Source organism: Musa acuminata, chromosome BXJ2-4 (genome assembly GCF_036884655.1).
Source record: "Musa acuminata AAA Group cultivar baxijiao chromosome BXJ2-4, Cavendish_Baxijiao_AAA, whole genome shotgun sequence".
NCBI classification, from domain to species: domain Eukaryota; kingdom Viridiplantae; phylum Streptophyta; class Magnoliopsida; order Zingiberales; family Musaceae; genus Musa; species Musa acuminata.
In genome coordinates, this window is record NC_088341.1 from 41,912,308 (window position 1) to 42,034,203 (window position 121,896).

Genomic DNA, 121,896 nt, shown 5'->3' on the forward strand with positions numbered 1-121,896 from the left:
ATTTTGTTGACCAATATCTCTTTAAACTACATTTTCCCATACAATTTTTCGCATGATTCCTTCTTCAAGTTCTTAATATTAGGTATATGCATCTACCTATTTTAACCCTTAAAGGAATTCCAAAAAATAAGACACACAAAGTTACTGCATTTTATTTTTTCTGTTTTCCACACATGTAGAGTACAAATAATATAACAAAGTAAATATGAAAAAAAATGTGTCGAACCTTCTTAAGAGTTAACACTCAAATAGAAAAGAGAAATTTTCTTCAATTGAGTTCATAAACTACTAAAGATTTGTCAGCCATGCAGAGAATGAATAGAAAATAATCTGTCTTGAGTTCAGAATCCAGCACCACCTTAATTATTCATTCAATTTAGTGTAACATGATGTTATAAAAGAGAAATCATAGGCATGAAGTAGCTGTAAGCACATAATTGGACATCTTATCCAAGAAGAGGTAGTTGATAATTTGGAATGAAAGAAAGATGTCGTGAGAGGTGAAAAGTATCACTGAACTAATAAGTAAAAAAGGTTGATACTGATAATTTCTGATTAAAAAACATAGACAATCCCACTCAAAGTGAGGCCACTGCTCTCACACCACGAATAAAGGAGGAAATGGAAAAAAGTTAAACCATATATAAGGGAACTCCATCAATTACAAATCAGATGAGATATAACTATTAACATTAAGTCCCTTTAAGGTAAAGCAATAAAATTTCAGATGGAGTACAAAAATATCAACCTTCATGACAACGCAATCATCCAAAGGCCCAAACTTGCTCATATATTGCCTCAATCCTTCCGTGTCCACATCCCAAGGGATTCCAAGAACCTAAATATAAGGCCCCAAACGTCTTCAATAAGTCAATACTAATTAATCAACAAAAGAATCATCCAGGAAAGAGATCGAAGACACTAACCACAAGCTTGTTGGCCATGATGATGATCGTCGAGAGCACACAGATCAAGTAGAGCGAGAGACGGTACCTCTAATTCAATCTCTCTCTCTTTGTCAATCTCCTCCCTTTCCTTCACTCTTAGTTCTCTCAAGAGCGGTTCTTTTATATCTATATCTCAATATCTATCTCTCTCCCTCTTTCTACGGCACTCCCTCAACCTCTCACTCTCCTGCAGAGGACCAGACAACGCACAAGAATCGTTTCTTTCATTCGGATTTACCAAAGCACCCTCCTCTTTCTCCTCTTTGGTTCTCGGCCGATGGCCGTCCGAGAAGTAAAAGGGAATAGGAGAAGGGACAAACAAGCGGAAGAGGAAGAGGAGGAGGAGGAGGAGGAACAACAGGCCATAGAGATCACGCGCCCACGAAAACGCTCTTACCTCGCTGCTCCGCTCGCGCTCTCCCGGCCGGTGGCCGTGGTGGCACCGCTAGCTCGCTCGCCAGACGCTCCTCTCCTCTCCGCTACTGTTTGGGGATTTGGGATGGAATGCGAAGTCATTAGGGCACAAACTGGATCGAGCCCAGGAAGGGACGGTGAGGCAGGACATTTTTGATCCGAACCGTCCATTTCTTGGTTCTCCACTAGGGGAATATTAGATCGTAGATCTCTTTTAGGTGCTTGTAACGTGCTTAATTGTACTACCGGATTTGACTCGGTCCGATCCGGTATAAACCATTTTAATTATTTCTCACAGGTGTTTGTAACGTCCATAAATATCGGATATGACGGTCCAATCTTATCTAAACCGTTGCAAATTCCAACGTGCAAGTGCTGGTTGCATTTCTGTGCTGAAACTGTGACACGTCAGCTTAATCCCACGTTGGAAATAGAACATAAGGACTTGATTGGTATAGTATTAAATTTAATTTATGAAACCTAATAAATTAATTAATCAATTGAATTTTGTTATTATCGTTGATGTGTTGAACGGGGAGTCCAGCTTTCATTCGATCACGAAGGCACAAGCTTATCCAAGAGACCCATGGTGCGGCGGTGCGAGGGGGAGAGGAGTTGGGTTGGGTTATGTGAGGAGATCGGAGCAAAAAGTGGAATCGATTAGCACAATTCCTACTTATCTACCGGAAGTGAGTTTTTAAGTCGTCTCAAAATACACCTTAGGCTCATTGAGGTCCCTAAACAAGTGGCTACCGTAAGGGAATGTTCCCAACCCAACTCCTCCGATGATAAAGTTAATTGATTGGTAGAAGATAGTTGATGTGTTTGCTCGTTCATAGCTTATTTATGTCAAGAGCTAGTGAGTATGTTTCTCTAATTACGACGACAGAGAAGGATGGCTTCGATGGCATCATTTGTCATGGTTGAAACTTCTTTGAGATAATTCAATCATTTAGGAGGATTAGGCCACGTCATCTAAGATTAATGCCCTCCATAACCAAGCGTATGAACCCATGCACCCAGTGATTGACTTAACGACTTTCTCGGAGATCGAGACGAGCAAGGCCGGAGGATCGTGTTCCTGTCCACGGCCGCAGGAGAGCGGCATTGGTTCTACCACATACGTTTGGCGCACAGACGACAGCCCACGGTTGGGTGAGTCAGCATGGTGATGGTGATGCTTATGCCATTACTTTCCTTATCAGTACTAAAGTCCATTTCATCAGATAAATTAATCGAATCGAGGTCTCATTCGGTGGTGATTGGAGCCACTACACGAAAGAGAACTCTCGCCCATTTGCATGGTGAAGTTTATGGACAGCTTCTGACGGAGAAGACAGTGGCACCAACAACAAGAATGATTCTGATAGAGCAAGCACACTCTGATCATGATAGTAACAGCTAATGACAAAAATTACAAGCATATTACTCGTATCATTGTTCACGCATAGCGAACATTCGACACTATAAAGCTGTATCCGATCCGAGTCATCTTCTTCGTTTCAGTATTGGGTATGTTTTCCTACGGCGAGAGCTAAGATAGGTGATGGATGCCTAGTTACGTAGAGAAACCGGAGCTTATTTGCCTTTAGGGATGCTTCGAAGGTTGGACGTCGATGACAGTGACGTGGTCGATCGAAGTCGTCTTGTTGGCATCGTCTGCAACCTTCGGCAGCACGAGTGCCGCGTCCTTCGCCATGGTCTCTGAGGGTTGCGCCAAGTGATCCTTGCTCTTACCCCATATGAGGAAGTACAGACCGATGACTATTATGACTGCACCCAAAAGCCTGCAAATTTCCAGGCGAAGGTGACAGTAAAGGTGCTTTGTTCACGGTGGAATGAGATAGTTGACACTGTACCTTCCCAGGGTGATATCCTCTGCTAGAATAATGGAGCCCATTATAGCTGTTATGATCATGCAAAGAGGGTTGAAGGCTGTGACGAAGACAGGGCCTCTTTCCTTCATCACCATCCCTTGAACGTAATAGGCAATTCCAGAGCACATTATTCCCTGCGCAGGAAGAGTTCAGATGTGAGCTCAAGAAATCTGAAGGAGATGGAATCAAAGGAAGCATCTTACGGAGTAAACGGCCGTGAAGAGTCTCGTGTCAAATCCTATCAACCAAGGCTTGGCACTGCGCTCCATCACGAGAGCAAGGGCTCCACTTTGTCCTGCACCCGTGAGGCATATCAAGGTGCTCAAGGAGAGCTCTGCAGGATAGGACTTCAAGGTATGCGACTGTCCAACATCAAAAGACCACCACGATAAGTCACCTTAATGTGTTCGTGTTGAGTTCATGACTGCAACCTCAGCAGAGATTTTGATGCTGAAACTTGATATTACCTGCAGTATAAAGAACGCAGACCAGCAGAAGCAACTGAACAAGAGCATGAACGTGCCGACAAGCCAGTGGCTTTGGTTTTGGCTACCGTCGTCGGCGTGATGGCTCCTTCCCTTCGTCCATATAAACTCGATGGCCGGACCTTTGTACAGTATCATGAGCAGTGCACCGATCACCGTCACCAGAGTACCGACAACCTTCGCTTGGCTACGTCGCTTCTTGATATCAATTTTCTCCATCCTAATCACACAAACAAACCATCAATCTTCCGATCAACATATTCCATGCTGAGATAGAGAAAGTGGAAGATCTCACCTAAGGATAATGGCATTGACAAAAGTCATAGCAGGCAATACGTTGTAGATGGCAGAGGAGAAGCTTGCCGATGTGTTCTTGGCGCCCATGTAGTAGAAGTTTTGGTCGAGCACAGGCCTGGATGAGGACATATTAGGAACTCGAACTAATGAACACGTTGATTGGAATACAACACGAAGCAGAAATGGACAGTGATGTATAGATCAGTACTCCAATAATCCCATAGCCATTATCTTGAGGAAGATGGGAAGTGTCATCTTGGGCCTCGTTTTCCTGTCATCAAGAGGAAAAAGACATTATAACATAGAAGTTCTCCATCTATGAATGTCTTCAAAGAAAGATAAATAGGCTCTAAGAAATAACTTTCGGAGCATAATCCAACCAAGATAAACTAGGATAGCCTAACTACGGTTTGTCAGGAAAGTATGAACTGTGTGTGTGTGTGTGTGAGAGAGAGAGAGAGAGAGAGAGAGAGAGACCGTTCAAACCACAGAGCAAAGGGAGCAACGACGGCTGCAGCCACAGCGTTCCTGTACACGACAAGCACGTAGTGGCTCATGCCGCGCTTGAGGGAGGCGACGGAGACCACGTACATCCCGGAATAACCCACCTGCAGGAAAACCATGGCCAAGTATGGCTTCGCACTCTTCCAAGCACTACCAAGAGCCATGGCCTCGTCTTCTACGTCCTCTACCACCTCTACTTCTATCGCACACTACAGAGGCTCAAACCTCCTTTTATAGCTAGAAAGCCAAGTCACACCCCATTGACCACACAAGAATCTCATCCCCGAGGGGGCCATGAAAGAAGAGTCTCCAAGCACTACATATTTCCAAAAGGGATCTGTGCTCGATGGCGAGCTCGATGGGAGAGGAGGTGCTCAGACACCGGATGCTTCTATCGCCATTCTTTTGGCATTTAGAATTGCGTACCGGATTGTGACTACCCAAAGGAAGGCATTAACGGAAACAAGCACTAATGCATGCTGATGAGGTTTGAGCATCTATAGGTAGTAGCAGGTTGGGGAAAGTGCTCTGGTGCGCTTATCATGCTTGGATTGCAGGGTTTGGAGCCTATCCGAGTGTGTGAAGCTTGCAACTTCACTGTGTTGCCACCTTCTTTGTGTGACCAAGAAGCACTATCTAAAACCTAAGCATAGAATCATATGGTGGGATTTCCTGTCACCAATATTGCATCAGAACAAAACAATTACGACAGCTAAAGCACGCAGCAAGGACAACAGATTATTATTCGAGAATTAGTTCTGAGAATGTTACCTGATTGGTTCATTAGCCAGCCATAGGAAAAGTTGCAGGGAATAAACATTCCACTCGCTGTCTACTCCATGGAATTGTGTTGGGTGTTAGAGAAGGAGAGAAGACATACAAAATAAATAGAAAATCCTACAAACCATAAAACATGCCAAAAAAAATCGAGTATTTTCAGGAGTTTTCTTCCTTAAAGAAATTTTTTTAGAATATTCATAAAAAAAATCAAACTTTAATTTTTAGGGCTTCATTCTGACAATGGTCTTTCAATAAAATTATGTTGGGAAGGAAAGAAGACCTTAAAAATCAAAAGAAAATCCTAACAATCAAAGTATATATATATATATATATATATATATATATATATATATATATATATATATATATATATATATATATACAGAAGAATTAAACTTTGACTTCGATGGTTTTATTTCCTCACAAAACTCTAATTTTTAAGATTTTTTTCTAAGAAAAAAAATCTTTCTATACTTACATTTTTTTTGTCCTATAAGAATGTTGGCTCTAAAAATCTAAAATACTTATCAACTCCAACAAAACAAATCGAAACTCTTAAAACCTTTGCCAAACTGATGTCCTCACCACCATCAGCCACAGAACTGTTACTTCCTTTTCAAGATGTTACAGCCACAATTCCATCGAATAATGCACTCGCCAGTCATTAATCACCTTCAAAAAGTTGACATGATTTGAAGGGGGTAAATCAGGTTAATTAAGTAGTGTGCGACAGCCAAAGTATCAACTTTCCCTGTTTCTCACTCACAAGTTGTAGCAGAATAAAGTTAGGTGGCAGCACAATCATTCAGCACATCAGTAGTTTCTTTCAAGATTAGGCAACTAGTTCTAGCAAGATCCACACACTTGTCACTACTATTTCTCCAAGTTGCATCCGGGAAGATCTTCTCTTAGTAATGTTCATATCTGAGCACAACCCACCATGTCTGATATGCTGCCAAACCCATATATCTTGTGCTAAACTTGCAGTCATGATTTTGAAAGCTGTCATCTAGTGATCTTTCAGAAAATAATTTCCTGGAGATGCAGAGATAATGATTTTGCTGTGTTAACCGTAGAAAAGTTAAGAGCTCCACAAATAACCCCTCTCTTTGTGTGTAGATGGGTTGAGTGACTTGTCAAGCATCAGAAAGCTAAAAACTCAAGCTTCTACATTAAGAGATTGTCCAACTTCCCCACTCAACATATTTAAGGATATCCATTCAATATTTAAGTAAGAGTATGTGGAAAGCATACTCTTTAAGAACCTCATGCAATCCATGTCGATCATATATTGGATGTTGCAATATCTCATTTTAATGAAAATATCCTTAGAGTCACTAAAAAGACTTAAGAGATCACTCGATTACAATGTTTACCTTAAGAGTTAACACAGTGGTGTGTGTTGTCTTTTGTCTCTCCAGATATATCAACCATTCTGTTTTCATATCCTGTTCTTATAATTATGTTTTAATTTTTTAAAAATAATTTTAAAAATATTGGCTAATTTAATTGATAAAAAAATTTTAATTTTAAAAGTATTGACTAAATTAATTTATAAAAATTTTAACAAAGCATCTTAGTTAAGACATTTGGGTTGATTAGTTCATTTATTAGGTAAATGAGAGGTCAGATGTCTGAATTTATGGGTAGATACTATTTATGTCATTTGATGTAATTATTTTTTTATTTTTTATTTAAAAAACTTTGACATGAGTTCAAATGATACATTCAAATCGTTCCTTAATCATTTATCTTTTGTAAAAAAGTAAATAATAATAATAATAATAATTTTACTCTTCATTTTCGTTTTATGTATTTTTTATTTCCTAATATATTGTTCTGTTATAAAAAATCGAATTGGAACGAGAAATAGATGGAGAAATGGTTTGCTAAAAAATGATATAAGTAAATGAATATAAATAAAGAAATAAAAATAAAACACACCCCCTTATCTTGCTTCCGAGGTGAACGAGCCAGTCGTACAGAAACCCTATAGATAACGTCACTGTACAACGGAGGCTGTAGCCGAAGGGAAGGTTAGGAAATGGCCGGCCTATCCATGGCGTCGTCGCTGCTTCCCCTCTCGTCTTCCCTCTCCATCGCGAGCAGAGGCTCGTTCTTCTCGTGCCCCGGATCCCTCTCCTTCCCCACTCCCTCCCCTGCCTCAAAGGTACAACCTTTTGCCTCTTCGTTCTTCCCCACTCACGTCGACCCTAATCTCTGATATGACTCGTCGTAGTCGCAGCAGCGCGGGGCGCTCACCATCCGCTGCGTCCGTGTCGGTGGCGTGGAAATCCCCAACAACAAGCGGGTGGAGTTCTCGCTCCGGTACATCCACGGCATCGGCCGTGTTCGGGCTCGTCAGATCCTCTGCGACCTCTCTCTGGAAAACAAGGTCACCAAGGACCTATCCGACGAGGAGCTCATCTCCCTCCGGGATGAGGTCTCCAAGTATATGATAGAAGGCGACCTCGTAAGGAATCAAACCTCTTAGTTTTCTCGGATTTTTGCCTTGGTTTCTGTTGGTTTTTTGCGTTGAAGTTGCAAATTTGATGCTGTTCGTCGTATGGTTTCACCTTTTGTGAACAAGAATAGCTATCTTCGCTTTCTAGTCTTTTATCTTGAATTTTGGTGTTTATTGAGCTGAAGTTGTGATTTTGATTTTGTTCTGTGTGCACGATCTCAATTTGCAGAAGCGGTTCAATAGGCTGGCGATTGAGAGGCTGAAGGAAATCCGGTGCTACAGGGGAATTAGGCATGAGATGGGGCTCCCTTGTCGGGGGCAGAGAACAAAGAACAACTGCCGCACCCTCAAGGGCAAGAAGGTCTCGGTTGCTGGCAAGAAGAAAGCTTCTCGTTGAGTAATCTGCAGTTTTCTTTTCATTGTATATTTTGTTGGAATTGCTCCACCTCTGGTAATATTGGAACTTGAATTTTTTTTTTCCACTGGTTATGTTATTCTGACAACAGTTCCTTTGGAGTTATCTTGGATATGAAATGGCTTTCTTTTCTCTTGATGTATTGGATACTGATGTTTATGGTGGATATTAACAATGCAATTTTGTCAGAGAGAGATCTTGTTTAGGTTATTTTGTTCTCAATTCAGCTGTTCATAATGTCAGAAGCATTAATACCGTGATTCGCTTGTGGTTGAATATATTGTTCATTGTAGGCTCATAAAATTAGCATGTTCTGCTCTTAAAAAGTTGTGGGCTTATCATAGATGTAACCAAGTTGCTGTTTGCCATCATGGCACTGCCTTGCTGAAATTGATCTTTTGTTGTTTTGAATAATATTACGTATAGCTAATAGTTAGTGAATCCTTTATGGTACTCGATTGAGTCCCACACACACTCTCTCTTTAGTGCCCTCAAGAGATTCATTGGCAAGGTTTACATGTAAAATCATTATGCTATTTAACCATCCATGATGTTGATATTTTCACTTCGATTATGGTTTTTTGTTTCATGCTTCTGGTGTAAATATGTCACTTACAAGTAACGATCATTTAGTCACTGATTTGTTTTTGTTTGTCAGAGATTTCTGCAACAATACTTTAGTGTTTTTTGTTTTAAAGCACACACTAGGTTGTTACATAGTGATCTTTGGGAGTGTCATTCTACAATTATTAGTCTGTGTTTATGACAGTCATATCATGGTGACTTTATTAGACATTGGATACTATTTTCTCTTTTCACTGATGATAATTCTTTCATTTTATCTATGATAGGAAGCAAGTTATTCTTGTGGTTATATTTGCCGTTGCATGTGCAATTGCCGTTTTGAATTATGTCTGTATCATGCAAACACTTTTGAGCATGATTCCCATTTCCATTGTTCTTATCATTCCTAATGTGCATATCTGTGGAGCCATTTTGTTGGAACCTTATTGTTTGCACATGATTTTCTTTGCCTGACTGAATAATGTAACAGAGTGAAGATGATTGTTGGACTGTGGAACATCTGTGCAGTAATTAAAATTCTCTGCAATTACTAAACGTTTTATGTTTTTGTCTTTAAGGATGGTCTCCTTGCTGTCTTGGTTTGGTTTTCTTCTTTTGCAATTGTTTTAAATTCACAATGGTCATCATTGTCTTGAGTTGTTTATAGCTATCTCATTGAAAAAAACCCCACGAATGGCATACTCTAGATAACTAATGCAAAAAGATGGGTGACACTGTTAGTAAATGAATAAAATGATAGGCGAGGTCGAGCATCAAAATTTGTATATGTTGCACAACAGATTAGCACTTTTGTTCTGGCTGTGATTTGCATATGTGAAGATCATTGTTGAATATTTTATTAGCAAGTATCTTCATGCAATATCTTCAATCTCTGTATATGTCTGTCATCATATATCAAACCCTAGCTAACAACCTGGTTTTACTACTGTATGTGGGAGTTTGTCATCTGGGGTTTTAGGTTTCATTATCCTTTTCTTTTCATAAACACATACTGGAACAAATATATTGCCCTGACTAAGCAGAGTTAATTTCTTTTCTAGTTTAAGGATATATTTTAGTTGAAAACCAATCATTGACATGCTGGACACAGTTTCTGAACTCTTGACTCTCAAGTGATTATTAACCAAAGTGATACAGATAAAGCACCCAAAAAAGTTTATGATATGGGTGAGATTGTCCTGAAAGAAAAATGATAAGCATACAAGGAAGGGACATCATTTGTGAAAGAGAACAAGGAGCTCTAAATCCATTTTGCTTCTGCTACTTATTTCATTCACCTAAGCCTCTGTGATGCTTAAGTTTGAAGTAGTTAGTTCGCTGTCTACTTGTGCTTTTCTTATGTGACATAAAAATCTATTGCCCCTGTTTGAAGTAGCAACTGAAGCAAATTTTTTCGTAGTGTTTATGCTAGTTTCAAAAGAAAGATTCCACATTACTGTAAAAACAAAATCATACATCCTTTTTGACGGAAAAGGGTACTCAGAACTTCGCTGGGAAGACCCTAAGTGATGATGCAGTGATGAATTACTGAAAGTTCTCTTTTGAATGATGATTCTTTTTAGAGGTGATGCAGATAATGCTAATTGTATTCAATCCCTTTCTCCAACAAGCATTCACAGTAGGTTGAACGCTGTTGTTTAATGTACCTTGAGCTTGAATTTCTTTGCTTATGCCAAGAAAAGGACTTCTATACAAGTCTAGTCAGATTTCGAGATTGTCCATCTAGCAGAGCCCAAACAGTAAACACTCGAGATTCTTGTTGTTCTTGATATTTTTAATATTGCTGATTGTGATTTTATTCAAGGAAGGATTTTTTTAAGGCCAACATGGATTATAGTTTTATGATAAAAATGATGTTTTTATCGATAGGTATGTGTTTTCCCCCTGCTGTAGTTAAATTTAGCTAATCAACTTTAGCTCGATTAAGGTGCAAGCTTTTCAAGGTGCTGCTTTCCCGAGCCCAAACAGTTCTGTTGGTGCTCATACTGCATTAGACTGATGGTAAGGCATGTCAAGGATGCTTAGGAGATTAACTTCCAGATGCTGTGAAGTTGGTCAGGATTGTTATCCATTCTTGCTATCACCAGTAAAGACCCAATGTTGCTGTCTTAAGGATGGGTTATCGACAAATAGAAACTTATAGCTGGGTGAATGTGCCATGGGAATATTTAATCTGACAGTGCAGCCCTATTGAAAGAGTTGAACTTTTACTTTGTTATTAATCTTGGAAAACATTCTTGTTAAGAACTTATTGTTTACATGATTGATGATATAATAACATGCTAGAATAATTAAAGCCTGTTTGACTTTAATACACTACAGACACAACACGAGAACTTTTGTGCTGGCATCAACATGAACTCAGTTTTGAGCTAGAAACATGTTAACCAATAGTGGCGTACTATTTCACTCATGCACTGTGGTTTCTTGCTTCTATAAATCTTGTTTCTTCGGCATGTTTTGTTTGTCTATAGTAGCAGAAGGATGCATCCTTTTAAAGCCTCAGTGACTCGTATGAACTAGTGGATGCATTCATGGAACCATGTAACCTACTGTTCTTCCTCCATCTCTGAATAGTGAGCTCTTCGAAGCACCAAATGCACAAAGCTGTTTGTCATAATGCTCATCAGTGAATTGTGCACTCCGATCTGAAGCCTGCCAGCTTTTCATCAGTTCGTGGCTCACTCAAGCTGTTGACTTCTGCATCGCCAAAGCCATGTTATGGCACCTTCAAGTTCGATATCTTCAACCGGCGGATAAAAGAAGACAGAATGGTGAGTGTTTGTTGCAGGTAGGAAAGCATCCATGCGCATAAAACATGACTCAGAAAAAACACTATTTGCAGAGTGCAAAGCTCTTCTGCGACAAGCTCCAGATCCTTGCAGATAGCAACCATGAGATTGTGTATCAGCCTGCGTCTCAACCTTGTGCACAGATTTCCTGGTTGGTTCAGCATGTGCATTTCATGCTCACAGTGGATCTGATGTGTCTAAATTATGTTCATGCTGCTTTGAAATTGACTGCAGTGCTTCACATACTCACTAATGGAAAGGACTCTGTGTTCAGCTGAGACATGTGAGAGAGAGAGAGAGAGAGAGAGAGCGAATGGTCGGGCGCTCTGTGGCTATGCAGAACCAGGAATGGGCAGGACAGGAGATGGAAAAAGGTGAAAGGAGTGTGGAGAGAGAAGCCGCAAGGCAGCGGTGGGAATTTTAAGAAGCCACTAATGTCCGCATTTAAACCTCGACGAGCTTTGCTTCGTCCGTGTAGCCGATCTGAGCCGGAAAGGCATTTAATCGAGAGGGTTATACTCTTCCTTTAAAAGCTTTACTTTCTGACAGTATGCCTATCGATCAAGAGGTAAGAGGGGAAGCTTTTTCTCTTAGCCAACAAGCCAATATTGCTGGAGAAGGGAGAAATGGCATGCACGAAGATTAGAGAGGGAATGGGACACGTTAATGTAATGACACAGACCTATTCTATGAGTACGTGCGAGCTAGAAAGAGAGAGAGAGAGAGAGCGGGAGAGAGAGAGAGTCGTGAGAGGAAGGCACGACTTCGACTGTGTGCCTCCCGCTCTGTTCTTGCAGTGGATTCATTAGGTCCAATTATGTTAGAAGTGGGTGGTACCAATCAAAAGCTGAGATGAAAGATGACCCACACGCACGTGGACAAGTCCATGGCGAGGGCCAAAGCATGGGAAAAGAAGCTTTAACATCACCGGCTTCCTAGGAGCAAAGAAGGAGATAAACTGTAAAGAGAGGGTGATGGAATCTAACAAGAGAGGAAGAGAGAGAGAGAGAGAGAGAGAGAGAACAACAGATCGGATCAGCAGCGCATCTTCCATGAAGAGCTTTTCTCTCCTTTTGATGCCCTGTTCGCCCTCTTCCCACTTTTTCCCACCACTGACCTCAATTTGACCCTTCCACAAGCTCCCAAGTGCAGCGGTGTAATCTTCTCTGCGTCCTCTGCAAAAGCTTACCCCTTTCATCCATTGAAGTACTGGAAAAGGAAGGAACAATAACACAAAAGGAAGAAGAGAGAGAGAGAGAGAGAGAGAGAGAGAGAGCGCGAGTGAAAGAGATCAGTCATTTTAAACAGCTGGTGCAATTTAATATCTAAATCCTTTGCCTACATCTTCTCATGCACATCATCAACATCAACACCCACCTGTACAGGCATGCCTTGTTCCATGCCCCTAACAGAAGCTTGCTTGGAGATTCCTTCTTTTCAGTAAGGAAAAGAATCCTCATCTCTCTCCCTATCTTAAGAAACAAACGAGAAAAAAAAGGGGGAAAAGTGAAGAAAACAAAGGAATCCAACTCTCACTCACTCCAATGACAATGTACAAATCTTCTCTGTGGCTGAGCTTCAAAATTCAGCCTCGCCCACCACCTTCAGCAACCATAAAATTGCCTCTATAATCACACACACTGCTGCTCCAAACTAGACATATGTGTAACAATTTGATTACCATTGAGTTTATGGTGATTTTCCTCGTTTTCGGTGGTTTCCAACCTTCGTATCGATAACTTATGTTACGTGTCTTCCATGAAGATTCTGCTTATGAAATCTTGGAATCTTCTAGAGTAGAGCTTCGGGTCCACTGCCGAGATGGAATTGGGATCAACCTGCAATGATTTGTAGGCATGCTCCAATTTCTTGGTGATATCATAGTCTTGGAGGATATCGATTATCCCGAAGTAGAGAAGCACATCATGGAGCTTGCTGCTTCCTGTGGGTGTCGACATCCCTTCACAACCTACAAGAAATGGTGGCTCGGATTCGGTACCCGTTATGTGCTCTGCTCTCGCTGGCAAGTTCACTCCCAAGCGAATCGACGACTTCCTGATCATACAAAAGACATTGTCATATCACATATACAATCAAGTGCAACTGAATGTCCAAACTTCTGAAACATAACAATGACATGAAGAATGAACTATCTTTGAAATGGGAAAAAAGTTGTTCTACAGAAGATCAATAAGAGATCATTTTTTCTCTTTCATCTACACTTGAAGAAAACACCTAGGTCTCTATGATGTGCAATATTCATCCAATGTCAGCCAACTAGATGACATTGGAGCTACATCATGATGAGAACCACATCATGTCACACAAAATTGAGACGTGGGGCCTAACCAAGCAGCGAAAAGTCCACGGTTTCTAAAATGATCCAATTACTCCATCCATGGGAACAGAAATCTGTTGACAGAATTTTGAAAGTGACAGCCTTTAATTTACTAATTGTTTAATCAATGCAGTCTATTTAAGCACAAAAGAGAAAAAAAATAGATCGTTGCTGCTGTTATATCTTCAGGACAAGATTCTCGAACAGCAACCCCCTATATTTGATGGTAGCAGATGGACTACTCAAAATACTCAACCACAAGTTTTTCTAGGAAAAGCTAAGGAGGATTTGCAAGAGGCTTTCAAATCCATCAGCATCAAATGCAGTAAGAGAATAAATATGAAAGTTTTTTATTGTAGCAAGAATGATGCTAAACCACAAGCAGCTCATATGAAATAGGAGGGGGAAACATCCCCATCATGCATCATTATTACTGTCTGAGGATAATGTAACACCACTGAGCTTTCTTAATCAGAAAACAAACAACAAACTCAACACAGGTAAAGGGCATACCATGTGTCCAGAATCTGATCCATATCCTGACAGGTTAATGATGAGAAGCATAGGTCAGACCAGACGTCTCCACATTTAAATGTTTCCTTCTGGTCATATAATTCTGATCAAGCATCATTGCTATGATTAGATCAATGTCATCTCTGCCGTGAAATGTTTACAGCTGGAATCAGGTTTTTAAAAAGTTATCAACTTACTTGGCAAAGCAAGAAATGGTGATGGGCACATTTTAGATGCTGATATATCATCACAGAAGTGAACTCCCACCAGGAGACTATAATCCATAATCCCCTCTTTTTCTAAGAACTCACAGTCCAGCTTGATTTGTCTACAAGGTAAAAAGAATTTGATCAGACCAATGATGACAGAAAAGAAAGTAAAGCTAACCGGAGAAATTAATCAACTTTGATTAGAATGTGAACTTACTCGAGAAGCTCCATGTACCATGATGTTTGAAGACGAAATACAAAGTTGAGGTCGAGATCCTTGAGTGTTGTTGTCTCATCAATCTTTCCCTCAACCTTGTCAGTTGTCCGACCATGGGATGAACCTTTCAGGTCAAATCTTCTATGTATATGATACTCAGAGCAGAACAAATTACCCATAACGATGAAACGGACCTGACTTCCAGCCAACATGTGCCACAAGATCAGAGAACAATAAACGCATGTACTAGTACTGTAAAACAGGGGAAGCTATTACGAATGTACTTTAGCTTACACAAGCTTATGCTATTATTTGCATACCTTTTGCCCTCCATTAGATTTCACACAATGCACGCCATAGAATCTCGTCACTAGTGAGTTCTCATACTGGCATACGTGCCGATAATAGCTGCGTAACATCCTAATGAGTACCTGAGCATGTATTGTAAAGAGGTACCAATGGCGATAAGTTGCCAAAAAAACAAACAGATAAACAAAATGTGCACTCGAATATTATCAGGTGATAAACATCTATCTTTACAATATCAAGTTCACTAAAGAAATTTACAGGAAAGCTTAAGAATTCAGGCAAAAAACAATGTAAATACAAAGTAAACAGGGTGGGAAGCATCTATGGCTATTACTGAAAAGGGCAAAAGAGAATCCACAATGTGAGAACATACTGTACTTTCATAATAAAGGCAGTGACTTGATAAGGTTGGATGAGGTCTGAGAGATCAAGGCAATAATTAACAATTCTGATGAAGGAATTCCTGATGGAGGACACAAGAGATAATCAACTAACCTTCACTTCAGATTTCTTTACTGTCTTAATCATAAACCGATCATCCTGGGTCAGGAAAAAGAAGCTCCCACTCTTCCCAGGTGAAGACAGCTCCCTCAAAGCGCTATTTCCACAAATAGCCACCATATACTCTGCCGGATCCACTGAAAACAACTTCCTCAGGTGCCTGCAATCCAAGAATTGATCCAAATACTTTTCATCAACTTGATTCAGGTTGCATTGAGCTGGAAATAATGCAACAAGGAAGTGCATTGATCACATTGCTCAAAGGGATATACCTGAAGACCATGGGGCAGTAATCCTTCCAGCGGAATTCGACTGACTGGTGCGGAGGAGTAATCTTTGATCCCTCAGGAGGAAACCTCGTCCAGAACTTTTCCATTGGATCGAAATCTGCTGGCCTCAGCTCTCGCGGCTGCTTCGAACCTGGCTTCCCAATCGAGTATCTGAATCCAAAAATCAAGTCGATCAAACAACTAAATATACGGACATTGTCGGTTCAAATGTCAACAAAGGCACAGTCTAAAACTCTTTCTTTAAGCATCTACCTAATGCCTAATTGAAGGTTTAACATTAGATCGTAGTTCTTGTGCCCCTTCGATATTGTCTGCCCTGGCTTCTTTGCCTCTCGTGTCACCAAGCAGCTGGGACTCCGTCGCCGGTGCACCGTCCCAATGAGGGTGCCGCTGCCATGGTCGAATGACGACCCGTCCTTGTACAGCACCGATGCTTCGAGGGTGTCGATGATGTCGCAAGTGATATCCCCAGCCTCGCCGTCTGACTCCCAGATGCAGATCCTGGGGAGGCTCTTCTCTGCGACCGAGCTCCCCCTACGGGTGGAGCCTCCATCCACTGACGACGGCTTCCTGGACGTTAGGACCAGCGGCGTCGTTGGTGCTGATCCATCGGCCAGCTGAAAGAAGGAGCTTCTCCTGCCGGAGATCTCCTTGCAGGCGGCGATGGTGGCGGGGTAGAATGTTCCGTCGAGGGCCATGGGCTCGCCGCCGCTCCAGCTGCCGACGTAGCAGCTGCAGTCGGGCCAAGTGAAGACGCCGCTGCCCCTGGGAACGCCGTTCTCCCACTGACCGTCGTACCGGTTGCCGTTGGCCCAGATGAGTGCGCCGCGGCCGTTGATGACGCCGCCCCGCCATTCCCCCGCATACTGGTTGCCGTTCCGCCAAACGTAGCGGCCGTGGCCCTCCTGGAGGTTGCGCCGCCACATTCCCTCATAGTAGTCGCCGTTGGCGTACGACTTGCTGCCGAAGCCGTGCTTGCGGTCGGCCACCCACTGGCCACGGTAGGTGTCTCCGTCGGTCCCGGTGAAGGTGCCGAAGCCCTCCATCCGGCCGGAGCGGAACTCGCCCTCGAAGGTAGCGCCGGAGGGCCACGAGAACTTGCCCTTCCCGGCGGCCTCCCCCCACCTCCAATCCCCCTCGTACATGCATCCGTCCGCCCACAGGTACTTCCCTCGCCCGTGCGGCGCGCTCCCCGCGAACCCTCCCGTATACAGGTCTCCGTTCGGCATCACCTTCTCCACCGCCGCCGCCTCCTCCGCCTGGTCAACCGTGGGTGTCACTCTCCGCCCGCCTCTGGGCTGAGCAGGGGGCCTCTCCTCGTCCTCCGCCGTCTCCTCCCACCCGGCTCCGGTGGTGGTGGTGGTAACGACGGCGTCACCATTGTCATCAGCTGGCCGCCGCATTCTACGTCCTCCACCTGCGACCGCAAGCCCTAATCAACGGCGGCTGCGACGAGCATTCCTTACCAATCAATGCAGATCCAGCGCCTGCCTCTTCCTCCGAGCTTCGATGAAATCCCCAATGTATATACTCTTTTCCGAAGCAAACGAGTCCCAAGCCGACGTAGACGACAAAGAACAGAGGAACCAAGGGAGAGAGAACAGAAGAGGAAGGTCGTCTCAGCCGTTGCTGTTCCCTTCGCTTCGGAAACGTTGCAGCGGCGACGGAGGAAAGAGAACAGAGAAAAAGGAGTAATAATAATTCAATCATATAATAGAAATAATGATCCTCATACACGAAAATACCCCCACACGCGTCCTTATTTACCAGTCCATCCAGTTCACACGTCACCACGAGACTCGATCCCCATTGGCCGAAGAGCAGAAACTTCCGGTGGGGGCCGCACTGACGCGAGTAAGAGATTTGTGGCGTGAGGCGGCTCGGACGTGATCTGGGAATCCTGTTGGGGAGATCCGACACTAAATCTTTCTTTGTTTGGGTGTGGGATTATCGAGTCTCAAGTGGGGTGGATCTCTGGGATCCTGTTTAGATTTGGGTTTTTTATTGGTCACCACCTTTTGATGTCAACAATCTCGGTAGAGGAAACTGTCCGCATCGATCCAAAGTCATGTATGTATGCGTACATAAAATAATTTCTTGGTGTGCGCACTAATAATTAACAAGCATAATCGAGGTGGATTTGAGGAATTATTCTGATTTGATGTGCATGTTGATCGAGATTGGATTGATGTGTGCTACGATCACACTGGGGATGATGTTGAGGTTGGCAACCATGGGGAAGAAAATGATAAGCTGTGTGAGATGATGATTCACATGAGCTTATTGACTGACTCTTTAGTGCTTCCGCATGATAAATCCATCCGTTACTTGGCAGACTGAATCGTCAATGTGACATGTTCAGATAGCATCGTCAAATGAGGCAAAGACTAAGATCCGTTCGGTTGGTTCAAGGAAGGTTTTGGGGGGCTTTGGGGGGTTTCTAGTCTCTCTCCATCGCCAAAATTAGGTGACATTTGACTGAAGAGCTAAAAGCTCGATGATCCCTACAAAAAGACATTCTTTTTTTTTATTCCAATATGAATCACACCATTTTCATTTAGTAAGTCATTACGACAAGCAATCAAAGAGAAATAATTAATTTCTTGACGAGCTACGTAATTTATCTATAGGTTCGGGATCACATTCGGAGAGTATAAGTCATGTTAGTGGAGTCTAATTTTCGTCGTGTTTAACTTATCTAAGCAAGAGTCATTATGATTCTGAAATCATCGATTTCAATTTTATAAAATTAAAATTAAAATCGAATAGACTCGGAGTAATTCTTATCTGAGATTAGAGTATAAGTCAAATAGAGTGATTTTGAAACTATTAATTTAGTTTCAATTATGATATATTAAATGATTATATCCTCGTCACCACCGATATATAAATATCATCTGAGATCATATAAGATTCATCGAAATATGTGATTTAATTTTACATGACGAATATAGTTTTGAGTTGGCTGTTGTTTTTTTGCATGTTTATTCATGGTGATGACTAGACTTACCAATAACATCGTATGATTCACGTTTATTCCATAACGAGTATCTGAAGTCAAAATTAAAGCTCACTAACTCTACTTCGACCAAATCGCATCACAAGATCGGTCGCACCGACTCTCTCGGTTCGGTCAACTAATTGATGATAGGGTTTGACTTGGATTGTGACAGGGACGTGTCAATGGTGAGGTTAGCCCATTAATTGTCTTCACGTGAGAAGTATTCGCTTCATCTCTCCCTAAAGCAGAAGGATTCTTGCACGAGAAGAACAATTAAAGGAACATACCACCAATAACAACTAAGTATGTCAAGAGAGAGAGAGAGAGAGAGACCCACTATGGGCTAAGAGTTGGTGTGGTCCACTTATGTACATGGCGATGAAAACCTTGTGTTTGGATCTCCCTCCATTTCAATCTAAATCTATAATGGTGGACGTTAAGGTTGCATTTGAAAATATATTTATATTTTAAATATATAGTTAGAGAAAATTTTTTGAGTGAATGTATAATTATAGAATACTTCATGGATTGTTTGATAAACAATAGTTGAAAATTATATTTTAAATATACATAAGTATTGTTTGATAAGATTGTATTTCAAAAGTCTATTAATTATTTTATGATAAATTTATCCATCTAATATTTTTAATATATATTCAAAGTGAATACATATTTTTTATTTAAATTAATAAGTAAATAAATAAAATAAATAATTAAATGCATGTAATCTTATAAAAAAAATTGTATAGTCCAAATATAGAATAAATAAAAAATATAATCATATAAATAAATATAAATTTTTTTAAAACTAAATAAAATTTAATATTATATAAAATATAAATCATATTGATTTCTCATTAAATCATTTTGATAATATTATAATTTTAGATAAATTTTTTTAAATTTAAAAATTATACTAATATCTTACAAATATTGAAATACTAATACTACATATCAACATTGGAATATTTCTAACCTATCATCTAGGTTAGATATGATAAAAATGTATCAAACATCAATTCATATTTTAAATATATATTAGGTCCTCGATACAAAGAATATAAGTGCATCCTAAATAACATTAATGAGGATTCTAATCCCATAATCTCGAATATTATAATTATTAGGAAAAAATATCGTTGATGTCTTCGTCAATACAATATAACTCTAATCTATATGAAAAAATATCGTTGATGTTTTCATCAATACAATATAACTCTAATCTATATATGACTAGTCGTTCGGAATAGAACACGGTCTCTTAAGACTCGTTACTTGTATAAAGATTGAGATCAAAAGAAGCTTTTCAAAGTTGGTACTTTTGATGCTTAAGTCAATACCGAGGTCTTTCCCTTTCTAATCTAGAGCTAAGGGTGCATTTTTATACTGACTTTGAGGAGAAAGAATATCTCATAGAGATTCTACAAGGAAGGTAGTTCGTTACCGACCCGAGTTGCCCTTGGATTTCCAAAAATATTTAGTTCAAATATCCAACAAGAGAGGTAATTCATAACAGTTGTCCCTTGGACTTTTGAAAATATTCCTATAAATATTTCATAAGGGAGGCAGTTCATAACCGACCCGAGCTACCACTTGGACTTACAAAAATATTCCTACAAATATTTCACAGGGGAGGTAGCTTGGCAGCTCGATAATTGACTTGAGCTGTCTTTTAGACTCCTATCCACATGGGTATAGGAGGGTGTAGCTTCTTGGGCCTTCATTTTCCTATGGGCCATACGTGGCATTGACGTCACGAGTGGTAGCTAGCTAATTGCTCTGGCATAAGCTTTGCAACCTGAGGTGTTATCTCCTCTTGTGACTGGACTACTAATAATAATGTTGATCTATCTCTTAACTAGCCTCTCAGGTTAGGGTGATGGCACCCGACGTCTACGAATGGACCACATGAGGTGGCCTCACCATATGAGCTCCTTAATATGTTCTTTTAGATCATAATAGTTATTTGTATCATAGTTGTAATTATAGTGGAAACAATAATACCTAGATTTATTTTTTTTCTCGAGTAGAATCTTCGTTAGTCGGAGGTCTCTCAACAAGCCTTTTTCTCTTATTTGCAATAAAACTTCAATTTTAGTTAGGTTCAAGGGGGTTAGTTCATATCTCAGGCGAGCAAGTTGGGTTGTTCATTTCTCCTCAATCATAGAGACCTTAGGGTGGGGGCGAATTATGGTCTCTCTTGCCTCTTATGAAATTCCCTATACTTACTTGAAATCATTATATCAGTGACAATGTATTGATTGACTCTTTAAAGTACTTTAGGTATCATCATTGGTGTTCTTTTTACCAACAACCAAAGAAGGCAAGGGGGGATTTAGTCCCATCATAAATGACTGAATCACGAGCGAGAGGTAAATGTTATTCATGCCTCGGATCTCATTGATGAATCGGATGATGAAGTTCGAGAATACCGCTTCCTCACCTTGTCTTAGTTTGAGAAGCATCACTATTGTAGGCCTCGGGCATCCATTTCTAAGGAAATGGAGCTTGAACTCTTTAGTTAGTTAAGTGAAGGAGTTAATAGAGAGCGACTTTAGAAGAGCGTACACTCTCTCATCGAACATTTTAAGGTGGTGAAAAAGGTGTAGCATATTTGAGCATCCAAAGTACTATACAACAATATTTAAGTCTAGAAGGTAGCGACGTGCTCTATTAGGTTAGTGGCGCCGTCAAAGGTTTCTATTGATATGAGGTGGAAGTTAATGGAGATCAACTCTTCCTGAATATCCTAAATAAACGATGATCGACTCGAGATGGATTCGATTTGCCCATCACCCCTACATTGGTGAAAGTCATAATGCATCTCTTTCAAGTGTCGATCTATTTATTGTAGTTGGAACTAGAGAGAATTTTTTGTTGAATCATGGGTCTCGAATTCAAGCAGAGCGATGGTGGGGCAGCCTACTAAACTCTACGGTCGGGGAGCGAGGCACTCCCTCAACCAATGGCTCGATAGGTTTTGGATGCCCGTAAGATACTACTAATTCATCGGGAGGGAGGACCCTAGCAGACGTTGATGCCGGTGATTGCTGAACTATCGATGGTGGCTAAGGCGGTGGCATCACCCATTGGTTTGACCGAGGTAGAAGCGAGGTAATAATATTTATTATACCGACTAACACTTGCATTTGCTAGGTGAGGTTCAAGAATACCTTAGCAAAAATAAGTAGATGGCTCAACGGAACTCTCGAAGATGAGGGCCTAGGGTAATTGAATGAACGCTAGAACTACATTGGTACTCGCGATGAGATGGATATATCTATATGGGGAAAAAGCAACTACTACTATATTTAAGTAAAAGTAACGTGAGTGTAAAGCCTCATTCGATTATTCATGGACTAGATCAGCCTATGGATGCTCCTATGATATCAAGCCCTCATTCTAGCACTAAAATATTAGGAAAAACTATTATCGATATCTTCGTTAGTATAACATATCATTCGGAATATAGTATAGTCTTTCTAGACTCATTATCTACACGAAGATCGAGGTCGAGAGAAGTTTCCTAAGTCAATCACTCCGATGCTTAAGTTAGTACCGAGATCTTTCTCTCTTAATTTGGAGTTAAGGATGTATTTTTATACTAACCATGAGGAGAAGAAATATCCCATAAAAATTCTATAAGGAAGGTAATTCGTAATTGACCTGAGTTGCCCCTTGGACTTTCAGGAATATTCCTATGAATATTTCATAAGAGAGGCATTCGTAACCGAATTATCTCTTGCACTTCCAAAAATGTAGTTTGTAATTAATCCAAATTACCCAATGAACTTCTGAGAATATTTCTATGAATATTTCATATATAAGGTAGTTCATAATTGACCTACCTCTTAGACTTCCGAAAAATATTCTTACGAATATTTCACAAGAGAGATAGCTTGGTAACTGACCCAAGTTACCTTTTAAACTCTTATCCATATCCATGTGAGTAGGAGGGTATTGGGTTTCCTAAGTTTTTATCTTCCTTTGCATCTTATGTGGTGTTGAGATGAGTGACGATTAACTAATTATATATTTGCTAATATTATATATAAAATATATGATGATATGCTTTGCCTCACAACTCAGGTCATGACTTACCAACAAGTTAGCGCTACGCAGGGAGGCTCAGCCTAACCAATGCTATATAACTCGTAGGAAATGACACGCTATTGACAATATACTACCTAACATTATGCATATAATTGTTCAGCCTTAGATGACCATAGAGTTAAAAAAATGACTTCACAAGTTTAATCCTACATTCAATATTTAATATGACTAGGGTGAGTATAGTATGACATTGATTAGAGTAACAAATTTCTCTCATAAAACCAAAGCATGCATTCATCATCATCATCATCATCATCACCACCTTCTTCTTCTTCTTCTTGACATAGCTATATTTTCGTAAGACCACTGGGCTTGAGTCTGATGGGTATCCCCTGCGCAGTGAACTAAGCAGATTCTGCAGCTACAGAACTGCAATGTTTCCAAGGTTTCAAACTCAATCTCCTTCTCTCGACCAATTAAATTATGGTTAGGTGTGAACTCTATGTAATACAAAACACATTTTTGGACCATTTAATCTCTTCTTGTTATGCATGTAAGATTATATGCACTCAAGAAACTATCAGAGTGCAACATCTCAGCATAAAAAATGAGAGCTTGACTTGTCATATAAAGCAAGAAATCAATGGTTTTAATCTGCTGGTCTCTCTTGTGGTCATGGTTGAGCCTACAACTGTTCAGAGTTGAAAGCCCATTGAGGAGCACGGTGGACTCCCATAAAACCAATGCTCGATCACATTAACATGCATTCATCTTCTCAGAGCCATTTAAAGAGAGAGAAACTTGAAGCCCAGTCTAAGCACTCGAAAACACTGATGTTGCAGCTGCTGCTGCTGCTAGCTAACTTGGTATGTACTTCCAACCATTCCCAAGCTGGCTCAGTTCATCACCACCGAACAAAGCCTTGGCCATCAACAGATCAAGAAGTCAATAGGTCCTCTCTCTTGCATCATCCGTACCACCGACAAATGCAATCCAAGTGCCCGACAACACCCAACCAACTCGCCATCCTTTCTCGGCTACGTCAGGCGGACGAGAATTCAGACCAGGTGTTGGGTCACTCGACAATGATTACTCCACAGGACGATCTCAGTGCTCTCTGGCTTTCCTCTCGCTCCCTCTCTCTCTCTCTCATCGGTTCAAAAGGGCTTCACAATGGGGATGGTGTGTGAGGGGGAGGAAGGACAGGAGATCCCGCCTGGATCTCAAGTCCTTGTCCGTGATGTATGGTGGACACTTTGCTGGACTGCATGCCGGAGGCAATTCTCACGAGAGTGCACTCACCCGCAAATGCCGAGAGGCACAATAACTTGGTGGCGAAGGTTTGGAGTGTTAGTGCTTGTTGGATGCCTTTTCACTTAAAACTTGCTTGGTGTTGATATCCTGTGGGCTGTGTGGTGAAGATGAACTCATCAAAGTTTCAGAAATGGATTGGTCAACTTTCAGGACCCAATATAATAGATCTATTATTGCATTTTAAGCAGCTTTTAGTCCAAGTGCACTAAGACTGATGCTTTTTGTCTGGTTAAATTGAACTCATGTATCACACACACACACACACACACACACACACACACACACATATATATATATATATATATATATATATCTGCTAAATATATACTTGAAATTGACTATTTGATGCATGCTTTTCTTACAAATTAAGCAATGCTAATGGAAAGACATGATCTTGGAAGGTCAAAAGGACATCATCTTGCAAGGCACAAAGTGATGTAACAGCTCCTCTAATCCCTTAAATCAGAACAAATCTAATAGTGGTGGTAGTTACTTGATACTTGCTTTTGCTCCCATAAACATAGAGCAGGTCTTTAAGATCAATGGTGCACTAAGCCCACAAGAGGTGGAAGAACCTGAATCTTTCTGATGGTCTTTAAGATCTGCTTACTAAAAACATGTAGTTCTGCTAATCACAGATCCATTTTACTTACAATATATGTAGAAAAAAATTAATATTTTTATCATTAATTTTGAATACTAATTTTTGGAGCTCACTATTCACATAATATAGAAAGGTTGATCCTTAGTATTCTCCTGTATTTGAAGAGAACTGTTCATTTCTTTTAATTCTTTATACAGCGAGTTAATCATACATGCTTTGCACTGACATCATCAACCATACATATTTCTTTTATTCAGAATCCAAAGCTCTCTCTTCCTCATCGTTCTTTCTTGGAATTAAAGTTGCAGAGGGCATTAATGGCCCACAACACCTGACCAAAAGGGGCAAGGAGGCATCCCCTTTCTCCACACAGTCGCATGTCTCTTCCTTTAACCAAGTGTGAGGGAAAGGAGAAGTGAAGAAAGGTGGTAAGCAATGGAGAGGCCTTTCCGAGTCCAAACCTCAACCACATCGTTAGAATGTCTCATGATCATCATCACCCGGAGCTTCTTATCACCAAATTATACTCTCCTATCCACTAAACGAATCCCCTTGCGCTAGTGGCACGCTGAGGGAGAAAGGAAGCCGCGGGAGAACCGAGGGATGGGGATTCCCCTAGCTCCACCCATCGGAGGGCCGTGATTGGACCACGGTGACCAAGAATCCGCTGACTGGGCGTAGAAGAACGACGGCTCCGCGCTCGGAATAGTCTCCCTCAACGTGGCTCCGCCTGGTTCGTTGAACGCCAATGCAGCAGCACTGTGTCACTAAGTGTTCGACAAAAGGTTTTGTGCCATTCCGCTTGGAGTTTATGCACCCACTGCTGCTTCCAAAGCGGTGCTTGCGTTGTGAAGAATGGCATCTGCGTGATGCGTATGTTTGAGGCTCGAATAGGCGACCAAAGCTAAGCCATACGTGCGGCAAAAAGGAGTGATCTATATATAACAATATATGGATGCGTGTTTCCAAACCATATGAGATTAGATGAATGAGAGAACAAATATATATATATATATATATATATATATATATATATATATATATATATATATATATATAATTCATCAGTATCATATGTCTAAAATTCATCAAAGGGGAAGGAATATGGATGGGGAAAAGCTAAGGGGAAAGTAGAGTTGGATGCTAATATTCTTCACTATGGCACTCAACTTCTAAACTATTACGCGTGCCAGTGCTGATGAGCTCTGACTGTACTGGAAATCTTGGATTGGAATTCTCATTGTACTATCAGTAAATCTATTGTTCCAATGAATGGGATTTCCATCCTACTATCGATAGGTACTTTAAATGATCTTAAAACATTAGCTGGAGGGTTTATTCTTGGAATTTTTCTCGGTGAATGGTCCAAAAACATTCTATGAGACTATTCCACTAATCTTTTCTACGAGACAAGGGAATAAACAGAGTAAGAGAAATAAGTTCCAAAGAGATTACTACACTCTCAGATGTCTAAATCTTTTCCTGTAGCAGCAGATTAATTTTGATGACTGTAGTAAGGTGCATGCCAAATGTTGGTCTGACCTCTGTAACTCTTCATGAAAACTCCTCCCTCTCTCTCTCTCTCTCTCTACCTCTCTCTCTCTCTCTATCTCTCTCTCTCTATGTATGATTTCTATACGGGCTAAGAAGTAACTCAGTGAATGAATGAGTGATGGAGAAAGAAAAGGTAGCTCAAGCAGGAAAAGAGGGTGATACTGTGGAAGCAGTGGAGATGGAGGGCCCTGAAAGCTAAAAGGTTGCGGAGGGAGAGTGAGGAACAGAAGGACAGCCTGCCTTTTTCTCCTACCATAAATACACAGCTATCCTTCCCTCGTTTCTCATCAGCAGCGCTGCTTCTGAGACGAGCGTGGTGGTCGGAGGAGTTGGACAGCTTCTCGTCATTCTATCTCCTTCTTCTCTCAGTTTCAATAACGTTAGCCAAAGCCAATTCACAATCCTTGTTTGAGGTAATTACAGCTCTACAAACTTCTTGTCTATCCTCTCGGTCACTTCGTAGTGCTAAACCTCTTCATCTTTGTGGTCTGAAGATGTCGGTCTTGGTGCTGCAAACACCCTTTCAAATGACGAAGTATGAATGGCCGGTGGCGGAGGAGCGATACGAGAGTAAAGATGATGCTGTGATGGCCGTGGAAGACGATGAGGAGAGGCCCGGGCAACTCGACATATGGAGCGCCATCCAGGCGCAGAAGGCTGCCACCGATCCGCCGGCTCCTTATGTTCATCCTCTGGTGAGGCGGTCTTCGAGCTCGCTGAGCCAGAAGAGCCTCCAGACATGCACGGAGAGCCTGGGGTCGGAGACCGGCTCCGACGACTTCTCCTCGTTCCTCGACGACCTTGATGTCGATTACTTGCCGATGGTTGTGACGGAGAGAGAAGAAGAAAACCATGACGTGCACGACAAGCTCGTGATCATTGAGGAACGACGAGTGTGGCGAAACAGAGAAGCAGAGGAGCGCGAAGTGCCGCAACGCAAAGGGAAGGAGCTGACGTCAGTGAACTACCACGGCTCCGTTGGCAGGAGATCAGTCCCGAGGCTGTTCCCTCCGCCATTGCCGTCCATCTGCCGCCGCGACGGCGGGCCTTGCCTGCACATGAGGCCCCGTCGCCGGGAAGGCCGACTTCTCGTCGAGGCTGTCAGTGTACCCTCCAAGAACTACCTCCACGCGCAGCGCGAGGGTGGCCGCCTCCTCCTGTCCTTCATCGACACCACCTTCCACGACCCCTCCTCCGACAGCACAGAACCAGGACAACCACAAGAACAAAATCGAACTGTTGACGAAGAATTGAATGAAACCAAAGAAAATGAAGTAGTAGAGATCGCACGGTTAGAAGAGGAAGATGAAGGGGAAGAGAACTGCTACGAGGAAGGGGAAGACGAAGAGGAGGAAGAAGAGGAAGTGGAAGTAGTCGACAGGGGCACCGTCATCGAGGTCACAGTGAGCACACAACCCCAGCAACCGAGCGGCGGCGCCATGAAGGTCCTCCGCTCTTCCCTTGTCATCAACAAGTTCGTCGGCTGCAATCGACCGAGCAGCAACGCCAGGGTCGACCTTCCGCCGGAATCCGAAACCACCAAAACCAGACTCAACGACCAAGATCAAGCTCCGACAGCAGCTTCAGTCATGCGACGGCCCCCGCCAACAACCGCCACAGCAGCGGCTGCAGTGGTGCTAGCCTCTGTCCTCAGCGGAGATCAAGATGAACACAGCTTCGACGGAGCACCACACAGCCACCTGCCTCCGGACAACAAGCTGCTGTTCATCTCGAGGCGGTGGAACCGGGAGGAGCTGCTGCACAGCATGAGCAGGTGCAGCCAGCTGCGCAGGCCATTGTTCATCTGGGAGCCCTGCTGCATCGTCACTTCCTCTTCCTGAGTCACAGCCCTCCATGAATCCATCCTACGTTACCTCATGTCATCTGCCTATTCATCCATCTATCTATCTACCTACCTATTTAAGTTGATATTGTGGTCATTAACATAGTAAGGTCGTCAGGGCAATAAGGCAGAGCGTGTCAAAAGCCTCACTGTTGGGGTTCCTTCGCATCAGCAGGTCTGTCTGCTGCTTTTTGACATCGATGTCTCTGTTTTTTTGGCTCAGTGGTGGCATGTTGACGACACGACAATGGACGATTTGGTATCACTGTGATTAGACATGTTCTGTTCCATGTTGTTTCTGATTGGCTCCAGAATGAGATGGATGTGCTTCTCGTATCACATCTTTCCCTCGTGCGTCTGCTCCAATATAATAATAATAATAATCGGGCTGAAATGGAATCGAAAGCAATGTGGTTTGAAGGGAAGAAGAGCACACTGTTTCTGATCCAAACCATGAAACCAGACGAAAGAAGTCAATCTTCTTCCGTACGCCGCTACTGCCCAACTCGATCTTATCCATATGCACCATCCTGGTCGTGCAGTCATGGCTGCATCACATCCATTGCCTGGGAATTCATCTACTTCGACAGCATAATGAAAACAATGGTTCCTCGAGCAATGTTTCATAGCATGACCAATAAGGCCAACAGAGCATCAAGGCACTTTCTGAGCAAGACAAAGGAGGCACTACTGCATTAATATACAGATGTCATGACAGACGCAGATGTTCTTTCAGGTCTTTGCCATGACTTTGTGGAATCTATTACGTATGCTTGTATTGTGAAGGCCAATATCGGGTGTCCAATGATACGTAGGATTAAACTAATGAAGCTTTTAGGTATGGCTAAGCAAAAAAGTAGGCTCTATCTGAATAATAGTTTCAGCAATTCGACTCTAATCAATGGTCTGACTCCATAGAATCCATTACTTATTACATGAGCTTAAACCAATGGTCAAAGAGAGCTCGAGAACTCAAGGCTGAAGCATCTTGCAATGTGGAAAAAATAATGTTGGATGTTCAACTCATATCCACAAGTCATGACGTAAGGAAGATGTAGTAGAATCAACAGGATGACTTTGTTGTAATACTAATGATTTGATATCAAGCTTGTGACTTGAACACTGAAAGCATAAGTCTTTGTGTAGGCCTTTCATGCTTCCTTTTTCTTTTTAGTGTCCGTTCAATTATTTTTTACATCTCAAAGTTTTGTTCTTCTATGAGTCAAATGTTCCTTCTCTCAAAAGTACTTTAGCAACGCAACAGTGACATCAACCGCATACTATGATGAAAAGAAAAGGCTAAAGAATAGCCATGACATATTGTCAAGCGAAGTGAAATGATTCAGTAGTGTTTGAGGGAGAAAAAGCAGTGCAAAATAGCAATCACGTTGTCTGGTGACATGAGGAATAATAGTATTATGGGGTTGGATGTTGACCTACTAGTAATGGCAGGGATGATGCATCAGTATAGAATCCAATTGACGATGTGAAGTAGAGCAAAGACAGAGATAAAGGCAAAAGAAAAGAAGGAACCCGAGATGCTTTTTGGCCCTCTCCAGCCACCACCATCCCTTGGCAAAGCCAACTTAACATTTACTGATACCCCGGTAACAAGCTTCTGTGTGCCCTCTCCCACTTCTGCCCTAGTTGTGAACTGTGCTTGGCACACATTTGGAAAGTTCAGCACAAGGGTAGGAGGGAAGCAAGCAGCACCAGTGGACATGGGGGAATCTGGTTCATCTCCGTACGTCTCCCACGCTTTGGTTCTCTTGTTTGCTTGTGCCAATGGGAGACATGATGGTTCAGGATCTTGCAGCTGTGCTGTGTCTGGAATAGGTCACTGGAAGTGCGACAGCCAAGGTCATGATCACAAGATGAGCAAAAGCATGTTGACATATTACGTAAAGGGGGAACTATGAATCACATTGAGCATTCCTGGATTCCAGGGGTCATTTTAGAAACTAAATAGCAAGAAAATAATGATTATAACTGCACCAGAGCCTGATCACAGCCATGATTCAGCGACTGCAAGCAGTATTAACCCAATCATGGAAAGATAGATGCAGAAAAAATTAAGCCAAGGTGATATAGATCGGAACTTGTTTGTGTCATTCATTATGTATATACACTTCCATCTTAGTACATTGGGAGTGATCAGATGGACAAATACGTAGTTTAAACTAGCGGATGCGTAAATACTCGAGATCGGCCTCGATGCTCCAACTTATACAGGGCTCATGCCCCTGAACAATCTCCTGATACAGATCAAGGATTACAATGTACATCAATGAGAGACTAAGCCAACAAACATCAATTAGCCCTCTTCCCCAAACTCCTTTGTGAATCTCTCGTGCACTTCGAGGTCGGCTTTGCTGACTGTGGGCCTCTGCCTGGCCAAAACTTTTTCGAAATCGTTCCTTGTGATGGGTGGTGGGAGGATCTGTTTAAGCACCCAAAGAAACATGAAATGCTAAGTTAAGCTATGGCCTAATGACCAAATAAGAAAAATACTGATTTCGCATGCACCTTAGCGCCAAGACCTTTCGCAGCAAGCTCCTGCAACGTGGTTTGAACAGCTCCTGGTTGTTTAGGTCCACAGGGCATCCACATGCCATCGCTAGTCTTGCAGAAAAACATAGCATCTTGAGCTTTTCGTACTGGTTCAAAAAGCACATCCTTCACCTGTTTACACAGGCAGAAGATACACTTAGCATTGATTATTAGCATTCAGAGAGGAAGAAATTAAATCTCCAGGGGAATCTGAAACCATTAGAAACCACTTACACAAACTGAAATATCAGAACCAGAAAACCCTTCTGTCCTACGAGCCAAGTACTCAAAATCTTTTTCAGTCAAGTTATGAGGGGTGTCACCCAGATGTACCTACATATTCCAATGAGTATAAATTGTAATAATATATTCAAGCTAGAGAATGAGATATAAAATAATATTTTAAAAAATATTAGGCGCCAAGGTCCCAAAATGCCCGAGGTGTAAGGCGTCTGCCAGAGCAAAACGAGACGCTCTAAAATATTAAAATATAACAAACATATAATATAATTAATAAATATGATTATATAAATAAAAATACGACATAAATTGAAAAGATCTTAGGTACCAAGTCACATTATCCATCTTCTAATAACAAAAATATCAAAAGACTCAAATAAATAGAGATTAGCAGTGCTAAAATCTAAATAGGGACTATTATATGGTGATAGTAATTAACAATATACTATTAATAGTATTTAATTCACCGTTAACAGTAGTTAGAAACGAGAAAATAATCATTGATGGTGGAAAATGGGGAAGGAAAGAGTGATGGTGACGGAGGAACTTTCGAAAGACGGTAGCAGCGACGGAGGAAGCTATGGATGGTGGCGGTAGCAATGGAGCAAGCTTTGGACGACAACAGGAATGGCAGAGGACGCTGCAAACGACAACAGTAACGACAGAGAAAGCTTCAGACGACAGCGAAAGCTGCAGACGATGACGTCGTGGGCGGAGGAAGCTCCAGATGTGTCCATCGGTGGCAGAGGAAGCTGTGGTCCCCCTCAATGATGGAAGGAGCTGCACACGAAAGCAACGATGGTGGAGGGAACTACACACTAAACATAGACCTTCGGACCCATTCGTTAGCGGCAGAGGAAGTGTCAACAGCAAAGGCAGTGGCTGTGCACGATGTAGGGTTTGTGGGTCGAGGTTGAGCAAGGGGGTGAGGGTTTACATGCACAGCTTTAGTAAAGCTATTTAGCTTAGTTTGTTCAATCGAACCAACTAAGCTAGTGTTCAACATAACCAGTCTGGTTCGATTGCTTTGCTTCAACCAGGCACTCGCCCAAGGCGCCGGATGCCTGGGTTCAGGCGAGAAACCAAGCAACGCTTCATTGAAGCGTGCAGCGTGAACTAGCTTTGAGGCGCTCGCGCCTCACCTCGCCTCACCTGAGCACCTTGGCGCCTATTTAAACCATAGATATAGAACTGTAACAAACTGCTAAGTAGGTAGTACCAGATTATTAGTTAGTATCTATTCACAATACCTTGAACATATGTTGCCTGGCTTTTAGGTCAGGTAGAGGAATATAGATCCGCTTGTCAAAACGTCGACGAATAGCCTGTGCTTAGCAGTTACAAGCACCAATAAGTTACACAAGGAACAACCCAAGAAACAACAAGACATTATCACAATCTAAGCCAACAACCTGATCAAGGGCATAAGGAGTGTTTGTCGCAGCAAGAACAAGAACTTTCTCATCATTGTTTCCCACACCCTGAAGTGGCAAAAGAAAATCACATGCATTTCATAAATAATGACAAGAAATACGGTATGCCTCTGTTCTAACTTCTAATATGCAAAGGACCAGCAACATAAGTGAAAAGGCCATGCTAGAAATAATAATTGAATGATAGACAAACAACCTAATCATTCATGTAGAATTCAGAAGATAATAAGTCAAATTTTCCAAGTTAAATGAAGTAATAACCAAAAGTTTATGATAGCATGATGAACCACAACAGTGGTTGAATATCTCAAAAATGACATGAATTTTCTAAATATACAAATGCCAAACCAACTGTTAGTGTAATAAAACAGCTCCATACTTAGCCATGGAAAAGTTCTACAATACAGATGAGGTCTTTTAGGAAATAACCAGCGATGTTGAAATGATGTCCAGTCACATGCACATGCCTGCAGTCACAAATTCTATTTCTCAATGAAATTCACATATTAATCCTCCATAGATAGGACTAGAGAGTCCATTTCTTGACCTACTAATGTTGCAATTCATTAGTTATCTAAAAGAAGACAGTGGAGTTTTATAACTCTGACGTAATGAATTTGCTTCAAACCATGATTGCTTTCGCTGACTGGATATAAGGTAGATGCTGAAGGGTTTCTTATGCTTGGGTTCAATAGCAATTCCATTTTTCATTTTGGTGCATGCATAGCCTTGTTTGTGAGCATCTTTTTGCTAGAAAAGAATATTCGGTGATGAAGTTGTTGCCTAAAGATGCTACACAGCCATGTGACTGCACACACATATGTGGCTGTACAGATACATTTTAGGACAATGAGCATATGAGCAAATATAATAGCACAACCTTTCATTTTGATGCTGATGAAAATAGCCAAAGATGCTGATGAAAATATCCAAAATCCCAGACAACTAAGTAACAAAGTAACTCCACATGAATAAACATTTAGCTTAGTGAAAGTACAGTCACAATGAAAACTGTGCATGCTAAAAGAAACTATATTAGTAATCAGCATAGATCAAACTTCAATGGAGATATTGAATATGGGCACAAAGTTGGTGTTTATCCCTATGGCTATTGTATAATCACAAATATGAACATAAATGGAAAGTCTATGAGCATTTTAGGCCAAAGCCAACAATAAGCCATCATCAATCTAATGTTCAACAAAACACAAATAGAAAAATATGTTTAATGAAAAGGAGATTGAGAAGCTAACCAGCTTGGATTTCTTAAAGCACAATGGAAGTATATGATAGTAGCAGAGAAGCAAATCAGCTAAGAAAATGGGCAGACATACCTGCATCTGCACAAGAAGTTCTGTCTTTATTCTTCGTGAAGCCTCACTTTCATTACCTTCTCCACGCTGACCACATAGGGAATCTATTTCATCAATAAAAATTATTGAAGGGGCATTTTCACGAGCCATTTGGAAAAGGTTTGCAACCAACTTTTCACTTTCACCCATCCACTTTGAGACCAGGTCTGATGAAGATATACTGCAACATTTAAGAACATGTAAATTTCATCAATTTTCTGCATTACATTATTGTGCGTCTAGCTATTCTTGGATAAGCATATAAGATATCAAGTTTGTCTGTACCATGGAACACATGACTTTTAAGTACACCATGATAATTTTTTTTAAAAAAAGTTCTAATGTCTGAGGCTACAGTCACTGCAGACTCCGCAGAGGAGGAATTAATGAACACAGCCTTCCCATTGCACGCGGGGAAGAAGTTTCGACAACTATGGTCATTTAAATAGCAAGGAAGAGACTTTGCCAATAACACCAGGACCAACTGCTTAAAAGCCAGCCGAATGCATAAGGCTCCTCAACCAAACCAGAGATGAGGGAGGGTAAACATATGCAGTCTTACCCCTAAAAAGTATATAGGCTATCTTCGTGACTCAAACCTTGATCACTCAGTTCACAAAGGGATCAACTTATAGGCAGAAGTTATTATCTTTGCAAGACAAATTTCATATTCTACAACTTATAAGCAAGCTAAAAAATCTTATACAACTTCTAAATTTGTACTGATTGAGAAATCTAGAAGACAACATCTTAATTTGTGCTGCTATCTCCTAAAATTTGAAAGTTAAAAGAACTTAAACAATAATAGAAAGCTCTTGTAATATAAAACTTTTTTTATCCAGAACATCGACCAGAGGCTTCAGGATTTAATAAGGAATAGAAAAAAAAATCTCACAAGTATCAGGTATGTACTTACCCTAACACTCAAATCAAGCAAACTGAACTTGCCTTATTTCACAAGCTGTGCTATAGAGCCCCTTAAGAAAAAGTCATATTCCATGGTGCTACTCCTGTTGAAACTTCCCTTAACCCTATGATCTGTTATGAGTAACAGATGAATGCCTTTCCTTTTCAAGATATTGCATAACAAAATCAAGGATGATATCCGAGATCTATGAGAGGTACATATACATACATAATTAGATACAAGAGATGCTAGATGGAGAAATTCGAGGAAGGCATTATGCAGAAAAGAACTTTGTAAAGAATAGCAACATATGATATCATAAAATCAAATGTTTAAAAAAAGAAAAACAAATCATGCGAGACAAAATTCTTGGAGCAATTATCTACTCAGCAACAAGAGTGCCTCAACCTTTGTTTTGTAAAGCTGGTAACCCATGGTGAAAGAAGGCTTTCAGATAACTTAAACGTCCAAGGAATTGACTCCATGTAATGGACAACTAAGCGGGTAAACATCAGGTTTTCATTGGAGTAAAAGAGAAAGGACTGGCAAATGTCACAGAAAAATTCATACTATTATATAGATCCTTAGGACTTAAATATTTTCTTCCCCTCAAAAGACGATAGTATAGGAAGTAATCTGATAGGCATGTTACCTAAAAAATGTTGAATCTGCCTCTGTCGCAACAGCTTTTGCCAAGTATGACTTTCCAGTTCCAGGTGGACCATACAAAAGAAATGCCCTCCATGGCCTTCGTTTGCCTAAGGTTTTGCAAAAAGAACAACACACCTAATTGATTAGTTCTATGTACTTCACTTACAGTGAAAATGCAAGTAGCTCAGCAGAACATGAAACGAGAAAGAGCATTTAAATTCTCAGGTGAAGCATTGTGCTTTTGACCTTTGCTTATGGAAGGAACATTAAAATAGTTCTCTGACATGTCAATCTGATGTTTATGAATAAGCATAGTCTAAATTATTGTTCAGATCAAAATCCAGTAACCATGAATAGAATTCCTGCACAATCCTAATATAGAGAAGAAAAGAAAATTACTAAATCAACGTAGTTAAATCAAAAGAAATTCATTGTGAAAACTTTATTGCAAAAGTCATCCAAGAAACATTACTCCAGGTATGCAAGAAGACATCCTAGGAACATACAACTCAACAACCTAGGCACCAAAAAGCTTAAATATGTCCAGTGCAGTGCTCTTCCATATTAGGTAAAAAAAAGCAGTTTCTCACACACACCTTCTTTCATAGAAAGAGTTAATCAGAAATCAAAGAAGTAGATATTTCTATCCACCAAACTTTTATAACAAATACAATTTTACAATTGGTTTACTTAACAGGTCATAATATCTGATTCATTACAAAAGAAAAGAGTTTGAAAGATGGCATTAGTGACTTTTAGGATATCAATCACGAAGCTATGTTTAAAAGCTCATAATGCTTTTTTATTTTTTGAAAATAAAATTTATTACGACATCAATGCCCTACAAAAAGACCTGGAGAGGTCTGCATACAAGATTTCAGATAAATCAGAAGGAAAGGACTCTACCGAAATACACATAGATTTATCTAATCTAGCATTTTCACTTTGAGTGTAGGTATAGTAAAATATGCATATTTATATGTAGACATATCTCACAAGAGACTTTCAGAATCACAAAGCCAACTAAATCAAGCACATTTGTGTTCTAGCAGCTGGAGTGAGCTTTTAGCAGGTATCACATTCTGTGAAAGATATTTCAGTCAACAATATGGTTCCATTCTGTTAAGCAAAACAAATTCCCACTGGATTAATGTTTAACTAGAAATAAATGATATTGCAATAAACATGTGCTCACATCCCTCGGTTAGATAATACTCACACTCGTTGGCAGGACAACAGAAAAGATGACAAACAAGGAATTATAATTCCAAGAAAATCAGTCATAAAACTGATACAGTTCAGAAAACTGTGACAATAAGAACCAATGACACAGATATGCCTCTCAATCATAAATGATGAAGCTTCTAAATCATATCTGGATTACAACTAATCATGAACTGTATGCACATGCGTCTCAATCATGAGCTAAACCATTATTTGTGAAGATTGTATAAATCACTCAAACTTTGCATGATTCACACATCGAAAGCATACGTGAATTGTTTGGAACATGTTGAGTAACGAGTACCTAATAATTAATCTTTGTTGCATCAAAATGTCATGTATTATAATCTCAACGTCAGAAAGTGAAAAATCAATCAACAAAAGTGCGAACTTTATTATGTAATCAAGTGAGAACGAGAAAGCACAAACCAGTGAAGAACTGAGGGAACTTGACAGGCAAGATGACAGCCTCCTGCAAGGCCTGCTTGGCGCTCTCGAGCCCAGCAACATCATTCCATTTCACGTTGGGCTTTTCCCTGATGATGGCGGAATTGAGGCCGGCACGGAGCTTGGCCTGGTCCTCCCCTCCATCGCCGCCGCTGTCATCCTTAGGCTTGGTCTTAGGCCTGGTGGCAACGGCTGCGTCCCCGTTAGCGGCGGGGCCGGAGCCGCCCTCGTCGAGTACGGCCCGGATCTCCTCGGCACGGCGGAGGTACTCGGTAAATTTCTGGGTGATGGCCTCTTTGATCTTGGGGTTCTTCTCGTACTTGAGATGAGTGCGGAAATACTCGAGGGCATTCATGTAGAGGGGGAAGGCCTTGACGTAGTTCCCGGCATTGTCCTCCTGCACCGCCTGCCGCACGTACTCGATCGCCTGCTCCTTGAAATTGCTATACATCGCACACGCAAAATTCCTCCCCGATCGATCGAGTAATAACTAAGAGAAACAAGGATCCAAGAACCCTAGAAACCAGCTCCGTATCCCCGATGACCAGAACAAAAAGGGACCTAACCTAATCGAATCGGGAGGCGAGCAGAAACGAAGAAATATATGGTGTGGAGATCGATTAGGGCCGGTCAACACTGGCATCGGAGGATAGATGCAGGGGAGGTGAAGAGGAGGTGGACGGGGAAGAGGAGGAGGAGCGGCGGTGGCATTAGAAGCGTGTTTGGTTGTCGATTCGGACTCGAGGTTGTGATTTGGCTCCTGTGTCACAACCGGGCCACCGAACAGGACAGGGCGCCTGTCGTTGGTTACCAGATAGCCTAATTCATGAGCCTACCGTTGGGCCCACTGAGATGACCACTAAAAATTCAGCGACAATCGTTGAGACAGCTGAGCCGGCCACGTGGACTTTGGCCGTGGGTGGATATTGCTTGGGTCATGGTCCACATACAGAACTCGCCACGGAAGCGCGTCCGACAGTAGCGACGGCGCATTGCCAAGTCAGCATAGGAGATTGGGACGAAAACATATAAATTGTCCCTATAAATTAATATAAATTAAAAAGGTTCAACAATGATAATTTCTTCTTCAGAACAAAAACTTTTAGTGTTTGATTTATATTGCATGAAGTTTATTTCATATACATGTCGAATCTCGATTAAACTCATATTAGATGTGAGCTAATTTTTTTTATTTTTTTTATTTTATATAACCAAAAAAATCTAGATATAATTAATAGAATCCGACACCTAAATTTGTGCCCATTAAATTTGGATGTTTCATAGTGACAATTATGTGGAACTTGCAAGCTGTTTTAATGATCACATAGTACGGTTTCTTTAAAGAAGTAAACAACACCCACATAAATATAGAGTTTAATCAATAAGTTTATTAATTGTTATTGTGGTTATTCCTTTTCAAGAACCGAAGTCGCATAGGTGAAACGAACTGAAGTCATATAAGCGAAACGGTACCCCCACATCGTATCACCAACGACCATTTTCGCTTCTGCTGCCACGCTCCGCCTCAAGCCATGATGGTGGCGGAGAATACGCACAGCCGCCTCTTCCTTCTCTTTCTGTTCTCCTTACTCACGCTCTCCACATCCCCAGCCATGTCTCTTCACCCCGAGGTGCAGAGCACCGGATACCCCACTACCGCCACCCTCGACGTCTCCGCAAGCCTCGCTCAAGCCCACCTTGCTCTCTCGTACCGCCCCCCCTCCTCCACCGAGCTCCCTTCCCACCTCCTCCCTTATGACCCCTCCTCCGCAATCTCCGTCGCCCTTCACTCGCGAGACTTCCTCCCCTCGTTCGTTGGCTCCTCCGCCCATGGCCACCCCGACTATAAGGCCCTGACCCTCGCTCGCCTGTTCCGCGACGTAGCCCGCGTCCGCTCTATCGCGGTCCGCGCCACCCTCGCCTTCGGCGCTGTCGCCGACTCCGTTCTGAATCCCAACACGGACGTGAAGGCCCTCCAGATCGCCGCCGTGAACTCGATTATGGGTTCTGTTATCTCCGGGGCCAGCATGGGAAGCGGCGAGTACTTCTCCAGGGTGGGGGTTGGCAGCCCTCCAAAGCCCCTCTACATGATCCTCGACACCGGCAGCGACGTCAGCTGGGTCCAGTGCCTTCCCTGCGCCGACTGCTACGAGCAGTCCGACCCCGTCTTCGACCCCTCCGACTCCTCCTCTTACACCCTCCTCTCTTGCGACTCTTCCCTATGTCACTCTCTCGCCCTCTCTGCTTGCCGCAACTCCACATACTCCTCCTCCGGCCCCGCCGCCGCAGCCGATGAAAGATGCCTGTACCAGGTCATGTACGGCGACGGGTCCTACACCGTCGGGGACTTCGCCACCGAGACGCTGACATTCGGCGGGTCGGCCTCGGTCTCGGAGGTGGCCATGGGTTGCGGCCACGATAACGAGGGGGTTTTCGACAGCGCGGCCGGGCTGCTGGGCCTGGGCGGCGGGCCACTCTCTTTTCCCACCCAGATCTCGGCCCGTTCCATCACCTACTGCCTCGTTGATCGTGACTCCAACGCCTCCTCCATCCTCAACATCAGCACCGCCGCCTCCGCCCCCTCGTCGACCTTGACGGCACCCCTCCTCCGCAACCCTCTACTGGACACCTTCTACTACGTCGAGCTGACGGGTATTAGCGTGGGCGGGAAAATGCTGCCCATCCCGCCGTCGGCTTTCGCGATAGACGAGAGCACCGGAGCCGGGGGCGTGATTGTGGATTCCGGCACGTCGGTAACGCGGCTGCAGGAAGCGGCGTATGCTACGCTGCGGGACGACTTCCAGGCGCAGATGGAGGCGCTGCCGCCGGCAGAGATGATGACACCGTTCGACACGTGCTACAACCTGTCATCGCGGGCGAGCGTGACGGTGCCGTCGGTGGCGTTCCACTTCCCGGAGGGGAAGGCGCTGCTGCTGCCAGCGAAGAACTACCTGATCCCGGTGAACGACGAGGGCACCTACTGCCTGGCCTTCGCACCTTCCCCGGTCTCGTTCTCGATCATCGGTAACGTACAGCAACAGGGGACACGTGTCATATTTGACCTCGTCAACGACTGGGTGGGCTTCACCCCTGATGTGTGCTGAGGCTGTCACACCAGCAAGCGAACACGGTTACCGGCTGCAATAACAATAGTGATTGTAATAAGAAAACAAAACAGGGTATTTTTACCTTGGACAAAAAAAGAAGAAGACGACGATGATTGGACTGAAAGATAGAATCATGAATTATATTTTCAAGGTCATAACGGCATCAAGGTTACATGGTTTCTCCATTATTTGCTAATAGTACATAAGATTCATCGGCTGTCTCAGCCGGGAAAGGAAGACCATGCAACCTGAAACAAGGTGAGTGAGACGAAGATGATGATGAGAACTTGTTACACGTTGCGTCTTGAACCCCAACGCTGCTTTGGAGTCGTCAGAAACCTAACCAAGGTGTTCACCAACTTCCCCTTCTTGTGAGCCGAGGATGGAGGAGTGAAGGCGGAGCTCGGCCGCTGCTTCGTTGAATTCGACTTTCTCGAAGCATGAAGCCTCCTCGATGTCCCTGAGACACCGCTTACAGTAAGCGATCTTCTCGGCATCGCTATCGCAAGCTTCATGTCATGAGACTGGACAAGCTTCTGCTCTCGTTCTTCTTCATGGTGATTTATCTCCTTCTTGATCGCCTTCTTAAGAACCGATCCTTTCTTTGGCTTGGAAAGTGATTCCCTTTCGACTGGCACAAGCACCCAGCTCTGCGTCGGATCAGTTTCAGCGTTCATTCTTCTCTCCTCGGTTTTAGCCTTCAACGCTTCCATCCATGCTTGAGCCGCTGCCACCTTTTTGTCCGCAACATCCTGAACTGCCTTTGCCTGCTTAATCAAATAGTAGTACTCGAACTTGGAGATGGTAATGGTGGAGCTCCAAATAGATGAGATTGCCCTTTCCCTCATGGTGCTTTCGGTAATCGCCTTCAGCCCCTCGAGAGCGTTCGCTTCTGCTGCTTTCACCGTGTTGAGCTCCTCCATTGCCTCCTGAAGCCCTTCTTTTAGTGACTGAGTGTACATTCTGGTCTTCGCGGTCTCCGTTCTCACTGCTTTAGTTTCTTCAGAGACCAGTTCTGCTTCCCTCTTCGCTGCATCTATGTCGGAGTGGAGCTGTTGCAGTGCGGCTGAGAGATTTGCGACTATTGTATCAGCTCTCTTCTCCGCCATCGAAGCAGATTCCATCTTCGACATGGCTTTGTGTAGCTTGGTGTTGAGAGTCTCAAAGCAGGAATCAGAATTCTTCTTCGCTCTGCTCGATTGCTCCTTTCCATCAGCAATCCTTATCAGTTCCTTCCTTATGCCATCCATTTCATCCATGAGTTTGTACCCTTCTTCTTTAACAGTCGATAATTCATTCTTGGCTGCCTCCAACTCCGCCTTGGTCGATCGTAACAGAGAGATATCAGTCTCCTGCTCTCCCTCCATTCTACCAGTGTCTTCTACCAAATATGTCTTTTGATAGCTCTTCTCTGCTGCTCTAATGAACTCCATCTCATTCTGCAAGGCATCGACATCCAAAGAAGTTATCATTAGCGTCGCCTGCAGCTGCTTGGCAGAAGTAATCTCTCTGCGGAGGCCATCAATTCTGGAGTTAGCTTTTCGCACGCTTTCAGTGAAATGAGCTGCTTCTGCCTCTCTTTGAGCTTCTAAGCGTCTGAACTCTCCGTCGGCCTCAATTCTAGCAAGATCAATGAATTCTTGCTCTACATTTACTTCGTCGATCTCCCTTCGTAGCTCTTCTTTGTACCTCGAATACGACCGAGCCTCTGCACTCGAGGATTCAATCTCCGACCGAGCTCTGGCTTTCTCCTGTAAAGCGGAAGCAATGTCGAGTTTAAGGCCGCAGATTTGCTGTTTGACATCATCCACTTCTCTCAAAATTTCGGTATACTGGCGGCTGCTTTTCGGAGGAAGGATCATGAGTTGTTCATCTTCACTCGTGTCAGAATTCTTCAGACTTTGGAGCTTCAGCTTGTAGGTGATGGCTTTGGCGTGAGCTTCCTCGATCCTTATCGTTAAGTCTTTTGCTTCGTCGTCGGCGACGCAGAGCTCAGATAGCAACTGAACCTTTTCTCTTTCAGAAACTTTCTTCCTGTTGATCAACTTGTTCACCTTCATCTCAGCAAAGATGAGCTCTTTGCATTGCGAAGACAAATCCTTCAGACAAAAAAAAGTGGAGATCTTGCAGTCAGATAGAAACAAGTGTATTCCGCAAAATATAATCAGTTACCTCCGGGAGGGGAGCGCGGTTCCTCTCCATTTGAGCTCTGCTTGGCCAAACTAGAACAGAAGAAAGGACATCAAATTTAGACAAAAGTTATGCTCAAGATTCATCACATTACACAACGAAGAATGGGAAGAACAGATACAACTGTGGCCTTAATCGTGAGTCCTGTATGGGAGAACTTGATAGACTCCTTGCACCTCGGAAAGACACCCTAATAAGTACATACAACCTTCGGCATACTCTCTGGCAATGATTGGGATTTGGGAGTGTCAGTGCCTTCGTAAGACGACGACGACAAAGACATGAGCCGGTCACGTCGCACGTAGCAAAACCATTGCCACAAGTTTCTCAGCACATTTTTTAGTATGTTACCTTTTTCTTTTTGGACACATACACATATGTATGTATGGAAGAACATCGTCCGCCAAAGTTGTCATTGTAATCAGATTGGAATCTTCTGGATGGTATCTACGTACTTCAGTATTTGGTGAAGATCTATACCAAAAAACATAGTCACTGGGCATATTTAATTTAAAAATATTTTAATACACAGAAAATAATTTAAAATTATATATAGTAAAAATTAAAATAATAAATATAATTTAAAAATTTGTATAAAAATAACAAAAACTTAAATTAAGGTCATTTAAACGATCTTTCATTGTATTACAAATCGATTCATATGGGTTATCTAAAAATCGATCAGGTTAATCGATTTATTTGATTTTTTTAATTTATCTAATCTAATAATTAAATCGGATAGATTAATGATCCAATTCTTGAATTTTTCGTCCGGTTAGGTCTGGTTCTTATACCGAATCGTTTGAAATTTCATGTATAATAGTATATTCTACCTTTAGTTTGGACCACAATTCGTAGCTATACAACATTGCAATCGGAATTCGAAGAAAATAGACTGTAGATATTTTGGGCCAGACGGGAGATATTTTGGAGGAGAAGCCATTCACTTTCTGCCACGTACGGCGGAGCAGAGGCCAAGACTCGTGCTTATCTTATCCAACGACGTCTCGGGTGTGGTAAGGAGGGCCGAAACCAACAGGTCAACAGTATCGTTTGCTGTGGACACCTCATCCAATACTGCTGCTACGAGGCCGGCGGTCTCACGGTCACCATCGGCCAAGACAGCTACCATATCCATCTCTGCTCAGTGGGCCGTTCCATAGCCCAACGGGCTGTGTTGTTGAGGTGTCGTCTCATCTTCACAAGATCTCTGCCATCATCGCGGCCTGTCCTCGAACGGTGGGTGATGAGAGGAGGCTTCTCGTTTGGAGCCGATGGTGTTGCGTGCATCACGAGGCAGCCTAAACATGATACCATGGAGGAGAAGAGGAGAGGAAATCCGCCGGTGTTGTGCCGCCGCCCGCTGTTTACGGAGCATGACCAGGTGGCGGCCGTCTCTGGCGTGTCGTGTCTGCTGTGAATTCCCCCACACGCTTGGCCTCCCGTCCGCTTCGTCCCGACTTATGGCGTTCTGATCGTCGGTGTCGAAGATGACAACGCAACCTTGGGTGACTCCATTGATGGTGGGGGGTGCAACACAACCCTTGCGTGTAGAATAATATTTCGCAGAGGCCCCAAATTTACATAAGCAAAGGAGAACGACGATACCAACTGACACTATAAAATTAGATAATACGGTAAGTGTGGTGCAATAATGAGTTTTGCCTTCCCAACGCCCTCATCAAACACATGATCGGCACTAAATGTTCAGCATGGGGTGGGCTTGACGAACGTACGAAAGACAAGTTCGACGGCCCCGTTACCAATTATTGAGGTTCGTGGGAGGGACCATCGGCCATTGTTTGGTGTGCCATCAGAAATAATGGAGGGTGGAGCCGAGGGCATGGCCACCCTAGTGCTGTGACAGCAACTACACATTGTGCAAGCAGGAGGAGGAGGAGACGACCTTGTGCTTAGGTTTCGGAAGCTTATAATGTCATTTTCCATCTTTGCAGGAGCTGAGCATCGATATATGGCGAAGCTGTTGCCATGTGATGGGCAACGAGATGTGTCTCAGAGTCACCATAGGATCGACATCATTAACAACACATGTCGATCGACACTGCTACTGTTCTTGCTGAAACAACATGCTGGGTGTTGTGGAGCTGTCTTTTCCACCCACCATTAGACGGTGGTCTTGTACTATGATAGCTACCTTCACCTAATGGACTTGATTACACTTTGCCGCTGCCGTCCCGTTTCTTCTTTCCTGCACTAAATGGAGTTCCGTTATGCACCATTTGTTGTTCTCTAGTAGACTTTCTTTTTTTTTTTTTTTACCCGGGGAAAGAAGACAAAACTTGTCTCAATCTATTAGAAACTAAGAAATAAAAAAAGCTCTGATGACTTTATTGAAGAGGAATTTATTTAAAAGAAAAATTATCTTTGAGAAAATCTCACATTAATTTTTTAAAATTATCAAAAGAACATCCTCTTTTTCATAATCGATAGCTTTACTTTTATCCTTCAAATTACATCCCCTTGCTCTTGGGTCACCTAAATTAATTATATTTCCTCTCTTTTATTTTATTAGATTTATCGTCATTTTTATCCCTATGTAATCAATAATGATGATGGACTCTCTCCTGTCCATGATGATTATGGACGAGGATGATAAGGATCATTATTATCGGACTCCTCCCTTCTTCACATAAGAGCGACAAGAGCCATTTCCTTCCTCGTGTGAGATCGAGACAAGTTTAATGAAATGCACAAAGGTAATGACAAGTTTGACGAGATATAATGGAGGAGATGAGAGTCGGAAGTGACACTGAAATAATATAGAGTGGAGGCACTAAGGATGTATTGATTTCTTTACATAACAAGAGATGGAATTTTTTAAAGTTAAAGACATGTTATAAAAATTTCTCAAACATAAGGGCTGTTTTCACAAATTCATCTTATTTAATGTGGTAGAATACCTCTCCTTGCTTTTAGCTTTATATTATCTCTCATCTTAAATGTATATACAAAACATCACGTGAGCTATTTATTTATAAAATGATAAACTTAATACTTTAATCCAAATTATGATAGAGACTTCTATTATGACTAGACTTCTAAACTAAAATGCTATATGATCATAAAGTTTAATTTAATATTCAAACATCCATCCCTAAATTAAACTTTGTAAAAATACATTATGAAAAGCATCGAAGTTTATGCTGTCTCCTTCGATGTGTTGTGTGTACTACTTTCTAAAATTTTTATTCTAACTCATGCAATCCAAATTAGTCTTTCATGTGCTTTATCTATCGTATTGATCTTGATAAATTATAAAATTCTAAAACCAATAATGTCAAGTTTCTTAAACCGGTCTCCAAATACGAAATAAATTTGATCAACATAATCATTTGCATAGATTTCTAACCTTTTTATAGTAAAATATTAATTAGTCTTTATATGTGCTTCATAATGATAATCCTTATATCAACATTGGTAACATATTCTTCTGAATATTACTTGTATCTTCAATTTTTAATTTCACGCCAAGCACTTGTTCTAATTTATTTTCAGATATCTTCTTATTAGATTCGAGAGATCTACGAATTCTAATTAAGTTCCAAATTAAATTATAAAAATAATAATCATCGTAACCAAAATTTCAATCTGGTCATCAAGATTTGCGTGTCGTGTGCGTACACACGGTCCAATCGAAGACTTGGGACGGTGCTCCTATCCCTGGATAGACGTTACACGAGTCTTCTCTTGTTTCTTCCTCGCAATTTCTTTTAGATTACGGATGATGTTTCTTTTGTCGTCAAAGCGACCTTTGCCCGCAACCCATGGTGTTCACAACCGGAAGGATGTTTGGCAGCTCCTGTTTCCTGACCTCGCGGTAGATTCACATTGGCGGACAAATGATCCCCAATTTTATCCTCGGAAGTTTCGTGATTTATGCTTGCGTCGACATAAATGATTCTACTGTTGTTCTTAATCAGCTTCACAGGCGGTTGAGGGATTCCAAATGACGTTTTGGTCATCCACACCATCGTCATAACGCTGGCATCTTTTTCAACAGCAACACTGTCGTCAATGATGTTTTCGCGAGGTTGAGAATCCCGAGTTGGCTTAATTTTCATGTCAAAAGTCCGGGGCGGGGGTGGTAGCTCCTCTATAAATAGGTAGCTCGATCCTCCACTTGTGCCATCGTCTCATCTCCTCCTGCTCGCTACTAATTAAGCTTCTTCCAAGATGAAGTCCTCGGTTGTGTTCTTCTGCGTGATCGCGGCCCTGCTCCTCCTCCGCGCCCCGACATCGGTGGAAGCGGCGACGTGCAACCCAACGGAGCTGACGCCCTGCGCGGCGGCCATCTTCAACTCTTCGCCGCCCAGCAGTCTGTGCTGCTCCAAGCTCAAGTCTCAGGCGCCTTGCTTCTGTCAGTACCAGAAGAACCCCAGCTTGAGCAGATACATCAGCGGGGGACGGAAGGTGGCCGCAGCTTGTGCCGTACCAGTTCCAAGCTGCTGACTCCGCTCGTACCCTCCAAGGATCTTATATATGCCTACTATATCCATGCATCGTGGTCATGAATAAGAAACACCGTCAGCGGTCAGTGCCCGCGTGACACTCACCGTGATCGTCGATGTCCGCTATTTGTTTGTGTCGTTACTTCAGTCAAGATATATGGAGGCCGGCTTTATGAGTATACGCTCCTTCCGCTTTTACTCTTCTTCTTCTTCTTCTTCTTCTTGGTTGGAGCTTCAAACAGAAGTTGGCATACAAAGATGCACAAAACGATACATATAAGAAGTTAAATATCCATGAATTGTGATGACCAGATATTAAGACGAAACCGAGCGCCATACAAGAATTCATCCCATGATTAAAAGACACAGTCGTTAGTGTCATAAAAAGTAACCATACAACATTTACCCCTTTGACATCCGTCGGATCCAACTACTTTCTTTCTTGTATATTCTTTTATTCTATTTTTCTGTTTACTTTTTTCAACGGAGGTATCTCAACTACCATTTTTCATGTTTTTCATACAATTTTCGGCCCCCCCCCCCCCCCCCCCCTTTTTTTTTAATCCTAAGTCACTCAGAATCTTATGCAAAGACCCGTTAAAATGATGAAGGGCCGACAGAAGGTGAGTATCGTCGATCTAACCTTAGGCGATCGGTTTCATCCATTCTCGGGTTTTAATTTCGGTACGCATGATGTGTAACGAAAAATGAGAAATCTGGATGTTCAACACGACGCAGCTGCAGCCAGTTTTCCGCAGCTTGCAGGAGGGAGTTTGCCAGTGGCGACTCAGATCCTCCAGGAGTCCATACTGTGCTTTTGAACTTGTAGAATGCTAACCCGAAAACTGGCAGAGATATCCTGGGAACCCCCTGCGGATGGGTAACAGTTTGGCAAGCACCACCAGCATCTGCATGAAGAGCACAGGACACAGGAACAAGACATGTAAGCATACTTTTTAGCCGGAAAAATATGATACGCTTGAAATAGACTTAGCCTGGACAGTATATGTCAAATTAAACCATCTCATTTTCGAGGTTCCATCAATTCAAACATATATTATTACATGTAAAAATGTCCAATCATGTAGACTGGCAGCTACACCAAGCAAAAAAAAAAAAAAAACGCTGATGTGTTTTGTCATCAAATGCATTTGCACAACTTTGACTAAGCTTGTAATTATTCATGCTTCATATGTAACAAGTTACTGAGATTTGTTAAATAAAATTAAAAAAAATTCTATTCCCTTTCTAATTTGCTCATGAAACAGTAACAGAGATAAGCTGACAAATGCTGGGTAGGATGTTCCTAATTAAAAAGCCATGGAAATTGACGCGGAGAACAGCTTTAAAATTAAATATAGCAAAAAATATTTTCTTCTGCCAACTCCAGTTTGACAGCAGTAGTGATCAAGTTGAAAATTGTCCGCTCAATAAAAGAGGAAATGTAGATTCCTCAAAGTCCAAATTGGACGTTCGATTTCCTCTGTGATTAACATTAGGTTGTTATTGGATCAGATAAAATGTTGGATTCAAATGCAATAAACAGCCAATGAACCATACATATGATCCACAATATTTAGATTCGTTCTATTATTGGATTTATAGACATAATTTGGTATACATCCAGGGTCCACAAGTGACCCAATAAGCTTATTGTATAATTATGGGGATCCATACCCAAAACTATGGGAAAGATTTGAGTCCAGTTTTTGAGCTCCATTAACACCCTATCCAAGATGGCTTAAGAACTCTCAGGCAACGAAGCTACTTTGGCATGCTCATATGATATAAAGATAGAAACATTTATCCAAATAACTCTCACAATCGAGGTCCTCTTACAGCCTCACCGTGGTCCTCCTCAAGTCAAAACATAAATATAGAAAATTTAATAAAGATAAGCACAAGGAAAAAAGACTAAACTTCACCAGACCATAATTCCTATGAAGATTACCTCCTATACGTATATGTCATATTAAATCTCAGTAAAAATTAGAAGAGTAGACGTTGCCTTTAGCTGGTGTAGAAAGGGAATGGAAGGTCAGAAAGCAAGCATCCAGATCCTTTAGTGTTGGGCCTGTTGGTATCCGGTATATAGGATACCTGCAACACGTATGGATTTGAAAAGAAAAAGAGTTGGTATCATCTGTGACAGATATCACATAAGATATTGTCAGTGAATCTTACCATGCAACAGAAAACCAACTAGATGGCAAAAGATCACAACTTCTAAGAGTCTTTAGTGCTGGAAAGTTCCGAGCAAGATCTGAAATCTGAAAGGAATAAAACAATTCATCATCAGAAACAGGTTCAATACCCTAGCACAATATTTGGCTGTTATGATAACTTATGAAACATGCCTTGCCAGCCAAGGGTTCACGAGCGAATGGAGGATCCTGTTCAAGGAACTCAAAGATCAAGTAACCTTGAGAATTTCCAAAACAAATATCATTGCCTGAGGATAACTGTTGCTTGTGTCCTTGTTTCTCACTAGCATACGACTTGCTCAGACTCTGATTTGTCTGGTTTGAAATCCATGTGCTTGAATCCTTCAGGCCCTTCTTATTCCCATAGTCGCTGCTTCCATTACTACTCTTGTTACTACTAGAATCATGACAATCTCTATCATTCTCCTCGCTCAGTTGCCATTTAAGAAACAAGCAGTCAGTCATACACTCTCAAATAACTAACAATTTAAGAAACAAGCAGAATAACCATTAATTCCCACAAGTCTTCTAAAATTGATTCACCAAACAATATTTTCAACAAGCCATGATTTTCCATATCAAGGATATTGAAAGGCTCTCTAGTATTAAATTATCAATACAGAAATGATATCTGAAGTGCATGGAAACAAAAAATAATTAAAATGGTTGCCTTAGGATATGTTGTAATACACAGTTAGCAATAGACCTAAGTATCTTAGTGATGGTATTGTCAGACAAAGAAGAAAAAGATGGGGTTATCTTCTTCCAACATAAGAAATGCAAGGCCAAACAAAACATTAGGTATTACAATCAGGAGACTGTTTTAATGGGAAAATGGGAACTTTCCCCAGACAAGGAACAGACAATCTATGGAATATTTTAATTACTGCAATCAGCACAACATTTTTATGAAAAAGGTCTCTATGGATACTGAATGGAATTTATTGCAGATGTCCTCTTAACTTGATATAACTAAGTCATGAAAAGAAAAAACAAAAATTACAAGAAGGAGAAAAACACAAACTGAGTGTTTTGAGTTTGATAATTCGAACTAGCTACCAAACCTTCAAAAAATCATCAATGATTTGCTAAATGCAGTAGCGCTTCGAAAACAATGCCCAATTCAAATATGATCCACTATCCAAATTGGGACCAACAAGGTCCAATCCCGAGAATCCATCTACTGGAAAATCAGCCATGGGTTGGACTTACACCACGACTCTTGACCAATTCCTTCTTATACCAAGCCAATTTCTAAAAGATTCAAGATAGAGTAGCCATTTCCATGAAGTTACAGCATGGGTAAGTAATTTATAATTAATATCTAGTCTCCATGAGTGACATATGACTTACAGATGATATAAATGCTGTTTGACAAAACTGCAATTGTCTTCCTCATGGCCTCAAAACCAAAATAAATTCGCATTGATGCACACAAGACATTCGTTCAACCAATGATCAAACAAGTAATAAACTGCAGATATTTGAAAAAGAAATGACTTTCACATGGAGCAAACATTCAAACTAACTTCACAAAAGGCCAACTCCCAATATGTGGGCTCAAATATACATAAGTGAGAGACTAAATGAAAACTAGATTAGTTACACAAAAATAGATATTGTGAGGCTAAAACTACAATATCGCTACAGCTATGAATTAGAAGTTATCAGAATTCAGTGCCATGACAAATTTACATAAATGAACTTATATGAATTTGACATGCCCACTCTTTTAATAAGAAGAAATATGGCATTCAAGCTCATGTTATTCGTTTCATGTGACCAAATTTAATCTGAGGCTGGACATATTACCAAGAACAGACAAATAAGAACGTTCATAAGCTTTCAAGAACTATCATGGGTAAAAGAGAATCAAAATCAAATGCTCCAAACTATGTCAAGAATGAATACCAAGAATCAGCAGACGGCCTGTTCGATTGACCGTATAACTGAATCCCAGACAAGAAAGGAACGTAATACTGAACGACGCTGTGACATCCATTAAGAAGAAGAGGAACACCGATACCGTAAGCACTCGACTCCTTAAAGGACTCCCAGAGGTCCGACAGAGCAAAGTAAGGGCTAAACTCCACATCGCAAGTCCTCCGACCCCTCATCGTTGTCTGATATCCAAGCAACCGTAAGCAGAAGTTCCAAACGTGAAAAAACAACGGGGAAAAAGGAGGAAACGTTCTGAACCTTAGACAGGTATTGAGCCGGAACCGATGGGGTGGTGGACTCTAAGAACCGGTCCAAGTTACAGGGCTGAGCGACCTCCGTCGACGAAGGGGAAGGGGAAGCGGACGCGGCCAGGGGCTTCGAAGCCGGCTTCCCCAGTCCAACTCGGTCATCCTCCTTGGAAACAGGCGGAGGGGAAGGGGACTCTCTGGCGGCGGAGGATGCGACGCCGTTTTGGGACCTTCGCGGGCCCCGCTGGTGGCCGCGGCGGTTGTTCCGGCGTGGTTTGACGGTGGTGTAGAATCGATCCTCCCCGTGCGCACGCCCCCACCTCAAGTTCGTCTCGAACATCTGCACAAACCCGTCGACAGCCGGATCAAGGCGCCCCGATTCAGCCGTCAAGAACAGGTAAATTTACCGTGGCTTTGGTTGGGAAATCGGACGGAGGAGGAGTCGAGGAGACTTTATGACGGGAGGAAAGAGAATCACGATTAGGGTTGCAGATTGTTGTCGATGGATAGGAGGAATGCAGGGAAAGGAAGGGAAGGAGGAGGGTATTAACAGGGGATTAAGGGTTCATCAATTAATTAAACGGAGAGATGGAATGGTGATTAACCAATTAATGACGCCGCTTAAAAGAAGACGTCGTTACCAGTAGCGCACGTCAGCCGAGTTTTCCCTCCATCATTTATGGGGCTTTATGATCGGACGGACAAGAAGCGGAGTCGCGGTGCAAGAAGTGACGCGTGTCCGGACGAGATTGAATGGATTCAGCTCTAGGCCTGGATCGGCGCGTTGGTCCCTCGGGTCGGCGACGGCTTCATTATCAGTCGCAACGCGCCAAGACAATCGGCGCCGGCGCGACGTTGACATAATAAAAGGTCAATTAATTAGATAGGCGTTACATAATTATTTTTATTATTTTTTTAATATTATTAAAAAATAATATAACATCGAGCAAAAATACTATAGCTAGGTTGGTTCATCTCCAGTCCGTAAAAGGAAGACAAAAGAGATAGGTGGTTGGAATATTTCCAAGTATATTATGAAAATGTGGTACTCCTCCGAAAAACTCATCTTGAAATGAATAGGTAAAAAAAACGATGAATTTATACGAGAATATATAAATAAGGATATTTATGCATGAGCTTAAATTAACTTAGGTGAGCTCATAATTCGATATCACATCGTGATAATTTGATTTTTTTTTAATAAAATTAGGCACCAAGTGAATTTTAATTTTATATTTAATTATTTATTTTTGAGTTTTTTCTTACCTTATATGGTAGGCGTTGATCCAAATAGAATAAGTCATACATAACTGACTCTTCTGCTTTCGACAAGGTCATCCTCGGAAGACGCGTTACACAGGGCGTTCTACACTTTGTGGATGATTCCTGTAAGTTATCTCAAGCCAATCCGCAAGCAAGAACGGTCAAAGAGAAAAGGATGACATATGAGTGGAATAGATCCTTCCATGTTAAATCTTTGAATCGAAATAACAAGTTAAAAATGGTTTATATATTTCTTTGTTTTATGGTATTGGTTATAGAAACCCAGTGGCATTCATAGGGCTCGAGAAACCATCCTCGATCTCTCGTCCTTCTTGTTTCTTGGATCGAGAAAATTTTCTGATCAGATGCTTCTCGGCATGCATATATAATCATCTCGAGCCATATTATAGTAAATGAAAACCATCGAAAACAACAAGTGTTTACACAGCATGCTAACGGGGTGAAGAATTCATATACGCCTCGCGTTGCTCGCCGAGCTTAGTCTCACGGTGCAAGCAATCAGGGCGCGCAGTTCGTATCACTATGACATATGTGCTGATTAACTGCAGATCGATCAGAAGGGCTGCGGAGGACCAAACTGACACAGCAGCGATCCATTCTCTTGGTCAGCGTACAGAGGCAATGGTTCCACAACACCTTGTGTCATCTGCACATCTGCTGAGAAGCTTAGCTGTTAGAACAACCACGACGAGAAAGCATACAGATCACAGTTCTTCGATTTCTTAACGTACTGTGATTTAAAGGAACATCTCCATCAGACAATGCTTCGTACTCTTCCAAGTCATGCCAGTGTTCGTACGCTTCTCGAGCTAATTGCATCACCCAGGCCTGCGGGGAAGTTAAAAGAGGGACTGGGTTTGCATCGTGGAAAGGTACGAGGAGTCATCAAGCGACAGCTGATTAGAGCACTTACTCTGTCATCTCGATTGATGAGATCCTGTAAGCCGTATGTGTTATTTCCGGCGATAATGCTCACAACTTCGCAAACTGAGTTGAGGACGAGGTTGCAGTTGGGGCCTCGGTGCACGTAATGCTTGTCGCCCACGATGGAGGTCTTCGCGTGATTGGTGGTCACCTCCCACGCCCGATCTGTCATCCCTTGTCCCAGTATCTAACGCACAAGGAGAAGGCCGATAGCATCGCTGAACGTTCGCTAGCAACTTCAGATGCATCATGGGTGCATCCGACAACGGGTTCAAGCATAATTTACCTCTCGGAGGCGATCCGGGTCGACAGACAACAGCATCAAGAAGTCCTGGACCGTGTTGATTTTGTTGGCCGCAAGCTTGCTGTGGAACTTACCACCCTTGCCGATCTTCTCGAGCCGCCATACCGCGTCGTCCAGAGCTGGAGGATAATGCTTCTTGTACGCTGCACAAGAACAGTGCTCGTGCAATGTTAGGGTTTCTTTGTGCCAAATGCATGCTACCTTAGAGTGCTCAGCGAACTTACATTCTCCTCTGTGGTCTTTCACCTTGAAAGGCTCGGTCATGGCTTCTCTAATTCTTGGCCCATCGTAGCTACCCGGCACAACCCGAGCACCGATCCGGAACATCCCGCTCTTTCCCCAGCTTGAATTATCGGTGAAGATTAGCTCGGGTATGATCACAGCTCCATCCCTTAGCGTGACGTTGACATCTCCGACGACCAGTGGCCTCTTCCCGGTTCTTTCCTTCACTATTTTGTTTTGGAACTCGTCACTGGTCCAATCCTCCTGAACCCCGGAAGGGAAATCTCCCTCCAGGGCAGCTAGTTCGAGCTTGATAGGGAGTAGATGGCGCAACGCTGAGGCAGCTTCCACACCACTATTAGTGTCTACAACAAGAATCTGGAGAGGATTGTTCTCGATGTCTTCTATCTTGGTTCCGGTGAAGATGGGCTGTGACAGCGGCCTCTTGAAGATAAGTTTCAAGCTTGATTGATCTGTAGCTTCAATTTGCATTTGGATGGACCTGCAAAAGAGCAAATACTTCTTTAGGCTAACTTCATATGTGATCATCGTTCCCAAGCAGCTGCGAATTCTTTTACCTTGGAGGGCAGGAGTAGATTCTGTGCATCAGTGTTCCCACTTCCTCTTGCACCTAATAAGACATCCAATATCAATAAAGTACATGACTTGAGGGACAAATAAATTCAGATGCCACAACATACTCTAATCTTCTGATCTTTGATGATAGAAGCATACGAAAATGGTGGTCATCAGCTACTACATGCAATAATGAGCGTATCGAGCTGCAGATATTGCAGCTTTAAAATGGGACCTGGGAACAGATTCTTTTCTATTTTAAGAGTAATAAAGAAAGAAGACGACCGACGAGGGTTAATTAAGATTCCAAGTCAAACACTATGGGATGCTTCTGTGAGACATTAATGCTTTGTCAGAGATCTCTTCCTACCACTTTGCGAAGGAACGGCTCCAAGGCAAAAAATGCTTTCTGCAATTTGTTCGCCGTGACAGCTTCTTTTATCACCCTGTCAAAGAGAGAGAGAAAGATACAGGTCTCATCACCAGATAAACCCTGAATAGTCTTCAGTAATATAGGAACAAAATATGTATCTATGGATGCATCACAAAATAGCAGGTGACTAAACAGCTTGGTGTCGTTGTATGAATCTAAGATCTTCCTTGTCACGACTCCATCAAAGTATAGTCTAAAAAGCCTAAAATCATGTCATAATAGAGTAGTAATCTTTTCGGAAAGATGCAAAGAACTTCTTGCATAAGATCAATTGTTCCCATAATTAAAATACCAATCGATCAGTTTGGTGTATTTAGAATCGGTTCCTGACAGAAAAAGGAAATCATAAAATGATCATGGTAAGAGATGAACTGAAGAAAATTAGGGCTACAGACGTTGAGAACGAAGGGAGGCGCTTGATTCTTTTATCCGCCGACTGATCCGAATTCTCATCGGAGTCATCCCAGTGCCTCTTAGCCTCCATCTTTGTTCGTTTCAGGGAAGAAGGAACTGAAGAACAAGGTATATATATAAGAGAGAATTCTCGGTTGGTAGAAGAAAAGATATGGGAAGGACAGGATGTACAGGCTTGCAGGGACGACGAAGGACGGGGGAAGCAATCGAGAGGGAGACGAGGGGATTATAACGAGGGCCGCTATGGTCTTGTCTGGTTTACCATAGGAGAAGGTTCCGAGAAGGAGGTCGGAAGCTGGAAGGTTGGCTTGTGGAAGAAGACTCTGAGCCCTCGTTGTTCACTGATGTAGTTTCTTTGATGTGCACCCTCTCCAACGCCCGACTGTCGTCAACCTCTCGCACACAGCTGACGTCCCATCACCCTCATGTGCTCTTGCGACTGCGATCTGGTCCGTATCTAAATCAACAACGTAGGGTGATACTATTACAGGTTGATGTGGGAGTTTTCAGGATTTAATCGTTAAAACTGTTCTTGTGCAGGAATCAAATAGCAAAAATCCTTCTTGCTGACTTGTCGCAGGACTTGCCCAATTTATATATAGTTCATGACCGCATCATGGACAAACACATCATTCTCAGGAATGACAGCAACCTGTGAGGAGTTTCCCTTCTGTTCCTCCATGTTGAAAGTTCGAAGTCGAATATTGAAATGCCAAGACCAAGAAGATTCTACTGAGTCCCATTGATAAGAGGAATTCTACATGCATCAGTGTAGAAGCCTTTGCTTCTGAGACTTGGCATTTCGATGCAAGGTTGGGTTTTCCTTGCTGACGGAGAGAGAGGGCCATCAACCATGCAGTCTGTATCGAGTTTAAAGGTAGCAAGCTCTGCTGATCTTGAGAGCTCCAACCCATGTGGTTCATTCTACCATCGAGAACACTTAACCGAACGCATTAAAGATTGACTTCTACACCTACCGATCGTATTAAATTGCTACGACAGTGGGGGCCGACACAGAGGATCTAAGACAAACCGAAATTGACCGGTTCTAAGTTGCCAAGAGAAGTCACAGCTTTAAATGGTTAGATATTTATTAATAAATCAATTAACAATGAGTGGGTCAAACTAGTCATGATTAATGTATATTAAATTACATATCAATTTAATTCAAAAGCTTATGTCGATAGATAGATTCTGGGCTAGACTTACTTATAAGAGTCGGTAGGTGATGTATCTAACTTTGTCCGTAACCATAGCTTGATCAATGTTACGACTAACTTTGTTCCACCGTAAGCTTGATTTTGGTTATTAAGCTCATTCAAATCTTTTTGTTCGGGAACTTTAGGCTTTGATATCATGTTAGAAATCCATTAATAAATTTACTGTTGATGAGCGAGTCAAACTATGATTAATATATATTAAGTCAGATATCTGAGAATATACCGAACAAGGTTAGTTGCGGGGAAGCCTTCCGTGTCGTGAGGGCGCGGTAGACCTGAAGGACGCGGGAACACGTGGATAAAGACTTGACTGTTCGACATCCACGGAAGGTCTTGTGGACGTTCATGCATTATTCCCAGATCCTTGCTGGGTTCTCATACCCTCGTTATCAGAGGCTATTTTATTCTCAGATGACACCACCAAAAGGATCACCAACTCCATCCGCGTGGAGAGTGGGACTTCCTATGTAAGATTGACTTGAATGGTAACACAGAAGAGAAAGTCATGTTTCATGGTCTCCATCTAATTCTTCCCATAGACTGGAACCCAACCTTGCCTTGATTTGTACGTAGCTATAATCTGATACGTCCGTATGATATGGATATTTAACATAAATATAAGGTTTCCTTTATGTAATCTGCATCTGATTCTACTTTATTTTTTTCTTTTAAAAAATAAAAGACAAGGAATTGTTTCTGACCTTTGATTTCTTCGTTGACGGTTCAGATTTTTAACGACAGGATCGAGTGTAAAATCGAACCAAACATGAGTCGGATTTGGTTTGGCTCAGCCAATACGTTCACAAGCAAGTCGTCAGTTACATGGACTGTGGGCTTCTTATTTGGACTGTGCGTTCATTTGATAGCAAAACGATAGTACAAACACCCCACGACTGCACGTCAACTCGATCCAACATTTTCATGCACACGTACGTTAACCAACACGATTCATGCCCACCTCGCTCACGAACCACCGCCGCCGCCACCACGTCCGGCAACGACGGACATCACTCGATAGAATACGGTCACGAGCACCGTCGTTGGCAAGCTCAACGCGACCACCGCCACGCACGCCAAGCCCACACAGGGCCGAGAGCTCAGCAACCACCTCTGCACCATCCCCATGAGTTCACAAACATCTAATCGGTATCTCTCGTGGTATTGCTTCTCCCACCCCATCCACTCCGACGGCGCCTCGTACTTCTTCACGCCCACCTTCATCTCGTGAATCCTCTCACGGAGCACGGCCATGTTCTCGTCGACGATCCGACCGCTGAAGTCGTGGTCATTGGCGTCCTTGTCACAGGCAGCAACAAGCAACGCTGATCTCCGCTTCATGTGGAGTTTGGGTCCTTGCAGAGGAGAAGATCCAAAGGAGAACGCCGACGGAGCGGGGAAAGAGGAGAAGGCGGCCATTGCTTCTGATCCAAGGCAACAATATTATGCCTTCGAAGCAACTACAACAAGTCGGTGATGATGATCATGCTGGCGGTGGTGTGGGCGTTTATATAGATGGTTGAGTGACGAGGAAGCGTAAGAAGATGGATGGATCAAGCTATTGTTGCTTATCTCTTTCCATTCCTTTGTCACGTAGCTGTGGTTTGGGACACTGGTGCACGTCTGTTGCTGTAGTGCACCTAATACTAGAACATGGATGCTGGACTTCTTGGACTCGTTCAAGCCGCACGTTTCTGTTCTGGTGTCGTAAGGATAAGAAGACGACTTTGTCGTGCTTCCGGCGTGCTTTCGTCTGTTTGACCTGGTAATAATAGAAAAAGAGCTGCCTCTCTTTAGAGTGATGGTGAAAGATTCAAAGTCCAGAGCGAGGTGTGGTGCTGCGTCTAAGTTCTTTCTCAATTGCTTCTTGTTCGATTGAGAGAACTACTCCCAGTTAGCAAGCAAATCGATGATTACCAATCCGAAAGGGCTTTTATTACCAAAGAACGAGAAAGAAAAGAGGAAATCAATCAGGCATTCTCATGTCCATGTCCACCATCTTCCTCCAGTTTTATCCAGCTCTCTCAGCCGCATCTCCAAGGAAGAGCTCCACAAATTTTGCCTTCTTCTTTGGTGCAGCAATCTCTATCTAAAATAAGCAAGTGAAGTACGATCGGTAAGTATTAGGAGTCCTAATTAAATTCAAACTCTAATAGATTAGGATTTTGATTTAATTATGAATGGAAGTAAGACTAGTATTAGAGACTTAGTATTTGGTCCATGCTTTGGTATATTATTGATATCTGAGTATTAGTTCCTTCAAGGCATTATAAACTACTCTTTTGGCAATAGAGGCCCTTGTGTTGCTCTGTTTTCATACCAACTGAAGGAAGGCCACAGGCCAAAATGCAGACTCTCTCTTCATCCTCAAATTCTCTCAGTCCCAACACAAATCTTGATGTTGTACTTTTAATTCATGGACTTGCTTATTCTCCGAGTACAAGAAATCCAAATGGAACCAATAAATGACTACAAGCAACAGAGAAGAAAACTGGCTTCTCAGGCAACCTCTCTACTTCTGATGCTTGATGGACTGAAGAACTTGTGATAGTGTGCTCCTAAACCTGGGCACATCAAGCTTGACCTTTTGTTTGTTCAGGAATATGTTCCAGAATTCATTGAACCCTTGTTGCTTCTGAATCGAGATGGGATTCCTGAAAACTTCATGATCTCTGGGATACTGCTCCGCCAGGGAGCTCTCCTCCACTCGTATCTCGTACTCCACGTATCTTACTCCCATGTCAGGAGCTGGCTCACCAAAGATGTATCTGCATCCGTCCGCCAACCCGCAACAAGGAATGATCTGCACCACCGTTGCATTCGAAGGAAGGAAGACCATGTTTGCTAGCCCTGCTCCGTGAATCCCCATCAACACGTCCACCGAGTTTACCACCTGCGCGAAGCGAGAGATGTTCTTTGTTTCCTCCGGCCCGGCCGTGATCAGCTTGAACCCGAGTCCTTTCACCATCCGCATCACTTCTCTCTCGTTGACGAAAGACCGGGATCCTTTCCGGAGAATTAGCAGCAACCTCGGCTTCCTCCTCGACCGGAGGTCGATTTCCTTGCTATGCGCTCGCCTGAGTGAGAAGGACTTCCTCAGGAAACTTCTGAAGTCGCTCATGGAGATCCCGTCTGGAGACTTGGAGGAGTCGATGCCCAGAGCTCTGTGGCTGAAAAGACCCAGGTGTGCATGGGGAAAGCAGTGCACTCTGTCATCTGCGTCCAAGTTGATGGCCGGGTAGTGCGTGAGCTGCTTCAGTATTTGCTGGTACTTGTCCATGAACTGGTGATTGAAGTCGGTCACGACGAGCCGAACCTCCCCGTTGAATCGTCGCGAGGTCATAAACAGGGGGATGATCACGTCGGTGAAGTCATGGAAGTAGTTGCCGACGAATCCTCCGGTGGAGAAGAATACAGCGGGGACGCTGTGGTTCACCATGCAGCGAGGGGCTTGATCAGGCTCAGCTGCCACTGTCACGGTGAGCTCCTTGATGAGCTCCATCGTTGATTCCCACTTCCTCGGGTATGGTCTGATCTTCCATGTCGTGTTGTGTGTGGGAGCTCGATCTGTAGGCGGCGAAGCTAACATGACGAGGGATGATTTGCCAAGAACCCTAACGTCTCCATCCATCCAACACGTATCTGATCTTGGCGCCGTAAAATCACATACCACTCTGCTCTCCTTGGCCAAACTCTCTGCATTAAAATCCAAAGAACAGAATGTTGATGACTGACGAGTCATCGCTATTTTTCTACTTCATGTTTTCCAGTTCGATACTATGCATACATAAATCGATAAAGGTTTCACGATCAAAGGTAATCCGATGAGTTCTATAAGCCTCACCATAGCTCGAGTCATCACCACCGCCTTGCTTTTCTTCGTACTGTTGCTGCAGTGGCACAGTTTGATTGCCTGCAAAGGTAACCGTGCGAACTTATTCTTTAGTACTGCTGTAGTAGGGTCTCTTAGTTCCTGACGTACTGCCACACGTTATACAGTGAGAAGTTTGCACCCACCTGCCCTTGATTCATCCAGCTTCTTTTCTTCCATTGTTGAAGAAGGTGAAGTCGAAACTGCACCTGCAGGTTATGCACCAGAGAGTGACTTAATTGATATGTGGCCTATTGCAGGCACATGTATGATTGATTGTTCATGGAGCTAGCAAATACACCTACCTGCACTTGATTCCTTCCTTCCTTGGTTTTCTTTCAATGCCTGTGGAACCTTTGGTGCTGCTACATCTGCAATCCATGTATGCGTAGTTCTTTCTCAGATGGAGACATTATTGAACATACCTTATGATTTACTTTATTATTTCTCTAAAAGATTAATGAATGCAACCCTATCTCCATTGCAAAGATTAAAAAGAAATACAAGTTCTATATAATTCTACAAAATTTAGAATGAGATAAATACAAGCTGGCAGTTGACCACAGCCATCTCAGAGGCTCGTCAAACAAGAAAGATAAGCTTCATCATCTCCTGTTCTAAATCGACGTCTTAAAGCTGAAACTGGTTGTAGTCAACTATTACGTCTCTCCCATTTCATCAGTTGGCTACTCATCATTAAGATGACTTGGTCCAAGTTGCCAGCGGAGCCAAGCTATACATCCATCTTGATCTTAAATCATTAGCCACCCACAGGTCAACTTCTGCGAGCATTACGATCCAAGCTATCCACTGCCATCTCTACCTAAGAGGTCAAACTCGCATCGGGTGGCCAAATCCTTTGTGGAAGCCGAAGAAGTAGGCTAAAGTTTACCTCCCATTGACGGAAGAGTTGTCTTCTGGTTCAATTAAAGGCGTTCCAATTGTCCAAGCGTTGACCTTCCCATGCATGGAAGAGACTTTCGAATCAATCAAAGGTGGCACGAACTGTTGACTCTCAAATTCTATGTGCCACATCATACATTGTTATGGCCTCACTCGACACTGGGTGAGATGTATTTGGTCGAACACCTGGAGTTGCACCTTTCTATGTAGTACGTGGAGACCCTTCGAATGACTGAACCATATCTAAAAGAACATGCACAGGGTTGAGACCAAGTGATGGCTGTTACTCTCAGGGTTGAGAACCATGGAACATGCGCAATATACCTACTACCACGTTATCGCTTTCAGCTGGACTGTGGATTGATACACGAAAAAGACTCTTACCAGGAAAGACGATGATCACATGGATTTCACCAGTAGAACAATTGAAACCAGTGGAAATACTTATTGCATCAGTAATTTCTTGCCTTCTCCCTAAAAGAACACCTAAAGCATAAGAAAATCTTTTGTATCTTGTTGTTGCTGTGAATCCGGAATGATATAGTTTCTCTAGTTCAGTAAGTTTCTTTGTCTACTATCTCTTAGGGCAGTATCAGACAATTCAAATCAGCATAAGCTGTAGCTGAATCAACAAGTACAAATATCATGAAGAAAGCAGACAACAATGACTGACCTTGTCCTTCGGTGTTGGGTTCCTCCACCATGTGCAAAGATACATTCCTATAGCTCGATAGCTGTAGACTTACTGCAAAAGAGATAACCAGGTTTCGACAAATGGTGTAAGCAGCATACCATGAAGAAGAAAGAAACACCGGACAATTAACTCCTACAACTGGACTCACATGAAGCGATGGTGTTGGAAGTGGAGTCCATGAGACATGTAAGAATCGCGGTCACGATCACAAGGCATCCACAGAGGGCAGCGAGGCTGAGCCTCCTCGAGTTTTGATGGCTGAAGCTATCAGAGGACCTCATGTCTGGGTTCTTCTCCTAAAGCTTGCGATGAAGCTTTCAGACGCCTCTACCCGCTTTATATAGCTCGGTAGCGAAATGCTTCAAGACTTTGAGACCGTATTTTATGACCTTTCCCATGTAGTCCAATCCCTTGTGCATACTGTTGTTTTTGAAGCGGAAAGTTGCATGGATCAGTATTGCATATTGCCATTCCATGTTAAATCTGTAGCAAGAAAAGTATGTTCTACTGGTATTCAAAGACCACTAGTTCAGCATGCATATCCTTGGCTCGCAAGCTGATGCACATGCCCAGGTTTTTATGCTCCTCTGCGAAGACCTATTTCTTAAAGAAATAGGTACATAATTTTCGATAAAGACAATAGAGGTGGTACGAGATAAACATAAGAAAAATTAAGATGGCTGCGAACAACAAACAGTAAATAAGGAGAAATTGGAAAAGAGACTACCTTTTTCTTAAAGAAACACCGTGCGCTGGTAGTCTCAATATGCGCCGCCAATGGCGACGCCTACTGGATTGAATGCATGCAACGAAGAAGGAGTTGATGCAAAGGAAGGTATCAACTTTTAGGCATATTTGACCCCTTTTATTAATGAGCAAAGTGTGAGCTATCAAGATATGGAATGATGATCCTCTTAATAGCACCTAATTGAACCATATTTCCACTTCTCATCTCAGTATTATTTTCTTTAAATATTACTTTTCTAAGAAACTACTCATGCATGAATATAAATCCAACATATAAATTACTTACTTTTCGAAGTAATTTACAAAATCAATATATGAATATTTATCACTTCAAGATCTGATTTTCTGAGCATATAATCTTCCGTTCCCTATAGATATCTTATAACTTTATTTGTAGTTTTTTGGTATTACTTTTCTAGTATCTACCCATCATTACAACTAAAAAGCTTATATATGATTGTGTACATATTTGATCATATAATAAACTTTCAACTACGTATATATAAGAGATATACTTTGATTCATTTTAAGACATTTTTTGGACACTGGCGGCTTTGATTGAATCCTTCGTGTATCACTAGCTAAATAAAATTACAAACTAAATCTCTCTAAGACTTGATCAATATATCTTTTCTAAGACAGTTATAATAATCATTGAGATCTATCCCTAAATATCTTAATATCAATAACATAGACTACCTCATTCAAATCAATCATCTTAAAATTTTTACTAAGAAATATCTTGGTTTCATGTAATAAACCAATATCATTATTAGGAAGCAAAATATCATTCATAGGACTAATATAATAAACTTGTTTCTACTAACCTTTAGGTATATACTGATTAACAATATTTTTTTTTAATTTGAAGAAAGTAATGGTATCATATAATTAATATACCTTTTTTTGAATCATTTGAGTTTTTCTATATAGATTTTTTCATCTAGATTTTTATTCAAAAATATTAATTTCACATCCATCTAATATAATCCAAGATCATAATGATGTAATCTAAGATTATAATGAGCTACTAATATTATGATGATCCTCGGTAAGTTCTTTTTAAAAACTAAAAAAAAAGTTATTATAATGAGCTACTAATATTATGATGATCCTCAGTAAATTCTTTTTAGTTATAAGTCTGTCCTTATATCATTCGATATTATCCGTTGAATTATATTTTATCATAAAGACTCATTTACAATTATCTTTTTTATAGTTATTGGATAATTCAATGAGTTTATAAATACTATTATGATTCATCAATTTTAACTCTTCTTTCATTATATCATATCACTTTTAAAAATCACTATTTTCCATAGCTTATGAAAATGATCAAAGGTCCATTTTTTATCTCCATGTCATAATCTAATTCTTGTAGATATACTAATATTTTGAGTTTCTAATATATGATAAACTATTGATATTATCTATATTTTTCCTTTAGGTGAAATAATGATGTATCTAGTGTTTACTCAAAAATTATCTATGGATAACTGATATCATTCTTATAGAATAATATTGTTATATTTGTGTATACAATACTAAACTACAATGATATCCAAAGCAATATCATTTTATCTCATCACATAATTATTCGAAATAGATTCTCCTATGAAATTATCTAAATCTCCTAATTATATGTGTTATTATGAATATTATTTCATTAATATCATGAGTCTATATAACTTTGGCGATTACAAAACTAATACAATAATATAAAATACCAAGATCCTACAAATGATAAAATATTTATTGTATTTTATATTTAATAAGTCTACCATTCTAGGCTAATCAGATAAAACTTAGAGATATAAGTTACAAATAAAATTTATTAAGTATACTTCAATATAATTTATGTCGAAATAATTTAATAATAATAAAATAATAAAAATAATAATTATTAAATATTAACATGCATAAATAAAAACTCATATAATAATTATAATCATAATAAAATATAAAATTATATCTTTATGTGAAAATAAATATAATTTTATAATATTTAAGAATATACATATGAATAATTAAAAAATATGTAAAAATAATAATTAGAGTTTAATTATCACATATAAAAATATACCATATGAGAAAACTATAAAAAATACCATAATTTATATATTTTTATTTCACATAAAATTTTAAATTAGATCAATCAATCTTATTTAATTTGATAAGCTTAAAATTGAGCTAAACATTAACTCAATTAACTAAGTCAAAAAATAAAAAATAATCAAATCAAAATTGATCAAAAATTTAATTTTTTTTATATTTGATCAAAATTAAATCCAATCAAACAATCAAAATATAATCATGATCATATTCAATCACAATTAAAAAAATAAAATATTGATCAATTTTATAATTAAGGATATAAATTAAAAATTCTCAATTTATTAGGAATAAAACTGTAATTTTACTGATAGACTATAAGTAAAATTATATAATTTCTGAAGGGCAGAACTGTCAAAGAAATATGAAACGAAATTAGTGAGATATGTAAGGGTAAAACTGTAACTTTGAAAATCGAATCCCTAATTCCAGCGGCCGTCGCCTGCGTGGCCGCTGCGATACGCGGCCAACGAGGCGCGCGGCTGCCGCGTGCATGGCCGCCGCCTGCGTGGCCATCGCAGTGCGCGGGCGCCGCTTACTTGGCCACCGCAGTGCGTGGCCGCCGCCGCCACCGAGGTGCGCGGCCGCCTGCTGCTGCCGCCGTGCGCACGCGCTTCTCGGCGCAGCCGCCCGCGGCCAGCAGATGCCGCCGTAGCGGCCGCGGCGCTGCAGCAGTTGGCAGCGATGTTGCACAGTCACTGCCGTTGTCGTAGGACTAGCGATCCAGATCGCGACCCTAAATGATACTATCCTCAACAACAAACTTTTAAAAAGAATCTCCAAGTCACGAATCATAGGAGCATCGTACATAAAAAATAATAAATCTAAAGTATTTTGATTTAAAAACACTCAGTATTAATATCAATCCATCATAAAAATCATAATAAAAATTTTAATATCAGAATTGAAATCAAATAATAATATATTAGATTTATGATACATATTTTTCGATATCATTTAGATAAAATTTTATTTGATCTATTAAAGTATTATTATCAATTCAAACTTACAGTAATATTGATCTACAATAAAAACTAGATTTACCTTCTCTTCTTTTCTCGTCTTCTCATATGATCACCGTGGAGAACCACATGTATATCATCATGTATTTAGTCCCTAAAAGATTCTCTATATTTATAAATAAAAATAGAGGATCTAGAATAAATAATTAGGTGAGTCCTTTCCATCAAAATCATCTCTAAAAAATCTATCATAATTAACTAATTTTTAATAATCAAAATTAGAATCTAATTAAAATTATAATATATCTCACGTAATTAGATACAGTCATATATTCTAACACTAATACCTTACTAACATAAATGACAGGTGGCACCGTTGTGATTGTTAACAAGGCCGCATGATAAAATTCCACCAACAACTACGTGGGATCCAGACCTGGTCCTCGTCGAGATTCCAAATGCCTGCCGTGGAGCTACATTTGTTCCTGTCTTTGGGAGCCAAATTGACGGATCACTGGTTCCCATTGTAACGTGACTTGGTTCGGCGCCACCTTTTGGCTCGGCTCGCTGTCAAATTGATCAGCTCGAAATTAACATTATTAGAAGAAGTTGTACTAAACTAATACGTGCAGCGTCAGAACTATTATCTAAGGAGTTGCCAGGAAGCACAAGAAAACTTGCGCTCCATTATTGAGGAGCAGCGATTTGACTCCCTCTCCAACTCCAATCTTCCCCAAACGATGGCAAGTTGCAGGATCTGAAGCCCAGAGAGACTGCGGAGATGGCGAAGCAGAAGAGTCCGAGCCGGGTGGAACCCCAGAAGCTTAGGTCGGCGCTTCTTGGGGGATGCTTCCTGTTGTCGATGATCCTTCTTGTGGTGTACACCAGCTACGTTGTTTCTTTCTCCAACCGTGAGTTCCTTTGGTCTCTGCACTTCTGATGTATCAGTGGTTTTGTCGTTGAGTTCTCTTTCTCAGTCTTATTTGGTTCCGCAGTGAGTTTCTGGCGTTCGAATCGAGCTGCTGCTCCTGTTCCCAAGGCGGAAGCAAAGATCGCAAGTACTCATCAAGCAGGTAAAAGCCCATTTTCTGAGATTTCCTTAACTCTGGAATAGTTTTTGAAGACATCATAAGAGTGCTGGAAGAAGGAAGCATTCCTAGACATACGAGCTGAAGATCTATGTACATAGTGATAGAATAGAGGGCGCAAGACGACCTGTTTGCATTCAGATTCATTAATCCATTCCTTCAATTTGATATATGCACATAATTATCAGTCGATTGGTTAAAGAATTTACTTGTAATAAAATCATCTTAGAAAAGGGGGGAAATTGGTGGACACCTCCAAGCAATTCAATAATAAGGATCGGAAGGTAGAAGAATACCCAAAGATGACATCAGATGAGAAGAGGCAAAGGAAGAAAGAGCGAGATTAGAGAGGAAATTTTTCTTAAAGTAAGACAAGAAAGAGAAAGGGAGGAGAAAGAAGAGTATCTGACATAAAAAACGAAGATCTCTTTCTCTGAGATGAACAACGTGCCTGCTTGTGTTTATTTTGTTTCTTTTAATTTCTGAAGATCCCGTTCTTCCTTTCTATCTGAATGCACTGACAAGAAGCTGGAGTCAAGCAGCAGCAACCCAGTCTGATATTAGGCTCATTTCCATTTGTTCTTCATGATTTCTAAAGTTCAAGCATATTAGAAAGGGAGATGAACAAGAGAGGACCGTGACTCCTCGATGATTCCGATATTTTAGTGAACAGACCACAGGTTAGATACAAGAGATCACAGGTTGAGATTCTTGGAATTAGTAACATATTGAGAGAGGATCAGTAACCTATTAATTCTTTGCCGAATAGTCAGAATCACCATCATTTAATGAGCATTAGCTTAAATGTCTTAGGATCAAAGGTTCACTCTGTATCTTGGATTTATAAATACTTATTTTGGGCCTCCTAGCTTAAGTTGTTCATAGATGAACAAGAAACAGAAATGTAATAATAAAGGGACAAATTATAGCATTTATCTAACCAATTGGCAACAAAAAGAGAGGAGCGTTTCCATATCCACAACTCTTCTGTCGCAAATTTTTGGTTAACTATACATCGAACAAGCAAGGACATCTTTTATCTAAGGGTTCATTTTAATAATCATTGCACTTATGTGATACATACCTCAGGACACAGACACTTGATATTTTATGTTGACTGCTTTACTCTACACTATTTCCTGGATAATGATGAAAATCCTATTGCTGGTGGTCATTGTTGTTCCTTTTTTTAAAATTTGTTATACGCATGTTAATTCTATTAATATTAGTTTTTTATTATTTTTATTTTTCTCTAAGAATTTTATTTTTGTAATTGTAAGGCATTATGCTTCTTTTCATAAAGCTAAATTGGCTATTCCCTAAATATAGGTTATGTTTCAATTCTAAACAGTCATCATTATATTGGAACCTGAAAAATAGAAACTGAGGTTAAGCATGTTTCATTAAAATTTAAAAGCTTATCATTTTTGTGCAGATGTGAGCTACCAAAAGGAGAAACTACCAAGCAATCCTTTCTGTGATTTTTCAAACAGAAGAAATGACTATTGTGAGATGGAGGGTGACATTAGGATCCATGGAAACTCTTCCTCCATCTTCTTTGTTGCTTCCTCAAATGTGAATGCTACAAAATTACAAGAATCATGGAAGTTAAAGCCTCATCCTCGAAAGGGAGATGCCAGAGCTATGGCTCGTGTCACGGAAATGTCAGTGAAAACTTTGTCTACTCGTGATGCTCCTAAATGTGCTGTGCATAGCTCAGTTCCAGCAATAGTCTTCTCAACTGGTGGTTACATGGGGAACTTCTTCCATGACTTCACTGATATACTTATCACTATCTTTACAACATCACAACAATTCAACGGAGAAGTTCAGTTTCTGATAAGTGAGATTCTTCCATGGTGGAATGAGAAGTACCAAAAGATACTCAAATCTCTCACTAATTATGAAATAATTGACTTTAACCAGGACCAGGTAGTTCGATGCTATCCTCATGTTATCGTGGGTCTTAAGTTTCACAAGGAGATGAGCATTGACCCCTCAAAATCGCCTTATGGTCTTACAATGGTTGATTTCGGACGATTTATCAGGAAGTCTTTTGCACTGGAGAGGGACATGGCAATTAAACTAGGACCAGATCAAGGTAAGAAGCCTAGAATTCTAATTATTGCAAGGAAGTGGACGAGGAGATTTGCTAATGTTGATGAAATAGTCAGAAATGCGGAAGAGATGGGCTTCGAAGCTGTTGTTGCAGAGGCAAAGCTTAACTTGATTGAATTTGCACACATAGTTAATTCGTGCGACGTGATGCTGGGAGTTCATGGTGCTGGGCTAACTAATCTTGTCTTCCTTCCAACCAATGCAGTAGTAATCCAAGTTGTTCCTTTGGGCGGATTGGAGGGCATAAGTTGGATCGACTTTGGACTGGCTACCATAAGCATGAAGATGCATTATATGCAGTATACTATAAGTCTAGACGAGAGCACACTGACAGAGCAGTTTGCTAGAGGCGATCCGGTGCTTTCTGATCAGAAGGAAGCTTACAAGAAACATGGGTGGGATCGAATGATCGACTTATACTTTGCCAAACAAGGAGTGAAGCTTGATATGGGGAGGTTCAGCAGTACCTTACTACATGCCCTTGAGCTTCTTCGTCAAGAGTAGATAGATGAATCGGTTCGAGGCTCTCTTTGCCTTGATTAATTAATTTGTGAACTTTGTATTTTTCTTTATATATTTACATAAACATGAAGTTTCTTCAGTATTTTCACAGAAAAAAAAGAATATATAAATGCCAGTGATTGCCCAACCGATTGCTCTTGCTCTAGAACAAGTTTTCTTGGATGATTAAACAAGCATGAAACCCCTTCATTAATCACAGGATAAATGAATATGTTTTCTGTAATCTTTTACTTTGTTTGGAGTTGCATCAAAACATGGTTTTTTGGTTAGATGTACTTTATTTAATTTGTCTTCCCAAAGATTTAGGAATGGAACACTTTCATGAACATTTAACCATGTAATCTATTTGTGGAAATCAAACTTACAAAAGAAATATGGGATTTTATCATCCAGGAAGCATCTCATATAGAATAAATGGGTTGCTAATCCCATAATTTTTCTCCAAATAAAGCCTCAACAGTTTTGCATAGCTGCAGTTGGTTTTGTTGAAGTGCTCATCTTGTACAGTTTCATTCATCTTGGCTGTAGGTTCTACTTGTATATACTAAATATGACATAGCTTAGCGAGAGAGAGAGAGAGAGTTGTTGCAGAACACCACCTTGTACCTTCAGAATTTGCTTACCTGCAGCTCTAGTAGCAGCAAACTCCAACCTCTGGAGTTCACAATAGACAAGTGGTAGGAGCCCAAACAAGTCGCACCACCATGATTTGGCCCGATTTAAAGGTTTCCCTGTTCATGGACAAGTGAATGCCGATGGAGTTTTGCTACGTGGCGAGGGATGTTATTTGCCATGATCTGATCGATCTTCTCAGCGAGTTTTTCCTGATGATCGAGTAAACATGCATTAGTATGACTTGTATTCTCTCTGTTTCAGGCTCCTCGTTTCAATTCATAATCTAAAAATCCCCGGGCATCCACTCGACAAGATTTAGTGGCTCTCAGATGTTCGATGGCACCTTTGGATAGCTTTTTCTTAAAAGATTCAGCTCAGCATGCCCTTCAGACCTTTTCGTCAGCCGTGGCCTGTGCACTTCGATGTCGAATGATGGCTGCTTCCTTCTGCAGAAGTGGGGTTTCGAGATTAACGCCGAAGAATGTGGCATTGGCTTTCAGAAATCCATCCAACAGGTATTATGCTAATTTCTTTAGAAAGCCATCCAACTCTTGAGAATTGATAGATGTTATTCTCCTCACCTTTGACTGAATGATCCAACCTGCAAGGACAAGCTCACGAGACTCAACTATGTATACGGAGTCTCTGTTCTCTCCCCGACGAAGAACAGCTCCTCCCATTGGGTAGAGATACGTGAAGCAGAGAACTCTTCAAATAAATCAAACAAATTCTATTTGTTTTATCCGTTCAACACAGGTGTTTGTACATATAGATAACAGAGACAGTGCAGAAGGGATTGATTATTTCTCGATGCATGGTTCACGTGAAATGGTGATGCTGTCGGATTAAAGCTAGAACAAGGCACTGAGAAGTAGGTAGGGGCATCTCAATAGTATTTGCTTGTTCTATTGCATAACCTGTGATGGTGAGCATGCCAGTAAAAGCTGCGAAGATTCTACCTTCTGTGTTGCCTTCTTTTTCCTAATAATTTTTTCCTTGGTTGGAACATTTCGACCTCTGTCTTCTAACCCCTCGTCAGAAGGTATGTGAATCATGTGATGAGTTGAATGGGGTAAAAGAGTATCATGAATCTCTCTCTTTTTCTACTGTTCTTTTGCTTTCTTGATTTCCTCAGAAAGAAAGTTACAGCTACCCTGGACCAGAATTCAGCTATCCATTCATCATTCCTGTAGCAGGCTGAGCCAGATGTGGAAGAAGAAAGGAATAACTCGGTTGTTAATACGACTCAATGAATCACCCCATTAGACTTGCCTCATAAATGACTCTTTTTCCGAGGCAGAGTCCAAATTTGTGCCATGAGGGTGGCAGAAGGAAGGCAACGACCAAACTCGTCACCTGAAGCTAGCAGAAGAGAAGGAAGCTGCATGTTAACGAGCACTTCCCTTGATCTCTCTTCTTCTCTTCGCAGCAGGTGAAGATGGGTTCCAAACTGAAGCTGGTTCGGAATGTCAACCATGCGCGAAGATTCAGGTTCCTGGTGCTCATGGCTGGATGCTTCGTAGTCACGATGGCCTTCTTGGTGGCGTCTAAACCTCAAACACCTGTTCATTCCAACTGTAAGCTACTTCGATTTCTTTCTTTTGTTTATGCTCCATGGCTAAATCCTTGTTCTTGAGCTTGCAGCCGGTTTTAGGACATGGCTGCCACCTCCGCAATCGGGTAGGCTACTAATCTCGGATCCTTTTAACTTTGATGCGTGTTGTGAATGCTCTTTTGGGCTTCCGCTTAGCTTTGGTTGTCTGAAAACTGGGAAATTTTGGTTTTGTCGATCTCTTCCTTTAGGTGACGATGTGGTGAACGGCGATAATAATGGGATACAGGGGATTCATTCAGCTCTTTCTGAAAAGGAAGATGCACTAAATTCTCAGGCATTGGGTAATCTACTTGTTCCTCTGCTTACCTTATTTTCGTAGCTATTTGATGAAAGCTTGCGAATCTCTAATCGTGGGATGAAGGTGAAGTAGAGAAAGAAGAGAAACAAGTGCCACATGTAGCAGAGAGCAACATTGAGAAAGAGAAGAGTTTCCAGAGAGAAGAGAATGCCATTGTTGTCGAGTCAACTCCGAAGGAAGAAGCAAGCATCCATGAACTAACAGGTACAATTCAGATTCCAGAGAGGAAGCCACTGTGTGATGTTTCAGACCAACGAGTGGATGTCTGTGAAATGTATGGAGATATCAGGATTCCCGGGAACTCTTCGTCTGTCATATTCATGGAACCATCCAACGCAGAGCCGAAAGAGCTTTGGCAAGTTCATCCTTATCCTCGCAAGGGAGACGAAGCCTGTCTCGCCGACGTCAGGGAACTTACGGTCAAAGCAAGCAGTGAATCCCCCAAGTGCACCTTCCACCATGATGTCCCGGCTATCGTCTTCTCCGTCGGGGGATACACCGGCAACCTCTTCCATGACTTCACCGACCTGCTGGTTCCTCTCTTTCTGACCGCACGCCAATTTGATGGGGAGGTCCGGTTCGTGGTGACCGACTTCAAGAGATGGTGGATCGCCAAGTACCTTCCCGTGCTTCAGCGGCTGTCCAAGTACCCGGTGATCGACCACGACAAGGACGACGAAGTGCATTGTTTCAAGCAGGTAATCGTTGGCCTCCGCGCCCACAAGGAGTTCCACATCGACCCTGCCAGAGCCCCTAATGGCTATACCATGATCGACTTCACCAAATTCATGAGGCGCGTCTTCTCTGTTGGCCGAGAGACATTGAACTGCATCGAGGATCTCTCCGCCAGGAAGCCGAGGCTACTGATCATCGCGAGGAAGCGATCGCGAGCCTTCACAAACGTCGACGAGATAGTGGCAGCGGCGGAGGAGTTGGGGTACGAGGTGGTGGTCGGCGAAGCTGATGCGGGGACCAACTTAGCTCGGTTCGCGCAGATCGTGAACTCCTGCGACGTGATGATGGGGGTGCACGGCGCAGGACTCACCAACTTTGTGTTCCTGCCGCTGAATGCCACGGTGATACAGATAGTTCCATGGGGTGGATTGGAATGGATTGCCGTGCTAGATTTCGGGAACCCTGCCAAGGAGATGGGTCTCAACTACGTACAGTACAGTATATCCATAGAAGAGAGTACTCTTTCGGAGCAGTACCCGAAAGACCACCCTGCGTTCACGGATCCCATGTCCTTCCACAAACGTGGGTTTCACGTCGTGAGGTCTACGTTCATGGAGAACCAGAATGTGAAGCTCGATGTCAGCAGGTTCAGAGATGTCCTGTGGAAAGCGCTCGAGCATATGATGCAGTAGCTGCAGAATGAAGGCGTTTCTTCTTCTTCCTTCAGGTCGTTCTCTCATCAGTCATGTCACACCTCTGGTTGGGGCTGAGATCAACACAAAGATGATGTCTGCCATGTACACATTACATATAATCTCTCTCATCTGAGTTCTTAAACGACATGACTTTTGTATTTATCATCTGCCGCTGTGATCGAAATAATCGTAATAAGCAGTAACGCAAATAGCATCACAAGTATGCTGCCCATGAACATGATTATGGCTATCGCAAATTGCATAACAACACGTTGAGACATTACAGAGAGTCTTATACACATATTTATATGACACAGTTTGCAAACATCATGCAGAATGAAGAACAGAGAATATAAGGAGCTCAGTTCACGGTGCAGGAGTCTGTGGCCCTCTCTGGATATTATGAGCCGGAGAAGGGGGAGAAACACCCCCACCTCTTAATACGACGGCATTTTTGTTGGAGATAGCGTCGGTCCTCCCTGAGATGAAGGTAAAAATGAACACAACATACGCTGCAAACTAGAAAATTGCAAAAACTCACCTTTGTAAACATTCTCCTCCAGGAAGGCCTGTGCAGGATATCGAATGGAAAGAGTTCTAACAGCCATAAGCACCAAGAAGACCAACAGAAGGAGATAGCCTGATGAATTGGTCTTCTTCATTGTGTACTTGGAAGATGGCATGTCTTCACCCCGACTGCAGCTAATTATATGGTGGTACTGTTCCAAAGTCAAAGAGTTTGAACGGACCAATTCCAGGTCATGATATCGAATAAAGTTTGCTATGTTGACGAGGAATTCTTGACCTTTGATCGTTTGCTTGAAACATTCTAATCTGCTATTTAAATCAATAGATTTGATCGAAGAGAGTGTGGAATGCATCCTTTGAATCTGCTCTTCAGGCTGATTGCCAGGATCAATTTAGGAGTCAAATGGTCGAGCAGGTTTCTGCAAATACTGCAGGCTCCCAATTTCCTCCTCTTCCTCTGTCATCTGCATTGACAGAGGAACAAGATATCCACCTCTCTTCCCATTTCCTCCTCTTCCTCTGTCATCTGCATTGCCATTGTCTCGGAGGAACAAGATCTCAATCATTAGTCCAACAGAATGTGATGAGGCTTGATTCTAAATGCCCCATAAGACCCCTGCGGATTCAAGGAGACGTCAAGTCATATGATCATGTCGGGAGATATCATTGTTGCGTGACATAGTCCCGAAAACAATGCACATCATGCATGCATGAAGGTGTTGAACATCCAAGTTTGCGTTGTCTTCACGGTGCTCTCTTGGACTTGGTTCTCTGGTTTGGAGACATGCACACGTTATCCAAAGTGCAGCAGATAACCCTGCGGCATGATATTTAAGATTCTAGAGGGTTAGGCAACCCACCATATCCAAACTGGCTTATGCAAAGCAGGAGTTCATCCCCTCAAGGCTCTGTACGTACTTGTCCTTTCAATGCTCAACGAGGAAGACACCCAAACAGAACTGATGCTGTTCTTAGTCCGGCTCATGAGCAGTACAGTTGTGATAAAGGTGGGTTGCTGCTGAAACCATGTGACTATGCCATTGACGCAGGCGACCAATTAGGTGAAGCTGACCAAGGTTCATTCTTGGAGTATATGTATGATAAGTGGGTTGCAGCTCACTGTTGTGCACGAAGAAATGTTGATCAATTGAACGTAGACCAATTAAAGTGAATGATTAGCTCCCTCATGATGGTCCCACCTGATGTGGATCCATGTGCGTCCCATCATCCAAACCGGACCCAAACCAGTCGCAAGTGGAGCCCAGCGATTGAGATCACCACATTGGGTCGGAAATGGTCGCCCACGTGCCGATGATGATGATGATGATGACGAAGCGGGGGAGCATATTTAGGTGCCAAGCAAACATGATATTATATGTGTGTGCGCGGAACATGCATTGTTCGACTGTTGGACGCAAAGGCAAGGCTTCCTTGGATGCCCTTTTAACGTCCGTTTTAGATGGGTTCGCCCAACAAAATTGTAATTAAATGATTTTGATGGAAAACTCTAGAAGAATTGTTTATTTGTTTTGGATTATGCCATTGCGGTGGTACATTGGTCCTCATGATATTAATATGGCCCCCACATTTTTAAGTGTCTTACGTACGGCTGCCCGCAAGACCACGGGATTTGGATGACGTGTTGGATCCGAATCCGGTAGACCGTCCCCCATCAAGATACGGGGAGAGAGATTGACCGTCTGATTCCGGTCCTACGGCTTCTAAGGGACCCACTAGTCGCTGGCCTAACTCAACGGCCTGCCACCGACACTTGGTGTAATACGTCCTTAAGTATAGTTAACGTCACGATAACGTTATGTTGTTGCCGTCGCGCCCCGCCGTTACGTCCTTTAAAAGCTCCCCAGCTCGCTGTTCTTCTTCTCACCGCTCAGGTAGAGGGAGGGAAGGAGGGAGCCGGAGGGGACTGCGATGGCGTCGTCCGAGATTCAGATCCCCAGCGAGGACTCGAGCGATTTGAGCGGAGGAGGCAGGGTCGCGGTGTTGGTGCAGGGAATCATGGAGCGGATCCGGTCGGAGGACGAGGATGACAGGATCCAGGCGGCTAGAGAGATCCGGCGGCTGACGAAGACGTCTGCGAAGCACCGGCGGTATCTCTCCGAGTCAATTGAGCCCCTCGTTTCGATGCTTAGGTATGGAAGCCCCGAGTCTGGCGAGGCCGCCATGCTCGGACTCCTCAATCTTGCCGTCAGGGACGAAAGGTACGATCTTTGCTTCTCACGGATCATAAAGATTGCATTTTTTGCGTGCAACACCTTTTCCCGCATGAATTTTCTTTTGGTTTCTAATTGATTTCACTTCCTTGTGATTGATTGAGAGAGAGAGTGAGAGAGAGAAGATATGCTATGTGTTTGTGTCACAGTACTCTCCTCTTTAATGTACAAGTTAATCAACCTTTTCTCTCTTAAAGTGAAAGGCCGAAGGATTTTTTATGATATGTTCTCTTTCGGTGTAACTCGACAAACTAATCGAGTAATTATTAGTCCATATGAGGATTCCTGGATGTACGTAATAATCTTCATTTATTTCTTTCATTGGCAGTCTATCAGACTAATGGTAGATCCTATTTGCTACCGAGTGGCTGATCAGTTCTTTTCCAATCCTGCTTCTGTCATTTGTTTCTTCTTGATTTCGTCTTTAGTCGAATTAGGAATGTTTCATTCTTTTTATCAGATTGGATATTGTACTTTGGATCTGCATAGACTTCGAAAAGCATGTATATTCAATGAAAAACAATGGTAGTTTCTTTTGTAGGCTGTGATTACTGATTGTTGCATAGATCTGGTAATTTCTTCCTATTAGGAGTTTTCTTCATATAACGGAGTGATTACTGATTGTTGATGCATTTATGCTATCATCGTATGGAAGTTTTACTGAATATATTTCTAATTTGGAGGACAGAAATAAAATAAAGATTGTCGATGCTGGAGCACTCGAGCCACTCATTTATTTCCTGGAATCAACAAATTCTTGCTTACAAGAGTATGCTACTGCATCTGTTCTGACCCTTTCCGCCACTTGTGTCAACAAGCCTAAGATCAGTGCCTCTGGTGCCATCCCTCTCCTCGTCAAAATCCTGAAAGATGGAAACCGACAAGCCAGGATCGATGCTATGATGGCTCTGTATAATCTCTCTACAATTCCAAACAACTTGAACACTCTCATTTCTCTCCAACCAATACCTGCTGTTATCAAGTTACTGAGGAGCTGCAAGAAGTCATCCAGAACTCATGAGAAGTGTTGTGCCCTTCTTGAGTTACTGATGGGCTTCGAGGAAGGAAGAGCCGCTTTGACATTCGAGGAAGGTGGAGTGCTGACAGTGGTAGAAGTACTCGAGGGAGGGGCTCCTTCTAGTAGGGAGCACGCTGTGGGAGCCCTTCTAACAATGTGCGAGAGTGATTATTCCAGATACAGAGACATTATCCTTAAAGAAGGTGCTATTCCTGGTCTTCTTGAACTCACCATTCAGGGCACACCAACATCTCAAGCAAAAGCTCATCAACTTCTTGATCTGCTACGGAGCACTTCGCAACAAAGATCAGGCATACAGGCAGATGCTTTTCAGAACATCGTTAGCGATATTGTTTCCAGGATCGATGGCGATGATCGGGCTGGAAAGGCAAAGAAGATGTTGGCTGAGATGGTTCAGATTAGCATGGAGCAGAGCTTGAGGCATTTGCAGCAGAGGGCTGTCCTGTGCACACCAAAAGAGCTGCCCGTCGGAGGTCGTCCTTCTGGAGTCCATTCAAAATGATTGTCTGCTTTCTTTTGTTTGTTCTTTTGTGTTGTTCTTTGTTCTGATTAGTTTGGAAGATTGAGTGAATCCGGTCGAGGAGAAAGAAGACAGCATGATCATGCCAGTCCAGGCCATTGATGGTATCGGGTGACTGGTGAAGTGTCGACAGTTGTGCGTGGATGATTCGACAGTTGTGTTAGTTGAGATATAGATTGAAGAAGGTTAAAATTTCAGTCTATTGTTGCAATAAAAATGATGATTTCATCACTTCATACAACTGTTTATGTTTAGTTTGACATGTATGTGAAGAGTCAATTGAGCTCCTTTCCCTCGATACAGTCAGTGTATAGTGCTGATAAGATTCCAGATAAGATTTTCTCATCTATACGAGAAAATCTCTCTACGAATAAAATCTTATATTTTATCGAGGGAAATTTTTACTCCTAATTTGTATAAATAGGAGAGGGATATATTAATGCATTTAAGCTTCTTCACTTCTTCAATAAAGATTATTCAATAAAACTTATTTAATAAATTTTTTTTAATAAAACTTCTTCAATAATTCTTCTTATTTTCTATTCTTTCCCACGACAATCCATCGATCTTTGCCAATTTTATCTTCATCTTTAGATTCTGCATGCCCAACTGATATCCAAGTGCTACAACATCTGTTATCTATAAACATACATGCAGACTTAATAGGATTTCAAAAGAAGATGATGATTATAGAGATAATGGTTGCCTTATCCAATCAAATGGTTGTGACAATGCTGATAACCATCAGAAATCACGAGTACAGTAATACTATTCTACCTTTGTTCTTTAACCTTCTTAAACTATTCCTTTCACTATGTGTTACTCTTTATTAGAGTGTGAGAACTACTCAACCCTCGAGAAACAGATAACAGGACCAATTTCCAACAACTATTTGCCAGTTGATGTGCCATCAAATGCATGGCATTTGAAAGACCGGCTGTTTGATCTCTGGATCCATGTTCTCATGCATAGTATGCAACCCTTGTAGATATACACCATGCATACTATAATTTCCAATGGCATATATTATAAATTATTCTTGCACATGTGTTCGGATTAAATCAGAATTTTATCTTTTTATTATGCATATTTCGGTTCGCAATTGCTATGAAGTATTTATGCATTGGTATGTTTAATGTGCAGTGTAGAAACAAATACGTATATGTGATAATACATAATGTGGGAGATTATGGATATATTATGATTCTATATTGCAATTGCTACGACCGCATAGATGTATTATGACTTACTATGAATCAAAGTTTTACCTCTTGGATTATACATCATGCACGCTATGAGATTACAAAAGTGGCTATTTAAAGGTGAATTTGCAGTGAAACATTTAATGCATTTAATTTTAAAAGGTTTTATATATGACATGATACATGTTTATGTCAATAAAATTATAAATGCTTATGTTTATTAAGTTATCATTTATCATACATCTTGTTTTGCAGGTAAAGTCACTGTTTATCTATCCATATGATAAGCAAAGAGGTAAACTGGTATAAACCCATGCCAAAGCAGATATTGATAACGACTTATAAGCATCTCCTTTTGTATATAAGTTTGAATAGAAAATATATATCGGAGTTGAAAGTATAAGTTTATAGTATAAGTACCGATGTCAAACATCAATTTGTATAGGAAAAATTTTGTTCTTTTGTTTATCAAGTTAATATCTTTCAATTTTACTTATTTTTCACTATGTTATAATTAACAGTATAAGTAAAAAAAAAACATCCTATTCGACTCAGACATATACAGAATATGAACGAAAATAAAAATAAGATGTTACAAATTTAATCTCACCAACATCTAATACAAGAAGTGAAGTGCTCTATCTTCCAGGCTGGTGTATGATTAATGAGTTCAATGAGCAATTGTCTTGTCAGATTATTATATCATGAAGTTAGGCAACAAGAAAATAAAATAAAGGATTAATAGAACACTCCAATAATGACAAGGGGCCATAATTGTAAGGAAAAGCTCTCCAACTTAAACAAGTACTCCACATGGCTAATGTGAGGTGCTTGGAATGTCTACTCTCTTGGATTCATTAAATGTTTTAGATCTTACAGTTGCTGATAATGTTTAAAAAGTAGTCATACAACTATAAAATCTTTGTTCCACCAAAGTCAGCCATTTTTTTCTCCAATAATTTGGTATATTAGCTGCTTGGTTTTCTAACTTGCATTTAATTGAGGCAGCAATTACAGGTTGACTTTGTTAAAACCTCCATAAATGCAAGTATCTGACAATTCTTCAAACAGTTTACTTGGTAAACAATGGAGATGCTGTGTGATCTTGATCTTGATTTGCCTTGGATCCTCATTCCTGCAGAATCCATGACTCTGAACCAATTCAATACTCAGAGATGATGATAACAACTACTATATTTAATTTAGAATGCTTTGGGACTTGGATGTGGGTGATAAATCTCTCCACCTTCTCATACATTGGGATTATTGTGTTCAGTTGTTTCAACTTAGGATGTGACTCATCAGATATGCTTAGAAACTAGGCTGTGTGTGTAGGTTGAGGAATTAGAAGACCTACCCAAGGAAAGCTATAGATTAAACCTAATGCGAGAGAGAGAGAGAGAGAGAGAGAGAGAGAGAGAGATAGTTTATTCAGAAGCGTGCACCTTGAACTCTTCTTTCATATAATTGAAGCGATGAGCCAATTAAGAACGCTGGCATTTAAAGCTCCTTCGCTGCCTCGTCCAGAATTCAACTCCTGCTATGATGAGGTGGTGATCTCTATCAGCGATAGTACAGGAATCCAAGGCGTGCGAGTGCGAGATCTGCGGCGATTCTTGAGATGCATTTTCCACTCCTCCTCTCCTCCATGCTTCCATGTGACCAGATCAGTTAACAGCGCCATTTGCAGAACAAAAGCTTGGAAGTGCTTCAAAACACCTCACAATAATCACCTAGAATTTAATGCACTCCCCCCCACCCCACCCCACTTGGATCTTTGCTTATAAAGGAGGGTAGCGGAACGTGCTGGGCCATTGCATGCTTTAAGAACACCACCTCCACCTCCCGCAAGGATTCTGTGGTCACTTGCTCTTGCTTGCGCACGTAGGTCTTCTGGTTTGCATGGCCCTCGCCAATGGTCGGATCCCACAAGGCTGGTCGTCGTCCCATGCATTAATCCATGGGGGATGGGCAGCTTCTCCCCAGCTTTCTCTGAACGAGCTATTTGAAGGAGATCCTATCTACTCATTTAGTAGCAGTCACGCGTTGGGCGTGGCGAATCCTTGTTCTTTGCAAGAAGCGCTGTCCGTCGTCGACTTCAGGGGAGCCCCCGGCGGCTGGTGCGGCTCCAACTCCTCGTTGCTGGACTTCGAGCAAGGTGACGGCGTGACGTGGGCCGGCATCGCTGACTCATGGCTGGCTGACGGCCGAATCTACTCGGAGATGATGAGTGCCTACGGTTCTATAGGCAGCCCTGTGAGAGAGGTTGAAATCCAAAAGAGAAGTAGGTCGATGCCAATAACGCAGGAAGGTGATGTGCCAAGTCCGAAGAAGCGATGCGGTAATGCTCGAACGATCAAGGAGAAGTCGAGTCCATCCAAGGATCCCCAGACTCTTGCAGCAAAGGTGTGCACAGCTAACTTTAGATCTCTTGAGACCCCCAATTAAAATCCTCTTCTTCTTCTGACAGATCCTTCGTTGTTGCAGAACCGGAGGGAGCGCATAAGCGAGCGCCTTAAAACTCTCCAAGATCTTGTGCCCAATGGAGCAAAGGCATGCATTTTATCAAACAGCTTAGCCACATTTGATTCTGCCAATCATATCCTAATCGTGTTGACCGATATGTTGTAGGTTGACATGGTTACCATGCTTGAGAAGGCCATCAACTATGTGAAGTTCCTTCAGTTGCAAGTGAAGGTAATCCACTTTACTTCAAATTGGAGCTTTTTCTCGGTCATAGTGATGGATGACAAGTGTTCTGATGGCTGTGCAGGTTTTGGCAACCGATGAGTTCTGGCCTGCACAAGGAGGGAAAGCACCTGATACTGCTCTAGTGAAGGAGGCAATCGATGCCATCTTATCTTCTCACAGAGACAGGGACTGTAGCTCGAACCAGTAAACTCCATGTAATGTTAGCTGAAACAGAACTGCAAACATCCTTAGTCTGGAGTTATGAACATCTGAAAGAGTACAGTGAATACTACCTCTGTCATTTTTGGTTTCAATTTGTCCTTCGTATTTTGAGACTAGATAATTACCAGCATCAGTTCCCGAGTCCCAACATGCCACAAATTAAACAACACATGACAAAGGGCTTGCATAGTGTCCTTTTTGTTCTTTCCCAAAGATATCAGCACCAGAGTCAACTGCTTGGGGGAAGAAACACCACCTCTACAGCAAGCATTTCATACATTACTACTGAACTTACCTTGATAAACTCTACCATGAGTGGTCCAACCGCAAGCAGTTCTGCAGGGTACAAATGTTAGCCTGAAGGCTAACATTTATCTCACAGAAGGAAGCAAGAGGTGAATGCCAACTATCTTTGAGAACTTATAATGAATCTGGAACAGCAATATGTTGTTCCAACTCAAGGGATCATACAATACAGAGCAGCATTTTGTGTGTTGAACTCTGAGTGATGTTCTCTGGAGACAGGTTAGTGGTTGGTCCATTTCTTTCTCCTGAAGATATTCATTGGCATGAGCTGAAGAAATTTAGAAACATCAACCTGAAGCAAAGAAAAAGATCCACTGGGGAAAAGATGTTTCATATTGATACCGACCCTATGATAATATCATGATGTCTAAATTCTCACTATATAGACGAACATGTAGCTTCCTGATCTGTTTACTTTGTGAAGTTAAATTTGGGAGAATAAGCAGTTAAATCCAACAACTGATATGAATTCAATTTATCTAATAACTGCAAGTAGGATGCATGAGCATAATAGAGTGATTTGAACCAGGATGAAAAGATAATTGAACCTCTTCAGCAACCCTAGCATAATCAAACTTGACTCCAGAAACTACCACTTCTTGCCTCAAGCACATCACATCATGTCTTCAATTATTTGGGTATGAGAAGCATCAACATTCACATGAAGGAACATGATTTGCTTCTTTTCATGTGAAATAAGAACAAAATAACAACTCAATGATACCTAATTGTGACAAAATGATAATTTACATACAAAAAGAAAAACACTAGTTCGGTACACTTTCAGGAACATCCCAACTTAGCTGCCATGACAAGGGCAATGCTATTTAGGAGAAATGGTTCAATGTAAGATGTGAAAGACCAACAAATCTAACTGAAAGCTGCTTCGGATATGGTGAAAAGAGAATTTCTTAGAAGCAATATTTTTGAGTGAATCTGTTCATTTTGTGGGTTTTTTTTTGTTATGTTAGGAGGAACTCTACACAAATAATATAATTAATACTTGACCCTCACTTTTATGTCAATCAGTATTAAGTCAAACGACACCAGATCAGCCTCCTAAATCTGCTGATAATTTTGCTATTCTAAACTCAGTCAATATTTGTCATCATATAGAAATCTACTTCAGTGTACCCTAATCGTTTTCCTATGTATGTTTGTAGTGGTAGGAAAGAAAACGTAAACCAAACTTCAAATGTCTCGAAAGAATTAAGGACTCAAGTCCAATATGGATTCAGAAATATGACTATACAGAAAGAAAGTGTATACACAATGGCAAGGCCCATACATGACCTGTTTACATGTCGGTCTGACAGCACCAATTGTACTGGCTGTACTCAGAACTCGAATCATGGCGGCCAAATACCAATTGCTGAAAAATCCTGACATCTGCTGAATGAGCTACATGGAACACTTTGCTTTGTCCCGGTATGACACCATTGCTAAGATCAATGTCAGCAAGGTAATCAAGAACTCTGACCACCTGAAGCAAGAATGATTTAACATGTGTTGTGATATATTCCTTCTAAATGTTGGTTTAGTGTGTTTGATTATAACCTTTCCCATTTGAGGCCTCATTGCTGCCGAATGACGGGTACATGCTGCCGCTGCTTCAATCATTCGGAACATTTCAGCTTCATTATAGTTCTTTTCAAGTCTAGGGTCAGGTAATTCCCCAAATTCTCCAGTTTCGAGTGCACGGGAAAGCAATGGTCGTGCCTGCAATTTCATTAGCAGTTCACCAAGCAGATAACTATATTTTGGAACCAAGATAAAAGAAAAGATATCTTAGAGAATCACGTAACCAAGTCTATGTAATCCACAGTAGCAATGACAACAATGCTCCCGGGAATTCTGCTTGCCAGCAGAATTCTTTTTTCTGGCACTAGAGATTCAGGGCAGGCATTTGTGCAAGTCTTTGCTGTACTAGTAATTATAGTCAATCAGATTCAAACTAATTTTGCATAATATAATACTAACAAATAATAAATAATGCTATCAAGGTCCATTTTTAATTTCAAAGTGGAGGGATCCCTCTTGGCTGATGTAGATCTTAACAATTAAATTACAGATCTCAAGCATATAACATGTTGTCAGACATCCTCTTCTATGAGCATCATCGCATGAAGGATACATACACTATAATTGACTAATCTCTACCAAGTCAAAGCCCAGAGATTCAAACCTTTGAAAGTTTATATTACATAAAGTTTAATATAGTTATTACTCAACATTAACTAATCCCTGAGGTGTCAAAGTTTGTAAGCATGGAGCAACTGCTTAATCTACAGGTTGAAGACTACAAAGTTGGAACCTTTGCCTGCTGGCAACATTTAAAAATTTGCACTTGAAATTCAAATAAGATAAACAGAATGCAAATTTCAGGAAACTTTTTGGTGGGACCAAGGACAAAAAGATGCCTTAAATTTTGAATCAGAAGCTTCTAGTATACAGGGGAATCAGGTTAAGCACCTATACCATGAAATATTTATAATGAAAGCAAAAACTATGAAACAGGTACCCAAAGAAAAAGGGTATCCCAGTGTGGATCACAGGCAAGACTTTAGTGAATAAAGTGATCTTTAGGACCTTAACATCTGAAAGAATGTCATGGCATGTTTTGTGAAATATGGCACATGCCCTCTTCGGACCTACATAGGCAGAAACCTCATGCATTGAGCCACTCTTTAGTTTATTGTATACTTCAATATGATCCAGTAAATGTGAGAAAAACTAGGACTCTGGCTGCCTATATTTCAGATTTCTAATGAATGTTGACAATCTACATAAGCTCAGAAACCAAAGTCGTGCAATAAGTGTATGATTACTTCAACTAGCACATACATATCAGATTTCTAATGAATGTTGACAATTAATCTGTCACAAGATATATATGTTTAAGCTATTTCAATAACATGATGATACACCAAAAAAAAGGTTGGACATGGAAAGTTTGAAGACTTACCCACTCAACAAGGCTTTCATCACCCATAGGCCTTGTACTGTCAACAGGCTTTCGTCCAGTAATAAGTTCCAAAAGCACTACCCCAAAAGAGAAAACATCAGATTTTTCAGTCAACCTGCCACTTGATGCATACTCTGGATCCAAATATCTGAGGTACAAAATGATGTCAGGCTGTTTATGGCAAAAGATGAAAGAACCGCAAGATACCAATTAATTCCAAAAGCTTTATGGTCAAAGGTTTGCAGCAATGACATGATTCACCTACCCAAACGTCCCTATTACACGAGTAGAAACATGGGTACAAGCATCCACAGCTAACCTTGCAAGCCCAAAATCAGAAACCTAGTGCATAATAACAAGTTAGCAGTGACACTACTAACAATTATAATAGAAGGATCGAGACCTTTTTTACTCCAAACAAGATGTCTTATAATGAGGATAACCTGAGCTTCAAAATTATTGCCTAACAAGATGTTGGAAGACTTTATATCTCTATGAATTATCCGGGGATGACCTGGTTAGAATCACAACAACAAACATTAAATAATATATAGTTGACAAGTTAAATAGATATAAATATGTTGCTGGTAAGTATCAATATATATTATTACAATCCTCATGCAGGTATGCGATGCCATGAGCTGCACCAGCAGCAACCTTTACCCTGGTGGCCCAATCCATTACTGGCTTTCTTTTCCCTGAAAATGCAGATTTAGTATCAAAATGAATGCATAACATATTTAAATTGATTCTTTTTATTATAAACAATGATAGTACTTTGAATAGACAAGCGTCGGCTGTACCATGAAGATGAGATTCAAGTGTTCCATTAGGCACATAATCATATACAAGCAATCTCTGGTTGTCTGATATGCAGTACCCAACAAGAGAAACCAAATGGCGATGGTGCACACGACTGATGATCTCAACTTCAGCTTTATACTCATGCTCCCCCTGTCCACTTCCAACTTTTAATTGCTTCACAGCAACTTCTCTTCCATCAGCTAAGCATCCTTTGAAAACAGAACCAAACCCACCCTCACCTAGTATATTTTGAGGTGCGAAGCCATTGGTTATATCGTATAGCTCTTTGTACAAAAACCATGGTGTTGTACTAGAAATTGCTGTTTCAGGTGGTGAGTTGATCGTCTCAATGCTACCAGACTTGTGAAGATGTACACAAGGAGCTGATGGGGACATTGGAAGTGGTGAATCTGTTAAGCAAAATTAAGTAAGGTCATGAAAATTGACAAAATGGCATCAGCGTTCCTTGGTGGTTTATTCATGAAATTTTAGCAACTTCCAAAGGTATAAATTTCATAAACCCCAAAAACAAAGAATATATTTTAAGGCAATTAGTAAAGTTTTCAAACTCCAAAACCAACATGACAATTGGAGTTAAAACAAACAATAAGATGATCAGAATATAAAATCTTAAGAGGCTCTAAGCATTACCCGACATTATTGAAGATGTAAATGATGAAGGCCTGACAAACCCTGCATTACATCCAGCAACCGAATTCTTGCGCTTCCTCAGAAAGCACACAGCCAGTCCTGCTATGCTAAGTACCACGAGAGCCACCACCAATCCAATAGCCACAGCAGGTCCAGTCTTCAGACCACCATCTCCCTGTCCCGCATCTGAACCAGGAACCGATGGTGTGTTGGGACCTCGTTTACTTGGACTAGGTATACTGCCTGGAGGAGTAATGGAAGAGGTTAAGGGCGGCGGACGATCAGGTAGCTTAGGAGTCGTGCCGCCAGAAAAGTTAGGGGGAGGAGATTCAGCAGGTGATGATGCATGTTTAGATGGTGTCACCGAAGGCGGGCCTACCGACGCTGATGGAGGTGGTGATGAAGGAGAACTGTTAGGTGGTTTAGCTGATGGTGATATTGGAGAAGAACCTGCAGGTGGTGTCACGGATGGTGGAGCCAGTGATGCAGGAGGCGGGGAGCCGGAAGATGGTGGAGGATCAGTAGGAGCAGTAGGAGGTGTTGATGTTGATGGTACTGAAGCAGGTGGAGAGGTGGCACTGGAAGCCGGTGGAGCAGACAATCTTGGTGGTTGGGGAGAAGCAGAAGGTGGTGGAGATGACGATGGCAGCGGCGGGGAGGGGGTAGTTACAGGAGGAGGCGAACTGGCGATCGATGGTGGCGGTGATACTGATGGTGGAGAAGTTGGTGGTGAGGAAGGAGAGAATGGAGATGGTGCGCTAGAAACAGGAGGAGGAGATGGTGGTGGTGGAGTCGAAGTTGAAGACGACGGGGGAATCGCCGACGAAGAGGGCGGAGGGGAGGAAGACATCTTCACCAAGATTTAGTTCCCTCCAACGAAATCAGCGTCGCTGTCGCTCTGCGGCTCTCATGGCAAGCAAGTCAAAAGTTTCTTCCTTCCACAAGATCTCAGAATCAGCAAAATCTCCAGAGCCAGATCTTCCAGATTAAATGCGGGAAGAAACGCATCGAGATATCTTGCTCCACAAACAGGACCAAAAACAGCGAAAAAGATCGATCAGATCATCGAAACACCAGAAATCCTTTCCTTTACATAGAAAAATGAGTGAGAAACCCTAAACTTGTACGCCCAGACTCCAAAATTAGATACTCGAAACGAACGAAATCCATATCTACCAACTTGAATCGGAAAAAAACGAAAGCTTCCTGGACGTCAGCATCCCGGTGGTGACTTATTACCCAAAAATCTCAACTTTTGTTGAACAAACTCAGCAAGATCGCACCTTTACCAAATTTTCTCGCCGCATGCGGCGGTACCAAACCCCCAGAAATATATAGCGCTTTCCAAAATAAGCCGAACTTTTAGCGAGGAATGCCAACTTTCTCCTTGAACAAAACCTCCAAGAACCCACTTTTCCCTTTTATCCCACAGCAAGTGGCCAACCCACGAAGAACACAAGACTACAGAAGTCGTAAAAGTGTATTCCCCGATCTGCCAGATCGATAGATCTCACCTTCTCTTCTCTTTTCCTCCTATGTTTCTGTTCTTGGTCTTAGAATGGCATACCAGAAGTGTGTGTCTGAACATACTTCGGAGTGTCCATGGAGCGATTCATCTTCCACCCACCAAGTTTGTAGCTTCCCACTGTAGAGCCTCCAATCCTTCATGTGTCAGGAAGCAAAAACTTGCTCGGCTTTTTCCAAAACACTTAGCTGATGACGACCATGATAAAATTCTTTCAAGAAAAGATCTTCCTGCTCTTGGCACTAATCACTCTGGTTGTCCCTGTTTCGACTCGCTCCGGTGGACTTTTCTCTCTCTCTCTCTCTCTCTCTCTCTCTGGATGGACTAAAAATCGCAGTCAGGATTTTTCATGATCCTTGCTTTTGTTTCGTTCGTACATTTTGCTTATAAAAACTACACACATTTTTTATGTTATATATGTATACTTGCTGCACCTGACGATGAATTCGAGTAGAATATTTGTCGACCAATCCTCATAGTCCATGCGCTGGCAGGAAACTTGTCGTGCCGTTCTTCGCAGGGCATTACTACTCGTCAGCAGGTCAACGCGCACGGAAGCGAAGCTGACGCAGAAAAATCCAAATGAAGGGATACAGCAGTTTCTCTTCCAATCACCTCGAGGCAACCATGTTCATCTAGAACACAATTCAAACCTCGTTCCGTTCGGAGTGTGACGCAGCGGAAAGCGACGTGCTTTCGGAAGCCGAGCAGTCCTCACCCGAGATCCGGATCCAGTTTCGAAGCAAATATAATTATTTGCTTTAATTTTAATTTATTTTTTTTAAATCTCTCTTCTATAAGATGAATTTTTATTTATATGATTATATTTATTTATTATATATTTAAGCCATACAAAAATTTTTATAAAATTACATACATACATTTTTTATTTTTATTTTTTTTTAATTAAAAGTAAAAAATAAATTATTTTTAAATAAAAAAAATAAAATATTATAAAAAAAATATTATAAAATATTCAGTAGACTTTTGAAATATAATTTCACGAATAATATTTACCTCGATGCACATTTAATATGTAATTTTCAATAGTTGTTTACCAAATTTTTTATTTATTAAAAATATAGATATGCTCTCAAATATAATTTAAATTTTGAACTCATGATTATTTTTGGGTTGATATGATGCGACCTCTATTTGGTGCTTTCCGGTGAGTGTATTGTGTTCTATCTGATCCATGTTGCGATAAGTAGTGAGAGGAAAGTGTTTCGTAGAAATCGTGCTATGAGAATTCTCAACCATTCATGTTGGCTTGTTAGCTTTGTCCGTATGCCTTTGGGACAAACCACGATTGATCAATCTACTTTCACTTATATAAGGATTCGAAACATCGATCTATTAAATTACAACTATTAAACATTGATGTGATTGATAGTAGATCGAATTATCAGTGCCTTCTCTTCAATTGTAATATTTTTAATAATTATTATAATATTTTTGGTACATAAAAAAAAAGAAGTTTACCCGATAAAAAAAAGATACAATACAACTAACTAACTATAAAAAAATTAAATTATATACCAATAATATTAATTTTGAATTAAACTATAATATTTTTATTATATCTATTGAAACATTGTAAATGTATATAAAAATAATATAATTGGCAAAATGATAGTTTTTCATTGCAATTATATATATATATATATATATATATATATATATATATATATATATATATATATATATATATATATATATATATATATATATATATATATATATAGAATTGACAAATATTTCTTTTCCCTCTTTCGAGTCTTGGCTTGTTTCCCGTGTTATGGTATTCTACTATGAGGACAACGACCCCTGCCACTACTAATCTCTCTGTCCGTCTCTTTCTCTGCCCATCTGGCCGGAGATGGCGAAGGAGCGTCTACAGATTGATTGGAAGGAGATGCTAGCCGGGAGGGACGACGGCCCGCCGCCGGAGGTCGAGGTGGTCGCCGCAGCGTCCGGCCACGGAGAGGCGGGGCCGGCGGATGCATCGGAGCTCGTCCAGTTCTCCGATCATGAGTTGCAGGAGCGGATTCAACGAGTGGTGAAACAACTCTCGTTGGGCATCGCGAGCCGGCTAAACGATAGCGGTGCCAAGTTGAGGGCAAGCCTCCGCCAGATGCAGGCGGAACTCGATCGGAGGAAGCTTGTCCGTGTTCCCAAGGTACGCAATCGGTTCCGTCGACAGATGTGTGCGTAGATGCAGGGAAGGGTGGGTTTGAGAGATTTCGTGTGTGATAATCAGAAAGGGAGGTAACTGAAAGATAGGGTTCTGGCATGGTAGTTCCTTAGAAGATAGGGTTTCGGATATTACTTCTTTCGAAGGAAGAAATTCTCATTGGAAAACCTAAACAAGGAAGAAAAAAACTAGAGGAACGGGGGAGTGGGTAAAGAAAAAAGTGAACCCAAATGGTAATGACACGAAGTGGAGGGATAAATTTGCGCTTGAAAATCTTGATTGGATTCAATCGAGAAAAGATGAAGATTAGGGCAGCTGGAACTGATTCTTTTTGGACGCATTGTTCCTTTATTCTTTAAATAACGATAAAACTGATATGAACTGGCGAACTACAAAAGTTCACTCAAGAGTTAGGTGATAGATCGATAAAATGATGGATGGAGGTCATTGCAAAAGAACAGTTTGTAGTAGGGAAACAAAATAGAGATATACATAAGCTACAATAGCAAGCTGCAGTGAGTAGGATATAAACTAGAAAGGGTTTCAGTTGGTAACAGTATCAGACATCACCTAGAAGGACCAACTTTTGGTTACAGAATTATTCCATATAGTTACTTCCTGATGATTGACAAACTTAATTTTGTTTTCTCTTCTACCGTAATCTCTTTTACAGGCTTCTGGAAGATGCAGTAAGGTCCTTCAGTCAGAAAACATAGAATCATCAGGTAGCACTCAAGAATCTTTTCTACATAACCAGAATATAGACCATTCAATGAAGAAGTGGATTCAATAAAGAAGTGTACTGGAACAATTCTTTGGGCTTTTTTTTGTGTTAAACTCTCTTATTTACTATTATGGTGAATGTATCACTATTTGGTTGCATCTAGACTTGCTTATCATTCGTGCACCATCAGGTACAGTAAAAGATTCCAGTGAAAATTCTACAGCACCCAAATCTCATCCACAATCTTCGTTTACATCTAAATTTCTGGAAAAGTTACAAGGGAAGGTAAATGTATGATCTTCTCAATTTACATTCATTCATCAGTTTGCTGGTGTAGGCTTTTCCATATTCTTTCCTCAGGCAGATGCTGCATCTAATGAGGACTTGAAAGTTATAAGTCGAGGCAAGAGCAGAGGTTCAGAAAAAAATGAATTACAAAAGGATGAGAGACAACATCAAATTGCAACGTCTTCACAGTCAGCTAGGCTTTCTTCCAGGCAAACACATTTCCAGTGTGCTAGCAGCATTGCGAAGAAAGATCAACATATGTCTTTGACTAGTAAATATAGAGATTTGGAACTTTCCAATCTTCCCAAAGGAAAATCCTATTCAAATTGTAAAAGGTAACTTTTAAGCTTCTAGTATGAATAAAAAAAAAGCTTCTAGTGGCATTTTGAAAATTTGTTACTTTTCTCTTTTATATTCTAAAGTGTTGGCCAGAATCTATCAGCACTTCGTTTCAGCTCAATTTTTGTTCTAAAGTTACATGTAGTTTTTTTTTTTTACTTTTCATATTGTGAATATCTTAAATAACCATTGTTCAATTTAATTTTGACTTGTAAAATTAAGTTAAGGCTATTGTGATTTATGAGATATATTTTTTAGCAATAACTTAGTGGATGATCCAATTTTGATTTGTTACTTTTTCTTTCACTAATTCATGGTGATGCTATATGAATATCGATTTGATATATGTCAATGCTCTTAAAACAAAGGAAAAATTATTGCAAATATTAGGTTTTTAACCAAATTTTTAAAAGGGCAGCCTGGTGCGTGCCACTATGAGAGGATCAAGAGGTCTTGAACCAAACTGTTGGTTTTGGGATGAGTATGGAATCTATGGGATCTATGGGCAGCCTGGTGCATGAAATATTTTCTTCTATGTATCAGCTGAATCATGGATGAGTAAGAAAGAGACCAATCAGACCTACTTCTTCCTCCGACTACTGATATGCAATTTATGAAAATATTAAAGAGGAGCTTACCAAATATTCTTGGTTGTAATTGATCATGGAAGAATAAAGTCTACTGGATTGGGGATAAGAACATTCAGTCTACCAGCATGTCATGGGTATTTGGGTTGATGTTCCATGCTGTTATAGCTATATAATTACAAAAGGAAAAAAAGAAATCAAACCTGAAATAGAGAGACAGTGGTAATATGATGGGATGGCCTCCGACCTCCCTACTTCTTCGGTTCTATCTTATGTCCAGGACCTTCTAAGCTGTCATTATAATTTATGACGATCTCTCCAAACAGTCACAAGCTTTTCGCCAAATGTTGGTGCCAAATTGCCTAGTGTAGCAAAAGATATTTAGGAAATGACTTGGGAATCCATCTTTTTAAGATCTTGGATGAAGCATATTAAATCACAATTGAATAAATTTGAGGTATTAAACGCATGGATCATAAGTCAAGGCAAACCATTGTATTGTCAAATTCATAGTATCCTTTTGGCATTTCACTGCAGTGCATTCATTCCCTTGTGCACGTTATTAAGGGTCAGTGTTTTGTTTGCTGATACCATGGTGGTCCTTGGGCAGACTGTTATGAACCACTTGGCATGTTAGGGTGACAGCCTGGTGCTGTCTGGTACAAGTCTATGATGCCTATCATACTGCCAAGGCTGCTCAATATGCCCTTGGCGTGACAGATGACTTAGTACAGGTACTTGGACGGGCCATCATGGTATGCTTGGTATGGCAAACTTGGCACCATGCAGATTAGGCACCCAATTTTACATTGAATGTATTTCAACCAGCAAACTGACATATAGATATGTGAATATACTAAGATATATGCTTGTATGGTGTATGGGTTTGTGTTTAAGAAGTTGATCAATGCTTACAAGCAGACTTGGAGGAACTAAGCGGAGCCCCCTTTTTTTTTATCAAGGATTTGGAACAAGGATTCACCTGTTCTGATCCCAAGTTTGTTGGCCTTTCATCACCTTAGTGCGTTTATGGAGCTTGAGATTAAACTGTGGCATAGTAGTTGACCAATTTTATGTCTAATTGACTCAGACTACTGTAAATGAGAATTAGTTGAAGTGCTTGAAAATTATCCAGTTCTCATTGAAGTCAGATCATGCTTTTTCTGAAATGTAAACCTTATAATTATTAAACATTGCTATGGCCTTTATTGTTGATGTAGATGATATACAACCACTATCCAGATTAGGGGTGTGTGTGGCTAACCTCTTTGTAAACATTCTTTCCACATGAGAGAAATTATCTGCATTATTGATAATTGAACCACAGTTTGCAGTCTTTATCTATAGCCACTCTTGTAAGTAGCAGTCTTTGAGCAGTTAATATCTTATACTGAACAGAGGAACGACAGCCACTTTTTCCATGATAATTTTTGTTTATATATTGTATTTTGTTTTAAACATCACTTTCCTATTGAAACTCAGCATATAAATAAAGACTGAAGATCCTTGTAAAATAACATCCCATGAATTCACATGAAAGCAATTAATGATGAAACATTGATTTAAAACCCTGTCGAAAGTTTTCTACCATTATGTACTTGGAGTTTTCCTCTATATCAACCCGATTATTTGGATAAGGCTTAATTATGATGATGGTGATAAGTTGATGTAACACTTATTTTGTTGCTTTAGGTTCTGTAGTCTATCAAGTTGTTTATGACAGCATGCTTGAATCTTGTAATGTATATGCCATTGGCAGCTAGTGTTCCATATGTGTTCTTTTCTTGATATTTTCTTTTCTTGTCCATTAAACCTTCCTTGGAGGAGAGCTTTGGATTCGGAGGATACGAATTCTGTGGCATTTAAGTGGAAGAAGGTTAGTATGTTTGTTCTGTTGATAGCAACCATATAATGTTCTTTGTCCAAGATTGCTTTTGCGGATTGTCATGCTGAAAACTTTTGTTTTGCTTGTATATAAAGCTTTGAGGTTTTTTTAGTAGGATGTACATGAGCATAAACATAAATCAAATTCAACTATACTTGAAGAGTCAAGCCTAGACTTAAGACTTATCCATAACCTGTCCTCTGTTACAAGTTCTATGACACTAATTCTAAAGGAATTTTACCAAGTTGTTTTCTCGTAATCTTTGGCTACTTTAGGAATATGATTGGTCAATATATATATGGCTTATGCTATCCATTTCTCATAATGTAAATAGGTTCGAGAAGTTGTTCTTTTGGATGAAGAAGAAGTTCATACTGTAGAGCCTATGGAAGATGGTTGTGACAAATGGTGACTTTATCTTCGAACTTTCTTTTCTCTCTATTCATTAAATACCTGTGTGCCAAATTATGTCTTCCTAATGAGCATTATTCAATTTTTTTTAGGAAGGAGGTCAAGGTTTATTATCCTTCAAGGTGCATCATCTCCTACTTGAACATATGGATTATTTGCATCAATATTAGTTCCAAAGGTCTCACAAATTAAATTTTGTCTTCTTTACAACAGGGATGATCCGGAATCTGTTGAGCTCTCTTATGCAGATATAAAATGCCTCAATCCTGAATCATACTTGTCATCTACTATAATGAACTTCTACATTCAGTAAGATCTTTTTCATGATTCCTAAAGTGTTCCTCAGAAAATCAATCTACGCTTTTACTTCTGTTTGTGTTATCTATTATTTGGCATTAATTAAAGTTCCACTCGTTAAACTGAATGCAGAGATGACACAATCAATGAATCTTTGAGTTAAGAACATTCTAGGATAAGGTCCTGCATGTTTTTCCTCATATATTTGATAACTCCTTAGAGGCAATACACAGTCTCTATAGAGTAACCTCTGTGAAGAGCTTATCCGCTCTTATAAAGAGAACACTTGATCTAACGATTGCTTTGGATAAGATTTTTGTTATGGATGTTGGACACTGACCAGTGTAGTTTATGAATTATGTATTATACTCCAGCTGGGAATCATGTATCTACCATGTTCAGCTCATCTTTCCAATTAATCACTCTTTTCTTTTCTCTTCTTGCTTGCTTTCTCCTTTTAACCTATGTTTGAATTTGTTTCTTAATAGCATTCATCTTTTTAATGTTTCCACACTTTGGTCCTACAGCAATAGGGAAGCTAAATATGAATTTTATCATTTTTTAGCAGGAGTCTAGTTGTCTTTGTTGCTTCTTTGTGGCAGATGATTCTCTTTGGTTTTTTCATAGTTGGATTTTGTGATAGCATTCTACCTTGGTCGATACTTGGGCATAACATTTTTTATTAAAGCATATTGATTTATTGGTTGTCTCAAGCAAGGATTATTATATCATGGCATGGGGGTGCATTGATGCTTTTATAGCAAGGTACAATTCAATGTCATGCCAGCTGGCATGCTCCATTGCCGATTGTTATGGACCAAAAATTGACGTAAGTGTATTCTAGTGCCGATGTTGGGTCTTGTTTTATGCCAAAAGTGTGCTAACCGACCCTTGACACACTTGCGTGTGTACCACACGGATTTGCATGTACCGGTTCGCAAGACTTGCGGGATCAAGACACCAGATATTCTGTCCTTGTTTCTGCTTCACTCTGCATTCACTTAACAATTTTAATGCATCGAACTTTTGTTTTACTTCATCTATGCTACATGCTTATATCACATTCACATCTTGTTTGTACATGTTGATTGTTGTTTTAGATACCTGCAAAGGCCCTTGGCTGTTACTGATAGACCAAGAGGAGACTATCATTTTTTCAACACCTATTTCTACAAGAAACTTGAGGAAGCTGTTTCATTTAAGGTATCATTTTTTAAATGGTTAAATGATTATTTTTATACTCTGGTATTGTCAAAGTTAAGTTCAATGGCAGTTAAAACTTGAAAGTAGCACGCCTGCCAAGCATTAGCAAAGATATACTGTGATACCTATAGGAAAGTTATGTAAAGGTCTATTGCTCTAGGAATGATCAAATTTACTCGAGTATTATTTCTTTGGTCAAATACAACTTCTCCTGGAGTAGGCTCTTGTAATGCTTGACAACATGTTCTGTAGTTGTGCAAATCTTCTTCTTTTGATAAATACTTGCTTGTCATATATTGCCAAAACACCATGGTTTTCTTTGGCACGCATTTCTTCTTCATTTTATGTTATATTAGTTCTGTTTATTTCTATTGCTGAAATTTGCATGCATCTTAATTAGGGTGGCCAAAAATTGTGGGTTTATCACTGTTCTCGTGTATTATTTGCTTCGTAATACTTTCTCTCTGAAGTATTTCGTTTAGTTTTCTACCAGAGCATGTCCAGTTTGCAATTCATAAATGCCTATATTGGAATTGCAATTAAAGACCCATTCTGCAGGCTTATATTGGATTCAGATGTCTGACATGCATCTAACTGGCATATTAATATGACATTTTTGCAATTTTTTGTCGGCCACGTATAACATAGTTAACTTTTTGTTAGTTGTAAATTTATAGACAAGTTATCAGGTCTGAATTTTATCATGTGTTATAAATACGTTTATATTATTTTCCAAATGATTTTTAAGTCGGAGTTCAAGTGCTCATGGCTGTACATCATTGAGAGCTTGTTTTATTTATTTGAAACTGATACCCAAATTTACGTACTTTCTCATAAATCCTGCATTGACCTAGACTATTTTCTGTTATGTACTGAAACTTAACTGATAATCTTTTATTTAGTAGGTTGACAAGGCATGTTTTGAGAAATTGAGGAGATGGTGGAAGGGTGTTAATATTTTTCAAAAATCTTACATCTTCATACCTGTCCATGGAGAGTAAGTAATTATTTCCTGTTCTTATCCAATATGTTGGATTGACAAACTTAGTATGTCTATGTCATACCTTTTCTTATGCATTTGATTATGGTACCATCAATATTATGATTCTTAATGATATTGGTTGCTTAAAAATATTATGATGCCAGTAAAAAAGTTAATGAGAATCTCATTGGATGTTGGATCATTGAGTCACGTGTTTGTCATATCATTTGTCTAATGTAACATTTATAACATGTGACTAATTGAGGTGCCAAAGACACCAATTTATTTAAGTGGCGAGTCTTTTAATGTTTGTACGACTTATTTTGAATGTAGATGTAGTGGAACAATTTTGTGCCAAAATTCAGTGACTTTTTTCACATAGTATTAGATTTCAGCGACTTTTTCAAAGATAAACAAAAGGTGTACAAATTTATTTTACAAAATGATGTCATTGGTTTCTAACTTTTTGATCTAATATGTGCTTCTTGTTTTCAGTATGCATTGGAGCTTGGCAGTTATTTGTATACCTGCACAAGAAGATGAATCAGGTCCAATTGTACTTCATTTGGATTCATTGGGATTTCATAACAGTCAATCGATATTTCATATCATAGATAGGTAAGCTGACTGTGAAATCTTTTATGCTAATAAAGAAGTGGTCAATTTGTTATTTGAGTATATATAATATATGTCTGTGTTTCTGCAATTTCGGTTCTTTTCTGATTTATTTTAAATGCCAAGATTGCAACATGTAATTATTAATTGCTTGAAGTTGCAACATGCTCGACTTGTTCTTTGCCATGTGGAAACATTGATGTATAGGAAAACCAATTTCCTTGTTGTGTCTATGTGCACCTTGCACCATCATGTATCTTCTCATTTTGGATTCTCATCTTCTGATTGAGACAAAAGCAAACTTATCTCTGATATAATAATTATCTTTTCAGATATTCTCTAAAAACCTAATATGCAGTTTCTAATTGCAGATTTTTGAAAGAGGAATGGAACTACATAAATCAAAATTCTTCTCGCCCAGATCTTCCTTTTTCAGTAAATATTTGGAGACATCTTTCAAGTAGCATTGAGAAGAAAAAGATCACGGTAAACCTCTTTACATTGGACATCTTTATCTCATAATCAGCTTTTCATTATGGTTGTTTCTATATGGTTGGTACTGTATTGCTCTTTCATAACATGGAAATCTTTTATTTTGTTTCCCAAAGTTTATCAATCTCATCTTTGATAGAAAAATGGGTATGTAATCTCTCTTATAGAAAAATTTTATATATTTAGAGTGGTTTGTTTCTGCAGAGCAATCTTTCCATTGTAGCAAGGCCCAGTCTCAATCTCATCTACGATAGAATGTCTCAATAGCAAATGTGTTGAAGTAAAAAATGACCTTGTTTCCTTTAAATGATAACTTGTTTGCATCGATTAGCATGTGGAACTAGCTGAAACTCATTATGCATGCTACCTGTTATCAGGTTCCCCAACAGAAGAATGAGTATGACTGCGGGCTTTTTGTGCTCTACTTCATGGAGAGGTTTATTGAAGAGGCTCCTGAAAGGCTTAAACGGAAAGATCTGGCAATGGTAGGCAACACATCTCTAAGTAGGCTGGAGACTGTATGCTGTTTTAATTTCTGTTTTCCCTATCTTTGACCCAAGCAGTTTGGTAGCAAGTGGTTCCATCCTGAGGATGCTTCTGGCTTGAGGAAGCAGATACGAGATCTGCTTCTTGAAGTATTTCGGTGTGCTAAGCGGGAGAATAATAAAGCAGGATCAACATCATCTTGTGGCTCCTCCGAAGATGATTGACAGCGATCCTACTTGGATGACTAACCATTTGACCTGAGAACCCGAGTTAGAATCAGTTTAGTAGAGGAACAATTGGAGAATAGAGAGGAATAGAAGAGGCTTATGGAAACACCCAGTCAATTTTTCAGGGATATCTGAATACTTATCAGAAGGTAATTCTCACCGTGCATTTTAAGTACCGTCGACTATCCTCACTAAGTTCCTCACGACGATAAATTTAGTTGAGCAAAGCAGGAAACCAGGCATTGGAATAACAGCAAGCATGGCACTTGTTTTGCTCCCAGAGAATCTTTAGCTGGTTAATCCAAAGGGGTTAGGACTGTGATTAGTAGAGTTCTAACAAAAGAAGTACAGCTTTCTAGATCATGGAGGGGTACAATTTATATGTATTTCTCTTGTGAATTTTGCAGATCTATTTCTGTGTTCCTGACAATCTGTTTTGACATAAGATGATAGAGGGAAGCTATATGCAAGCAGATTACAAGCAGATGTTTGTAAATAGAATCCCGAGAGAAATGGCAAGCTTTTATATGCTCTTTGCAATGGCATTACCACTTCCCTCGTCTATGTTGTTTAGAAAAGGTTATGCCCGTCAGTTATCCTAATGCTGGCGGCGCATGCTATATACTACCGATGCTTATTATCGTTCATCAGATTGCTAGAAGGTCATTTAATTGCTCCGGAAACGTAAGTTCTCATGCTAAACTACCCTCAAGCTAACATTGCAGCATGGAAAGTCCACATCAGTAATAATAACCAGAGATGACATTCGAATCGAACACCATGATACGACAATTAGACTATAACATCTTCATTTACCATACCCAACTGCCATTTATTTACCTCTACGATATGTATCAAGATGCAACCTTTGCTTATTCATGTTCACAGGAGATGATAAGGCAACAACAGAGCAGAACATAAATGTGTAGGTCATACCAGAGTACAAGAGTGAAGCCAAGGAATACACATGAAGATGAATGTTTTTACATCATCACAAATAGAGACAAGCATGTAGAACATACTCCGGATCCATTGCCATAATATTTCAGCTCCGCATCGTTGCCTGCGATTGTGCACATGCTCTCCATCTCTTCGACGTTTATATATCCTTGGAACAATCATCTTGCCATGTTAGTTTGAGGGAATTTAGCTTATCAAGGGCCTCGGTGCCTGCGGAAACACCCGAAACATCCTTGTTGCTGATCAGGAGGAATCATACCTCCACCCTTCGATGTATCGATAGCTTCCAACATGGTCACTACCTCATCCATCTCCGGTCGCTTGTCAGGGTTTGCATCCCAGCAGACTTTCATCACATTTGCCAGAGAGCTTGGGCAGCATCGTGGGATCTCTGGTCTCAAGTTCTGCAATTTTGTGCAAAGTTTAATTTTTAGTCCTGCAACCACTTCAGCTATAATTTTCAAAGAAGTGCATACCTGCCGCACAACAGCAGACGTTATCTCGGAAAAGCTAAGGTCAGGATACGGCATGTCACAACAGTATATCTCCCACAGGCAGATGCCAAAGCTATAAACATCACATTTTCTATTATAAGGGTTGCCGTTGAGGACCTGCAAATGTGTCAGTACTAAGGTCACTTCATCATGGTTAGACAAGAGAATGTAGTAATATAAGGAAAAATGTAAAGTTCCACTTAAACAATGAACTAATTATATGCTATCTTCATATTCAACTGTATGCATTTATCCTATTTCCACTCGCCTCCGTTTTCCCTCTCATTTCTATTCTTCTTCTTGTCTACCTCAATCAAAGCTCCATTTCAAATTTTCTCCATCATGTGCTTTCATCGCCGGAGCAGCCAATCAATAATGTATCCTTCTGTAAATCTATCTTTATCAATGAATCAAAGAGTTCCCTTACAAACTTCTGGAGAAGCTCTCACAGTAAGTATTGAACTGTGTAATTTGTATTCAACTTATTTATTACACATTTCTGCTAGACCAGCTTTTCTAGCAAGCAAACATAACTCTTTTTTTCAATCATCTTGTTCAGCAATCTGCATAACCAGTGACGAACTTCCTATTACATTAAAATATGTGCCCTTGTTTTTGGTTTATCTAAATTCTAACAAATAAGGAGACATCTTAGGAGATTTTCTGGTGCCATGAAACTGGAATCATAAAATGTTGCATGTTCACCATAGGCAATCTTTACTTCAAGACAGTATTTCAATGGAGAAGCTAATGTGCCACAATGTTGATGAATTAATCCAGAAGATTATGTCAGGTCCACAAACATTTCAGACTTCTGAAAAATGACCTAAGATTAAGAGGAAACACTTGAACATCAAAATAAAAAGGGATTTCATACCTCGGGTGCCATGTAACCAAGGGTTCCTGTCTCACCCGTCATGTCATTAGGATTTTGAGCCTCGATACGAGCAACACCAAAGTCGGCAATTTTTACTGTTCCTGTCCTATCTAGAAGCATATTTTCTGTCTTCACATCTCTGTGCACAATCTTTTGGGAATGAAGATAACTTAACCTACAGATAAAGATACAAATTGGCCAAATATATTTAATTTGCGAAAAGCTTGTTGAACGGGAATTACATGCAGGAAATAATTAACAAGTCCACATGGAAATAAAATGCAGTCAACTAAGAGTTTCCAAATAGAAGAATTCGAGGCGAATGCTCACCCTCTCCCAAGATCCAAAGCCATTTGGACGACTACCTTGAAAGCTAGCTTTCTTCTGTGGTGTTTTATAAGAAATGATTTCAGTGCACCACCAGGAAGATATTCGACAACAACACAGCAAACATTGCTCGGCATGCCGAGATGACCATTTTCTGTTTGTATGTTCAGGTCTGCTGCCCCAATGGCAGCCCCAATAAACTGCAAAAGAAGTTTAAAATGAATGTACAACATGTTAAGCAAACACGCAGAAATATGTAGAGAGCTATATTCAAGAAGATGAAAGCAGAGGAGATATTTCAAATAGGATAATAAATACATGACCACAGAAAAGAACTACAAGCACTCAGTGAATTGAGGACTAAATTCCCAGAGATGTTACAGACTAGTGGTATCCTCACATAATGACCTGTACCTTAGTTACATTAGGATGATCAAGCTTATGCCAAACCGAGACTTCCTGAGAGAACGCTGCTCGAAGTGCAGAGATTTCAGCTTCTGTTCTGTTTCCCTCTTCGCCCCAGTCAAGCAACTTCACTGGAAATAGTAAAAGAATACAACTTTTATAACCAACTAAAGAAAGGGCAAGTGAGATGTAACTCCAGAGGATGATCTCATGCTCTTTTAAATGTTTGAGTGCCTGCTAATGCAAGAAACCGGTAAACTACAACGCAGACTTGTTGGTGAACTGCTAGAGCAAAGAATGGAAAAGAAAGTTTCAGATAAGGAAAAAAAAAGAGAAAAAGAATATTCTGAACCACACACAGGAAAAAAAAAAAAAGTGTCCCCCTTTAATTCAATGTCCCAAGTTGCAACCCATTGCAACTATTTCTTGAGGTCATTAGCCGGAGTTATCGCTTTCTGTTCTTCCCTTTAATAGATATCACAAGACCAGCACCCAAGTTTACCAATAGTTGTTGAGTTAGGTTCACATGAAAGTACAAGAGAGAAAACAACTGATCGAACAAAAGTCACGGGAAACACCCCACCCAATCTGTGCAAGTCACAGGCAGGCAGTCCACTGGCTACATCGATGAACAAGAACCTTTATAAACCCAACTGGAGCACACCAAACCCCCAAAAGCAAAAGTAACACACATCAAACGTAAACAGATATTTCATGGTTTTACTGATGGTGGAATGCATCAAACCAGTATGGAAATTTCAGTAGTCTTCAAACTGATGAACAGACGATAACACACATAGTTTTCCCCCCTTTCAGTTCTATTATCATGCAATGATGCTTCTTCCATGGAAGAACAGATCAGCAGAAGACAGACAAGTGCGGATTGGACACCAATCCAAACGAATTGTACAAGAAAGACAACCAGAGAAAAAGGAACAAGTTCTTCCAAAGCATATAAAGTTATTAGATTCACTAAAGCAGATATCAAGAAATCAAACGGAATTATGCGACGAGGAAATCCAACCAGTAACAACCGCATCGAGCACCAATAATCACAAAAAGGACCAACTTTTGGCAGTAAAACACAGGCATTATTCAAAAAGGGAAGCAACTATGCATCAGAATCTCTTTTCCTTCTTGATTTTAGGTCTCCTCTCAGCCTCACCGGCGACGTCCTGGCCGTCGTAGACTCCGCGGTGGACCGTGCCGAAGGTGCCCCTGGCGATGACCCCCTTGATAACCAGCTTCAAGGGGTCGATCTCCCACTCCTCCCTCTGCCTCTCCTCCTCCTTCCTCTTCTCAATCGTCCTCGGTCGGCTGAGGTGCCGCTCCAGCTGCTCGTCCAACCTCTTCAGATCGATCTGGTCCGCTCTCACGAACCCATCTCCGCCCCCTTCCTTCATCTCTCTACCCTCCCCTCCCACCTCTCCCACCCCCCCTCCCCCCCCACCCCCCCCGCCTCCTTTGCAGCCTCCAAATCACGGCAGAAAACCCAAAAGATGATATCTTTATGGGTTTCGCTTCCCTTCTACCTTTCCTTCTCCCTCCACCGCATCTTCTCTTCCCCCCCACCCCAACACCCGCACCAGTATCTGCTACTTCCTCTTCTTTCTATAAAGAACACTCGTTTCTCTCCTCCCCTCGTCACTGCTATTCTACTCGCCCTACGTTTGTCTCTCGCTCTGTGTCTCCATGTGAGCACATGGGTTGCCTGCCTTCCTCTCTCTAATCAAAGCTCGTTTCAATTATTTCTCGTCTTTCTATCTATTACGAGTACCTACAGACGCATCGAAACCCCTCTTCCTCTGCACTCTCCTTATCCCCGCTCGGTTGCAGACTCACAGGTGCCCTCGATGCATTGTCTTCTCGGGGAAACACGTCTCTTGTCTTATCTTAAGCATGTGGTGGTCATCTGAAAGACATCGCAGATGTAACGGGCGGACATGTCATTAGATTTGGACAAGAGCTAATCAAGCCATCACCCAAGAAAAATCCACATCTTTGTAAACACGACATTACATACACCAAATGATGTGTGTGTTCTCAGGTCGACTGTTCTTGAAGGTCTCAAAGCATCGACTTGTCCTGCTACTACTTGGATGCTACTTTGACGGAAGATTACATGTGCAGTGAGGTCATGCCATCTCCAGACCAAACGATAGCCACACATTTGTGGGATCTCCACCATGCACGTGTGGGAACTCGCTTAGTCTTTAATGGCGTGAGGCCTTTTAGGACTGAGAGAAAGATTAACATGAGATGTCGAAGAAGCAGAACCAGAATCCAATTTCTTGCTTAAAGTGCATGTTTGAAGAGTATATTCTGAGGCCAATCTTGAGATCACATTCCTCAGCAGAGCATCTCTTTTCTCATCTTTGGTCCATTCCAAGAACAAGAACAAAGAAGGCAGGTGCTGATTCCGACTTCTTTTCCTTGCAATGCTTGCTTTGCCATCAATATCTAAGATCGACGATTTCATGTAATTAAGGCTGATTAGTATCACCAATAGGAAATTTACCGTTTATGATAACTATTAAATCCGTTCGTAGTGGTATTATCTATAATATAAAAATTCCTCTTTATTTGTCTCCTTCTCGGATCGGATCCGATGGTTAACAGATCCGGAAATGGATCAAATTTTTCTTTGATTTGTTGGATCGCCGGATCGGGTAGGGAAGTCCGATCCGTATAGCGGCAAGCTCGTTATATGGTCTCGATGACGGCCGTTACATTTCTAAGTTTCTTGACCGTTAGGGTTTAGGTAGAGCTTTTCTCGGATTGCTGCTGTGTCGCCTATGTTGATGGGTGTCATTGGCTTCTCCGTCGCTTCTCCTTCGCCCTCGGTCACCAAATTATATCACGATTTGCGGCATCTGAAGATAAATTCCGGGCGTTTTATGGCTTCGGCATTACCGGTGGAGCAAGTCGATCAGCCACCGAGTCGGTTGAGAGGTGATTCCTTCATACGCCTTCACCTCAGGCAGCTGTCTCCCTATCAGCCAATCTTGCCGTTCGAGGTGCAAAGCTGAAATCTTGCGTCGTTCTTTTACCTGTTTTAGCGCTAGCTGAACGATAAATTTGGCATCTTTACTGTGATCATGCAGTGTTTGTTTTATTTTCCCAGAGAGAAGCGCAATGGTTTTTGTAGGTTACGTCAACTGTGTAGCAATACATGTATCGATTATCTCAAAGGAGCCTTTGGTACATTATATTTGCATTACCAGTTCAGGTTTTATGGATTTGGAATTCTAAAATGGAGAGGAATCTTGGAGGAGTTAGCCACTGAGTGTTAGTTTCTTGACACAGTATTATCAACAGATGTTAGAATGCACTTCCTTATGATAAATTTTGATGATTTTAAGAGAAAATATAAGAAGCTAGCATAGTGGGTCAGAGTCTTATATGTAATGTGTTCTCTCTAACTTTAGTACAATTCTGCCACAAAACTTTTGGAATTGTTTAACATATGTAACACTGGAAATATCTTTCTATTTTCAGGTATTATCCACACGCCTTGGAAGAAAACCTGAAGACATAATCAAGCTAGATGCTAATGAAAATCCATATGGTCCACCTCCAGAGGCAAGTTGGGTTTTCTCTTTTATCAGATCAAAGCACCAAAAACCAAATAAAAATGCACAGATGCCCCATTTTTGGTTCTTATGTATATTACTAGCTCGACCTTGCATGCAAGCACATAATCACTGGATTTCATTTGTCATATGTCCCTATCTTACTTTCACATGGTAATAATGTCATGCTAAACATTATTAGCAACAGCAACTACCAAGCAGGCATCATATATTTGGATTGGACTACATGGCGCTTTTTGCTTTGGTTAGCTTTGTTAAGGCCAATGCAGCTGGTCAATTAAGGGCCAGTAGTTCCCTTTTTTCTAGTTTGTCTCTCTAGGTGTCCCATCTCTCCTAGCAGCATTGATCCGAATCAACTCACATCATGTTGTTTGTGTTTCTAGGGCTTCATCAATTGTGAAATATGTCTAAAAGGACACCTTCTGAATATTCATAACCAGTGTATCATTGAAAACTGTGAAAAAGTGAATATAAGTGATGAAAGAAGTGACAGAACTTCATGGATACACCTTTCTTTCTGTCTTAATACTTCCATTTCAAGGCTGGTAATTCTTATTGGTTATATTATAAATTTGAGGAATTGTCAACTTATATAGCATTCAAACTATGGTCACTATCTTCTGGTGCAGATGAGCTTCTTTGCTGTTAACATAACCTTTAGTGCTCTCTGAATTATGAATTGTTATATGAATTTTTGTTAGAAAAGGAAGATACTATTGATTACGACGACTAAGATTGTCAAAAAGCTGTCATACTAACCGATAATTTATAGGTAGCTGAAGCATTGGGATCATTAAAGTTTCCTTATGTTTATCCTGACCCTGAGAGCCGCCATTTGCGTGCTGCTCTAGCTGAAGATTCAGGCCTTGAATCCGATTATATACTTGCTGGATGTGGTGCAGATGAGCTAATTGACTTGATCATGAGGTTAGAACTACATTGCCTTTGGTTTAGCCTTTGAACTGGGCCATTTCTTATATTTAAATATTTTTATTCTATATTGAAAGATCTATCAAGTGATATTATTCTGACAATGCCTCATCTTCAATAGATGTGTCCTTGATCCTGGTGATAAAATTGTGGATTGTCCTCCTACATTTACTATGTATGAGTTTGATGCAGCAGTCAATGGAGCACTGGTCATCAAGGGTACATTTTTAGTTGAACTTCAATAACCTTTTCATACATCTTAATTTTTAAGCATCATGTTCATTAAGTTTCATAATGCTTCATCTTTATGTTCTTGTTCTAGAATGTCTTATCCTGCACTATCAGAGACATTCTATCAATCATGATAAATATTTTAATCAAGTCACAACATGTTTTTACCTATTTACATACTAATTCCATGCAGTCCCAAGGCAGTCAGATTTTTCTTTGGATGTTCCACAAATTGTTGAAGTCGTGGAAAAGGAACAGCCAAAGTGTATTTTCCTTACATCTCCAAACAACCCTGATGGAAGGTATATTAATATGCTCTTAATTTGTTTTGTTCTTTTCTCGTAGGGTAAGAATTTACGGAAGCATTTATGTAAAGGCTTCATACAGAGTTGTCTACATATTATGTATCTGAATCTACTTGGAACTTCTTATGTGAAGTGTGTCTAATCATGTATTCTCTTACATTGGTTATTATTTGGTTGCAATCATATTCCTTGTCCAGTATTATCAGCGATGAAGATCTCCTACAGATTCTCAATCTGCCAATCCTGGTTGTGCTGGATGAAGCATACATTGAATTCTCTGGATTGCAATCAAAGATGAAGTGGGTGAAGAATCATGAGAACTTGATTGTCCTCCGAACCTTTAGCAAACGAGCAGGTAAGGAATGTTCTATTCGTATGTTGTCATATCAATCTTAAGAGGCTTGCAAAAGAAATGAGCCTTAAAAGGGGCCTATGTGAGTTGTGAATTCTCCATTATCAGATGTCTATGAAAATCATTACTATGAATAATTGGTGAAATTTCACCAAATGTAAGGGTAGAGTCAGAATGACTAACAAAGTAAAAGCAAAGGGCTCTTTTTCATATGCCAATTCTTGCAACAGTTAGGTGATGTAAGTCAGATTAGTGGTGTAAGGAGATGTAAAAAAGACCTAAGAAGACTATCAGAAACTGTAGAAGTGACTTGATTGCTTTTAGCTTTCCAGGTGATATTGTGTTCACTTGTAAAGATACATGTAGCAGACCCCAAATTGTTGGGACCTACAGCAACTTGCTATTGTGTTGGTTGACATCCAAAGGCAAGTAGGGCAATTTGGTAGTTGCTAGATATTTCATGATTTCCTCTCTTTTTTTCCTTCTAGGATGTAAATGGTGTATCCCACTCCAAGACTTCCAACATTGTTGGCCATTGTAAGTGAAGGTCAGAGACTTCTTCTAAATCCCGAGAAGACATGATCTGATGAAGTATTGGCAATGGATTATTTATGCATCCACAAGTTCTGATATAGAAGTGCATAATGCATGTAGTTTGTCCATGCAAGACAAGGAGCACATGATATAACACAGGACTTTGGAGAGGTAGCATAAGAAGCGAACAGTTGCGAGTAATCGATTAGTCAGCTGCTGATAATGATTTGCATGTACAGTAATGGAACCAACATTACTGTATAGCAGTGATGAAATAAATGGTGGCTTTGCGGGATTTTTGTTCAGAATTCTTTTTGCATCTATTAGATCTGCTCGTATCTAAATGTCTTGCTTGGATTCTTATGACTGTTATAAAACTCCCACAAGCTGAACTTTTCTCCATCTTTTCCTTTCTAGCAAATGATGTGATATTTATTTTCTGGTTGGCGCTGAAACAGGTTTAGCTGGACTTCGTGTGGGCTATGGAGCATTTCCTCTTAGCATGATCGAATATTTATGGCGTGCAAAGCAACCTTATAATGTGTCCGTTGCAGCAGAAGTTTCTGCATGTGCGGCATTGCAAAACCCTGACTATCTGGAGGTGTATTTTTCTTGTGATTTTTTCATTGATCCTCTGCTTTAACTTTAACTAGTATGTGTTATTCTACCCTCTCTTTTCTTTTTCCAGAAAGTGAAAAATTCTCTGGTGCAAGAAAGGGAAAGATTGTTTAGTCTTCTGAAGGAAGTGCCCTATCTGAAGCCATATCCAAGCTATTCCAACTTCATTTTATGTGAGGTTACATCTGGAAAGGATGCTAAGAAACTTAAGGTAATTTATCTTGCAAATAATTTCCGAATGATCACTATGGATTCTTCATTATTTGCTTAAGTCTGCTCAATCCACATGCCACTTTTTTCTTTTTTTTGCAAAGGAAGAAACTTTTATTCACACAAAAACACGGCTACAAAAAGCACCCTCCTCATCTGAGGATTCAGTCTTACAAAACTCAAAATGTAAGCTTCCCTTCCACACAAAGGTGGAGTTGGTAGTTTGGACAAAATTTGCTAACCAATTAGCAGGTCTATTTGCATCCCTATATATATGACTGAAAGTAATTGACTGAAATGTTGAAGCTAAATCATGTATGTCCCTGACACAATTCAACATTTGCCAAGGGGAGTTCATAGCTTTATTGATGGCTTCAATATCCATCCTTGAGTCGGATTCCATTTGGATACAAGAAAACCCAGCCTGTTTAGCAGCCCTTAGCCCTTCCAGGATTGCAATCACCTCACTGTCAATATGCATTAAAAAAATGGTAAATTAAAGTTATCGCAATCATACATCTTACTTTCCTCAATTGGGCAAAATGGTTCATAAATCACAAATCATTCTCTTTTTTAGCTTTTACAGCATTTGTGGTAAAAAAATAATATTCTAAGTTGCTTATGATATAATTTTTAAATTTGTTGGCTTTATTAAATTCTTGATAATGTTGATTTTACATGATTCCATAAGGGATTTAGACAGGAATCAATGGTTTATTGTTGTTAAATGTTAATCAACTACTTTCTGAGAAAAGGGTTCTGTTTATTGTATTGGCCGATAGTGTTATTGTAAGGTTTTGGTCCATGTTATTTGAAATATATATTTCTTCTTTTAGATCAAGGTGACTACAGTCAAAATTATGGAAATAACATTTCTATTTGTACAAGGTTGTCTATTGACTCTTTGGTTCAATTTAATTGCCTTGTATCTGCTTAGGTTGTCTCCGAAGTATGACATCAATTTCATCATTCAAATATCTTCTTAAAATGAGTGACATAGGTGAATATATACATATCTATGTTATAGATATGATTATATCTATGCAGGTATATATGTTATGTATACTTACAGATACACACATACGCGCATGGACAGTCAACATGCTTGGTTCAAGTTCTATTATTCATGCTCAACCCAGCCACAAAACTGATGCAACCATGCTGCGAACATAGCATGTTTATCCTGCAGTTCTTTCTTGAACAATGCAAATGGCTAACTTCAGTTTGAATAAATTATCCAAAGAAGACCCAAGAAAACAATGGACAAATATTTCATGTTCTGGTGATATTATATTAATCATCAGAAGCAGTTCTAATATCGTGCATTAATGTTTGTTCGATACTAGGGTCTTCATTGTTCCAAGACAGAATTCTGAATCATGTGGATAAAGCTCCTAGAAAACAAGGTGCTATCCGAGTCTCTGTGTTGCTTGGACACACGAACTGAATCAAAATGATGATGCTCTAAAGTGGCACAGAGCATCATCACAAAAGTCATTCGAATTTCATGTGGACAAGTTCAATGTCACTCGTTAACAAATTCTTTCTTAAAATGATCTGATACCACAAAGGGTACATGATTTTATTTTTGCATTTCAATTAAAGAGTTGTTACATCTGAGAACTTTCTTTTGCAGGAAGATCTAGCGCAAATGGGTGTGATGATTCGGCACTACAATAAAAAGGAGCTAAAAGGCTATGTCCGTGTTACTGTTGGGAAGCCAGAGCATACAGATGCCCTGATGGAATGCCTTAATCTACTCCATTAATCAACTTCCCTGCCCAAAGATCTCCTCCATGCACCAAATATTTGCCTAATGACGAAGCGAAACACAAAAAGATGTCTCATTGTCTGAGCTTAATTATCCTTCGAGTTGGTGCATCTATTCATCCTGCAAAGTGATTCATTGGAAGATGTTGTGGTCGTTGATTTGTGTGCGTATGCTTCATCATCATTGAAGTGGTGGATTGGATTCCCATGTTTCATGCTCGAAGATATTCACTCTTAAGGAATTCCATATCCGTCTTATCCTGTTTCATTGAGTGCATCTCAGCTCTTTTATTTATCATGATGTGACCTTTAATGGAAAGAGCAATGTTCAATTTCTGCTGATACAAGAGAAGTATCCAATTCATACTCTGTACCCAAAAAGGTACTACAGCAACAGCCAAAAACACAAGAAGACGCAAGAAGAACATACATCTGTCCAAGTGAGTGTGATACTGGAATATTTCTTAGGTAAAAGTTATACATTCATGTATCCTCATGAATCTGACAAACCATACTTCTGTCCAAGTGAGAGGCTTAGTTGATCAAGTCCTTCAATCTCTCATATACACTTGAAGCCTCCAATCCAATTCTGGAGCTAACAGCCTGCAAACAACAGAAATAGCAGCTCATAACATGCATTGCTCAACGTTGTAGGCTGACAGGAAAATGTATGAAATTTCAGACCGAGCTATGTCGATCTTAAATTTTAGATTAAGAAACACAAGTTATTTGTTTTGAGGCATTCAGTCGGCCTTAATTTGAAGTTCTGAACCATCCAAACGAATGAAAACCTTGTGAGCAAACTACTATAAACAAAGGAACAAAAACAAAAGGGGGTTTCTGAGTACCTGTGAATGTATTGTGTGGTAGATCTTGTCGCCCACAATTGAGAAGTTGGCAGTAACCACTTCAGCGCCTTCTTCCTCAATGACATTGATCACCTCATGGAACATGAACCTCTTGTTTAGATCGCTTATCACGAGTATCTCCAAGTTCAGATCCTGGTGTCTTACTTCAATAATTGGTGATGCAAACCTCATTGTCGTTTCACTTCTGACTGTGCTCGTCTGCATGAGCTTTCTCTGCTTCAGCCTTTCAATCCTTTCACGGAGTTTTTTGATGTAAGATGTGGCTTGATCGAAGTTGTCTTGTTGTGTTAATACATCCTGCAACATAGAATGATGGAAACAACATCTGAGAAAGGCACCACTCAAATCGGCAACTGGCCTCCTTCGAGGGCGTACAGAATGAAATAGAGGAGTATTTACTGGTAGATAATAGACGCAAGACGCTGACCTTTGAAATGGTTCTGTGTTCTTCGGGAATGATGGAGGAAAGCTTGAAGCACAAGCTCTTCATGTGCATTCTCCTATACTTCTCTGTTGTCTTCCTCTCCACCTTACTGTTTGCTCCCCCACCGCTACGGCTCTTCATCATCTCTCTCTTCCTGCACTTAACTCTCTCTCTCTCTCTCTCTCTCTCTCTCTCTCCAACTCTCCGCCAGCCAGCAGCAGGCCAAATGAAGCGAGAGAGAGAGAGCCTTTGTTGGCTTGAGGATGCTGCATGGCTCCTAGTAGATATATAGTAACAGAAGAGCCATGTTTCACGTGACCTTCACCAGCAGGAGGAAGGAGGAGAGAGAAACTTGCGGGTGGGAACGGATTCGAGAGGAAGGGGCTTGAGAAAGGAAGATGCATAATTGACCAGTTTCCCAACGCAAGGAGACAGTTCAACCTTTTCAACCAAAACGCTTACGCCGGCCATAATCCATTTCTATCTTGGACGAATTCATGGAAAAAACGCATTAGATATATATATATATATCTAATGGATAATGACTTCTTATTTGTCTTAACAATGCTCCATTTTTATTTAATTCCTACCTATGATATCCTTGATTTGATAGTTCGTCATCTATCCCTTTTTTTTCTCCCTTTTCCTCTTTTATTCTATGGATCAATATTTTTATAATTTTTTTACGCTATATTATTGTGTTTTCGGCAATATCCGAAAAATACTATGCCATAATACAAAATAATATTTTTGTACCATGTTATATTGAAAATAGTATGACTATATTTAGAAATATATTTATATTTTAAATATATAATTAGAGAAATTAACTTCAGTGACTGTATTAAAAATTATATTTTAAATATGCATTGAATACATATTACAATTGCTTGGTAAAATTATATTTCGAAATTCTATTGAATAATTTATAGAAAATTTATCTTTTCAATATTTATTCAAAAAGAATACATATTTTTAATTTAAATTAATAAGTAAATAAAAAAAATAAATATATTAATCTTCTAAAAAATTTATATGATAAAAAAAATATAATAATATAATAAATTACAATAATATTTAAAAATAAATAAATACAATTTTATCTTATAGAAAATATAAATCATGTTAGCTTCCCACTAAATTAATTTGGTATTCTTATACTTTTAGATAATAACACAAAATCAAAAAAGAAAGTGTTTTCTTAATTAGCCCTTCTATTTTCTTAGATTTCTAAATTCAGAGAAGAAAAAAACGACAAACAAAAAAAAGAAAAAAAAAAAGTCTTTTTTTTTTTAAATTGAAAGAAATATAAGGGGTGGTAATTAATTAAGATCTTCCGACTTCGACCCACATCTGGTCTGCTTCCAAATTGTCTATCCACATGACATTAAAAAACATCCCACTTTGACCACCACAAGTTTTCCATGTGTACGAAGCCAGCGTTGTGGTCAAGCAAGCAACCCCATACATACCCCCTACCGCATATACTCACCGGGGGTGATCAAGTTCGAACCCCCGATTCATTTGTTCACAAAAAACGCATGCTTTGGACCTGATCGGTTCACGTAAATTGCATTATCGGGGCGAACTCCAATACGTACATACATCGTTCGCAATATCCGATTGCACCTACGTTACGATGCTTTGACCTCGATTTCCTTCGATAAGTAAAACGCCTACAAACACAACTTTTTGATCCAACAGAAATTAAAGTCAACAAGCATCGAGTCTCGTTTCATACCATCACTTGGAATCTTGTCGAGTATATATCCATTAGCATTTGATCTTTCAGCATCGCAACATCTACCTCAGCATAGCAAATGGTCATCGGGTTGCAGATGACGGAGACTTTGGTTGACCTTTCCGACGCACTGCCCACAAGCAAGCATGTTAAGACCGGCAGAAATAGTATATTACGATCCCCAAACCTTGCACGTCTAAATAACTGAAACACTCCAATCCGAAAGGTGACCCAAACATATCAATAAATTTTGACAAATAGTTCGATCACCATCAGATTTGGCATGCCAGGGGGAAGGATGAAAAGCGCATTCCTAATACAAGTCCAGAAATGCATGTTGAAATATTTCTTTAATGGTGAAACTGAAATCCAACATAATTTCATTTTACAAGATAGACTCGAGATCAGCATCCGAAGCAGTAGTGCCTTCTAATTAAGTACATCGTCCCAGGTAAAAAAAAATACCCCCTGTCGGTCCTCATCAGGGTGTTTGTTTCGAGTTTATCTCTGATGTCATAGAGGCGTCGCAAAACCTACAAAAAGTAATAGGCAGAAAACATATCAACATCAGCCAGCGCACTTCGCTGATGCAATCAAATGATTTGCATGTTCAAGATGACAACAACAAATGTTTATGATACCACAGAATGGTAGATATGTTTGGGGACACGATTTCATGTTAGAGAGATGATAAATCATTTGTGACTTCGTCCAAACAAATCACAAAGCATCTTTGTGTTTCTGAAGTTTTTGGGAAATTGAAGAAACTCCATGACAGCCAAATGACTACTGCCACAAATGCAGCTTGGGCTTATTCTTTTTTTTGTTTTTCTGGCACCACTACATCAAACCCATAGCATGTGAAACAATAACAAAAGTTTTGCAGAAATAACACAAAAATAATAAAACTAAACCAGATCTGAAGGCATCAAATTTATTGTGCTTCTTAGGTGGACAGGGAAAATACAGAAAAAAACTTATCACTTTCTTTTTTAAAATAAAAATTCCCAATTTATGCAACAGAACAGGAGTCCAACAAGCATGTATGGTACTTAAACAAACAAAATTTAAGCATTCTACCACAACCAGAGAATAAAAAATTACTATACGGATAAGGACAACATTTCAATAAATTTTCATCATAATATATATAACATTAGGCCAATTCCTTCCATATAGTGAAACCATGGAATTCATTTGCACCTACAGTTAATTAATTCTTCTGAGGAAAGTTAAATGATTTCATGTTAAACCCTGCAAATAAGAAATATAATCAATAAACAAAACTATTAAGGAACCTCTACGACCATAAAAACCATAACGAACAAGCAAGTTTCCTTAAAGGGGGTGTTTGGTTGCCTGCAGCTAAAAATGATTATAAGCAGCCTTTGTAGGCAAAACAAAGGTCCAAAGTAGCAGAGTTGTAGATGAAGCTGTTTAGATGTCAGCATGTACTGTTGTTACTTATGGCTGCAACAAAGGCAGAAAAGGCAATGACCGATAAAGAGGAAGGACGTGATGACAATGATCGTGTGGACTAAGGCAGAGGAGAATAGGAGGAAACAATTTGTGAGAGAGAAGAAGGGTATCCATATTCTATTTTTCCTTGCAACCAAACATGCAAATGTGACATGAGGTTTCAAGAAAATTGAGGTTTCGTTGCATGTACACAAGCTTCGAGTGGATTTGCCTGTAGGCAAACAACTGCTTGCAAGTATATTACTTACTGCAAATAGACTTGCAAGCGGCTGAATGCCCCCAAGATAACAGAGGACCAAAAAGGGAAAAATAAGTTAAATATCTTGAGTTCCTAAGCCAACCCATACATGAACAAGGATCTAAAAGCAAATAGGACTTCCAAAATCAGTCAGATGAAGAAAGATTCAAAATTTCTAGACATTGAACATTTCATCCTAATAACCTTGTCAAAACTAAAACATGTAAATCAAATAAAACTAACCTAAGCAAAACATAAAGCAAACTAAGCACTTCTGCTACAACAAATGATGCCCTCACCGTCTCCAATTAGAGAGTACTTATGGGTGAACATGCTTATTTATAAATGTTAGATGCTTACTTGCAGGAGGAACCGACCAATCATAACCAAAACCAACAAAGACTTAGATAAATTCTTTCGATATAGCATAGATGGTTGTTGGATTGGAAACAAGTCTTTTATCAAATAAAGTTTTTGACTATCTTTAAGAAAATCCACAAAATTGACCTTCTGTCCTCTCCATAACTGTTCTTCATTTTTGATATATTGAACTCCACACCCTCGTGTTGCAGAGAGTCGGATGCTTTTTTGCTAGTATCAACTAACTCTTTCTCAATTTACACGAACCACTAGTCTTTCGACCTCCAGAATTTTGACATATTAAATTCATCACCCATCCTAAGATTCTTTACCAATAACTGCACAGGCTTGAACAAAGCAATGGATTAATCATGATAAATATAACTAGAAAAGAACAACTTCTTTTCTTTTGTGTAGGAAAGGGCACAAATTGAATGGCCATTAAGACAAATAAAGAATTTGATGTTGAGAATATCCAAGGTCACTAATTATTTTTTCCTTCCTAAGTTTGTGGCTGAAGACGATTACTTCTTCATAGAACTACGCAGTTAACAATTGAATAAATCTTCATGTCAAAACACAACTTAGCAACCACTTGTATAATTAACCGATGCATCTATTACACAGAATAGGATAAGTTGCAGGAATAGAACAAACATTGTTGATTGCTTTTAAAATGTAGCTTATATTGTGACGAAAACATAACAACCAAAGTAACCATTTTAGTATTGTGAGAGGTTTATGCTAGTTGTACTTTATGCAAAAATAATTGGTGCAATCTTGGTAGGTGACACCGTCGAGTACTAGCACAACAGGTCTATGCTAGCATGACCTCGTATGAGATGGTTAAATCAGTGCTGCATTCCTTAGCAAGATGAACTTCTCTTTCTTCTTCACAGGAAAGTAAAGCAGCCAAACTATTGCCAAACATTGGCTGATGGTAAGGCAACCTGAAGCGCCAAACGTGAACAACAGAAAAGAAGAGAGAGCATAAAGGGGTTACCTTCTGAAAGCCAAGTCCAACCTCCAGGTCTTGTGGAGAGCATAGAAGTGAGCAATGCCGTAGCAGTAGCACTGTGAAAAGGCATCAAAGACTGTGCACAACCCAACTCAACGGGGGACCTATAGAATCTAATCCGTCAGACTTCACAAATATGGGAGAAGTTGGAATTAAGATGAAGACAAAGAAGATCTATTAATGAACAGTTCCGGATGGAGAAGCTGATGAAAAAAAAAAATGATCGAAGATAGTAGGAAAAGATGAGAGGGATAGGTACCTTGAGATCCCGAAGGGAAGCCGGCCGCGAGGGAGTCGAGCAAAGGCCCGAACTGAAGGAGAAGAAGAAGAAGGAGAAGCTCTCAAGGTGGCGGCAATGGAGAACGGAGCAGAAGAAATGGATCGGTTTGCGAGGGCTTTTCGTGCGCCGGCTATTCCCGCCGCCATGGCTCCTTCCGTCCGTCCCTTTAGGTGTCCGAGCATGGTTCACCACGATATCAATTGACGCGAACTGAGTTCAAGTTCAGTAAGCAACAAATTTATTTAATTATAATAAGATATTTTTTATTTTATATGTTTAAAAATATGTGTTTAATTTTTTATAAAATCGATTATTTTTTTTATAAAATCGATTCAAATTAAACCAAAAAATTAAAGCAAATCGGAACTAAACCTGAATTGAATTAGTACAGTCTGAACCAATTTATCAATGGTTTGATTTTGAAGATTATAAACAGTTCTTATTTGGAGTACCCTCGATTAAATAGAACACAAATGATTTTAATTTAAAAGATATTAATTCGATTAAGTTCAGTTTCTTATGCTCTTTAGTAATTTAAATCGATTAATTAAGCTGACCTAAAAGATTCAATTTTATAAATGGTGTGAATTTAATTTCATAAATATTATCGTGTCATCTAATTGAACCAAGATTCGAATTAAACTAGTTCGTTTTAAAAAATATATTTTTAAAATTACTTAAAATTATAATTGATTTTGAATCTAATTGATTAGATAGATTCGAATCAATTCTAATTTGAACTATCTTATTTTAACTGGATCGAATCGAAATAATGATTCAATTGGATTCGATCAGCCTTAATTCTTAATGAAACAAAATTTCAACTAAAAACTGCTTATTAATGGCTTTGAATCATTTACAAATCTTTTTACCAAGTTTTAAGAATAAATTTAATTTTAAATAATTTTTATAAATATGGCACACGTAGAAATATTATAGCACCATGTGACAATTCTATTGTAATATGATTCTAACAAAAAAATTTGTTTTTATTTTATTTTATGATGAAGTTAGAATAAATTTATATAAAAATTAATATATTTTAATATATTATATGAATGTGTGTAACTTAAGTATAACTTGAATGAAATAGATCCAACATGAATCCAACTTGAATCAACCTAATCTGAATCGAACCGATCCACATATCTATTAAGCTCGAAAAGCTTGATTCAAGGGCCTTAAGGAAATTTTTTAAGGAAAATGATATCTATTGGTAAAAACAAAATATATGTAGAATCATATGATAAAAACCTATTATAATAAGTTCTTTTTGATAATTTACTAAAATTATAATAAAAGATACTTTATTTTTAGGCTTTTTAAGGATAGCCTAATAAAAACTTAGATATAATGATATATTTATCAACTTAGAAAGAAAATCCCACAATATAGAAATAAGGGCTATGGGCAATATGGTGACTTACATTCGCAAGGTGATGAGTGAAAAATGAGCAAGCATGCATCGGTGCCCAGACACTTGATGCCAAGTGACGAGCGACGATAAAACTGAAGAAGTAAAAAAAGTCTATCGTCGTCTCCCTTCTTAATACACAATCAACAGAGCAATGAGCAACATGATGAAAGCAACAAGCAATGACGAAAAACATTTATGAGATTACATGAAATATGAGCATAGGAAAAAAAAAATTACAAACAGGAAATATCTACTGATTTTTTGTTTAAAAAAATCACCCTACAATAATTTGGATATGATTCCAAGAATCCAAGATTTTCAAGACAATTAAAAATAGAAGAGGTGTACTAATGGAATTGGTAACTAACCAAAATAAATCTTGGTAATTACCTTCTTTTATCTGTGCCAAAATAAAATCCAATCTGCAACTTAAAAAAGAAAAAAAAAAAAGTAAATAGATTACATGACCGGGTGCCGCGGACCCCTTGACAGCTGCAGCACTGCAACCTGCATAGCAGGCATTACTACATTGGGTGCAGTCACCAGACGATATTACGGTTAAGAGTCCAAGCACCAGCAGTAATAATCGGATGATGAGAGTTCCAGTAATGCTTCCGGTGTCATCTTCTCCAGCTCCTGTTGCCTCCAAGATGGATAATTATTACGGTTCTCTCCGGAGCCCGAAGAGTAGTCTCGGGGATGATTCTGCGAGCGCATCCTGACGTAAAGCCTCATTGCAGCCACACAGTCATCGTATGGATCTTGTGTTCCAGTTTGGATGTCATAACTGCAGGTGAACAGTAGATGAGGTGAAGTAAAATCATGATCTGGCTTCTAAAGAATGCTACATGTATCTTATATGTACTCCTCACCCAAGGTAGGTTTGCGTCAGATGCTTGAGCGAGTTGCTGAGCTTGCTAGTTTTCAGCAATGGTGGATAGGTTGCTGTGTCTCTGTGCCAAGAAAGATGATCAGTAAACAAGAATGGTTCGTGGGAAACAAGCTTGGACATATGTGATGGAATGCAGGAGTTACGTACCTGATCAAGAATTCAGGGTATTCAACTCCGAGGCAGTCGAGGTCGTGATCCAAACCGTGTCCGACGAGGATCCTTGCGTTCCCACCCCGAGATCGTATCTTCCAGATCGGTTCTCCGTTGCTAAGCAAGTCCTGAATCCTCCTCTGTGCTTGCTTCAGCGGCATTGCGTCCCTCAAGTGTTCGGGTCTTACACCTGTCGTTCCATACCTGGGAAAGATTGAAGTGTCAAGGATTCGTGTTGTTCTATCTTACGGCAACTTGGATAAACGCTGATGCCTTGTTATGAGTTCGATGCTGGTCACCAACTTTGTTCAGAGGAATTCAAAAAGGGAAAAAGAGGCGCACGACACCTGTAGTTTGTCACCGGGATTAGGGGCTTGATGTAAGTCTGGAAAATGATGTTTTCATCTTCCCCGATCAGGAAGACCCTTGCGCAAAGATCTAACGATCCGTCACTTCCTCCTCCGACCATCGTGCAGCCTAAAGCAATTACCTTGGAACCTTGCATTCGTGTGCCATGATCCGACGAGCTTGGACCCTGAAAGCTCAACCTCGACATCCGAGAGACAAGCCCCTGAAAGAAGAATAATTCCTTTTAAGATTCACTTGGCACGCGACAGATCTGTTGCTTTTAGATTACTCACCGGAACAGCACAGGAGAGTTGGCATGTTCCACGGTGAATTCGAAGAGCATTTGGACAATGGAAGATGTCCAAGCATAAATCACATCCTCGAGTGCTGAATATCCTTGCACATTCAATCTTCGGAAGTGGTCCTTCAAGAAAGAGATAGGATCGATTCTAACATCTACAACAAAAATAATTGAAGAATCCCAATTCCTTTTAACTTCATACATAGCTCACCTATTAGATGTTCCCTGAGAGATTCAAGATATCTGCATTGCTTTTGGCATATCCCACACTTCGGCTCATGCACCGAGTGAAATGAGGCCCTCATATGTTCCACCAAGTGCTCCACTTTGTTGTATTGCCTGAAACATGCTGCGCATTTGTTCCTAGGGTGCGTTTTACAGTCAGATTTTGATGATCATGGAGAATCATACAAGGAGCTTCACTTCAGTTTCTTTATAATTTGCTGTATCACCATAAATTAAGAAATCTTGATTTCGGAAATAGGAACAGGTAAAGAACTGCAAGAAAAGGCGAGGCTAAGATGTGGATATTGTGGTGTAAGGCTGCTGCTCACTTTAGAAACATAGACTGCATCAGTTAGGTAGAGTCGATCATCTTATGCAGTAGTAGTAAACTAGTGAATTCCAGCAAGAACAAATCGACGATATACTAGCAGTTAAAAAGGCTGAAGTTGCAACATGTAAAAGAAAATACTATGAAATGATACTTTAATCTGAAAGAAGTTGATCTACCTTTGGCATTAATGTCTAAAACGTCAGTTCATACTGTAGACTTATTAAGTAGGGTATATTACGAAAAGACAAGCACATGGATGTTCCACAAACGATACAGTGTACGTGAAGAAGAAATGGTGGCGTACCTAATAGTCCCAGAATCAGGCGTGTTATCCATGACTGGTCTATGTAGCTCTATGCCACCAGAGGGAAACCACTCGAGGCTGGTTGCAAAGAAATGGAGTGTTGGTACCATATTTATACACACAGCTAGCAATAGCTGGGAGGTGTATAGAGATGCAAGAGAAGAGTGTTGAACTGGAGAAGATGTTCCATCTCTGTAGATTAAGGTGGTGATTTCCTGATCCAATTCCCAGCCTTGAAGTGATGTCTTGATTGAACTAGACTTAGGATCGTCCACGAAATATATTGTCCAGAATCCGAATCCATAAAAGGGAAACTCTCATGAAGGAATCGTTCAAGACATAGAGCCAGCTAAAATTTTTGACAAGTATTCTTGGTGCAACACGCAACCCTTTTAGTTTGGTCCCACTCGATTCCTCCCCTTCAAAGATGCGCGGTCAAAAGAACTGGTGGAAGAGAAAGTAACTGGATTCCAGGTCCACACCATGCAACATCTCTTTGACCGTAAAGTTCTCTACGGTAAAGTTGATGGTTATGGCCAGTGTAACCATCAACACATACCTATAATCTAATGTAGCTAATCAGTCTATGAAAATAAATCAAATAAAGAAGAATGAATTATCATAGAATCAACCGAATATATATAAGTGCAACTCAACCTCAGGCTTATGAATCTTGGGTTAGTTATGTTATTTGGGTTGTCCAATATATCAAGTATATTCATGAGGCTTATGAATTGGGTCTTAAACTATTCATCGAAAAATTTATAGTAGTTTACTTTGATAATATTTTAATCTACAGTCATAGGTCATAGTAGGAAAGAACATATGTCCTAAATCTTAATTGTTTTGTAAGATAACAAGTTATATATCAATATGAAGAAGTGTGACTTCTAGACAAATCCATTGATCTTCTTGGGGTTGATTGTGAGTATCGATGAGAT

The 121,896-nt window shown here is 40.4% G+C and overlaps 22 protein-coding genes across 37 annotated transcripts in view; 8 read left to right on the forward strand and 14 right to left on the reverse strand.

Moving 5' to 3' along the window:
* Positions 1–1,504, reverse strand: part of LOC135610969 (uncharacterized) — an 8,330-nt gene extending 6,826 nt beyond the window's left edge. The window contains exons 1-3 of the mRNA XM_065106117.1: positions 1,345–1,504; positions 927–1,134; positions 749–838 (exon numbers count right to left, since the gene is read on the reverse strand). Coding sequence (XP_064962189.1) covers positions 749–838; positions 927–944 — 108 coding nt within the window. The 5' untranslated portion in view covers positions 945–1,134; positions 1,345–1,504. The remainder of the gene's footprint in view (positions 1–748; positions 839–926; positions 1,135–1,344) is intronic.
* Positions 1,505–2,719: 1,215 nt separating this feature from the next.
* LOC103982836 (WAT1-related protein At1g21890) lies at positions 2,720–4,732 on the reverse strand. Its single transcript, XM_009399882.2, has 7 exons — positions 4,498–4,732; positions 4,229–4,291; positions 4,019–4,135; positions 3,706–3,943; positions 3,442–3,600; positions 3,221–3,372; positions 2,720–3,148 (listed from the first exon to the last, which is right to left on the reverse strand). Exons 1-7 carry the CDS (start codon positions 4,686–4,688, stop codon positions 2,950–2,952), a joined length of 1,119 nt encoding a protein of 372 aa, XP_009398157.2. The 5' UTR covers positions 4,689–4,732; the 3' UTR covers positions 2,720–2,949.
* Positions 4,733–7,256: 2,524 nt separating this feature from the next.
* LOC135610970 (small ribosomal subunit protein uS13c-like) lies at positions 7,257–8,321 on the forward strand. 3 transcript variants are annotated; one of them, XM_065106118.1, is made up of 3 exons: positions 7,257–7,474; positions 7,544–7,777; positions 7,998–8,321. In XM_065106118.1, the coding sequence occupies exons 1-3, from the start codon at positions 7,349–7,351 to the stop codon at positions 8,163–8,165; spliced, it is 528 nt and encodes a 175-aa protein (XP_064962190.1). In that variant the 5' UTR covers positions 7,257–7,348; the 3' UTR covers positions 8,166–8,321. The 3 variants fall into 3 exon arrangements, with proteins under 3 accessions (XP_064962190.1, XP_064962192.1, XP_064962191.1); XM_065106120.1 differs by having other exon boundaries at positions 7,263–7,474; positions 7,553–7,777; XM_065106119.1 differs by having other exon boundaries at positions 7,264–7,474; positions 7,550–7,777.
* A 4,552-nt stretch (positions 8,322–12,873) lies between these two features.
* Positions 12,874–17,623, reverse strand: LOC103983457 (phosphatidylinositol 4-phosphate 5-kinase 1-like). Its single transcript, XM_009400669.3, has 8 exons — positions 16,190–17,623; positions 15,920–16,087; positions 15,642–15,807; positions 15,158–15,268; positions 14,838–15,031; positions 14,609–14,739; positions 14,412–14,514; positions 12,874–13,615 (listed from the first exon to the last, which is right to left on the reverse strand). The coding sequence occupies exons 1-8, from the start codon at positions 17,338–17,340 to the stop codon at positions 13,306–13,308; spliced, it is 2,334 nt and encodes a 777-aa protein (XP_009398944.2). The 5' UTR covers positions 17,341–17,623; the 3' UTR covers positions 12,874–13,305.
* An 8,985-nt stretch (positions 17,624–26,608) lies between these two features.
* Positions 26,609–28,584, forward strand: LOC135610971 (protein FAF-like, chloroplastic). Its single transcript, XM_065106122.1, has 2 exons — positions 26,609–26,876; positions 26,958–28,584. The coding sequence occupies exon 2, from the start codon at positions 26,958–26,960 to the stop codon at positions 28,302–28,304; it is 1,347 nt and encodes a 448-aa protein (XP_064962194.1). The 5' UTR covers positions 26,609–26,876; the 3' UTR covers positions 28,305–28,584.
* Positions 28,585–30,394: 1,810 nt separating this feature from the next.
* LOC135610974 (protein SUPPRESSOR OF K(+) TRANSPORT GROWTH DEFECT 1-like) lies at positions 30,395–37,816 on the reverse strand. 2 transcript variants are annotated; one of them, XM_065106126.1, is made up of 8 exons: positions 37,093–37,816; positions 35,441–35,546; positions 33,864–34,062; positions 32,509–32,577; positions 32,347–32,421; positions 31,091–31,189; positions 30,833–30,988; positions 30,395–30,746 (listed from the first exon to the last, which is right to left on the reverse strand). In XM_065106126.1, the coding sequence occupies exons 1-8, from the start codon at positions 37,559–37,561 to the stop codon at positions 30,621–30,623; spliced, it is 1,299 nt and encodes a 432-aa protein (XP_064962198.1). In that variant the 5' UTR covers positions 37,562–37,816; the 3' UTR covers positions 30,395–30,620. The 2 variants fall into 2 exon arrangements, with proteins under 2 accessions (XP_064962198.1, XP_064962199.1); XM_065106127.1 differs by lacking the exon at positions 31,091–31,189.
* Positions 37,817–38,470: 654 nt separating this feature from the next.
* Positions 38,471–40,235, forward strand: LOC135610973 (protein ASPARTIC PROTEASE IN GUARD CELL 1-like). Its single transcript, XM_065106125.1, has one exon. It carries the CDS (start codon positions 38,643–38,645, stop codon positions 40,212–40,214), a length of 1,572 nt encoding a protein of 523 aa, XP_064962197.1. The 5' UTR covers positions 38,471–38,642; the 3' UTR covers positions 40,215–40,235.
* Positions 40,236–40,330: 95 nt separating this feature from the next.
* LOC135610972 (protein PLASTID MOVEMENT IMPAIRED 2-like) lies at positions 40,331–42,606 on the reverse strand. Of its 2 annotated transcripts, XM_065106124.1 has the most exons (3): positions 42,529–42,606; positions 42,390–42,439; positions 40,331–42,316 (listed from the first exon to the last, which is right to left on the reverse strand). In XM_065106124.1, exons 2-3 carry the CDS (start codon positions 42,417–42,419, stop codon positions 40,508–40,510), a joined length of 1,839 nt encoding a protein of 612 aa, XP_064962196.1. In that variant the 5' UTR covers positions 42,420–42,439; positions 42,529–42,606; the 3' UTR covers positions 40,331–40,507. The 2 variants fall into 2 exon arrangements, with proteins under 2 accessions (XP_064962196.1, XP_064962195.1); XM_065106123.1 differs by having other exon boundaries at positions 40,331–42,340; positions 42,390–42,597.
* A 4,550-nt stretch (positions 42,607–47,156) lies between these two features.
* LOC135585389 (uncharacterized) lies at positions 47,157–51,862 on the reverse strand. Of its 2 annotated transcripts, XM_065106129.1 has the most exons (7): positions 51,677–51,862; positions 51,280–51,609; positions 50,992–51,203; positions 49,234–49,510; positions 49,061–49,146; positions 48,885–48,976; positions 47,157–47,784 (listed from the first exon to the last, which is right to left on the reverse strand). In XM_065106129.1, the coding sequence occupies exons 2-7, from the start codon at positions 51,607–51,609 to the stop codon at positions 47,552–47,554; spliced, it is 1,230 nt and encodes a 409-aa protein (XP_064962201.1). In that variant the 5' UTR covers positions 51,677–51,862; the 3' UTR covers positions 47,157–47,551. The 2 variants fall into 2 exon arrangements, with proteins under 2 accessions (XP_064962201.1, XP_064962202.1); XM_065106130.1 differs by having other exon boundaries at positions 47,646–47,784; positions 48,828–48,976; positions 51,280–51,856.
* A 926-nt stretch (positions 51,863–52,788) lies between these two features.
* LOC103983454 (protein SAR DEFICIENT 1) lies at positions 52,789–55,610 on the reverse strand. 2 transcript variants are annotated; one of them, XM_018824960.2, is made up of 8 exons: positions 55,408–55,610; positions 54,950–55,025; positions 54,582–54,634; positions 54,006–54,505; positions 53,764–53,924; positions 53,467–53,664; positions 53,285–53,381; positions 52,789–53,210 (listed from the first exon to the last, which is right to left on the reverse strand). In XM_018824960.2, exons 1-8 carry the CDS (start codon positions 55,494–55,496, stop codon positions 53,107–53,109), a joined length of 1,278 nt encoding a protein of 425 aa, XP_018680505.2. In that variant the 5' UTR covers positions 55,497–55,610; the 3' UTR covers positions 52,789–53,106. The 2 variants fall into 2 exon arrangements, with proteins under 2 accessions (XP_018680505.2, XP_018680506.2); XM_018824961.2 differs by having other exon boundaries at positions 52,790–53,207.
* A 1,999-nt stretch (positions 55,611–57,609) lies between these two features.
* Positions 57,610–58,062, reverse strand: LOC103982829 (uncharacterized). Its single transcript, XM_009399872.3, has one exon. It carries the CDS (start codon positions 58,060–58,062, stop codon positions 57,610–57,612), a length of 453 nt encoding a protein of 150 aa, XP_009398147.2.
* A 955-nt stretch (positions 58,063–59,017) lies between these two features.
* On the reverse strand, positions 59,018–62,402 carry LOC135609219 (beta-1,2-xylosyltransferase XYXT1-like). The gene is made up of 6 exons (XM_065102323.1): positions 62,260–62,402; positions 62,091–62,162; positions 60,820–60,885; positions 60,661–60,723; positions 60,488–60,556; positions 59,018–60,339 (listed from the first exon to the last, which is right to left on the reverse strand). Exons 1-6 carry the CDS (start codon positions 62,390–62,392, stop codon positions 59,156–59,158), a joined length of 1,587 nt encoding a protein of 528 aa, XP_064958395.1. The 5' UTR covers positions 62,393–62,402; the 3' UTR covers positions 59,018–59,155.
* A 4,171-nt stretch (positions 62,403–66,573) lies between these two features.
* Positions 66,574–69,787, forward strand: LOC135610975 (alpha-1,3-arabinosyltransferase XAT2-like). Its single transcript, XM_065106131.1, has 3 exons — positions 66,574–66,843; positions 66,928–67,005; positions 68,456–69,787. The coding sequence occupies exons 1-3, from the start codon at positions 66,714–66,716 to the stop codon at positions 69,640–69,642; spliced, it is 1,395 nt and encodes a 464-aa protein (XP_064962203.1). The 5' UTR covers positions 66,574–66,713; the 3' UTR covers positions 69,643–69,787.
* Positions 69,788–70,263: 476 nt separating this feature from the next.
* On the forward strand, positions 70,264–73,555 carry LOC135585397 (alpha-1,3-arabinosyltransferase XAT2-like). 2 transcript variants are annotated; one of them, XM_065106132.1, is made up of 5 exons: positions 70,264–71,317; positions 71,411–71,852; positions 71,920–71,955; positions 72,079–72,171; positions 72,252–73,555. In XM_065106132.1, exons 2-5 carry the CDS (start codon positions 71,714–71,716, stop codon positions 73,553–73,555), a joined length of 1,572 nt encoding a protein of 523 aa, XP_064962204.1. In that variant the 5' UTR covers positions 70,264–71,317; positions 71,411–71,713. The 2 variants fall into 2 exon arrangements, with proteins under 2 accessions (XP_064962204.1, XP_064962205.1); XM_065106133.1 differs by having other exon boundaries at positions 70,264–71,150; positions 71,472–71,852.
* A 2,403-nt stretch (positions 73,556–75,958) lies between these two features.
* On the forward strand, positions 75,959–78,107 carry LOC103982825 (U-box domain-containing protein 4). Its single transcript, XM_009399865.3, has 2 exons — positions 75,959–76,305; positions 77,006–78,107. The coding sequence occupies exons 1-2, from the start codon at positions 76,016–76,018 to the stop codon at positions 77,856–77,858; spliced, it is 1,143 nt and encodes a 380-aa protein (XP_009398140.2). The 5' UTR covers positions 75,959–76,015; the 3' UTR covers positions 77,859–78,107.
* Positions 78,108–79,906: 1,799 nt separating this feature from the next.
* On the reverse strand, positions 79,907–88,586 carry LOC135610976 (proline-rich receptor-like protein kinase PERK9). 8 transcript variants are annotated; one of them, XR_010486397.1, is made up of 11 exons: positions 86,718–88,583; positions 86,066–86,476; positions 85,874–85,960; positions 85,706–85,776; positions 85,528–85,604; positions 85,263–85,410; positions 83,855–84,016; positions 83,591–83,780; positions 82,063–82,589; positions 80,524–81,994; positions 79,907–80,213 (listed from the first exon to the last, which is right to left on the reverse strand). XR_010486397.1 is itself a non-coding variant. In XM_065106135.1 (8 exons), exons 1-8 carry the CDS (start codon positions 87,565–87,567, stop codon positions 83,595–83,597), a joined length of 1,992 nt encoding a protein of 663 aa, XP_064962207.1. In that variant the 5' UTR covers positions 87,568–88,583; the 3' UTR covers positions 83,478–83,594. The 8 variants fall into 8 exon arrangements, 2 of the variants coding, with proteins under 2 accessions (XP_064962207.1, XP_064962208.1); XR_010486396.1 differs by having other exon boundaries at positions 80,524–82,005; XR_010486400.1 differs by having other exon boundaries at positions 80,524–82,542; positions 86,718–88,584.
* A 1,438-nt stretch (positions 88,587–90,024) lies between these two features.
* LOC103983453 (ubiquitin-like-specific protease 1D) lies at positions 90,025–99,512 on the forward strand. 2 transcript variants are annotated; one of them, XM_065106137.1, is made up of 14 exons: positions 90,025–90,421; positions 91,110–91,161; positions 91,351–91,445; positions 91,521–91,783; positions 94,199–94,250; positions 94,594–94,667; positions 94,763–94,792; positions 94,884–94,979; positions 96,068–96,170; positions 97,076–97,167; positions 97,648–97,770; positions 98,139–98,253; positions 98,637–98,744; positions 98,823–99,512. In XM_065106137.1, the coding sequence occupies exons 1-14, from the start codon at positions 90,122–90,124 to the stop codon at positions 98,967–98,969; spliced, it is 1,650 nt and encodes a 549-aa protein (XP_064962209.1). In that variant the 5' UTR covers positions 90,025–90,121; the 3' UTR covers positions 98,970–99,512. The 2 variants fall into 2 exon arrangements, with proteins under 2 accessions (XP_064962209.1, XP_064962210.1); XM_065106138.1 differs by lacking the exon at positions 98,823–99,512 and adding an exon at positions 98,464–98,539.
* A 310-nt stretch (positions 99,513–99,822) lies between these two features.
* LOC135610977 (serine/threonine-protein kinase 54-like) lies at positions 99,823–103,453 on the reverse strand. The gene is made up of 6 exons (XM_065106139.1): positions 103,201–103,453; positions 102,045–102,166; positions 101,634–101,830; positions 101,304–101,478; positions 100,409–100,543; positions 99,823–100,336 (listed from the first exon to the last, which is right to left on the reverse strand). Exons 1-6 carry the CDS (start codon positions 103,436–103,438, stop codon positions 100,127–100,129), a joined length of 1,077 nt encoding a protein of 358 aa, XP_064962211.1. The 5' UTR covers positions 103,439–103,453; the 3' UTR covers positions 99,823–100,126.
* Positions 103,454–104,758: 1,305 nt separating this feature from the next.
* Positions 104,759–110,846, forward strand: LOC135610978 (histidinol-phosphate aminotransferase, chloroplastic-like). The gene is made up of 9 exons (XM_065106141.1): positions 104,759–105,052; positions 105,534–105,621; positions 106,405–106,555; positions 106,680–106,777; positions 106,983–107,091; positions 107,292–107,449; positions 108,439–108,581; positions 108,669–108,809; positions 110,445–110,846. Exons 1-9 carry the CDS (start codon positions 104,831–104,833, stop codon positions 110,574–110,576), a joined length of 1,242 nt encoding a protein of 413 aa, XP_064962213.1. The 5' UTR covers positions 104,759–104,830; the 3' UTR covers positions 110,577–110,846.
* A 157-nt stretch (positions 110,847–111,003) lies between these two features.
* LOC103982820 (transcription factor bHLH162) lies at positions 111,004–112,338 on the reverse strand. The gene is made up of 3 exons (XM_009399857.3): positions 111,875–112,338; positions 111,427–111,744; positions 111,004–111,181 (listed from the first exon to the last, which is right to left on the reverse strand). The coding sequence occupies exons 1-3, from the start codon at positions 112,013–112,015 to the stop codon at positions 111,113–111,115; spliced, it is 528 nt and encodes a 175-aa protein (XP_009398132.2). The 5' UTR covers positions 112,016–112,338; the 3' UTR covers positions 111,004–111,112.
* A 1,605-nt stretch (positions 112,339–113,943) lies between these two features.
* LOC135609220 (protein NUCLEAR FUSION DEFECTIVE 6, mitochondrial-like) lies at positions 113,944–117,181 on the reverse strand. The gene is made up of 3 exons (XM_065102324.1): positions 116,967–117,181; positions 116,693–116,811; positions 113,944–114,145 (listed from the first exon to the last, which is right to left on the reverse strand). Exons 1-3 carry the CDS (start codon positions 117,167–117,169, stop codon positions 114,126–114,128), a joined length of 342 nt encoding a protein of 113 aa, XP_064958396.1. The 5' UTR covers positions 117,170–117,181; the 3' UTR covers positions 113,944–114,125.
* Positions 117,182–118,752: 1,571 nt separating this feature from the next.
* Positions 118,753–121,023, reverse strand: LOC103982818 (RNA exonuclease 4-like). The gene is made up of 7 exons (XM_009399855.3): positions 120,956–121,023; positions 120,307–120,458; positions 120,088–120,218; positions 119,794–120,017; positions 119,444–119,650; positions 119,277–119,357; positions 118,753–119,191 (listed from the first exon to the last, which is right to left on the reverse strand). The coding sequence occupies exons 1-7, from the start codon at positions 120,985–120,987 to the stop codon at positions 118,963–118,965; spliced, it is 1,056 nt and encodes a 351-aa protein (XP_009398130.3). The 5' UTR covers positions 120,988–121,023; the 3' UTR covers positions 118,753–118,962.
* Between the last annotated feature and the right edge of the window lie 873 nt (positions 121,024–121,896).

Coding starts and splice junctions, on each gene's coding strand:
- LOC103982836 (XM_009399882.2), bottom strand. CDS start 4,688: ATGGCTCTTGGTAGTGCTTGGAAGAGTGCGAAGCCATACTTGGCCATG. Junction 4,136..4,228: donor ATGGCTATGGGATTATTGGA/GTACTGATCTAT, acceptor GTCCTCATCCAG/GCCTGTGCTCGACCAAAACT. Junction 3,601..3,705: donor CTGCGTTCTTTATACTGCAG/GTAATATCAAGT, acceptor GATGTTGGACAG/TCGCATACCTTGAAGTCCTA.
- LOC135610970 (XM_065106118.1), top strand. CDS start 7,349: ATGGCCGGCCTATCCATGGCGTCGTCGCTGCTTCCCCTCTCGTCTTCC. Junction 7,475..7,543: donor CTCCCTCCCCTGCCTCAAAG/GTACAACCTTTT, acceptor GACTCGTCGTAG/TCGCAGCAGCGCGGGGCGCT. Junction 7,778..7,997: donor ATATGATAGAAGGCGACCTC/GTAAGGAATCAA, acceptor CTCAATTTGCAG/AAGCGGTTCAATAGGCTGGC.
- LOC103983457 (XM_009400669.3), bottom strand. CDS start 17,340: ATGCGGCGGCCAGCTGATGACAATGGTGACGCCGTCGTTACCACCACC. Junction 15,032..15,157: donor AATCTAATGGAGGGCAAAAG/GTATGCAAATAA, acceptor GCTGGAAGTCAG/GTCCGTTTCATCGTTATGGG. Junction 14,515..14,608: donor ACCATTTCTTGCTTTGCCAA/GTAAGTTGATAA, acceptor ATGCTTGATCAG/AATTATATGACCAGAAGGAA.
- LOC135610971 (XM_065106122.1), top strand. CDS start 26,958: ATGTCGGTCTTGGTGCTGCAAACACCCTTTCAAATGACGAAGTATGAA.
- LOC135610974 (XM_065106126.1), bottom strand. CDS start 37,561: ATGTATAGCAATTTCAAGGAGCAGGCGATCGAGTACGTGCGGCAGGCG. Junction 32,578..33,863: donor AACTTCTTGTGCAGATGCAG/GTATGTCTGCCC, acceptor TTGCCACTTCAG/GGTGTGGGAAACAATGATGA. Junction 31,190..32,346: donor CCAGGCAACATATGTTCAAG/GTATTGTGAATA, acceptor TGGAATATGTAG/GTACATCTGGGTGACACCCC.
- LOC135610973 (XM_065106125.1), top strand. CDS start 38,643: ATGATGGTGGCGGAGAATACGCACAGCCGCCTCTTCCTTCTCTTTCTG.
- LOC135610972 (XM_065106123.1), bottom strand. CDS start 42,419: ATGGAGAGGAACCGCGCTCCCCTCCCGGAG. Junction 42,341..42,389: donor ACCGCGCTCCCCTCCCGGAG/GTAACTGATTAT, acceptor TCTGACTGCAAG/ATCTCCACTTTTTTTTGTCT.
- LOC135585389 (XM_065106129.1), bottom strand. CDS start 51,609: ATGTTCGAGACGAACTTGAGGTGGGGGCGTGCGCACGGGGAGGATCGA. Junction 49,511..50,991: donor AGGCCGTCTGCTGATTCTTG/GTATTCATTCTT, acceptor ATGGCAACTGAG/CGAGGAGAATGATAGAGATT. Junction 47,785..48,884: donor CCTTTCTACACCAGCTAAAG/GCAACGTCTACT, acceptor CTCTTCATGCAG/ATGCTGGTGGTGCTTGCCAA.
- LOC103983454 (XM_018824960.2), bottom strand. CDS start 55,496: ATGGAGGCTAAGAGGCACTGGGATGACTCCGATGAGAATTCGGATCAG. Junction 54,506..54,581: donor ATCTACTCCTGCCCTCCAAG/GTAAAAGAATTC, acceptor GCTCTTTTGCAG/GTCCATCCAAATGCAAATTG. Junction 53,382..53,466: donor TCATCAATCGAGATGACAGA/GTAAGTGCTCTA, acceptor ACTTCCCCGCAG/GCCTGGGTGATGCAATTAGC.
- LOC103982829 (XM_009399872.3), bottom strand. CDS start 58,062: ATGGCCGCCTTCTCCTCTTTCCCCGCTCCGTCGGCGTTCTCCTTTGGA.
- LOC135609219 (XM_065102323.1), bottom strand. CDS start 62,392: ATGAGGTCCTCTGATAGCTTCAGCCATCAAAACTCGAGGAGGCTCAGC. Junction 60,886..62,090: donor ACCCAACACCGAAGGACAAG/GTCAGTCATTGT, acceptor CATGGATTGCAG/ATGTAGCAGCACCAAAGGTT. Junction 60,340..60,487: donor TGGTGATGACTCGAGCTATG/GTGAGGCTTATA, acceptor ATTTTAATGCAG/AGAGTTTGGCCAAGGAGAGC.
- LOC135610975 (XM_065106131.1), top strand. CDS start 66,714: ATGGCGAAGCAGAAGAGTCCGAGCCGGGTGGAACCCCAGAAGCTTAGG. Junction 66,844..66,927: donor CGTTGTTTCTTTCTCCAACC/GTGAGTTCCTTT, acceptor TTGGTTCCGCAG/TGAGTTTCTGGCGTTCGAAT. Junction 67,006..68,455: donor CGCAAGTACTCATCAAGCAG/GTAAAAGCCCAT, acceptor ATTTTTGTGCAG/ATGTGAGCTACCAAAAGGAG.
- LOC135585397 (XM_065106132.1), top strand. CDS start 71,714: ATGGGTTCCAAACTGAAGCTGGTTCGGAATGTCAACCATGCGCGAAGA. Junction 71,956..72,078: donor GCTGCCACCTCCGCAATCGG/GTAGGCTACTAA, acceptor CTCTTCCTTTAG/GTGACGATGTGGTGAACGGC. Junction 72,172..72,251: donor ACTAAATTCTCAGGCATTGG/GTAATCTACTTG, acceptor CGTGGGATGAAG/GTGAAGTAGAGAAAGAAGAG.
- LOC103982825 (XM_009399865.3), top strand. CDS start 76,016: ATGGCGTCGTCCGAGATTCAGATCCCCAGCGAGGACTCGAGCGATTTG. Junction 76,306..77,005: donor CTTGCCGTCAGGGACGAAAG/GTACGATCTTTG, acceptor TTTGGAGGACAG/AAATAAAATAAAGATTGTCG.
- LOC135610976 (XM_065106135.1), bottom strand. CDS start 87,567: ATGTCTTCCTCCCCTCCGCCCTCTTCGTCGGCGATTCCCCCGTCGTCT. Junction 86,477..86,717: donor TACATCTTCAATAATGTCGG/GTAATGCTTAGA, acceptor TTTGCTTAACAG/ATTCACCACTTCCAATGTCC. Junction 85,777..85,873: donor CGCATACCTGCATGAGGATT/GTAATAATATAT, acceptor GATTCTAACCAG/GTCATCCCCGGATAATTCAT.
- LOC103983453 (XM_065106137.1), top strand. CDS start 90,122: ATGGCGAAGGAGCGTCTACAGATTGATTGGAAGGAGATGCTAGCCGGG. Junction 94,980..96,067: donor ATAATGAACTTCTACATTCA/GTAAGATCTTTT, acceptor TTGTTGTTTTAG/ATACCTGCAAAGGCCCTTGG. Junction 96,171..97,075: donor AGGAAGCTGTTTCATTTAAG/GTATCATTTTTT, acceptor TTTATTTAGTAG/GTTGACAAGGCATGTTTTGA.
- LOC135610977 (XM_065106139.1), bottom strand. CDS start 103,438: ATGAAGGAAGGGGGCGGAGATGGGTTCGTGAGAGCGGACCAGATCGAT. Junction 101,479..101,633: donor GCTTTGGATCTTGGGAGAGG/GTGAGCATTCGC, acceptor CTTTATCTGTAG/GTTAAGTTATCTTCATTCCC. Junction 100,337..100,408: donor CGTCTGCTGTTGTGCGGCAG/GTATGCACTTCT, acceptor ACAAAATTGCAG/AACTTGAGACCAGAGATCCC.
- LOC135610978 (XM_065106141.1), top strand. CDS start 104,831: ATGTTGATGGGTGTCATTGGCTTCTCCGTCGCTTCTCCTTCGCCCTCG. Junction 106,556..106,679: donor CTAATTGACTTGATCATGAG/GTTAGAACTACA, acceptor CATCTTCAATAG/ATGTGTCCTTGATCCTGGTG. Junction 107,450..108,438: donor AACCTTTAGCAAACGAGCAG/GTAAGGAATGTT, acceptor GCGCTGAAACAG/GTTTAGCTGGACTTCGTGTG.
- LOC103982820 (XM_009399857.3), bottom strand. CDS start 112,015: ATGATGAAGAGCCGTAGCGGTGGGGGAGCAAACAGTAAGGTGGAGAGG. Junction 111,745..111,874: donor AACACAGAACCATTTCAAAG/GTCAGCGTCTTG, acceptor TCTATGTTGCAG/GATGTATTAACACAACAAGA. Junction 111,182..111,426: donor ACCACACAATACATTCACAG/GTACTCAGAAAC, acceptor TGTTGTTTGCAG/GCTGTTAGCTCCAGAATTGG.
- LOC135609220 (XM_065102324.1), bottom strand. CDS start 117,169: ATGCTCGGACACCTAAAGGGACGGACGGAAGGAGCCATGGCGGCGGGA. Junction 116,812..116,966: donor CTTCCCTTCGGGATCTCAAG/GTACCTATCCCT, acceptor TAGATTCTATAG/GTCCCCCGTTGAGTTGGGTT. Junction 114,146..116,692: donor TTGGACTTGGCTTTCAGAAG/GTAACCCCTTTA, acceptor TACTTTTTGTAG/GTTTTGCGACGCCTCTATGA.
- LOC103982818 (XM_009399855.3), bottom strand. CDS start 120,987: ATGGATAACACGCCTGATTCTGGGACTATTAG. Junction 120,459..120,955: donor CCTGATTCTGGGACTATTAG/GTACGCCACCAT, acceptor AACGCACCCTAG/GAACAAATGCGCAGCATGTT. Junction 119,192..119,276: donor CTGACGCAAACCTACCTTGG/GTGAGGAGTACA, acceptor GTTCACCTGCAG/TTATGACATCCAAACTGGAA.